The following is a 144,179-nucleotide window of genomic DNA, read 5'->3' on the forward strand; positions in this document are numbered from 1 at the left end:
TAATTGTAAGAGTTCGGCATGAATTTGGATCGTTTAGACAACACTTAAAACCGTTTTATCCCAAAACATGGTTAAAACGAGAAACAGGCTAAAACCAAGAGAAAACATTGTTTGGAAGCAGTAAACAGATATGTTACTCTTTTTAGGGTCAAAATATGTAACAATCCAATGCATTTGACTAATTTTAAGAATTCGAGATGAATATGGAGTGTTTAGACAACTCTTAAACCCGTGTTATCCCAAAACAGGCTTAAACCGAGAAAACATTGATTCTAAGCTGTAAGCAGCATTGTTACTGTTTCTAGGGTCAGAATGTTTGACAATCCAATGCATTTGACTAATTGTAAGAGTTCGGGATGAATTTGGAGTTTTTAGACAACACTTTTACCCATTTTGTCCCGAAACAAGCTAAAACTGAGAAAACGTTGATTCTAAGCAGTAAGCAGCATTGTTACTGTTTCTAGGGTCAGAATGTGTGACAATCCAATGCATTTGACTAATTGTAAGAGTTCGGGATAAATTTGGAGTGTTTAGACAACACTTAAACCGGTTTTATCCCAAAACATGCTTAAACCGAGAAAACAGGCTAAAACCGAGAAAACATTGATTGTACGCAGTAAACAGCTTTTTTACTGTTTCTAGGGTCAGAACGTGTGACAATCCAATGCATTTGACTAATTGTAAGAGTTCGGGATGAATTTGGAGTGTTTAGACAACACTTAAACCCGTTTTATCCCAAAACATGCTTAAACCGAGAAAACAGGCTAAAACCGAGAAAACATTGATTGGAAGCAGTAAACAGCTTTGTTACTGTTTCTAGGGTCATAATGTGTGACAATCCAATGCATTTAACTAATTGTAAGAGTTCGGGATGAATTTGGAGTGTTTAGACAACACTTAAACCCGTTTTATCCCAAAACAGGCTAAAACCGAGAAAACATTGATTCTAAGAAGTAAGCAGCTTTGTTACTGTTTTTCGGGTCAGAATGTATGACAATCCAATGCATTTGACTAATTGTAAGAGTTCGGGATGAATTTGGAGTGTTTAGACAACACTTATACCCATTTTGTCCCGAAACAAGCTAAAACTGAGAAAACGTTGATTCTAACCAGTAAACAGCTTTGTTACTGTTTCTAGGGTCAGAATGTGTGACAATCCAATGCATTTGACTAATTGAAAAAGTTTGGGATGAATTTGGAGTGTTTAGACAACACTTAAACCCGTTTTATCCCAAAACATGCTTAAATCGAGAAAACAGGCTAAAACCGAGAAAACATTGATTGTAAGCAGTAAACAGATTTTTACTGTTTTTAGGATCTTAATATGTGACAATCCAATGCATTTGACTAATTGTAAGAGTTCGGGATGAATTTGGAGTGTTTAGACAACACTAAAACCCGTTTTATCCCAAAACATGCTTAAACCGAGAAAACAGGCTAAAACCGAGAAAACATTGATTGGAAGCAGTAAACAGCTTTGTTACTGTTTCTAGGGTCATAATATGTGACACTCCAATGCATTTGACTAATTGTAAGAGTTCACGATGAATTTGGAGTGTTTAGACAACACTTAAACCTGTTTTTATCCCAAAACAGGCTAAAACCGAAAAAACATTGATTCTAAGAAGTAAGCATCTTTGTTACTGTTTTTAGGGTCAGAATGTATGACAATCCAATGCATTGGACTAATTGTAAGAGTTCGGGATGAATTTGGAGTGTTTAGACAACACTTAAAACCGTTTTATCCCAAAACGTGGTTAAAACGAGAAACAGGCTAAAACCGAGAGAAAACATTGTTTGGAAGCAGTAAACTGATATGTTACTCTTTTTAGGGTCAAAATATGTAACAATCCAATGCATTTGACTAATTTTAAGAATTCGAGATGAATTTGGAGTGTTTAGACAACACTTAAACCCGTTTTATCCCAAAACATGCTTAAAGCGAGAAAACATTGATTGGAAGCAGTAAACAACTTTTTTACTGTTTCTAGGGTCATAATGTGTGATAATCCAATCCATTTGACTAATTGTAAGAGTTCGGGATGAATTTGGAGTGTTTAGACAACACTTAAACCCGTTTTATCCCAAAACAGGCTAAAACCGAGAAAACATTGATTCTAAGAAGTAAGCAGCTTTGTTACTGTTTTTAGGGTCAGAATGTATGACAATCCAATGCATTGGACTAATTGTAAGAGTTCGGGATGAATTTGGAGTGTTTAGACAACACTTAAAACCGTTTTATCCCAAAACATGGTTAAAACGAGACACAGGCTAAAACCGAGAGAAAACATTGTTTGGAAGCAGTAAACAGATATGTTACTCTTTTTAGGGTCAAAATATGTAACAATCCAATGCATTTGACTAATTTTAAGAATTCGAGATGAATATGGAGTGTTTAGACAACTCTTAAACCCGTGTTATCCCAAAACAGGCTTAAACCGAGAAAACATTGATTCTAAGCTGTAAGCAGCATTGTTACTGTTTCTAGGGTCAGAATGTTTGACAATCCAATGCATTTGACTAATTGTAAGAGTTCGGGATGAATTTGGAGTTTTTAGACAACACTTTTACCCATTTTGTCCCGAAACAAGCTAAAACTGAGAAAACGTTGATTCTAAGCAGTAAGCAGCATTGTTACTGTTTCTAGGGTCAGAATGTGTGACAATCCAATGCATTTGACTAATTGTAAGAGTTCGGGATAAATTTGGAGTGTTTAGACAACACTTAAACCGGTTTTATCCCAAAACATGCTTAAACCGAGAAAACAGGCTAAAACCGAGAAAACATTGATTGTACGCAGTAAACAGCTTTTTTACTGTTTCTAGGGTCAGAACGTGTGACAATCCAATGCATTTGACTAATTGTAAGAGTTCGGGATGAATTTGGAGTGTTTAGACAACACTTAAACCCGTTTTATTCCAAAACATGCTTAAACCGAGAAAACAGGCTAAAACCGAGAAAACATTGATTGGAAGCAGTAAACAGCTTTGTTACTGTTTCTAGGGTCATAATGTGTGACAATCCAATGCATTTAACTAATTGTAAGAGTTCGGGATGAATTTGGAGTGTTTAGACAACACTTAAACCCGTTTTATCCCAAAACAGGCTAAAACCGAGAAAACATTGATTCTAAGAAGTAAGCAGCTTTGTTACTGTTTTTCGGGTCAGAATGTATGACAATCCAATGCATTTGACTAATTGTAAGAGTTCGGGATGAATTTGGAGTGTTTAGACAACACTTATACCCATTTTGTCCCGAAACAAGCTAAAACTGAGAAAACGTTGATTCTAACCAGTAAACAGCTTTGTTACTGTTTCTAGGGTCAGAATGTGTGACAATCCAATGCATTTGACTAATTGAAAAAGTTTGGGATGAATTTGGAGTGTTTAGACAACACTTAAACCCGTTTTATCCCAAAACATGCTTAAATCGAGAAAACAGGCTAAAACCGAGAAAACATTGATTGTAAGCAGTAAACAGATTTTTACTGTTTTTAGGATCTTAATATGTGACAATCCAATGCATTTGACTAATTGTAAGAGTTCGGGATGAATTTGGAGTGTTTAGACAACACTAAAACCCGTTTTATCCCAAAACATGCTTAAACCGAGAAAACAGGCTAAAACCGAGAAAACATTGATTGGAAGCAGTAAACAGCTTTGTTATTGTTTCTAGGGTCATAATATGTGACACTCCAATGCATTTGACTAATTGTAAGAGTTCACGATGAATTTGGAGTGTTTAGACAACACTTAAACCTGTTTTTATCCCAAAACAGGCTAAAACCGAGAAAACATTGATTCTAAGAAGTAAGCATCTTTGTTACTGTTTTTAGGGTCAGAATGTATGACAATCCAATGCATTGGACTAATTGTAAGAGTTCGGGATGAATTTGGAGTGTTTAGACAACACTTAAAACCGTTTTATCCCAAAACGTGGTTAAAACGAGAAACAGGCTAAAACCGAGAGAAAACATTGTTTGGAAGCAGTAAACTGATATGTTACTCTTTTTAGGGTCAAAATATGAAACAATCCAATGCATTTGACTAATTTTAAGAATTCGAGATGAATTTGGAGTGTTTAGACAACACTTAAACCCGTTTTATCCCAAAACATGCTTAAAGCGAGAAAACATTGATTGGAAGCAGTAAACAACTTTTTTACTGTTTCTAGGGTCATAATGTGTGATAATCCAATCCATTTGACTAATTGTAAGAGTTCGGGATGAATTTGGAGTGTTTAGACAACACTTAAACCCGTTTTATCCCAAAACAGGCTAAAACCGAGAAAACATTGATTCTAAGAAGTAAGCAGCTTTGTTACTGTTATTAGGGTCAGAATGTATGACAATCCAATGCATTGGACTAATTGTAAGAGTTCGGGATGAATTTGGAGTGTTTAGACAACACTTAAAACCGTTTTATCCCAAAACATGGTTAAAACGAGAAACAGGCTAAAACCGAGAGAAAACATTGTTTGGAAGCAGTAAACAGATATGTTACTCTTTTTAGGGTCAAAATATGTAACAATCCAATGCATTTGACTAATTTTAAGAATTCGAGATGAATTTGGAGTGTTTAGACAACACTTAAACCCGTTTTATCCCAAAACCGGCTTAAACCGAGAAAACATTGATTCTAAGCTGTAAGCAGCATTGTTACTGTTTCTAGGGTCAGAATGTTTGAAAATCCAATGCATTTGACTAATTGTAAGAGTTCGGGATGAATTTGGATTTTAGACAACAATTTTACCTAATTTGTCCCGAAACAAGCTAAAACTGAGAAAACGTTGATTCTAAGCAGTAAGCAGCATTGTTAATGTTTCTAGGGTCATAATGTGTGACAATCCAATGCATTTGACTAATTGTAAGAGTTCGGGATGAATTTGGAGTGTTTAGACAACACTTAAACCGGTTTTATCCCAAAACATGCTTAAACCGAGAAAACAGGCTAAAACCGAGAAAACATTGATTGTAAGCAGTAAACAGATTTTTACTGTTTTTAGGATCTTAATATGTGACAATCCAATGCAATTGACTAATTGTAAGAGTTCGGGATGAATTTGGAGTGTTTAGACAACACTTAAACCCGTTTTATCCCAAAACATGCTTAAACCGAGAAAATACGCTAAAACCGAGAAAACACGCTAAAACCGAGAAAACATTGATTGGAAGCAGTAAACAGCTTTGTTACTGTTTCTAGGGTCATAATATGTGACAATCCAATGCATTTGACTAATTGTAAGAGTTCGGGATGAATTTGGCGTGTTTAGACAACACTTAAACCTGTTTTATTCCAAAACAGGCTAAAACCGAGAAAATATTGATTCTAAGAAGTAAGCAGTTTTGTTACTGTTTATAGGGTCAGCATGTATGACAATCCAATGCATTAGACTAATTGTAAGAGTTCGGGATGAATTTGGAGTGTTTAGACAACACTTAAAACCGTTTTATCCCAAAACATGGTTAAAACGAGAAACAGGCTAAAACCGAGAGAAAACATTGTTTGGAAGCAGTAAACAGATATATTACTCTTTTTAGGGTCAAAATATGTAACAATCCAATGCATTTGACTAATTTTAAGAATTCGAGATGAATTTGGAGTGTTTAGACAACACTTAAACCCGTTTTATCCCAAAACATGCTTAAACCGAGAAAACATTGATTGGAAGCAGTAAACAACTTTTTTACTGTTTCTAGGGTCATAATGTGTGACAATCCAATGCATTTGACTAATTGTAAGAGTTCGGGATGAATTTGGAGTGTTTAGACAACACTTAAACCTGTTTTATTCCAAAACAGGTTAAAACTGAGAAAATATTGATTCTAAGAAGTAAGCAGTTTTGTTACTGTTTTTAGGGTCAGAATGTATGACAATCCAATGCATTTGAGTAATTGTAAGAGTTCGGGATGAATTTGGAGTGTTTAGACAACACTTAAAACCGTTTTATCCCAAAACATGCTTAAAACGAGAAACAGGCTAAAACCGAGAGAAAACATTGTTTGGAAGCAGTAAACAGATATGTTACTCTTTTTAGGGTCAAAATATGTAACAATCCAATGCATTTGACTAATTTTAAGAATTCAAGATGAATTTGGAGTGTTTAGACAACACTCAAACCCGTTTTATCCCAAAACCGGCTTAAACCGAGAAAACATTGATTCTAAGCTGTAAGCAGCATTGTTACTGTTTCTACGGTCAGAATGTTTGACAATCCAATGCATTTGACTAATTGTAAGAGTTCGGGATGAATTTGAATTTTAGACAACAATTTTACCCAATTTGTCCCGAAACAAGCTAAAACTGAGAAAACGTTGATTCTAAGCAGTAAGCAGCATTGTTAATGTTTCTAGGGTCATAATGTGTGACAATCCAATGCATTTGACTAATTGTAAGAGTTCGGGATGAATTTGGAGTGTTTAGACAACACTTTTACCCATTTTGTCCCGAAACAAGCTAAAACTGAGAAAACGTTGATTCTAAGCAGTAAGCAGCATTGTTACTGTTTCTAGGGTTAGAATGTGTGACAATCCAATGCATTTGACTAATTGTAAGAGTTCGGGATGAATTTGGAGTGTTTAGACAACACTTAAACCCGTTTTATCCCAAAACATGCTTAAAACGAGAAACAGGCTAAAACCGAGAGAAAACATTGTTTGGAAGCAGTAAACAGATATGTTACTCTTTTTAGGGTCAAAATATGTAACAATCCAATGCATTTGACTAATTTTAAGAATTCGAGATGAATATGGAGTGTTTAGACAACTCTTAAACCCGTTTTATCCCAAAACAGGCTTAAACCGAGAAAACATTGATTCTAAGCTGTAAGCAGCATTGTTACTGTTTCTAGGGTCAGAATGTTTGACAATCCAATGCATTTGACTAATTGTAAGAGTTCGTGATGAATTTGGAGTTTTTAGACAACACTTTTACCCATTTTGTCCCGAAACAAGCTAAAACTGAGAAAACATTGATTCTAAGCAGTAAGCAGCATTGTTACTGTTTCTAGGGTCAAAATGTGTGACAATCCAATGCATTTGACTAATTGTAAGAGTTCGGGATAAATTTGGAGTGTTTAGACAACACTTAAACCCGTTTTATCCCAAAACATGCTTAAACCGAGAAAACATTGATTCTAAGCTGTAAGCAGCATTGTTACTGTTTCTAGGGTCAGAATGTTTGACAATCCAATGCATTTGACTAATTGTAAGAGTTCTGGATGAATTTGGATTTTAGACAACAATTTTACCCAATTTGTCCCGAAACAAGCTAAAACTGAGAAAACGTTGATTCTAAGCAGTAAGCAGCATTGTTAATGTTTCTAGGGTCATAATGTGTGACAATCCAATGCATTTGACTAATTGTAAGAGTTCAGAATGAATTTGGAGTTTTTAGACAACACTTTTACCCATTTTGTCCCGAAACAAGCTAAAACTGAGAAAACGTTGATTCTAAGCACTAAGCAGCATTGTTACTGTTTCTAGGGTTAGAATGTGTGACAATCCAATGCATATGACTAATTGTAAGAGTTCGGGATGAATTTGGAGTGTTTAGACAACACTTAAACCCGTTTTATCCCAAAACATGCTTAAAACGAGAAACAGGCTAAAACCGAGAGAAAACATTGTTTGGAAGCAGTAAACAGATATGTTACTCTTTTTAGGGTCAAAATATGTAACAATCCAATGCATTTGACTAATTTTAAGAATTCGAGATGAATATGGAGTGTTTAGACAACTCTTAAACCCGTTTTATCCCAAAACAGGCTTAAACCGAGAAAACATTGATTCTAAGCTGTAAGCAGCATTGTTACTGTTTCTAGGGTCAGAATGTTTGACAATCCAATGCATTTGACTAATTGTAAGAGTTCGTGATGAATTTGGAGTTTTTAGACAACACTTTTACCCATTTTGTCCCGAAACAAGCTAAAACTGAGAAAACATTGATTCTAAGCAGTAAGCAGCATTGTTACTGTTTCTAGGGTCAAAATGTGTGACAATCCAATGCATTTGACTAATTGTAAGAGTTCGGGATAAATTTGGAGTGTTTAGACAACACTTAAACCCGTTTTATCCCAAAACATGCTTAAACCGAGAAAACAGGCTAAAACTGAGAAAACGTTGATTCTAAGCAGTAAACAGCTTTTTTACTGTTTCTAGGGTCAGAATGTGTGACAATCCAATGCATTTGACTAATTGTAAAAGTTCGGGATGAATTTGGAGTGTTTAGACAACACTTAAACCCGTTTTATCCCAAAACATGCTTAAATCGAGAAAACAGGCTAAAACCGAGAAAACATTGATTGTAAGCAGTAAACAGATTTTTACTGTTTTTAGGATCTTAATATGTGACAATCCAATGTAATTGACTAATTGTAAGAGTTCGGGATGAATTTGGAGTGTTTAGACAACACTTAAACCCGTTTTATCCCAAAACATGCTTAAACCGAGAAAACAGGCTAAAACCGAGAAAACATTGATTGGAAGCAGTAAACAGCTTTGTTACTGTTTCTAGGGTCATAATATGTGACAATCCAATGCATTTGACTAATTGTAAGAGTTCACGATGAATTTGGAGTGTTTAGACAACACTTAAACCTGTTTTATCCCAAAACATGGTTAAAACGAGAAACAGGCTAAAACCGAGAGAAAACATTGTTTGGAAGCAGTAAACAGATATGTTACTCCTTTTAGGGTCAAAATATGTAACAATCCAATGCATTTGACTAATTTTAAGAATTCGAGATAAATTTGGAGTGTTTAGACAACACTTAAACCCGTTTTATCCCAAAACAGGCTTAAACCGAGAAAACATTGATTCTAAGCTGTAAGCAGCATTGTTACTGTTTCTAGGGTCAGAATGTTTGACAATCCAATGCATTTGACTAATTGTAAGAGTTCGGGATGAATTTGGATTTTAGACAACAATTTTACCCAATTTGTCCCGAAACAAGCTAAAACTGAGAAAACGTTGATTCTAAGCAGTGAGCAGCATTGTTAATGTTTCTAGGGTCATAATGTGTGACAATCCAATGCATTTGACTAATTGTAAGAGTTCGGAATGAATTTGGAGTTTTTAGACAACACTTTTACCCATTTTGTCCCGAAACAAGCTAAAACTGAGAAAACGTTGATTCTAAGCAGTAAGCAGCATTGTTACTGTTTCTAGGGTTAGAATGTGTGATAATCCAATGCATTTGACTAATTGTAAGAGTTCGGGATGAATTTGGAGTGTTTAGACAACACTTAAACCAGTTTTATCCCAAAACATGCTTAAACCGAGAAAACAGGCTAAAACCGAGAAAACATTGATTGTACGCAGTAAACAGCTTTGTTACTGCTTCTAGGGTCAGAATGTGTGACAATCCAATGCATTTGACTAATTGTAAGAGTTTGGGATGTATTTGGAGTGTTTAGACAACACTTAAACCCGTTTTATCCCAAAACATGCTTAAACCGAGAAAACAGGCTAAAACCGAGAAAACATTGATTGGAAGCAGTAAACAGCTTTGTTACTGTTTCTAGGGTCATAATGTATGACAATCCAATGCATTTGACTAATTGTAAGAGTTCGGGATGAATTTGGAGTGTTTAGACAACACTTAAACCCGTTTTATCCCAAAACATGCTTAAACCGAGAAAACGGGCTAAAACCGAGAAAACATTGATTGGAAGCAGTAAACAGCTTTGTTACTGTTTCTAGGGTCATAATGTGTGACAATCGAATGCATTTGACTAATTGTAAGAGTTCAGGATGAATTTGGAGTGTTTAGACAACACTTAAACCCGTTTTATCCCAAAACATGCTTAAACCGAGAAAACAGGCTAAAACCGAGAAAACATTGATTGGAAGCAGTAAACAGCTTTGTTACTGTTTCTAGGGTCATAATATGTGACAATCCAATGCATTTGACTAATTGTAAGAGTTCACGATGAATTTGGAGTGTTTATACAACACTTAAACCTGTTTTATCCCAAAACATGGTTAAAACGAGAAACAGGCTAAAACCGAGAGAAAACATTGTTTGGAAGCAGTAAACAGATATGTTACTCTTTTTAGGGTCAAAATATGTAACAATCCAATGCATTTGACTAATTTTAAGAATTCGAGATGAATATGGAGTGTTTAGACAACTCTTAAACCCGTTTTATCCCAAAACAGGCTTAAACCGAGAAAACATTGATTCTAAGCTGTAAGCAGCATTGTTACTGTTTCTAGGGTCAGAATGTTTGACAATCTAATGCATTTGACTAATTGTAAGAGTTCGTGATGAATTTGGAGTTTTTAGACAACAATTTTACCCATTTTGTCCCGAAACAAGCTAAAACTGAGAAAACATTGATTCTAAGCAGTAAGCAGCATTGTTACTGTTTCTAGGGTCAGAATGTGTGACAATCCAATGCATTTGACTAATTGTAAGAGTTCGGGATAAATTTGGAGTGTTTAGACAACACTTAAACCGGTTTTATCCCAAAACATGCTTAAACCGAGAAAACAGGCTAAAACCGAGAAAACATTGATTGTACGCAGTAAACAGCTTTTTTACTGTTTCTAGGGTCAGAATGTGTGACAATCCAATGCATTTGACTAATTGTAAGAGTTTGGGATGTATTTGGAGTGTTTAGACAACACTTAAACCCGTTTTATCCCAAAACATGCTTAAACCGAGAAAACAGGCTAAAACCGAGAAAACATTGATTGGAAGCAGTAAACAGCTTTGTTACTGTTTCTAGGGTCATAATGTATGACAATCCAATGCATTTGACTAATTGTAAGAGTTCGGGATGAATTTGGAGTGTTTAGACAACACTTAAACCCGTTTTATCCCAAAACATGCTTAAACCGAGAAAACGGGCTAAAACCGAGAAAACATTGATTGGAAGCAGTAAACAGCTTTGTTACTGTTTCTAAGGTCATAATGTGTGACAATCGAATGCATTTGACTAATTGTAAGAGTTCAGGATGAATTTGGAGTGTTTAGACAACACTTAAACCCGTTTTATCCCAAAACATGCTTAAACCGAGAAAACAGGCTAAAACCGAGAAAACATTGATTGGAAGCAGTAAACAGCTTTGTTACTGTTTCTAGGGTCATAATATGTGACAATCCAATGCATTTGACTAATTGTAAGAGTTCACGATGAATTTGGAGTGTTTAGACAACACTTAAACCTGTTTTATCCCAAAACATGGTTAAAACGAGAAACAGGCTAAAACCGAGAGAAAACATTGTTTGGAAGCAGTAAACAGATATGTTACTCCTTTTAGGGTCAAAATATGTAACAATCCAATGCATTTGACTAATTTTAAGAATTCGAGATAAATTTGGAGTGTTTAGACAACACTTAAACCCGTTTTATCCCAAAACAGGCTTAAACCGAGAAAACATTGATTCTAAGCTGTAAGCATTATTGTTACTGTTTCTAGGGTCAGAATGTTTGACAATCCAATGCATTTGACTAATTGTAAGAGTTCGGGATGAATTTGGATTTTAGACAACAATTTTACCCAATTTGTCCCGAAACAAGCTAAAACTGAGAAAACGTTGATTCTAAGCAGTAAGCAGCATTGTTAATGTTTCTAGGGTCATAATGTGTGACAATCCAATGCATTTGACTAATTGTAAGAGTTCGGAATGAATTTGGAGTTTTTAGACAACACTTTTACCCATTTTGTCCCGAAACAAGCTAAAACTGAGAAAACGTTGATTCTAAGCAGTAAGCAGCATTGTTACTGTTTCTAGGGTTAGAATGTGTGACAATCCAATGCATTTGACTAATTGTAAGAGTTCGGGATGAATTTGGAGTGTTTAGACAACACTTAAACCAGTTTTATCCCAAAACATGCTTAAACCGAGAAAACAGGCTAAAACCGAGAAAACATTGATTGTACGCAGTAAACAGCTTTTTTACTGTTTCTAGGGTCAGAATGTGTGACAATCCAATGCATTTGACTAATTGTAAGAGTTCGGGATGAATTTGGAGTGTTTAGACAACACTTAAACCCGTTTTATCCCAAAACATGCTTAAACCGAGAAAACAGGCTAAAACCGAGAAAACTTTAATTGGAAGCAGTAAACAGCTTTGTTACTGTTTCTAGGGTCATAATGTGTGACAATCCAATGCATTTGACAAATTTTAAGAGTTCGGGATGAATTTGGAGTGTTTACACAACACTTAAACCCGTTTTATCCCAAAACAGGCTAAAACCGAGAAAACATTGATTCTAAGAAGTAAGCAGCTTTTATACTGTTTTTCGGGTCATAATGTATGACAATCCAATGCATTTGACTAATTGTAAGAGTTCGGGATGAATTTGGAGTGTTTAGACAACACTTATACCCATTTTGTCCCGAAACAGGCTAAAACTGAGAAAACATTGATTCTAAGCAGTAAACAGCTTTGTTACTGTTTCTAGGGTCAGAATGTGTGACAATCCAATGCATTTGACTAATTGAAAAAGTTCGGGATGAATTTGGAGTGTTTAGACAACACTAAAACCCGTTTTATCCCAAAACATGCTTAAACCGAGAAAACAGGCTAAAACCGAGAAAACATTGATTGGAAGCAGTAAACAGCTTTGTTACTGTTTCTAGGGTCATAATGTATGACAATCCAATGCATTTGACTAATTGTAAGAGTTCGGGATGAATTTGGAGTGTTTAGACAACACTTAAACCCGTTTTATCCCAAAACATGCTTAAACCGAGAAAACAGGCTAAAACCGAGAAAACATTGATTGGAAGCAGTAAACAGCTTTGTTACTGTTTCTAGGGTCATAATGTGTGACAATCCAATGCATTTGACTAATTGTAAGAGTTCAGGATGAATTTGGAGTGTTTAGACAACACTTAAACCCGTTTTATCCCAAAACATGCTTAAACCGAGAAAACAGGCTAAAACCGAGAAAACATTGATTGGAAGCAGTAAACAGCTTTGTTACTGTTTCTAGGGTCATAATATGTGACAATCCAATGCATTTGACTAATTGTAAGAGTTCACGATGAATTTGGAGTGTTTAGACAACACTTAAACCTGTTTTATCCCAAAACATGGTTAAAACGAGAAACAGGCTAAAACCGAGAGAAAACATTGTTTGGAAGCAGTAAACAGATATGTTACTCTTTTTAGGGTCAAAATATGTAACAATCCAATGCATTTGACTAATTTTAAGAATTCGAGATGAATATGGAGTGTTTAGACAACTCTTAAACCCGTTTTATCCCAAAACAGGCTTAAACCGAGAAAACATTGATTCTAAGCTGTAAGCAGCATTGTTACTGTTTCTAGGGTCAGAATGTTTGACAATCTAATGCATTTGACTAATTGTAAGAGTTCGTGATGAATTTGGAGTTTTTAGACAACAATTTTACCCATTTTGTCCCGAAACAAGCTAAAACTGAGAAAACATTGATTCTAAGCAGTAAGCAGCATTGTTACTGTTTCTAGGGTCAGAATGTGTGACAATCCAATGCATTTGACTAATTGTAAGAGTTCGGGATAAATTTGGAGTGTTTAGACAACACTTAAACCGGTTTTATCCCAAAACATGCTTAAACCGAGAAAACAGGCTAAAACCGAGAAAACATTGATTGTACGCAGTAAACAGCTTTTTTACTGTTTCTAGGGTCAGAATGTGTGACAATCCAATGCATTTGACTAATTGTAAGAGTTTGGGATGTATTTGGAGTGTTTAGACAACACTTAAACCCGTTTTATCCCAAAACATGCTTAAACCGAGAAAACAGGCTAAAACCGAGAAAACATTGATTGGAAGCAGTAAACAGCTTTGTTACTGTTTCTAGGGTCATAATGTATGACAATCCAATGCATTTGACTAATTGTAAGAGTTCGGAATGAATTTGGAGTGTTTAGACAACACTTAAACCCGTTTTATCCCAAAACATGCTTAAACCGAGAAAACGGGCTAAAACCGAGAAAACATTGATTGGAAGCAGTAAACAGCTTTGTTACTGTTTCTAGGGTCATAATGTGTGACAATCGAATGCATTTGACTAATTGTAAGAGTTCAGGATGAATTTGGAGTGTTTAGACAACACTTAAACCCGGTTTATCCCAAAACATGCTTAAACCGAGAAAACAGGCTAAAACCGAGAAAACATTGATTGGAAGCAGTAAACAGCTTTGTTACTGTTTCTAGGGTCATAATATGTGACAATCCAATGCATTTGACTAATTGTAAGAGTTCACGATGAATTTGGAGTGTTTAGACAACACTTAAACCTGTTTTATCCCAAAACATGGTTAAAACGAGAAACAGGCTAAAACCGAGAGAAAACATTGTTTGGAAGCAGTAAACAGATATGTTACTCTTTTTAGGGTCAAAATATGTAACAATCCAATGCATTTGACTAATTTTAAGAATTCGAGATGAATATGGAGTGTTTAGACAACTCTTAAACCCGTTTTATCCCAAAACAGGCTTAAACCGAGAAAACATTGATTCTAAGCTGTAAACAGCATTGTTACTGTTTCTAGGGTCAGAATGTTTGACAATCTAATGCATTTGACTAATTGTAAGAGTTCGTGATGAATTTGGAGTTTTTAGACAACAATTTTACCCATTTTGTCCCGAAACAAGCTAAAACTGAGAAAACATTGATTCTAAGCAGAAAGCAGCATTGTTACTGTTTCTAGGGTCAGAATGTGTGACAATCCAATGCATTTGACTAATTGTAAGAGTTCAGGATAAATTTGGAGTGTTTAGACAACACTTAAACCGGTTTTATCCCAAAACATGCTTAAACCGAGAAAACAGGCTAAAACCGAGAAAACATTGATTGTACGCAGTAAACAGCTTTTTTACTGTTTCTAGGGTCAGAATGTGTGACAATCCAATGCATTTAACTAATTGTAAGAGTTCGGGATGAATTTGGAGTGTTTAGACAACACTTATACCCATTTTATCCCAAAACATGCTTAAACCGAGAAACAAGCTAAAACCGAGAGAAAACATTGTTTGGAAGCAGTAAACAGATATGTTACTCTTTTTAGGGTCAAAATATGTAACAATCCAATGCATTTGACTAATTTTAAGAATTCGAGATGAATATGGAGTGTTTAGACAACTCTTAAACCCGTTTTATCCCAAAACATGCTTAAACCGAGAAAACAGGCTAAAACCGAGAAAACATTGATTGGAAGCAGTAAACAGCTTTATTACTGTTTCTAGGGTCATAATGTGTGAAGATCCAATGCATTTGACTAATTGTAAGAGTTTGGGATGAATTTGGAGTGTTTAGACAACACTTAAACCTGTTTTATCCCAAAACAGGCTAAATCTGAGAAAACAGGCTAAATCGAGAAAACATTGATTGGAAGCAGTAAACAGCTTTGTTACTGTTTCTAGGGTCATAATATGTGACAATCCAATGCATTTGACTAATTGTAAGAGTTCACGATGAATTTGGAGTGTTTAGACAACACTTAAACCTGTTTTATCCCAAAACATGGTTAAAACGAGAAACAGGCTAAAACCGAGAGAAAACATTGTTTGGAAGCAGTAAACAGATATGTTACTCCTTTTAGGGTCAAAATATGTAACAATCCAATGCATTTGACTAATTTTAAGAATTCGAGATAAATTTGGAGTGTTTAGACAACACTTAAACCCGTTTTATCCCAAAACAGGCTTAAACCGAGAAAACATTGATTCTAAGCTGTAAGCATTATTGTTACTGTTTCTAGGGTCAGAATGTTTGACAATCCAATGCATTTGACTAATTGTAAGAGTTCGGGATGAATTTGGATTTTAGACAACAATTTTACCCAATTTGTCCCGAAACAAGCTAAAACTGAGAAAACGTTGATTCTAAGCAGTAAGCAGCATTGTTAATGTTTCTAGGGTCATAATGTGTGACAATCCAATGCATTTGACTAATTGTAAGAGTTCGGAATGAATTTGGAGTTTTTAGACAACACTTTTACCCATTTTGTCCCGAAACATGCTAAAACTGAGAAAACGTTGATTCTAAGCAGTAAGCAGCATTGTTACTGTTTCTAGGGTTAGAATGTGTGAGAATCCAATGCATTTGACTAATTGTAAGAGTTCGGGATGAATTTGGAGTGTTTAGACAACACTTAAACCAGTTTTATCCCAAAACATGCTTAAACCGAGAAAACAGGCTAAAACCGAGAAAACATTGATTGTACGCAGTAAACAGCTTTGTTACTGTTTCTAGGGTCAGAATGTGTGACAATCCAATGCATTTGACTAATTGTAAGAGTTTGGGATGTATTTGGAGTGTTTAGACAACACTTAAACCCGTTTTATCCCAAAACATGCTTAAACCGAGAAAACAGGCTAAAACCGAGAAAACATTGATTGGAAGCAGTAAACAGCTTTGTTACTGTTTCTAGGGTCATAATATATGACAATCCAATGCATTTGACTAATTGTAAGAGTTCGGGATGAATTTGGAGTGTTTAGACAACACTTAAACCCGTTTTATCCCAAAACATGCTTAAACCGAGAAAACAGGCTAAAACCGAGAAAACATTGATTGGAAGCAGTAAACAGCTTTGTTACTGTTTCTAGGGTCATAATGTGTGACAATCCAATGCATTTGACTAATTGTAAGAGTTCAGGATGAATTTGGAGTGTTTAGACAACACTTAAACCCGTTTTATCCCAAAACATGCTTAAACCGAGAAAACAGGCTAAAACCGAGAAAACATTGATTGGAAGCAGTAAACAGCTTTGTTACTGTTTCTAGGGTCATAATTTGTGACAATCCAATGCATTTGACTAATTGTAAGAGTTCACGATGAATTTGGAGTGTTTAGACAACACTTAAACCTGTTTTATCCCAAAACATGGTTAAAACGAGAAACAGGCTAAAACCGAGAGAAAACATTGTTTGGAAGCAGTAAACAGATATGTTACTCTTTTTAGGGTCAAAATATGTAACAATCCAATGCATTTGACTAATTTTAAGAATTCGAGATGAATATGGAGTGTTTAGACAACTCTTAAACCCGTTTTATCCCAAAACAGGCTTAAACCGAGAAAACATTGATTCTAAGCTGTAAGCAGCATTGTTACTGTTTCTAGGGTCAGAATGTTTGACAATCTAATGCATTTGACTAATTGTAAGAGTTCGTGATGAATTTGGAGTTTTTAGACAACAATTTTACCCATTTTGTCCCGAAACAAGCTAAAACTGAGAAAACATTGATTCTAAGCAGTAAGCAGCATTGTTACTGTTTCTAGGGTCAGAATGTGTGACAATCCAATGCATTTGACTAATTGTAAGAGTTCGGGATAAATTTGGAGTGTTTAGACAACACTTAAACCGGTTTTATCCCAAAACATGCTTAAACCGAGAAAACAGGCTAAAACCGAGAAAACATTGATTGTACGCAGTAAACAGCTTTTTTACTGTTTCTAGGGTCAGAATGTGTGACAATCCAATGCATTTGACTAATTGTAAGAGTTCGGGATGAATTTGGAGTGTTTACACAACACTTAAACCCGTTTTATCCCAAAACATTCTTAAACCGAGAAAACAGGCTAAAACCAAGAAAACATTGATTGGAAGCAGTAAACAGCTTTGTTACTGTTTCTAGGGTCATAATATGTGACAATCCAATGCATTTGACTAATTGTAAGAGTTCGGGATGAATTTGGAGTGTTTAGACAACACTTAAACCCGTTTTATCCCAAAACAGGCTAAAACCGAGAAAACATTGATTCTAAGAAGTAAGCAGCTTTGTTACTGTTTTTCGGGTCAGAATGTATGACAATCCAATGCATTTGACTAAATGTAAGAGTTCGGGATGAATTTGGAGTGTTTAGACAACACTTATACCCATTTTGTCCCGAAACAAGCTAAAACTGAGAAAACGTTGATTCTAAGCAGTAAACAGCTTTGTTACTGTTTCTAGGGTCAGAATGTGTGACAATCCAATGCATTTGACTAATTGAAAAAGTTTGGGATGAATTTGGAGTGTTTAGACAACACTTAAACCCGTTTTATCCCAAAACATGCTTAAATCGAGAAAACAGGCTAAAACCGAGAAAACATTGATTGTAAGCAGTAAACAGATTTTTACTGTTTCTAGGATCTTAATATGTGACAATACAATGCATTTGACTAATTGTAAGAGTTCAGGATGAATTTGGAGTGTTTAGATAACAGTTAAACCCGTTTTATCCCAAAACATGCTTAAACCGAGAAAACAGGCTAAAACCGAGAAAACATTGATTGGAAGCAGTAAACAGCTTTGTTACTGTTTCTAGGGTCATAATATGTGACAATCCAATGCATTTTACTAATTGTAAGAGTTCACGATGAATTTGGAGTGTTTAGACAACACTTAAACCTGTTTTATCCCAAAACATGGTTAAAACGAGAAACAGGCTAAAACTGAGAGAAAACATTGTTTGGAAGCAGTAAACAGATATGTTACTCTTTTTAGGGTCAAAATATGTAACAATCCAATGCATTTGACTAATTTTAAGAATTCGAGATGAATATGGAGTGTTTAGACAACTCTTAAACCCGTTTTATCCCAAAATAGGCTTAAACCGAGAAAACATTGATTCTAAGCTGTAAGCAGCATTGTTACTGTTTCTAGGGTCAGAATGTTTGACAATCCAATGCATTTGACTAATTGTAAGAGTTCGTGATGAATTTGGAGTTTTTAGACAACAATTTTACCCATTTTGTCCCGAAACAAGCTAAAACTGAGAAAACATTGATTCTAAGCAGTAAGCAGCATTGTTACTGTTTCTAGGGTCAGAATGTGTGACAATCCAATGCATTTGACTAATTGTAAGAGTTCGGGATAAATTTGGAGTGTTTAGACAACACTTAAACCCGTTTTATCCCAAAACATGCTTAAACCGAGAAAACAGGCTAAAACCGAGAAAACATTGATTGGAAGCTGTAAACAGCTTTGTTACTGTTTCTAGGGTCATAATATGTGACAATCCAATGCATTTGACTAATTGTAAGAGTTCGGGATGAATTTGGAGTGTTTAGACAACACTTAAACCCGTTTTATCCCAAAACAGGCTAAAACCGAGAAAACATTGATTCTAAGAAGTAAGCAGCTTTGTTACTGTTTTTCGGGTCAGAATGTATGACAATCCAATGCATTTGACTAAATGTAAGAGTTCGGGATGAATTTGGAGTGTTTAGACAACACTTAAACCCGTTTTATCCCAAAACATTCTTAAACCGAGAAAACAGGCTAAAACCAAGAAAACATTGATTGAAAGCAGTAAACAGCTTTGTTACTGTTTCTAGGGTCATAATGTGTGACAATCCAATGCATTTGACTAATTGTAAGAGTTTGGGATGAATTTGGAGTGTTTAGACAACACTTAAACCGGTTTTATCCCAAAACATGCTTAAACCGAGAAAACAGGCTAAAACCGAGAAAACATTGATTGGAAGCAGTAAACAGCTTTATTACTGTTTCTAGGGTCATAATGTGTGACAATCCAATGCATTTGACTAATTGTAATAGTTTGGGATGAATTTGGAGTGTTTAGACAACACTTAAACCTGTTTTATCCCAAAACAAGCTAAAACTGAGAAAACATTGATTCTAAGAAGTGAGCAGCTTTGTTACTGTTTTTAGCGTCAGCATGTATGACAATCCAATGCATTGGACTAATTTTAAGAGTTCGGGATGAATTTGGAGTGTGTAGACAACACCTAAAACCGTTTTATCCCAAAACATGCTTAAAACGAGAAACAGGCTAAAACCAAGAGAAAACATTGTTTGGAAGCAGTAAACAGATATGTTACTATTTTTAGAGTCAAAATATGTAACAATCCAATGCATTTGACTAATTTTAAGAATTCGAGATGAATTTGGAGTGTTTAGACAACACTTAAACCCGTTTTATCCCAAAACAGGCTTAAACCGAGAAAACATTGATTCTAAGAAGTAAGCAGCTTTGTTACTCTTTTTCGGGTCAGAATGTATGAAAATCCAATGCATTTGACTAATTATAAGAGTTCGGGATGAATTTGGAGTGTTTAGACAACACTTAAACGCGTTTTATCCCAAAACAGGCTAAAACCGAGAAAACATTGATTCTAAGAAGTAAGCAGCTGTGTTACTGTTTCTAGGGTCAGAATGTATGACAATCCGATGCATTTGACTAATTGTAAGAGTTCGGGATGATTTTGGAGTGTTTAGACAACACTTAAACCCGTTTTATCCCAAAACATGCTTAAACCGAGAAAACAGGCTAAAACCGAGAAAACATTGATTGAAAGCAGTAAGCAGCTTTGTTACTGTTTCTAGGGTCATAATGTGTGACAATCCAATGCATTTGACTAATTGTAAGAGTTCGGGATGAATTTGGAGTGTTTAGACAACACTTAAACCCGTTTTATCCCAAAACATGCTTAAAACGAGAAACAGGCTAAAACCGAGAGAAAACATTGTTTGGAAGCAGTAAACAGATATGTTACTCCTTTTAGGGTCAAAATATGTAACAATCCAATGCATTTGACTAATTTTAAGAATTCGAGATAAATTTGGAGTGTTTAGACAACACTTAAACCCGTTTTATCCCAAAACAGGCTTAAACCGAGAAAACATTGATTCTAAGCTGTAAGCATTATTGTTACTGTTTCTAGGGTCAGAATGTTTGACAATCCAATGCATTTGACTAATTGTAAGAGTTCGGGATGAATTTGGATTTTAGACAACAATTTTACCCAATTTGTCCCGAAACAAGCTAAAACTGAGAAAACGTTGATTCTAAGCAGTAAGCAGCATTGTTAATGTTTCTAGGGTCATAATGTGTGACAATCCAATGCATTTGACTAATTGTAAGAGTTCGGAATGAATTTGGAGTTTTTAGACAACACTTTTACCCATTTTGTCCCGAAACAAGCTAAAACTGAGAAAACGTTGATTCTAAGCAGTAAGCAGCATTGTTACTGTTTCTAGGGTTAGAATGTGTGACAATCCAATGCATTTGACTAATTGTAAGAGTTCGGGATGAATTTGGAGTGTTTAGACAACACTTAAACCAGTTTTATCCCAAAACATGCTTAAACCGAGAAAACAGGCTAAAACCGAGAAAACATTGATTGTACGCAGTAAACAGCTTTGTTACTGTTTCTAGGGTCAGAATGTGTGACAATCCAATGCATTTGACTAATTGTAAGAGTTTGGGATGTATTTGGAGTGTTTAGACAACACTTAAACCCGTTTTATCCCAAAACATGCTTAAACCGAGAAAACAGGCTAAAACCGAGAAAACATTGATTGGAAGCAGTAAACAGCTTTGTTACTGTTTCTAGGGTCATAATGTATGACAATCCAATGCATTTGACTAATTGTAAGAGTTCGGGATGAATTTGGAGTGTTTAGACAACACTTAAACCCGTTTTATCCCAAAACATGCTTAAACCGAGAAAACAGGCTAAAACCGAGAAAACATTGATTGGAAGCAGTAAACAGCTTTGTTACTGTTTCTAGGGTCATAATGTGTGACAATCCAATGCATTTGACTAATTGTAAGAGTTCAGGATGAATTTGGAGTGTTTAGACAACACTTAAACCCGTTTTATCCCAAAACATGCTTAAACCGAGAAAACAGGCTAAAACCGAGAAAACATTGATTGGAAGCAGTAAACAGCTTTGTTACTGTTTCTAGGGTCATAATATGTGACAATCCAATGCATTTGACTAATTGTAAGAGTTCACGATGAATTTGGAGTGTTTTGACAACACTTAAACCTGTTTTATCCCAAAACATGGTTAAAACGAGAAACAGGCTAAAACCGAGAGAAAACATTGTTTGGAAGCAGTAAACAGATATGTTACTCTTTTTAGGGTCAAAATATGTAACAATCCAATGCATTTGACTAATTTTAAGAATTCGAGATGAATATGGAGTGTTTAGACAACTCTTAAACCCGTTTTATCCCAAAACAGGCTTAAACCGAGAAAACATTGATTCTAAGCTGTAAGCAGCATTGTTACTGTTTCTAGGGTCAGAATGTTTGACAATCTAATGCATTTGACTAATTGTAAGAGTTCGTGATGAATTTGGAGTTTTTAGACAACAATTTTACCCATTTTGTCCCGAAACAAGCTAAAACTGAGAAAACATTGATTCTAAGCAGTAAGCAGCATTGTTACTGTTTCTAGGGTCAGAATGTGTGACAATCCAATGCATTTGACTAATTGTAAGAGTTCGGGATAAATTTGGAGTGTTTAGACAACACTTAAACCGGTTTTATCCCAAAACATGCTTAAACCGAGAAAACAGGCTAAAACCGAGAAAACATTGATTGTACGCAGTAAACAGCTTTTTTACTGTTTCTAGGGTCAGAATGTGTGACAATCCAATGCATTTGACTAATTGTAAGAGTTCGGGATGAATTTGGAGTGTTTACACAACACTTAAACCCGTTTTATCCCAAAACATGCTTAAACCGAGAAAACAGGCTAAAACCAAGAAAACATTGATTGGAAGCAGTAAACAGCTTTGTTACTGTTTCTAGGGTCATAATATGTGACAATCCAATGCATTTGACTAATTGTAAGAGTTCGGGATGAATTTGGAGTGTTTAGACAACACTTAAACCCGTTTTATCCCAAAACAGGCTAAAACCGAGAAAACATTGATTCTAAGAAGTAAGCAGCTTTGTTATTGTTTTTCGGGTCAGAATGTATGACAATCCAATGCATTTGACTAAATGTAAGAGTTCGGGATGAATTTGGAGTGTTTAGACAACACTTATACCCATTTTGTCCCGAAACAAGTTAAAACTGAGAAAACGTTGATTCTAAGCAGTAAACAGCTTTGTTACTGTTTCTAGGGTCAGAATGTGTGACAATCCAATGCATTTGACTAATTGAAAAAGTTTGGGATGAATTTGGAGTGTTTAGACAACACTTAAACCCGTTTTATCCCAAAACATGCTTAAATCGAGAAAACAGGCTAAAACCGAGAAAACATTGATTGTAAGCAGTAAACAGATTTTTACTGTTTCTAGGATCTTAATATGTGACAATACAATGCATTTGACTAATTGTAAGAGTTCAGGATGAATTTGGAGTGTTTAGATAACACTTAAACCCGTTTTATCCCAAAACATGCTTAAACCGAGAAAACAGGCTAAAACCGAGAAAACATTGATTGGAAGCAGTAAACAGCTTTGTTACTGTTTCTAGGGTCATAATATGTGACAATCCAATGCATTTGACTAATTGTAAGAGTTCACGATGAATTTGGAGTGTTTAGACAACACTTAAACCTGTTTTATCCCAAAACATGGTTAAAACGAGAAACAGGCTAAAACTGAGAGAAAACATTGTTTGGAAGCAGTAAACAGATATGTTACTCTTTTTAGGGTCAAAATATGTAACAATCCAATGCATTTGACTAATTTTAAGAATTCGAGATGAATATGGAGTGTTTAGACAACTCTTAAACCCGTTTTATCCCAAAACAGGCTTAAACCGAGAAAACATTGATTCTAAGCTGTAAGCAGCATTGTTACTGTTTCTAGGGTCAGAATGTTTGACAATCCAATGCATTTGACTAATTGTAAGAGTTCGTGATGAATTTGGAGTTTTTAGACAACAATTTTACCCATTTTGTCCCGAAACAAGCTAAAACTGAGAAAACATTGATTCTAAGCAGTAAGCAGCATTGTTACTGTTTCTAGAGTCAGAATGTGTGACAATCCAATGCATTTGACTAATTGTAAGAGTTCGGGATAAATTTGGAGTGTTTAGACAACACTTAAACCGGTTTTATCCCAAAACATGCGTAAACCGAGAAAACAGGCTAAAACCGAGAAAACATTGATTGTACGCAGTAAACAGCTTTTTTACTGTTTCTAGGGTCAGAGTGTGTGTCAATCCAATGCATTTGACTAATTGTAAGAGTTCGGGATGAATTTGGAGTGTTTACACAACACTTAAACCCGTTTTATCCCAAAACATGCTTAAACCAAGAAAACAGGCTAAAACCGAGAAAACATTGATTGGAAGCAGTAAACAGCTTTGTTACTGTTTCTAGGGTCATAATATGTGACAATCCAATGCATTTGACTAATTGTAAGAGTTCGGGATGAATTTGGAGTGTTTAGACAACACTTAAACCCGTTTTATCCCAAAACAGGCTAAAACCGAGAAAACATTGATTCTAAGAAGTAAGCAGCTTTGTTACTGTTTTTCGGGTCAGAATGTATGACAATCCAATGCATTTGACTAAATGTAAGAGTTCGGGATGAATTTGGAGTGTTTAGACAACACTTAAACCCGTTTTATCCCAAAACATTCTTAAACCGAGAAAACAGGCTAAAACCGAGAAAACATTGATTGAAAGCAGTAAACAGCTTTGTTACTGTTTCTAGGGTCATAATGTGTGACAATCCAATGCATTTGACTAATTGTAAGAGTTTGGGATGAATTTGGAGTGTTTAGACAACACTTAAACCGGTTTTATCCCAAAACATGCTTAAACCGAGAAAACAGGCTAAAACCGAGAAAACATTGATTGGAAGCAGTAAACAGCTTTATTACTGTTTCTAGGGTCATAATGTGTGACAATCCAATGCATTTGACTAATTGTAATAGTTTGGGATGAATTTGGAGTGTTTAGACAACACTTAAACCTGTTTTATCCCAAAACAAGCTAAAACTGAGAAAACATTGATTCTAAGAAGTGAGCAGCTTTGTTACTGTTTTTAGCGTCAGCATGTATGACAATCCAATGCATTGGACTAATTTTAAGAGTTCGGGATGAATTTGGAGTGTGTAGACAACACTTAAAACCGTTTTATCCCAAAACATGCTTAAAACGAGAAACAGGCTAAAACCAAGAGAAAACATTGTTTGGAAGCAGTAAACAGATATGTTACTATTTTTAGAGTCAAAATATGTAACAATCCAATGCATTTGACTAATTTTAAGAATTCGAGATGAATTTGGAGTGTTTAGACAACACTTAAACCCGTTTTATCCCAAAACAGGCTTAAACCGAGAAAACATTGATTCTAAGAAGTAAGCAGCTTTGTTACTCTTTTTCGGGTCAGAATGTATGAAAATCCAATGCATTTGACTAATTATAAGAGTTCGGGATAAATTTGGAGTGTTTAGACAACACTTAAACGCGTTTTATCCCAAAACAGGCTAAAACCGAGAAAACATTGATTCTAAGAAGTAAGCAGCTGTGTTACTGTTTCTAGGGTCAGAATGTATGACAATCCGATGCATTTGACTAATTGTAAGAGTTCGGGATGATTTTGGAGTGTTTAGACAACACTTAAACCCGTTTTATCCCAAAACATGCTTAAACCGAGAAAACAGGCTAAAACCGAGAAAACATTGATTGAAAGCAGTAAGCAGCTTTGTTACTGTTTCTAGGGTCATAATGTGTGACAATCCAATGCATTTGACTAATTGTAAGAGTTCGGGATGAATTTGGAGTGTTTAGACTGAAAGAATTAATAGGATCGATTATGAGTTTAGTGAGAAGATTTGAATAACAAGAGAGTGAGAATCGTTGAGAGTATAGTAAGAAAGTATAGAGAGAGTATTGTGGAGAAAGAGATATTATCTCTTCTTACCTCATTTAGAACATAATTACAATCTACTTATAGACATATACAAAAGAATATACTAAGATGATCCTAGGCACATTTACATATAAAGATAGCGACATGTCCTTAAGAAGACATGTGATCCTTCCCACTTGCGCACTCTACACTAACGGCTATGAGGAGAAGGATCGAGAAGCTCTTGTGACCGTTGGAGGCTGGTGAACATGGAATGGACTCGTGATCCTCATGGGTTGAGCTTGGTAGGCCTTTAGCTGTACGGACGGCCCAATGGTGATGGTTGTACGGACGGATGTACGGACAAGGTGTGTGTGCGGTTTCATACTCCCCCTCAAGCTTGATCATGAGCATTGATCAAGCTTGGACTCATGCACACCCACCTCATTAAAAACCTTAGTATAGAAAACCACTTGGGAAAAACTATACTTAAGGGAAAAAGAGTGTGGGCATCATGTGAAGACAATCATGGCCGAGTAAGATCTTTGAGGCCAAGTTTGGAGTGAATGTACTCACACACTTGTGGACTGGCCGCCTTGGTGAAAACGTCAGCCAATTGTTCAGAGCTCTCGGTGTGACATGGTAGAACAACTCCAAGTTTAATTTGCTCTCGGACTTTGTGGCAGTCGACTTCAATGTGCTTGGTTCTCTCATGGAACACCGAGTTTGTTGCGATGTGAATAGCTGCCTCATTGTCGCAATGCATAGTAATAGGCTTAGGTGACTCGATTCCAAGGTCCTTGATGAGTGCCTTGAGCCACATCAACTCGGTTGTTAACTTTCTCATGGCTCTATACTCCGATTCAGCACTTGATAGGGATACCACCTTTTGTTTCTTGCTCTTCCATGTGATCAAGTTGCCTCCTAGGAACGTGCAATAGCCTGTAGTGGAGCGACGGTCTCCACGGTCTCCGGCGTAATCCGCATCACAATACCCTACTAGCTCCGTGCTTTCATTTCGACCCATCCATATGCCTTGCCCCGGCGAGCCCTTGAGATATTTGAGGATGCGGTTCACCATACCCCAATGATGCACGGTAGGACTTTGCATGTGTTGGCTCACCTGATTAACAGCAAAGCAAATATCAGGTCTAGTGATAGTAAGGTATATAAGCTTACCTACTAGCCGCCGGTATCGCTTGACGTCTTGAAATGGAGCTGCATCAAACTCCCCCTTTCCTCCGGCCTTATAGTTTTCATCAAGGGGTGTAGATACAGCTTTTGAACCTAGCTTCCCTGCTTCACTCAATAAATCAAGAGCATATTTTCTTTGTGATAAAAACAATCCTTCATTAGTCCTATATACTTCTATACCAAGAAAATATTTAAGTTCTCCTAGGTCTTTGATATCAAAAACTGACTTAAGGTAAGCCTTAGTCTCTTGAATGCCTACCTTGTCACTTCCAGTTATGATGATATCATCAACATAAACTAGAATGACTATAATACCTTTTTCACTTGGTAAGGTGAATAGAGTGTGGTCAGCCTCTGATTTGCGGAAGCCTTTCTCAAGGAGTGTGGTGCTTAACTTCTGATACCAAGCCCTAGGGGACTGTTTGAGTCCATAAATCGCCTTGTTCAGTTTTAATACTTTCCCGGGACCAATGATGTCTTCTAAACCCGGAGGTGGCCTCATATAAACTTCATCCTCGAGCTCTCCTTGTAAGAAGGCGTTCTTAACATCCATTTGCCACAAGTCCCAGTCAAGGTTGGTTGCAAGAGAGAGAACAACTCGAACCGTGTGAAGTTTGGCCACCGGTGCAAACGTATCTTGGTAGTCCTCCCCATACGTTTGAGTGAACCCCCTTGCAACGAGTCTGGCTTTGTAGCGTTCGATCTCCCCATCACTCTTATATTTAATGGTAAAGATCCACCTGGATGTCACAGCCTTCTTGCCTTTGGGTAAGTCAGCCTCGTCCCATGTATGATTGGCCTCCATTGCATTCTTCTCGGCATTGACAGCATCACACCATTCCTTATGATTCTTGGCTTCTTCATAGTCTTTGGGAATCCAATGAGCATCAATCTTGCCAAGAAACACTTGATGGTGTGGAGGAAAATGAGCCAAGGTGCATACCGCTTGAATCGGATGAGCTACAGCAACGTTGTTGTAGTAGACCCGAGTGTTTCGCCAATTGGAGGGGGGAAACTTGAGGCGTTCACTGCGGCGAAGTGGGATAACTTCCTGTGGTGTGGCCTCATCGTCATTGTCTTCCTCGGTGGGCACATAATCCTCATCACCGGAAGCATTGTCCACCGGAACTGAATTTAAACCATTTTCATCATCGGATTGTTCATCAAGTTCAGCCGAGTGTTCATCAAGGGCAGCCGAGGGATCATAGTCTAGAGACTCCGGCGGTGAAGTGGCCGGTGTATTGACTGGGGGTGCAGGTGTTGACGCGGGGGCATTGTCAACACCGAGTCTCTCGAGAAGGATGCGAAGGTTGTTAGCTCGGTCAGATGGTGAGGTGGACAAGTCTCGAAGGCTCTCCCAGTTCTTTTCCTCATAGAAGCCTTTAGACTCCACGAACTTAACATCACGAGAGACAAAAACGCGCTTCATGTTCGGCTCGTAGCACTTGTAGCCTTTTTGAGTCGTCGAGTACCCAAGGAACATGCTCTTAACACTCTTAGCATCAAGCTTGTCGCGCAGTTCTCCTGGCTTCAACACATAACACACGCAGCCAAATACTCTTAAATGATCAAATGAGGGTTTTACCTTGTTTATTACCTCAAACGGTGAACTGTCTTGAAGAACTTTGGTTGGTGTCCGGTTAATGAGGTAGCAAGCCGCAAGAACAGCATCTCCCCAAAACTTCTTTGGAACATTGGTGTGAAACATCATGGATCTTGCCACTTCCATGAGGTGCCTATTCTTCCTTTCAGCAACACCATTTTGTTGGGGTGTATATGGACAGCTTGTTTGATGAATAATCCCATGGTTTGCTAGGTATTGTTTGAAGGCATGGCTTGTATACTCTCCTCCATTATCTGATCTCAAAATTTTAATCTTTGCATTATAATGATTAGTCACATATTTTTGAAAATTAGTGAAGGCTTCAAGAACTCTATCTTTAGAAGGAAGCAAGGTCAGCCAAGTATATTTTGATTTTTCATCAATAAAAGTCACAAAATATTTTTGATTTTCTCTAGACAAGCAAGGGGAAGTCCAAACATCTGAATGGATTAAATCAAAACAATTTTCATAAATAGTCATAGATTTAGGAAAAACAGCCTTGCAATGTTTACCAAGAATACATGCCTCACACTCATCATTTTTAAAAGAAATATTAGGAAACATTAATGATAAAGCTCTAGTATGAGGATGTCCTAGCCTAGCATGTAAAATAGAATCACTAGGTTTAATAATAACCGAATTAAAACAAGATGCAGTAGAAGAAGATAGATTCAAGTCCTCAAGCACATATAGATCATCCTTGGAACCTCCTTGACCAAGAACTTTACTTGTCTCAATATCCTGAAAATGAACCTTGTTAGGACCAAATATTGCATAACAATTTAAATCAGTGGTGGCCCTCTTAACTGATAGCAAATTAGATGTGAAATTTGGCATATAGAAAGCTTTAGTTTCTTTGTTAAATAACTTTAAATTCCCTATGCCTTTAATTGGAACTTTCTCACCATTAGCTATCACAACATTACCATTAGCAGGCTTAATATCACTCATTAACCTAGAATCACTAATCATGTGATGAGATGCACCAGAATCAACAATAAGAGACTTAGTTTTGTTTGAAGTAAGAAACGCCTTACCGGTGGCCTCCTTGAGGGCTTTGATGAGCGCATCAAGGTCGGACCGCCTTACCAGCTCGGACGATGCTGCAGCAAGAGCAGTTCCACCGGTCACTTGTTGAGGCTGCTCAGAGATCAATGGCTCCCCCACGGCAGTTGCTTGGTGAGCTCTCGGTTGTCCTCCGCGGTTTGGTCGTCCACCTCGGATTGTTCCCGGTGGTGGTGCTAGATGCGGATGTAGGATCCAGCAGCGGCTCTTGAAGTGGCCAAGTTTCTTACAGTGCTCACAAACCGGCGGGTTGTTCTTGTCCTCCGGTCGGTAGTAGCCTTTGTTTGCTGATGCCATCTCAGCTTTGTTAGCGGTCACCAGCTCTCCCTTGCTGCCGAACAATCCCATGGAGCCATGCTCCTTTTGAATTTGGTTACAAACATCATCAAGGCTTGGGAGTTTATCTGACCGCAAGATGTGTTTGATGAGATCATTGTAGGAGGGGTTTAGGGTCAAGAGCAGCCCAAACACTTTGTCTTGTTCACGCCTCTCGTTCAGTATGGCCGGATCAATTGTCGCCGGTCGCAGCATTTCTAGTTCAGCCCAAAGGGACCTAAACTTCCCAAAATGCTTTGTAAACTCCATATCCTCTTGGTTGAGGTTATTGATGGCCCTTTTAATCTCGAAGATACGATTGACATTGGTAATATTACCAAAAACGTTCTTGAGGGTGTCCCACAAGTCCTTCGCCGTCTCGCAGTAGGAGTAGGCTTCAAGAATGGGGGCATCTAGAGAGTTTTGAATGATGGCTAAGACCCCTTGGTCTTCTTGGAACCATTTGTTCTTTTCATCTCCGGCAAGTTCCTTGCCGTCCTTGGTGGCCTCACCACTCGGAGCTTCGCTCTTCTCAACGTGAGACCAAAGGCCTCGGCCACAAAGGGCAGTTTTCGTGGTCCTCGCCCACAGCAGATAGTTCTCTCCCTTGAGAGTCACCGGAACAACCATGGTTTTGACACTTTCCATGATGAAGAGACCGTTAGGTAAAGCTATTATCCAACGGTTAAAGAAAATGACTTTCAAGTCAAAAACAGAAAATGAGAGAGAAGGAGAAGCGGAAGTAAGTGATGATCAAAAACTTTAGAATGACGAGCAACCAGGCTCTGATACCATGAAAGAATTAATAGGATCGATTATGAGTTTAGTGAGAAGATTTGAATAACAAGAGAGTGAGAATCGTTGAGAGTATAGTAAGAAAGTATAGAGAGAGTATTGTGGAGAAAGAGATATTATCTCTTCTTACCTCATTTAGAACATAATTACAATCTACTTATAGACATATACAAAAGAATATACTAAGATGATCCTAGGCACATTTACATATAAAGATAGCGACATGTCCTTAAGAAGACATGTGATCCTTCCCACTTGCGCACTCTACACTAACGGCTATGAGGAGAAGGATCGAGAAGCTCTTGTGACCGTTGGAGGCTGGTGAACATGGAATGGACTCGTGATCCTCATGGGTTGAGCTTGGTAGGCCTTTAGCTGTACGGACGGCCCAATGGTGATGGTTGTACGGACGGATGTACGGACAAGGTGTGTGTGCGGTTTCATATAGACAACACTTAAACCCGTTTTATCCCAAAACATGCTTAAAACGAGAAACAGGCTAAAACCAAGAGAAAACATTGTTTGGAAGCAGTAAACAGATATGTTACTATTTTTAGAGTCAAAATATGTAACAATCCAATGCATTTGACTAATTTTAAGAATTCGAGATGAATTTGGAGTGTTTAGACAACACTTAAACCCGTTTTATCCCAAAATTAGGCTTAAACCGAGAAAACATTGATTCTAAGAAGTAAGCAGCTTTGTTACTCTTTTTCGGGTCAGAATGTATGAAAATCCAATGCATTTGACTAATTATTAGAGTTCGGGATGAATTTGGAGTGTTTAGACAACACTTAAACGCGTTTTATCCCAAAACAGGCTAAAACCGAGAAAACATTGATTCTAAGAAGTAAGCAGCTTTGTTACTCTTTTTCGGGTCAGAATGTACGATAATCCAATGCATTTGACTAATTGTAAGAGTTCGGGATGAATTTGGAGTGTTTAGACAACACTTATACCCATTTTGTCCCGAAACAGGCTAAAACTGAGAAAACGTTGATTCTAAGCAGTAAACAGCTTTGTTACTGTTTCTAGGGTCAGAATGTGTGACAATCCAATGCATTTGACTAATTGAAAATGTTTGGGATGAATTTGGAGTGTTTAGACAACACTTAAACCCGTTTTATCCCAAAACATGCTTAAATCGAGAAAACAGGCTAAAACCGAGAAAACATTGATTGTAAGCAGTAAACAGATTTTACTGTTTCTAGGATCTTAATATGTGACAATACAATGCATTTGACTAATTGTAAGAGTTTGGGATGAATTTGGAGTGTTTAGACAACACTTAAACCTGTTTTATCCCAAAACATGCTTAAACCGAGAAAACAGGCTAAAACCGAGAAATAATTGATTGGAAGCAGTAAACAGCTTTATTACTGTTTCTAGGGTCATAATGTGTGACAATCCAATGCATTTGACTAATTGTAATAGTTTGGGATGAATTTGGAGTGTTTAGACAACACTTAAACCTGTTTTATCCCAAAACAAGCTAAAACTGAGAAAACATTGATTCTAAGAAGTGAGCAGCTTTGTTACTGTTTTTAGCGTCAGCATGTATGACAATCCAATGCATTGGACTAATTTTAAGAGTTCGGGATGAATTTGGAGTGTGTAGACAACACTTAAAACCGTTTTATCCCAAAACATGCTTAAAACGAGAAACAGGCTAAAACCAAGAGAAAACATTGTTTGGAAGCAGTAAACAGATATGTTACTATTTTTAGAGTCAAAATATGTAACAATCCAATGCATTTGACTAATTTTAAGAATTCGAGATGAATTTGGAGTGTTTAGACAACACTTAAACCCGTTTTATCCCAAAACAGGCTTAAACCGAGAAAACATTGATTCTAAGAAGTAAGCAGCTTTGTTACTCTTTTTCGGGTCAGAATGTATGAAAATCCAATGCATTTGACTAATTATAAGAGTTCGGGATGAATTTGGAGTGTTTAGACAACACTTAAACGCGTTTTATCCCAAAACAGGCTAAAACCGAGAAAACATTGATTCTAAGAAGTAAGCAGCTGTGTTACTATTTCTAGGGTCAGAATGTATGACAATCCGATGCATTTGACTAATTGTAAGAGTTCGTGATGATTTTGGAGTGTTTAGACAACACTTAAACCCGTTTTATCCCAAAACATGCTTAAACCGAGAAAACAGGCTAAAACCGAGAAAACATTGATTGAAAGCAGTAAACAGCTTTGTTACTGTTTCTAGGGTCATAATGTGTGACAATCCAATGCATTTGACTAATTGTAAGAGTTCGGGATGAATTTGGAGTGTTTAGACAACACTTAAACCCGTTTTATCCCAAAACATGCTTAAAACGAGAAAAAGGCTAAAACCGAGAGAAAACATTGTTTGGAAGCAGTAAACAGATATGTTACTATTTTTAGAGTCAAAATATGTAACAATCCAATGCATTTGACTAATTTTAATAATTCGAGATGAATTTGGAGTGTTTAGACAACACTTAAACCCGTTTACCCAAAACAGGCTTAAACCGAGAAAACATTGATTCTAAGCTATAAGCAGCATTGTTACTGTTTCTAGGGTCAGAATGTTTGACAATCCAATGCATTTGATTAATTGTAAGAGTTCGGGATGAATTTGGAGTTTTTAGACAACACTTTTACCCATTTTGTCCCGAAACAAGCTAAAACTGAGAAAACGTTGATTCTAAGCAGTAAGCAGCATTGTTAATGTGTCTAGGGTCATAATGTGTGACAATCCGATGCATTTGACTAATTGTAAGAGTTCGGGATGATTTTGGAGTGTTTAGACAACACTTAAACCGGTTTTATCCCAAAACATGCTTAAACCGAGAAAACAGGCTAAAACCGAGAAAACATTGATTGGAAGCAGTAAACAGCTTTGTTACTGTCTCTAGGGTCATAATGTGTGACAATCCAATGCATTTGACTAATTGTAAGAGTTCGGGATGAATTTGGAGTGTTTAGACAACACTTAAACCCGTTTTATCCCAAAACAGGCTAAAACCGAGAAAACATTGATTCTAAGAAGTAAGCAGCTTTGTTACTCTTTTTCGGGTCAGAATGTATGACAATCCAATGCATTTGACTAATTGTAAGAGTTCGGGATGAATTTGTAGTGTTTAGACAACACTTATACCCATTTTGTCCCGAAACAGGCTAAAACTGAGAAAACGTTGATTCTAAGCAGTAAACAGCTTTGTTACTGTTTCTAGGGTCAGAATGTGTGACAATTGACTAATTGAAAAAGTTTGGGATGAATTTGGAGTGTTTAGACAACACTTAAACCCGTTTTATCCCAAAACAAGCTTAAATCGAGAAAACAGGCTAAAACCGAGAAAACATTGATTGTAAGCAGTAAACAGATTTTTACTGTTTCTAGGATCTTAATATGTGACAATACAATGCATTTGACTAATTTTAAGAGTTCGCGATGAATTTGGAGTGTTTAGAAAACACTTAAACCTGTTTTATCCCAAAACATGCTTAAACCGAGAAACAGGCTAAAACCGAGAAAACATTGATTGGAAGCAGTAAACAGCTTTGTTACTGTCTCTAGGGTCATAATGTGTGACAATCCAATGCAATTGACTAATTGTAAGAGTTTGGGATGAATTTGGAGTGTTTAGACAACACTTAAACCTGTTTTATCCCAAAACAGGCTAAAACTGAGAAAATATTGATTCTAAGCATGAAGCAGCTTTGTTACTGTTTTTAGGGTCAGCATGTATGACAATCCAATGCATTTGACTAATTGTAAGAGTTCGGGATGAATTTGGAGTGTTTAGACAACAGTTAAACCCGTTTTATCCCAAAACATGCTTAAAACGAGAAACAAGCTAAAACCGAGAGAAAACATTGTTTGGAAGCAGTAAACAGATATGTTACTCTTTTTAGGGTCAAAATATGTAACAATCCAATGCATTTGACTAATTTTAAGAATTCGAGATGAATATGGAGTGTTTAGACAACTCTTAAACCCGTTTTATCCCAAAACAGGCTTAAACCGAGAAAACATTGATTCTAAGCTGTAAGCAGCATTGTTAATGTTTCTAGGGTCAGAATGTTTGACAATCCAATGCATTTGACTAATTGTAAGAGTTCGGGATGAATTTGGAGTTTTTAGACAACACTTTTACCCATTTTGTCCCGAAACAAGCTAAAACTGAGAAAACGTTGATTCTAAGCAATAAGCAGCATTGTTACTGTTTCTAGGGTCATAATGTGTGACAATCCAATGCATTTGACTAATTGTAAGAGTTCGGGATAAATTTGGAGTGTTTAGACAACACTTAAACCGGTTTTATCCCAAAACATGCTTAAGCCGAGAAAACAGGCTAAAACCGAGAAAACATTGATTGTACGCAGTAAACAGCTTTTTTACTGTTTCTAGGGTCAGAATGTGTGACAATCCAATGCATTTGACTAATTGTAAGAGTTCGGGATGAATTTGAAGGGTTTAGACAACACTTAAACCCGTTTTATCCCAAAACAGGCTAAAACCGAGAAAACATTGATTGGAAGCAGTAAACAGCTTTGTTACTGTTTCTAGGGTCATAATGTATGACAATCCAATGCATTTGACTAATTGTAAGAGTTCGGGATGAATTTGGAGTGTTTAGACAACACTTAAACCCGTTTTATCCCAAAACAGGCTAAAACCGAGAAAACATTGATTCTAAGAAGTAAGCAGCTTTGTTACTCTTTTTCGGGTCAGAATGTATGACAATCCAATGCATTTGTTTAATTGTAAGAGTTCGGGATGAATTTGGAGTGTTTAGACAACACTTATACCCATTTTGTCCCGAAACAGGCTAAAACTGAGAAAACGTTGATTCTAAGCAGTAAACAGCTTTGTTACTGTTTCTAGGGTCAGAATGTGTGACAATCCAATGCATTTGTTTAATTGAAAGAGTTTGGGATGAATTTGGAGTGTTTAGACAACACTTATACCCATTTTGTCCCGAAACAGGCTAAAACTGAGAAAACGTTGATTCTAAGCAGTAAACAGCTTTGTTACTGTTTCTAGGGTCAGAATGTGTGACAATCCAATGCATTTGACTAATTGAAAAAGTTTGGGATGAATTTGGAGTGTTTAGACAACACTTAAACCCGTTTTATCTCAAAACATGCTTAAATCGAGAAAACAGGCTAAAACCGAGAAAACATTGATTGTAAGCAGTAAACAGATTTTTACTGTTTCTAGGATCTTAATATGTGACAATACAATGCATTTGACTAATTGTAAGAGTTCGGGATGAATTTGGAGTGTTTAGACAACACTTAAACCTGTTTTATCCCAAAACATGCTTAAACCGAGAAAACAGGCTAAAACCGAGAAAACATTGATTGGAAGCAGTAAACAGCTTTGTTACTGTCTCTAGGGTCATAATGTGTGACAATCCAATGCATTTGACTAATTGTAAGAGTTCGGGATGAATTTGGAGTGTTTAGACAACACTTAAACCCGTTTTATCCCAAAACAGGCTAAAACCGAGAAAACATTGATTCTAAGAAGTAAGCAGCTTTGTTACTCTTTTTCGGGTCAGAATGTATGACAATCCAATGCATTTGACTAATTGTAAGAGTTCGGGATGAATTTGTAGTGTTTAGACAACACTTATACCCATTTTGTCCCGAAACAGGCTAAAACTGAGAAAACGTTGATTCTAAGCAGTAAACAGCTTTGTTACTGTTTCTAGGGTCAGAATGTGTGACAATTGACTAATTGAAAAAGTTTGGGATGAATTTGGAGTGTTTAGACAACACTTAAACCCGTTTTATCCCAAAACAAGCTTAAATCGAGAAAACAGGCTAAAACCGAGAAAACATTGATTGTAAGCAGTAAACAGATTTTTACTGTTTCTAGGATCTTAATATGTGACAATACAATGCATTTGACTAATTTTAAGAGTTCGGGATGAATTTGGAGTGTTTAGAAAACACTTAAACCTGTTTTATCCCAAAACATGCTTAAACCGAGAAACAGGCTAAAACCGAGAAAACATTGATTGGAAGCAGTAAACAGCTTTGTTACTGTCTCTAGGGTAATAATGTGTGACAATCCAATGCAATTGACTAATTGTAAGAGTTTGGGATGAATTTGGAGTGTTTAGACAACACTTAAACCTGTTTTATCCCAAAACAGGCTAAAACTGAGAAAATATTGATTCTAAGCATGAAGCAGCTTTGTTACTGTTTTTAGGGTCAGCATGTATGACAATCCAATGCATTTGACTAATTGTAAGAGTTCGGGATGAATTTGGAGTGTTTAGACAACAGTTAAACCCGTTTTATCCCAAAACATGCTTAAAACGAGAAACAAGCTAAAACCGAGAGAAAACATTGTTTGGAAGCAGTAAACAGATATGTTACTCTTTTTAGGGTCAAAATATGTAACAATCCAATGCATTTGACTAATTTTAAGAATTCGAGATGAATATGGAGTGTTTAGACAACTCTTAAACCCGTTTTATCCCAAAACAGGCTTAAACCGAGAAAACATTGATTCTAAGCTGTAAGCAGCATTGTTACTGTTTCTAGGGTCAGAATGTTTGACAATCCAATGCATTTGACTAATTGTAAGAGTTCGGGATGAATTTGGAGTTTTTAGACAACACTTTTACCCATTTTGTCCCGAAACAAGCTAAAACTGAGAAAACGTTGATTCTAAGCAATAAGCAGCATTGTTACTGTTTCTAGGGTCATAATGTGTGACAATCCAATGCATTTGACTAATTGTAAGAGTTCGGGATAAATTTGGAGTGTTTAGACAACACTTAAACCGGTTTTATCCCAAAACATGCTTAAACCGAGAAAACAGGCTAAAACCGAGAAAACATTGATTGTACGCAGTAAACAGCTTTTTTACTGTTTCTAGGGTCAGAATGTGTGACAATCCAATGCATTTGACTAATTGTAAGAGTTCGGGATGAATTTGAAGTGTTTAGACAACACTTAAACCCGTTTTATCCCAAAACATGCTTAAACCGAGAAAACAGGCTAAAACCGAGAAAACATTGATTGGAAGCAGTAAACAGCTTTGTTACTGTTTCTAGGGTCATAATGTATGACAATCCAATGCATTTGACTAATTGTAAGAGTTCGGGATGAATTTGGAGTGTTTAGACAACACTTAAACCCGTTTTATCCCAAAACAGGCTAAAACCGAGAAAACATTGATTCTAAGAAGTAAGCAGCTTTGTTACTCTTCTTCGGGTCAGAATGTATGACAATCCAATGCATTTGTTTAATTGAAAGAGTTCGGGATGAATTTGGAGTGTTTAGACAACACTTATACCCATTTTGTCCCGAAACAGGCTAAAACTGAGAAAACGTTGATTCTAAGCAGTAAACAGCTTTGTTACTGTTTCTAGGGTCAGAATGTGTGACAATCCAATGCATTTGACTAATTGAAAAAGTTTGGGATGAATTTGGAGTGTTTAGACAACACTTAAACCCGTTTTATCCCAAAACATGCTTAAATCGAGAAAACAGGCTAAAACCGAGAAAACATTGATTGTAAGCAGTAAACAGATTTTTACTGTTTCTAGGATCTTAATATGTGACAATACAATGCATTTGACTAATTGTAAGAGTTCGGGATGAATTTGGAGTGTTTAGACAACACTTAAACCTGTTTTATCCCAAAACATGCTTAAACCGAGAAAACAGGCTAAAACCGAGAAAACATTGATTGGAAGCAGTAAACAGCTTTGTTACTGTCTCTAGGGTCATAATGTGTGACAATCCAATGCATTTGACTAATTGTAAGAGTTCGGGATGAATTTGGAGTGTTTAGACAACACTTAAACCCGTTTTATCCCAAAACAGGCTAAAACCAAGAAAACATTGATTCTAAGAAGTAAGCAGCTTTGTTACTCTTTTTCGGGTCAGAATGTATGACAATCCAATGCATTTGACTAATTGTAAGAGTTCGGGATGAATTTGTAGTGTTTAGACAACACTTATACCCATTTTGTCCCGAAACAGGCTAAAACTGAGAAAACGTTGATTCTAAGCAGTAAACAGCTTTGTTACTGTTTCTAGGGTTAGAATGTGTGACAATCCAATGCATTTGACTAATTGAAAAAGTTTGGGATGAATTTGGAGTGTTTAGACAACACTTAAACCCGTTTTATCCCAAAACATGCTTAAATCGAGAAAACAGGCTAAAACCGAGAAAACATTGATTGTAAGCAGTAAACAGATTTTTACTGTTTCTAGGATCTTAATATGTGACAATACAATGCATTTGACTAATTGTAAGAGTTCGGGATGAATTTGGAGTGTTTAGACAACACTTAAACCTGTTTTATCCCAAAACATGCTTAAACCGAGAAAACAGGCTAAAACCGAGAAAACATTGATTGGAAGCAGTAAACAGCTTTGTTACTGTCTCTAGGGTCATAATGTGTGACAATCCAATGCATTTGACTAATTGTAAGAGTTCGGGATGAATTTGGAGTGTTTAGACAACACTTAAACCCGTTTTATCCCAAAACAGGCTAAAACCGAGAAAACATTGATTCTAAGAAGTAAGCAGCTTTGTTACTCTTTTTCGGGTCAGAATGTATGACAATCCAATGCATTTGACTAATTGTAAGAGTTCGGGATGAATTTGTAGTGTTTAGACAACACTTATACCCATTTTGTCCCGAAACAGGCTAAAACTGAGAAAACGTTGATTCTAAGCAGTAAACAGCTTTGTTACTGTTTCTAGGGTCAGAATGTGTGACAATCCAATGCATTTGACTAATTTAAAAAGTTTGGGATGAATTTGGAGTGTTTAGACAACACTTAAACCCGTTTTATCCCAAAACATGCTTAAATCGTGAAAACAGGCTAAAACCGAGAAAACATTGATTGTAAGCAGTAAACAGATTTTTACTGTTTCTAGGATCTTAATATGTGACAATACAATGCATTTGACTAATTTTAAGAGTTCGGGATGAATTTGGAGTGTTTAGAAAACACTTAAACCTGTTTTATCCCAAAACATGCTTAAACCGAGAAACAGGCTAAAACCGAGAAAACATTGATTGGAAGCAGTAAACAGCTTTGTTACTGTCTCTAGGGTCATAATGTGTGACAATCCAATGCATTTGACTAATTGTAAGAGTTTGGGATGAATTTGGAGTGTTTAGACAACACTTAAACCCGTTTTATCCCAAAACAGGCTAAAACCGAGAAAACATTGATTCTAAGAAGTAAGCAGCTTTGTTACTCTTTTTCGGGTCAGAATGTATGACAATCCAATGCATTTGTTTAATTGAAAGAGTTCGGGATGAATTTGGAGTGTTTAGACAACACTTATACCCATTTTGTCCCGAAACAGGCTAAAACTGAGAAAACATTGATTCTAAGCAGTAAACAGCTTTGTTACTGTTTCTAGGGTCAGAATGTGTGACAATCCAATGCATTTGACTAATTGAAAAAGTTTGGGATGAATTTGGAGTGTTTAGACAACACTTAAACCCGTTTTATCCCAAAACATGCTTAAATCGAGAAAACAGGCTAAAACCGAGAAAACATTGATTGTAAGCAGTAAACAGATTTTTACTGTTTCTAGGATCTTAATATGTGACAATACAATGCATTTGACTAATTGTAAGAGTTCGGGATGAATTTGGAGTGTTTAGACAACACTTAAACCTGTTTTATCCCAAAACATGCTTAAACCGAGAAAACAGGCTAAAACCGAGAAAACATTGATTGGAAGCAGTAAACAGCTTTGTTACTGTCTCTAGGGTCATAATGTGTGACAATCCAATGCATTTGACTAATTGTAAGAGTTCGGGATGAATTTGGAGTGTTTAGACAACACTTAAACCCGTTTTATCCCAAAACAGGCTAAAACCGAGAAAACATTGATTCTAAGAAGTAAGCAGATTTGTTACTCTTTTTCGGGTCAGAATGTATGACAATCCAATGCATTTGACTAATTGTAAGAGTTCGGGATGAATTTGTAGTGTTTAGACAACACTTATACCCATTTTGTCCCGAAACAGGCTAAAACTGAGAAAACGTTGATTCTAAGCAGTAAACAGCTTTGTTACTGTTTCTAGGGTCAGAATATGTGACAATCCAATGCATTTGACTAATTGAAAAAGTTTGGGATGAATTTGGAGTGTTTAGACAACACTTAACCCCGTTTTATCCCAAAACATGCTTAAATCGAGAAAACAGGCTAAAACCGAGAAAACATTGATTGTAAGCAGTAAACAGATTTTTACTGTTTCTAGGATCTTAATATGTGACAATACAATGCATTTGACTAATTGTAAGAGTTCGGGATGAATTTGGAGTGTTTAGAAAACACTTAAACCTGTTTTATCCCAAAACATGCTTAAACCGAGAAAACAGGCTAAAACCGAGAAAACATTGATTGGAAGCAGTAAACAGCTTTTTTACTGTCTCTAGGGTCATAATGTGTGACAATCCAATGTATTTGACTAATTGTAAGAGTTTGGGATGAATTTGGAGTGTTTAGACAACACTTAAACCTGTTTTATCCCAAAACAGGCTAAAACTGAGAAAATATTGATTCTAAGAAGTAAGCAGCTTTGTTACTGTTTTTAGGGTCAGCATGTATGACAATCCAATGCATTTGACTAATTGTAAGAGTTCGGGATGAATTTGGAGTGTTTAGACAACACTTAAACCCGTTTTATCCCAAAACATGCTTAAAACGAGAAACAGGCTAAAACCGAGAGAAAACATTGTTTGGAAGCAGTAAACAGATATGTTACTCTTTTTAGGGTCAAAATATGTAACAATCCAATGCATTTGACTAATTTTAAGAATTCGAGATGAATATGGAGTGTTTAGACAACTCATAAACCCGTTTTATCCCAAAACAGGCTTAAACCGAGAAAACATTGATTCTAAGCTGTAAGCAGCATTGTTACTGTTTCTAGGGTCAGAATGTTTGACAATCCAATGCATTTGACTAATTGTAAGAGTTCGGGATGAATTTGGAGTTTTTAGACAATACTTTTACCCATTTTGTCCCGAAACAAGCTAAAACTGAGAAAACGTTGATTCTAAGCAATAAGCAGCATTGTTACTGTTTCTAGGGTCATAATGTGTGACAATCCAATGCATTTGACTAATTGTAAGAGTTCGTGATAAATTTGGAGTGTTTAGACAACACTTAAACCGGTTTTATCCCAAAACATGCTTAAACCGAGAAAACAGGCTAAAACCGAGAAAACATTGATTGTACGCAGTAAACAGCTTTTTTACTGTTTCTAGGGTCAGAATGTGTGACAATCCAATGCATTTGACTAATTGTAAGAGTTCGGGATGAATTTGAAGTGTTTAGACAACACTTAAACCCGTTTTATCCCAAAACATGCTTAAACCGAGAAAACAGGCTAAAACCGAGAAAACATTGATTGGAAGCAGTAAACAGCTTTGTTACTGTTTCTAGGGTCATAATGTGTGACAATCCAATGCATTTGACTAATTGTAAGAGTTCGGGATGAATTTGGAGTGTTTAGACAACACTTAAACCCGTTTTATCCCAAAACATGCTTAAACCGAGAAAACATTGATTCTAAGAAGTAAGCAGCTTTGTTACTCTTTTTCGGGTCAGAATGTATGACAATCCAATGCATTTGACTAATTGTAAGAGTTCGGGATGAATTTGGAGTGTTTAGACAACACTTATATCCATTTTGTCCCGAAACAGGCTAAAACTGAGAAAACGTTGATTCTAAGCAGTAAACAGCTTTGTTACGGTTTCTAGGGTCAGAATGTGTGACAATCCAATGCATTTGACTAATTGAAAAAGTTTGGGATGAATTTGGAGTGTTTATACAACACTTAAACCCGTTTTATCCCAAAACATGCTTAAATCGAGAAAACAAGCTAAAACCGAGAAAACATTGACTGTAAGCAGTAAACAGATTTTTACTGTTTCTAGGATCTTAATATGTGACAATACAATGCATTTGACTAATTGTAAGAGTTCGGGATGAATTTGGAGTGTTTAGACAACACTTAAACCTGTTTTATCCCAAAACATGCTTAAACCGAGAAAACAGGCTAAAACCGAGAAAACATTGATTGGAAGCAGTAAACAGCTTTGTTACTGTCTCTAGGGTCATAATGTGTGACAATCCAATGCATTTGACTAATTGTAAGAGTTCGGGATGAATTTGGAGTGTTTAGACAACACTTAAACCCGTTTTATCCCAAAACAGGCTAAAACCGAGAAAACATTGATTCTAAGAAGTAAGCAGCTTTGTTACTCTTTTTCGGGTCAGAATGTATGACAATCCAATGCATTTGACAAATTGTAAGAGTTCGGGTTGAATTTGTAGTGTTTAGACAATACTTATACCCATTTTGTCCCGAAACAGGCTAAAACTGAGAAAACATTGATTCTAAGCAGTAAACAGCTTTGTTACTGTTTCTAGGGTCAGAATGTGTGACAATCCAATGCATTTGACTAATTGTAAGAGTTCGGGATGAATTTGGAGTGTTTAGACAACACTTAAACCTGTTTTATCTCAAAACATGCTTAAACCGAGAAAACAGGCTAAAACCGAGTAAACATTGATTGGAAGCAGTAAACAGCTTTGTTACTGTCTCTAGGGTCATAATGTGTGACAATCCAATGCATTTGACTAATTGTAAGAGTTCGGGATGAATTTGGAGTGTTTAGACAACACTTAAACCTGTTTTATCCCAAAACATGCTTAAACCGAGAAAACAGGCTAAAACCGAGAAAACATTGATTGGAAGCAGTAAACAGCTTTGTTACTGTCTCTAGGGTCATAATGTGTGACAATCCAATGCATTTGACTAATTGTAAGAGTTCGGGATGAATTTGGAGTGTTTAGACAACACTTAAACCCGTTTTATCCCAAAACAGGCTAAAACCGAGAAAACATTGATTCTAAGAAGTAAGCAGCTTTGTTACTCTTTTTCGGGTCAGAATGTATGACAATCCAATGCATTTGACTAATTGTAAGAGTTCGGGTTGAATTTGTAGTGTTTAGACAACACTTATACCCATTTTGTCCCGAAACAGGCTAAAACTGAGAAAACATTGATTCTAAGCAGTAAACAGCTTTGTTACTGTTTCTAGGGTCAGAATGTGTGACAATCCAATGCATTTGACTAATTGTAAGAGTTCGGGATGAATTTGGAGTGTTTAGACAACACTTAAACCTGTTTTATCCCAAAACATGCTTAAACCGAGAAAACAGGCTAAAACCGAGTACACATTGATTGGAAGCAGTAAACAGCTTTGTTACTGTCTCTAGGGTCATAATGTGTGACAATCCAATGCATTTGACTAATTGTAAGAGTTTGGGATGAATTTGGAGTGTTTAGACAACACTTAAACCTGTTTTATCCCAAAACAGGCTAAAACTGAGAAAATATTGATTCTAAGAAGTAAGCAGCTTTGTTACTGTTTTTAGGGTCAGCATGTATGACAATCCAATGCATTTGTTTAATTGAAAGAGTTCGGGATGAATTTGGAGTGTTTAGACAACACTTAAACCCGTTTTATCCCAAAACATGCTTAAAACGAGAAACAAGCTAAAACCGAGAGAAAACATTGTTCAGAAGCAGTAAACAGATATGTTACTATTTTTAGGGTCAAAATATGTAACAATCCAATGCATTTGACTAATTTTAAGAATTCGAGATGAATTTGGAGTGTTTAGACAACACTTAAACCCGTTTTATCCCAAAACAGGCTTAAACCGAGAAAACATTGATTCTAAGCTGTAAGCAGCATTGTTACTGTTTCTAGGGTCAGAATGTTTGACAATCCAATGCATTTGACTAATTGTAAGAGTTCAGGATGAATTTGGAGTTTTTAGACAACACTTTTACCCATTTTGTCCCGAAACAAGCTAAAACTGAGAAAACGTTGATTCTAAGCAATAAGCAGCATTGTTACTGTTTCTAGGGTCATAATGTGTGACAATCCAATGCATTTGACTAATTGTAAGAGTTCGTGATAAATTTGGATTGTTTAGACAACACTTAAACCGGTTTTATCCCAAAACATGCTTAAACCGAGAAAACAGGCTAAAACCGAGAAAACATTGATTGTACGCAGTAAACAGCTTTTTTACTGTTTCTAGGGTCAGAATGTGTGACAATCCAATGCATTTGACTAATTGTAAGAGTTCGGGATGAATTTGAAGTGTTTAGACAACACTTAAACCCATTTTATCCCAAAACATGCTTAAACCGAGAAAACAGGCTAAAACCGAGAAAACATTGATTGGAAGCAGTAAACAGCTTTGTTACTGTTTCTAGGGTCATAATGTGTGACAATCCAATGCATTTGACTAATTGTAAGAGTTCGGGATGAATTTGGAGTGTTTAGACAACACTTAAACCCGTTTTATCCCAAAACATGCTTAAACCGAGAAAACAGGCTAAAACCGAGAAAACATTGATTGGAAGCAGTAAACAGCTTTGTTACTGTTTCTAGGGTCATAATGTGTGACAATCCAATGCATTTGACTAATTGTAAGAGTTCGGGATGAATTTGGAGTGTTTAGACAACACTTAAACCCGTTTTATCCCAAAACAGGCTAAAACCGAGAAAACATTGATTCTAAGAAGTAAGCAGCTTTGTTACTCTTTTTCGGGTCAGAATGTATGATAATCCAATGCATTTGACTAATTGTAAGAGTTCGGGATGAATTTGGAGTGTTTAGACAACACTTATACCCATTTTGTCCCGAAACAGGCTAAAACTGAGAAAACGTTGATTCTAAGCAGTAAACAGCTTTGTTACTGTTTCTAGGGTCAGAATGTGTGACAATCCAACGCATTTGACTAATTGAAAAAGTTTGGGATGAATTTGGAGTGTTTAGACAACATTTAAACCCGTTTTATCCCAAAACATGCTTAAATCGAGAAAACAGGCTAAAACCGAGAAAACATTGATTGTAAGCAGTAAACAGATTTATACTGTTTCTAGGATCTTAATATGTGACAATACAATGCATTTGACTAATTGTAAGAGTTCGGGATGAATTTGGAGTGTTTAGACAACACTTAAACCTGTTTTATCCCAAAACATGCTTAAACCGAGAAAACAGGCTAAAACCGAGAAAACATTGATTGGAAGCAGTAAACAGCTTTGTTACTGTTTCTAGGGTCATAATGTGTGACAATCCAATGCATTTGACTAATTGTAATAGTTCGGGATGAATTTGGAGTGTTTAGACAACACTTAAACCCGTTTTATCCCAAAACATGCTTAAAACGAGAAACAGGCTAAAACCGAGAGAAAACATTGTTTGGAAGCAGTAAACAGATATGTTACTATTTTTAGGGTCAAAATATGTAACAATCCAATGCATTTGACTAATTTTAAGAATTCGAGATGAATTTGGAGTGTTTAGACAACACTTAAACCCGTTTTATCCCAAAACAGGCTTAAACCGAGAAAACATTGATTCTAAGCTGTAAGCAGCATTGTTACTGTTTCTAGGGTCAGAATGTTTGACAATCCAATGCATTTGACTAATTGTAAGAGTTCAGGATGAATTTGGAGTTTTTAGACAACACTTTTACCCATTTTGTCCCGAAACAAGCTAAAACTGAGAAAACGTTGATTCTAAGCAATAAGCAGCATTGTTACTGTTTCTAGGGTCATAATGTGTGACAATCCAATGCATTTGACTAATTGTAAGAGTTCGTGATAAATTTGGAGTGTTTAGACAACACTTAAACCGGTTTTATCCCAAAACATGCTTAAACCGAGAAAACAGGCTAAAACCGAGAAAACATTGATTGTACGCAGTAAACAGCTTTTTTACTGTTTCTAGGGTCAGAATGTGTGACAATCCAATGCATTTGACTAATTGTAAGAGTTCGGGATGAATTTGAAGTGTTTAGACAACACTTAAACCCGTTTTATCCCAAAACAGGCTTAAACCGAGAAAACATTGATTCTAAGCTGTAAGCAGCATTGTTACTGTTTCTAGGGTCAGAATGTTTGACAATCCAATGCATTTGACTAATTGTAAGAGTTCAGGATGAATTTGGAGTTTTTAGACAACACTTTTACCCATTTTGTCCCGAAACAAGCTAAAACTGAGAAAACGTTGATTCTAAGCAATAAGCAGCATTGTTACTGTTTCTAGGGTCATAATGTGTGACAATCCAATGCATTTGACTAATTGTAAGAGTTCGTGATAAATTTGGAGTGTTTAGACAACACTTAAACCGGTTTTATCCCAAAACATGCTTAAACCGAGAAAACAGGCTAAAACCGAGAAAACATTGATTGTAAGCAGTAAACAGATTTTTAAAGTTTTTAGGATCTTAATATGTGACAATCCAATGCATTTGACTAATTGTAAGAGTTCGGGATGAATTTGGAGTGTTTAGACAACACTTAAACCCGTTTTATCCCAAAACATGCTTAAACCGAGAAAACAGGCTAAAACCGAGAAAACATTGATTGAAAGCAGTAAACAGCTTTGTTACTGTTTCTAGGGTCATAATGTGTTACAATCCAATGCATTTGACTAATTGTAAGAGTTCGGGATGAATTTGGAGTGTTTAGACAACACTTAAACCCGTTTTATCCCAAAACATGCTTAAAACAAGAAACAGGCTAAAACCGAGAGAAAACATTGTTTGGAAGCAGTAAACAGATATGTTACTATTTTTAGAGTCAAAATATGTAACAATCCAATGCATTTGACTAATTTTAAGAATTCGAGATGAATTTGGAGTGTTTAGACAACACTTAAACCCGTTTTATCCCAAAACAGGCTTAAACCGAGAAAACATTGATTCTAAGCTGTAAGCAGCATTGTTACTGTTTCTAGGGTCAGAATGTTTGACAATCCAATGAATTGGATTAATTGTAAGAGTTCGGGATGAATTTGGAGTTTTTAGACAACACTTTTACCCATTTTGTCCCGAAACAAGCTAAAACTGAGAAAACGTTGATTCTAAGCAGTAAGCAGCATTGTTAATGTTTCTAGGGTCATAATGTGTGACAATCCGATGCATTTGACTAATTGTAAGAGTTCGGGATGATTTTGGAGTGTTTAGACAACACTTAAACCGGTTTTATCCCAAAACATGCTTAAACCGAGAAAACAGGCTAAAACCGAGAAAAAATTGATTGGAAGCAGTAAATAGCTTTGTTACTGTTTCTAGGGTCAGAATGTGTGACAATCCAATGCATTTGATTAATTGAAAAAGTTCGGGATGAATTTGGAGTGTTTAGACAACACTTAAACCCGTTTTATCCCAAAACATGCTTAAAACAAGAAACAGGCTAAAACCGAGAGAAAACATTGTTTGGAAGCAGTAAACAGATATGTTACTATTTTTAGAGTCAAAATATGTAACAATCCAATGCATTTGACTAATTTTAAGAATTCGAGATGAATTTGGAGTGTTTAGACAACACTTAAACCCGTTTTATCCCAAAACAGGCTTAAACCGAGAAAACATTGATTCTAAGCTGTAAGCAGCATTGTTACTGTTTCTAGGGTCAGAATGTTTGACAATCCAATGAATTGGATTAATTGTAAGAGTTCGGGATGAATTTGGAGTTTTTAGACAACACTTTTACCCATTTTGTCCCGAAACAAGCTAAAACTGAGAAAACGTTGATTCTAAGCAGTAAGCAGCATTGTTAATGTTTCTAGGGTCATAATGTGTGACAATCCGATGCATTTGACTAATTGTAAGAGTTCGGGATGATTTTGGAGTGTTTAGACAACACTTAAACCGGTTTTATCCCAAAACATGCTTAAACCGAGAAAACAGGCTAAAACCGAGAAAAAATTGATTGGAAGCAGTAAATAGCTTTGTTACTGTTTCTAGGGTCAGAATGTGTGACAATCCAATGCATTTGATTAATTGAAAAAGTTCGGGATGAATTTGGAGTGTTTAGACAACACTTAAACCCGTTTTATCCCAAAACATGCTTAAATCGAGAAAACAGGCTAAAACCGAGAAAACATTGATTGTAAGCAGTAAACAGATTTTTACTGTTTCTAGGATCTTAATATGTGACAATACAATGCATTTGACTAATTGTAAGAGTTCGGGATGAATTTGGAGTGTTTAGACAACACTTAAACCTGTTTTATCCCAAAACATGCTTAAACCGAGAAAACAGGCTAAAACCGAGAAAACATTGATTGGAAGCAGTAAACAGCTTTGTTACTGTCTCTAGGGTCATAATGTGTGACAATCCAATGCATTTGACTAATTGTAAGAGTTCGGGATGAATTTGGAGTGTTTAGACAACACTTAAACCCGTTTTATCCCAAAACATGCTTAAACCGAGAAAACAGGCTAAAACCGAGAAAACATTGATTGGAAGCAGTAAACAGCTTTGTTACTGTTTCTAGGGTCATAATGTGTGACAATCCAATGCATTTGACTAATTGTAAGAGTTCGGGATGAATTTGGAGTGTTTAGACAACACTTAAACCCGTTTTATCCCAAAACAGGCTAAAACCGAGAAAACATTGATTCTAAGAAGTAAGCAGCTTTGTTACTCTTTTTCGGGTCAGAATGTATGATAATCCAATGCATTTGACTAATTGTAAGAGTTCGGGATGAATTTGGAGTGTTTAGACAACACTTATACCCATTTTGTCCCGAAACAGGCTAAAACTGAGAAAACGTTGATTCTAAGCAGTAAACAGCTTTGTTACTGTTTCTAGGGTCAGAATGTGTGACAATCCAACGCATTTGACTAATTGAAAAAGTTTGGGATGAATTTGGAGTGTTTAGACAACATTTAAACCCGTTTTATCCCAAAACATGCTTAAATCGAGAAAACAGGCTAAAACCGAGAAAACATTGATTGTAAGCAGTAAACAGATTTATACTGTTTCTAGGATCTTAATATGTGACAATACAATGCATTTGACTAATTGTAAGAGTTCGGGATGAATTTGGAGTGTTTAGACAACACTTAAACCTGTTTTATCCCAAAACATGCTTAAACCGAGAAAACAGGCTAAAACCGAGAAAACATTGATTGGAAGCAGTAAACAGCTTTGTTACTGTTTCTAGGGTCATAATGTGTGACAATCCAATGCATTTGACTAATTGTAATAGTTCGGGATGAATTTGGAGTGTTTAGACAACACTTAAACCCGTTTTATCCCAAAACATGCTTAAAACGAGAAACAGGCTAAAACCGAGAGAAAACATTGTTTGGAAGCAGTAAACAGATATGTTACTATTTTTAGGGTCAAAATATGTAACAATCCAATGCATTTGACTAATTTTAAGAATTCGAGATGAATTTGGAGTGTTTAGACAACACTTAAACCCGTTTTATCCCAAAACAGGCTTAAACCGAGAAAACATTGATTCTAAGCTGTAAGCAGCATTGTTACTGTTTCTAGGGTCAGAATGTTTGACAATCCAATGCATTTGACTAATTGTAAGAGTTCAGGATGAATTTGGAGTTTTTAGACAACACTTTTACCCATTTTGTCCCGAAACAAGCTAAAACTGAGAAAACGTTGATTCTAAGCAATAAGCAGCATTGTTACTGTTTCTAGGGTCATAATGTGTGACAATCCAATGCATTTGACTAATTGTAAGAGTTCGTGATAAATTTGGAGTGTTTAGACAACACTTAAACCGGTTTTATCCCAAAACATGCTTAAACCGAGAAAACAGGCTAAAACCGAGAAAACATTGATTGTACGCAGTAAACAGCTTTTTTACTGTTTCTAGGGTCAGAATGTGTGACAATCCAATGCATTTGACTAATTGTAAGAGTTCGGGATGAATTTGAAGTGTTTAGACAACACTTAAACCCGTTTTATCCCAAAACAGGCTTAAACCGAGAAAACATTGATTCTAAGCTGTAAGCAGCATTGTTACTGTTTCTAGGGTCAGAATGTTTGACAATCCAATGCATTTGACTAATTGTAAGAGTTCAGGATGAATTTGGAGTTTTTAGACAACACTTTTACCCATTTTGTCCCGAAACAAGCTAAAACTGAGAAAACGTTGATTCTAAGCAATAAGCAGCATTGTTACTGTTTCTAGGGTCATAATGTGTGACAATCCAATGCATTTGACTAATTGTAAGAGTTCGTGATAAATTTGGAGTGTTTAGACAACACTTAAACCGGTTTTATCCCAAAACATGCTTAAACCGAGAAAACAGGCTAAAACCGAGAAAACATTGATTGTAAGCAGTAAACAGATTTTTAAAGTTTTTAGGATCTTAATATGTGACAATCCAATGCATTTGACTAATTGTAAGAGTTCGGGATGAATTTGGAGTGTTTAGACAACACTTAAACCCGTTTTATCCCAAAACATGCTTAAACCGAGAAAACAGGCTAAAACCGAGAAAACATTGATTGAAAGCAGTAAACAGCTTTGTTACTGTTTCTAGGGTCATAATGTGTTACAATCCAATGCATTTGACTAATTGTAAGAGTTCGGGATGAATTTGGAGTGTTTAGACAACACTTAAACCCGTTTTATCCCAAAACATGCTTAAAACAAGAAACAGGCTAAAACCGAGAGAAAACATTGTTTGGAAGCAGTAAACAGATATGTTACTATTTTTAGAGTCAAAATATGTAACAATCCAATGCATTTGACTAATTTTAAGAATTCGAGATGAATTTGGAGTGTTTAGACAACACTTAAACCCGTTTTATCCCAAAACAGGCTTAAACCGAGAAAACATTGATTCTAAGCTGTAAGCAGCATTGTTACTGTTTCTAGGGTCAGAATGTTTGACAATCCAATGAATTGGATTAATTGTAAGAGTTCGGGATGAATTTGGAGTTTTTAGACAACACTTTTACCCATTTTGTCCCGAAACAAGCTAAAACTGAGAAAACGTTGATTCTAAGCAGTAAGCAGCATTGTTAATGTTTCTAGGGTCATAATGTGTGACAATCCGATGCATTTGACTAATTGTAAGAGTTCGGGATGATTTTGGAGTGTTTAGACAACACTTAAACCGGTTTTATCCCAAAACATGCTTAAACCGAGAAAACAGGCTAAAACCGAGAAAAAATTGATTGGAAGCAGTAAATAGCTTTGTTACTGTTTCTAGGGTCAGAATGTGTGACAATCCAATGCATTTGATTAATTGAAAAAGTTCGGGATGAATTTGGAGTGTTTAGACAACACTTAAACCCGTTTTATCCCAAAACATGCTTAAAACAAGAAACAGGCTAAAACCGAGAGAAAACATTGTTTGGAAGCAGTAAACAGATATGTTACTATTTTTAGAGTCAAAATATGTAACAATCCAATGCATTTGACTAATTTTAAGAATTCGAGATGAATTTGGAGTGTTTAGACAACACTTAAACCCGTTTTATCCCAAAACAGGCTTAAACCGAGAAAACATTGATTCTAAGCTGTAAGCAGCATTGTTACTGTTTCTAGGGTCAGAATGTTTGACAATCCAATGAATTGGATTAATTGTAAGAGTTCGGGATGAATTTGGAGTTTTTAGACAACACTTTTACCCATTTTGTCCCGAAACAAGCTAAAACTGAGAAAACGTTGATTCTAAGCAGTAAGCAGCATTGTTAATGTTTCTAGGGTCATAATGTGTGACAATCCGATGCATTTGACTAATTGTAAGAGTTCGGGATGATTTTGGAGTGTTTAGACAACACTTAAACCGGTTTTATCCCAAAACATGCTTAAACCGAGAAAACAGGCTAAAACCGAGAAAAAATTGATTGGAAGCAGTAAATAGCTTTGTTACTGTTTCTAGGGTCAGAATGTGTGACAATCCAATGCATTTGATTAATTGAAAAAGTTCGGGATGAATTTGGAGTGTTTAGACAACACTTAAACCCGTTTTATCCCAAAACATGCTTAAATCGAGAAAACAGGCTAAAACCGAGAAAACATTGATTGTAAGCAGTAAACAGATTTTTACTGTTTTTAGGATCTTAATATGTGACAATCTAATGCATTTGACTAATTGTAAGAGTTCGGGATGAATTTGGAGTGTTTAGACAACACTTAAACCCGTTTTATCCCAAAACATGCTTAAACCGAGAAAACAGGCTAAAACCAAGAAAAAATTGATTGGAAGCAGTAAACAGCTTTGTTACTGTCTCTAGGGTCATAATGTGTGACAATCCAATGCATTTGACTAATTGTAAGCGTTCAGGATGAATTTGGAGTGTTTAGATAACACTTAAACGCGTTTTATCCCAAAACAGGCTAAAACCGAGAAAACATTGATTCTAAGAAGTAAGCAGCTTTGTTACTCTTTTTCGGGTCAGAATGTATGACAATCCAATGCATTTGACTAATTATAAGAGTTTGGGATTAATTTGGAGTGTTTAGACAACACTTATAACCATTTTGTCCCGAAACAGGCTAAAACTGTGAAAACGTTGATTCTAAGCAGTAAACAACTTTGTTACTGTTTCTAGGGTCAGAATGTGTGACAATCCAATGCATTTGACTAATTGAAAAAGTTCGGGATGAATTTGGAGTGTTTAGACAACACTTAAACCCGTTTTGTCCCAAAACATGCTTAAATCGAGAAAACAGGCTAAAACCGAGAAAACATTGATTGTAAGCAGTAAACAGATTTTTACTGTTTTTAGGATCTTAATATGTGACAATCCAATGCATTTGACTAATTGTAAGAGTTCGGGATGAATTTGGAGTGTTTAGACAACACTTAAACCCGTTTTATCCCAAAACATGCTTAAACCGAGAAAACAGGCTAAAACCGAGAAAACATTGATTGAAAGCAGTAAACAGCTTTGTTACTGTTTCTAGGGTCATAATGTGTGACAATCCAATGCATTTGACTAATTGTAAGAGTTCGGGATGAATTTGGAGTGTTTAGACAACACTTAAACCCGTTTTATCCCAAAACATGCTTAAAACAAGAAACAGGCTAAAACCGAGAGAAAACATTGTTTGGAAGCAGTAAACAGATATGTTACTATTTTTAGAGTCAAAATATGTAACAATCCAATGCATTTGACTAATTTTAAGAATTCGAGATGAATTTGGAGTGTTTAGACAACACTTAAACCCGTTTTATCCCAAAACAGGCTTAAACCGAGAAAACATTGATTCTAAGCTGTAAGCAGCATTGTTACTGTTTCTAGGGTCAGAATGTTTGACAATCCAATGAATTGGATTAATTGTAAGAGTTCGGGATGAATTTGGAGTTTTTAGACAACACTTTTACCCATTTTGTCCCGAAACAAGCTAAAACTGAGAAAATGTTGATTCTAAGCAGTAAGCAGCATTGTTAATGTTTCTAGGGTCATAATGTGTGACAATCCGATGCATTTGACTAATTGTAAGAGTTCGGGATGATTTTGGAGTGTTTAGACAACACTTAAACCGGTTTTATCCCAAAACATGCTTAAACCGAGAAAACAGGCTAAAACCGAGAAAAAATTGATTGGAAGCAGTAAATAGCTTTGTTACTGTTTCTAGGGTCATAATGTGTGACAATCCAATGCATTTGACTAATTGTAAGAGTTTGGGATGAATTTGGAGTGTTTAGACAACACTTAAACCTGTTTTATCCCAAACCAGGCTAAAACTGAGAAAACATTGATTCTAAGAAGTAAGCAGATTTGTTACTCTTTTTCGGGTCAGAATGTATGACAATCCAATGCATTTGACTAATTATAAGAGTTCGGGATGAATTTGGAGTGTTTAGACAACACTTATACCCATTTTGTCCCGAAATAGGCTAAAACTGAGAAAACGTTGATTCTAAGCAGTAAACAACTTTGTTACTGTTTCTAGGGTCAGAATGTGTGACAATCCAATGCATTTGATTAATTGAAAAAGTTCGGGATGAATTTGGAGTGTTTAGACAACACTTAAACCCGTTTTATCCCAAAACATGCTTAAATCGAGAAAACAGGCTAAAACCGAGAAAACATTGATTGTAAGCAGTAAACAGATTTTTACTGTTTTTAGGATCTTAATATGTGACAATCTAATGCATTTGACTAATTGTAAGAGTTCGGGATGAATTTGGAGTGTTTAGACAACACTTAAACCCGTTTTATCCCAAAACATGCTTAAACCGAGAAAACAGGCTAAAACCAAGAAAAAATTGATTGGAAGCAGTAAACAGCTTTGTTACTGTCTCTAGGGTCATAATGTGTGACAATCCAATGCATTTGACTAATTGTAAGCGTTCAGGATGAATTTGGAGTGTTTAGATAACACTTAAACGCGTTTTATCCCAAAACAGGCTAAAACCGAGAAAACATTGATTCTAAGAAGTAAGCAGCTTTGTTACTCTTTTTCGGGTCAGAATGTATGACAATCCAATGCATTTGACTAATTATAAGAGTTCGGGATGAATTTGGAGTGTTTAGACAACACTTATACCCATTTTGTCCCGAAATAGGCTAAAACTGAGAAAACGTTGATTCTAAGCAGTAAACAACTTTGTTACTGTTTCTAGGGTCAGAATGTGTGACAATCCAATGCATTTGATTAATTGAAAAAGTTCGGGATGAATTTGGAATGTTTAGACAACACTTAAACCCGTTTTATCCCAAAACATGCTTAAATCGAGAAAACAGGCTAAAACCGAGAAAACATTGATTGTAAGCAGTAAACAGATTTTTACTGTTTTTAGGATCTTAATATGTGACAATCTAATGCATTTGACTAATTGTAAGAGTTCGGGATGAATTTGGAGTGTTTAGACAACACTTAAACCCGTTTTATCCCAAAACATGCTTAAACCGAGAAAACAGGCTAAAACCAAGAAAAAATTGATTGGAAGCAGTAAACAGCTTTGTTACTGTCTCTAGGGTCATAATGTGTGACAATCCAATGCATTTGACTAATTGTAAGCGTTCAGGATGAATTTGGAGTGTTTAGATAACACTTAAACGCGTTTTATCCCAAAACAGGCTAAAACCGAGAAAACATTGATTCTAAGAAGTAAGCAGCTTTGTTACTCTTTTTCGGGTCAGAATGTATGACAATCCAATGCATTTGACTAATTATAAGAGTTTGGGATGAATTTGGAGTGTTTAGACAACACTTATAACCATTTTGTCCCGAAACAGGCTAAAACTGTGAAAACGTTGATTCTAAGCAGTAAACAACTTTGTTACTGTTTCTAGGGTCAGAATGTGTGACAATCCAATGCATTTGACTAATTGAAAAAGTTCGGGATGAATTTGGAGTGTTTAGACAACACTTAAACCCGTTTTATCCCAAAACATGCTTAAACCGAGAAAACAGGCTAAAACCGAGAAAACATTGATTGAAAGCAGTAAACAGCTTTGTTACTGTTTCTAGGGTCATAATGTGTGACAATCCAATGCATTTGATTAATTGTAAGAGTTCGGGATGAATTTGGAGTGTTTAGACAACACTTAAACCCGTTTTATCCCAAAACATGCTTAAAACAAGAAACAGGCTAAAACCGAGAGAAAACATTGTTTGGAAGCAGTAAACAGATATGTTACTATTTTTAGAGTCAAAATATGTAACAATCCAATGCATTTGACTAATTTTAAGAATTCGAGATGAATTTGGAGTGTTTAGACAACACTTAAACCCGTTTTATCCCAAAACAGGCTTAAACCGAGAAAACATTGATTCTAAGCTGTAAGCAGCATTGTTACTGTTTCTAGGGTCAGAATGTTTGACAATCCAATGAATTGGATTAATTGTAAGAGTTCGGGATGAATTTGGAGTTTTTAGACAACACTTTTACCCATTTTGTCCCGAAACAAGCTAAAACTGAGAAAACGTTGATTCTAAGCAGTAAGCAGCATTGTTAATGTTTCTAGGGTCATAATGTGTGACAATCCGATGCATTTGACTAATTGTAAGAGTTCGGGATGATTTTGGAGTGTTTAGACAACACTTAAACCGGTTTTATCCCAAAACATGCTTAAACCGAGAAAACAGGCTAAAACCGAGAAAAAATTGATTGGAAGCAGTAAATAGCTTTGTTACTGTTTCTAGGGTCATAATGTGTGACAATCCAATGCATTTGACTAATTGTAAGAGTTTGGGATGAATTTGGAGTGTTTAGACAACACTTAAACCTGTTTTATCCCAAACCAGGCTAAAACTGAGAAAACATTGATTCTAAGAAGTAAGCAGATTTGTTACTCTTTTTCGGGTCAGAATGTATGACAATCCAATGCATTTGACTAATTATAAGAGTTCGGGATGAATTTGGAGTGTTTAGACAACACTTATACCCATTTTGTCCCGAAATAGGCTAAAACTGAGAAAACGTTGATTCTAAGCAGTAAACAACTTTGTTACTGTTTCTAGGGTCAGAATGTGTGACAATCCAATGCATTTGATTAATTGAAAAAGTTCGGGATGAATTTGGAGTGTTTAGACAACACTTAAACCCGTTTTATCCCAAAACATGCTTAAATCGAGAAAACAGGCTAAAACCGAGAAAACATTGATTGTAAGCAGTAAACAGATTTTTACTGTTTTTAGGATCTTAATATGTGACAATCTAATGCATTTGACTAATTGTAAGAGTTCGGGATGAATTTGGAGTGTTTAGACAACACTTAAACCCGTTTTATCCCAAAACATGCTTAAACCAAGAAAACAGGCTAAAACCAAGAAAAAATTGATTGGAAGCAGTAAACAGCTTTGTTACTGTCTCTAGGGTCATAATGTGTGACAATCCAATGCATTTGACTAATTGTAAGCGTTCAGGATGAATTTGGAGTGTTTAGATAACACTTAAACGCGTTTTATCCCAAAACAGGCTAAAACCGAGAAAACATTGATTCTAAGAAGTAAGCAGCTTTGTTACTCTTTTTCGGGTCAGAATGTATGACAATCCAATGCATTTGACTAATTATAAGAGTTTGGGATGAATTTGGAGTGTTTAGACAACACTTATACCATTTTGTCCCGAAACAGGCTAAAACTGTGAAAACGTTGATTCTAAGCAGTAAACAACTTTGTTACTGTTTCTAGGGTCAGAATGTGTGACAATCCAATGCATTTGACTAATTGAAAAAGTTCGGGATGAATTTGGAGTGTTTAGACAACACTTAAACCCGTTTTATCCCAAAACATGCTTAAATCGAGAAAACAGGCTAAAACCGAGAAAACATTGATTGTAAGCAGTAAACAGATTTTTACTGTTTTTAGGATCTTAATATGTGACAATCCAATGCATTTGACTAATTGTAAGAGTTCGGGATGAATTTGGAGTGTTTAGACAACACTTAAACCCGTTTTATCCCAAAACATGCTTAAACCGAGAAAACAGGCTAAAACCGAGAAAACATTGATTGAAAGCAGTAAACATCTTTGTTACTGTTTCTAGGGTCATAATGTGTGACAATCCAATGCATTTGACTAATTGTAAGAGTTCAGGATGAATTTGGAGTGTTTAGATAACACTTAAACGCGTTTTATCCCAAAACAGGCTAAAACCGAGAAAACATTGATTCTAAGAAGTAAGCAGCTTTGTTACTCTTTTTCGGGTCAGAATGTATGACAATCCAATGCATTTGACTAATTATAAGAGTTTGGGATGAATTTGGAGTGTTTAGACAACACTTATAACCATTTTGTCCCGAAACAGGCTAAAACTGTGAAAACGTTGATTCTAAGCAGTAAACAACTTTGTTACTGTTTCTAGGGTCAGAATGTGTGACAATCCAATGCATTTGACTAATTGAAAAAGTTCGGGATGAATTTGGAGTGTTTTATCCCAAAACATGCTTAAATCGAGAAAACAGGCTAAAACCGAGAAAACATTGATTGTAAGCAGTAAACAGATTTTTACTGTTTTTAGGATCTTAATATGTGACAATCCAATGCATTTGACTAATTGTAAGAGTTCGGGATGAATTTGGAGTGTTTAGACAACACTTAAACCCGTTTTATCCCAAAACATGCTTAAACCGAGAAAACAGGCTAAAACCGAGAAAACATTGATTGAAAGCAGTAAACAGCTTTGTTACTGTTTCTAGGGTCATAATGTGTGACAATCCAATGCATTTGACTAATTGTAAGAGTTCGGGATGAATTTGGAGTGTTTAGACAACACTTAAACCCGTTTTATCCCAAAACATGCTTAAAACAAGAAACAGGCTAAAACCGAGAGAAAACATTGTTTGGAAGCAGTAAACAGATATGTTACTATTTTTAGAGTCAAAATATGTAACAATCCAATGCATTTGACTAATTTTAAGAATTCGAGATGAATTTGGAGTGTTTAGACAACACTTAAACCCGTTTTATCCCAAAACAGGCTTAAACCGAGAAAACATTGATTCTAAGCTGTAAGCAGCATTGTTACTGTTTCTAGGGTCAGAATGTTTGACAATCCAATGAATTGGATTAATTGTAAGAGTTCGGGATGAATTTGGAGTTTTTAGACAACACTTTTACCCATTTTGTCCCGAAACAAGCTAAAACTGAGAAAACGTTGATTCTAAGCAGTAAGCAGCATTGTTAATGTTTCTAGGGTCATAATGTGTGACAATCCGATGCATTTGACTAATTGTAAGAGTTCGGGATGATTTTGGAGTGTTTAGACAACACTTAAACCGGTTTTATCCCAAAACATGCTTAAACCGAGAAAACAGGCTAAAACCGAGAAAAAATTGATTGGAAGCAGTAAATAGCTTTGTTACTGTTTCTAGGGTCATAATGTGTGACAATCCAATGCATTTGACTAATTGTAAGAGTTTGGGATGAATTTGGAGTGTTTAGACAACACTTAAACCTGTTTTATCCCAAACCAGGCTAAAACTGAGAAAACATTGATTCTAAGAAGTAAGCAGATTTGTTACTCTTTTTCGGGTCAGAATGTATGACAATCCAATGCATTTGACTAATTATAAGAGTTCGGGATGAATTTGGAGTGTTTAGACAACACTTATACCCATTTTGTCCCGAAATAGGCTAAAACTGAGAAAACGTTGATTCTAAGCAGTAAACAACTTTGTTACTGTTTCTAGGGTCAGAATGTGTGACAATCCAATGCATTTGATTAATTGAAAAAGTTCGGGATGAATTTGGAGTGTTTAGACAACACTTAAACCCGTTTTATCCCAAAACATGCTTAAATCGAGAAAACAGGCTAAAACCGAGAAAACATTGATTGTAAGCAGTAAACAGATTTTTACTGTTTTTAGGATCTTAATATGTGACAATCTAATGCATTTGACTAATTGTAAGAGTTCGGGATGAATTTGGAGTGTTTAGACAACACTTAAACCCGTTTTATCCCAAAACATGCTTAAACCGAGAAAACAGGCTAAAACCAAGAAAAAATTGATTGGAAGCAGTAAACAGCTTTGTTACTGTCTCTAGGGTCATAATGTGTGACAATCCAATGCATTTGACTAATTGTAAGCGTTCAGGATGAATTTGGAGTGTTTAGATAACACTTAAACGCGTTTTATCCCAAAACAGGCTAAAACCGAGAAAACATTGATTCTAAGAAGTAAGCAGCTTTGTTACTCTTTTTCGGGTCAGAATGTATGACAATCCAATGCATTTGACTAATTATAAGAGTTTGGGATGAATTTGGAGTGTTTAGACAACACTTATAACCATTTTGTCCCGAAACAGGCTAAAACTGTGAAAACGTTGATTCTAAGCAGTAAACAACTTTGTTACTGTTTCTAGGGTCAGAATGTGTGACAATCCAATGCATTTGACTAATTGAAAAAGTTCGGGATGAATTTGGAGTGTTTAGACAACACTTAAACCCGTTTTATCCCAAAACATGCTTAAATCGAGAAAACAGGCTAAAACCGAGAAAACATTGATTGTAAGCAGTAAACAGATTTTTACTGTTTTTAGGATCTTAATATGTGACAATCCAATGCATTTGACTAATTGTAAGAGTTCGGGATGAATTTGGAGTGTTTAGACAACACTTAAACCCGTTTTATCCCAAAACATGCTTAAACCGAGAAAACAGGCTAAAACCGAGAAAACATTGATTGAAAGCAGTAAACATCTTTGTTACTGTTTCTAGGGTCATAATGTGTGACAATCCAATGCATTTGACTAATTGTAAGAGTTCAGGATGAATTTGGAGTGTTTAGATAACACTTAAACGCGTTTTATCCCAAAACAGGCTAAAACCGAGAAAACATTGATTCTAAGAAGTAAGCAGCTTTGTTACTCTTTTTCGGGTCAGAATGTATGACAATCCAATGCATTTGACTAATTATAAGAGTTTGGGATGAATTTGGAGTGTTTAGACAACACTTATAACCATTTTGTCCCGAAACAGGCTAAAACTGTGAAAACGTTGATTCTAAGCAGTAAACAACTTTGTTACTGTTTCTAGGGTCAGAATGTGTGACAATCCAATGCATTTGACTAATTGAAAAAGTTCGGGATGAATTTGGAGTGTTTAGACAACACTTAAACCCGTTTTATCCCAAAACATGCTTAAATCGAGAAAACAGGCTAAAACCGAGAAAACATTGATTGTAAGCAGTAAACAGATTTTTACTGTTTTTAGGATCTTAATATGTGACAATCCAATGCATTTGACTAATTGTAAGAGTTCGGGATGAATTTGGAGTGTTTAGACAACACTTAAACCCGTTTTATCCCAAAACATGCTTAAACCGAGAAAACAGGCTAAAACCGAGAAAACATTGATTGAAAGCAGTAAACAGCTTTGTTACTGTTTCTAGGGTCATAATGTGTGACAATCCAATGCATTTGACTAATTGTAAGAGTTCGGGATGAATTTGGAGTGTTTAGACAACACTTAAACCCGTTTTATCCCAAAACATGCTTAAAACAAGAAACAGGCTAAAACCGAGAGAAAACATTGTTTGGAAGCAGTAAACAGATATGTTACTATTTTTAGAGTCAAAATATGTAACAATCCAATGCATTTGACTAATTTTAAGAATTCGAGATGAATTTGGAGTGTTTAGACAACACTTAAACCCGTTTTATCCCAAAACAGGCTTAAACCGAGAAAACATTGATTCTAAGCTGTAAGCAGCATTGTTACTGTTTCTAGGGTCAGAATGTTTGACAATCCAATGAATTGGATTAATTGTAAGAGTTCGGGATGAATTTGGAGTTTTTAGACAACACTTTTACCCATTTTGTCCCGAAACAAGCTAAAACTGAGAAAACGTTGATTCTAAGCAGTAAGCAGCATTGTTAATGTTTCTAGGGTCATAATGTGTGACAATCCGATGCATTTGACTAATTGTAAGAGTTCGGGATGATTTTGGAGTGTTTAGACAACACTTAAACCGGTTTTATCCCAAAACATGCTTAAACCGAGAAAACAGGCTAAAACCGAGAAAAAATTGATTGGAAGCAGTAAATAGCTTTGTTACTGTTTCTAGGGTCATAATGTGTGACAATCCAATGCATTTGACTAATTGTAAGAGTTTGGGATGAATTTGGAGTGTTTAGACAACACTTAAACCTGTTTTATCCCAAACCAGGCTAAAACTGAGAAAACATTGATTCTAAGAAGTAAGCAGATTTGTTACTCTTTTTCGGGTCAGAATGTATGACAATCCAATGCATTTGACTAATTATAAGAGTTCGGGATGAATTTGGAGTGTTTAGACAACACTTATACCCATTTTGTCCCGAAATAGGCTAAAACTGAGAAAACGTTGATTCTAAGCAGTAAACAACTTTGTTACTGTTTCTAGGGTCAGAATGTGTGACAATCCAATGCATTTGATTAATTGAAAAAGTTCGGGATGAATTTGGAGTGTTTAGACAACACTTAAACCCGTTTTATCCCAAAACATGCTTAAATCGAGAAAACAGGCTAAAACCGAGAAAACATTGATTGTAAGCAGTAAACAGATTTTTACTGTTTTTAGGATCTTAATATGTGACAATCTAATGCATTTGACTAATTGTAAGAGTTCGGGATGAATTTGGAGTGTTTAGACAACACTTAAACCCGTTTTATCCCAAAACATGCTTAAACCGAGAAAACAGGCTAAAACCGAGAAAACATTGATTGAAAGCAGTAAACATCTTTGTTACTGTTTCTAGGGTCATAATGTGTGACAATCCAATGCATTTGACTAATTGTAAGAGTTCAGGATGAATTTGGAGTGTTTAGATAACACTTAAACGCGTTTTATCCCAAAACAGGCTAAAACCGAGAAAACATTGATTCTAAGAAGTAAGCAGCTTTGTTACTCTTTTTCGGGTCAGAATGTATGACAATCCAATGCATTTGACTAATTATAAGAGTTTGGGATGAATTTGGAGTGTTTAGACAACACTTATAACCATTTTGTCCCGAAACAGGCTAAAACTGTGAAAACGTTGATTCTAAGCAGTAAACAACTTTGTTACTGTTTCTAGGGTCAGAATGTGTGACAATCCAATGCATTTGACTAATTGAAAAAGTTCGGGATGAATTTGGAGTGTTTAGACAACACTTATGTAAGTTTTAAATTAGAGAGATTTGAGAGTAACTAAGAATAGAGATCGGATAGAGAAGGGAAGAGAGTAGGCGCATGGAGAGAATTGGAGAAAGAGATATTTTCTCTTCTTACTTTATTAGTAACCTAGTTACATCCTTATTATAGTCATACATACAAGAATATTCCTCTAAGATGCTATACACATTTACAAATGGAGATAGTGACACCTCCTTAATCACAACATGTGATCTTCCTTTCCCTTCCACTTGCACAGCTTGTCAACGGTTATGAAGGAGGAAGGATCTCGAAGGCTTGTGACCGTTGGAGGCTCTCACTGATGGGCTGGACCTGATATTCTCGATGGTTGTACGGACGGCCCACTTTGATAACAGTACGGACGTCCGTACGGCCGTACGGACGGTGGTGTCCCATTTCAGACTCCCCCTCAAGCTTGACTAAGGCCATGGATCAAGCTTGACTAAATGGGCACCCACCTCATTAAAAACCTTAGTATAGAAAACCACTTGGGAAAAACTATACACAAGGGAAAAAGAGTGTAGGTGCCGATTTAGGATCTCATGGCCGAGTAAGGTCTATGAGGCCAAGCTTCGAGTGAATGTATTCACACACTTGTGGGCTTGCTGCTTTGGTGAGGATGTCAGCCAGTTGTTCTTTGCTTTCGGTATGACATGGTAGGACAACCCCAAGCTTGATTTGCTCTCTAACTTTATGACAATCGACTTCAATATGCTTGGTTCTCTCATGAAACACTGAATTGGTGGCGATATGGATGGCGGCTTCATTATCACAATGCATAGTGATTGGTTTCGGTGATTCAATTCCAAGATCCTTGAGGAGTGCCTTTAACCACATCAGTTCCGTTGTTAGTTTCCTCATAGCTCTATACTCGGACTCCGCACTTGAAAGTGATACGACCTTTTGCTTCTTGCTCTTCCAAGTGACCAAGTTACCACCAAGGAACGTGCAGTAGCCTGTAGTTGAGCGGCGGTCCTCTCGATCTCCGGCATAGTCAGCATCGCAATAGCCCACTAGTTCGGTGTTCTTATTGCGTCCCATCCAAATGCCTTGTCCCGGTGAGCCTTTGATGTACTTGAGGATTCGTGTCACCATGTTCCAATGATGGATCGTTGGGTTCTTCATATGCTGGCTGGCCTGGTTCACAGCAAAACAAATATCAGGTCGTGTGATCGTTAAGTAGATAAGCTTACCTACTAGGCGCCGGTATAGGCTAACGTCCTTGAACGGAGCTGTATCAAGCTCCCCCTGTCCTCCGGCCTTGTAGTTCTCTTCAAGGGGTGTAGACACCGCTTTTGAACCTAATTTTCCTGTTTCACTCAACAAGTCAAGTGCATATTTCCTTTGTGACAAGAATAGACCTTTATCCGATCTGTAAACTTCTATCCCAAGAAAATATTTCAACTCTCCAAGGTCTTTAATATCAAAAACTGATTTCAAAAAGGTTTTAGTGGTTTGAATACCTACCGAGTCACTTCCAGTGATGATGATATCATCAACATACACTAGAATGACTATTATACCTTTTGTGCTTGTTAGCGTGAATAGAGTATGATCAGCCTCGGATTTTCGGAATCCTTTGTCAAGGAGAGTGGTGCTTAGCTTGTGGTACCATGCTCTTGGAGACTGTTTTAGGCCATAGATTGCTTTGTTGAGTTTTAACACCTTGCCCGGACTAATGGTGTCTTCTAAGCCCGGTGGTGGCCGCATATACACTTCGTCTTCAAGCTCTCCTTGCAAGAAGGCGTTCTTAACATCCATTTGCCAAAGTTCCCAATCGAGGTTGGTGGCAAGAGAGAGAACGACTCGAACGGTGTGAAGCTTGGCCACCGGAGCAAACGTATCAAGATAGTCCTCCCCATACGTTTGTGTGAATCCTCGTGCAACAAGCCGGGCTTTGTAGCGTTCGATCTCACCATTGCTCTTGTATTTGATGGTGAAGATATAACGCGAGGTAACGGCCTTCTTGCCGTTGGGCAAATCGGCTTCATCCCACGTACGGTTTTGGACCATGGCCGTGTTTTCAGCGTTGATCGCATCTTGCCATTCCTTGTGGTCCTTGGCCTCAGCATAGGTCTGGGGAATCCAGTTCGCATCAATGTGGCCAAGAAAGACTTGATGATCAATCGGGAGATGAGCAAGTGAACATACGGCCTGAATTGGGTGCGCGACGGCCATGTTGTTGTAGTACACTCGAGTGTTCGTCCAGTTGTTGGGGTGAAACTTGATGCGCTGACTTCGTCGGAGAGGAACGATAGGCCCAGCCTCGGACTCAGCACTGACTGGAACTTCCGGTTCCGTGAATGGTACTGTGTCCGTGTCCGTGTCCGTGTCCGTGTCCGTGGTACCGTGTCCGTGTCCGTGTCCGTGTCCGTGTCCATGTCCGTGTCCGTGTCCGTGTCCGTGTCCATGTCCATGTCCGTGTCCGTGTCCGTGTCCGTGTCCGTGTCCGTGTCCGGAGTCCGCGGTACCATGATCTTCCATAGATGTTTCTGGTGCATTTGGCTCGACAGGAACAGGATCAGTAGATGGGACAGAAGGTTCAGTTGGCTCGGCAGGATCATTGGCGGCCCGATCGTTTTCAATGCCTAGCCGCTCAAGGATGACACGTAGGTTCCGCGTTCGATCCGATGGGGTGGTTGATAGGTTACGTAGTTCATCCCAGTTGGGCTCGTCATAGAATCCTTTTGTCTCCACAAACTTGACATCACGAGATATGAGAACTCTCCTTGTCGCCGGATCATAGCACTTATAGCCCTTTTGTGTTGTGGAGTAGCCGATAAACATGCTCTTAACACTCTTGGCATCGAGTTTGTCTCGTAGTTCACCTGGTCGCAACACATAACAAACACAACCAAACACCCTTAGATGGTCAAATGTAGGTTTAGCCTTGTTTAATACCTCAAATGGGGATATGTCATTAAGGATCTTCGTTGGTGTGCGATTAATAAGGTAACAGGCCGCAAGGACAGCATCACCCCAAAAGCGCTTTGGAACCGTTGTATGGAACATCATAGACCTTGCAACCTCCATGAGATGCCTATTCTTCCTCTCAGCCACTCCATTTTGTTGTGGTGTGTATGGGCAACTAGTTTGGTGAAGAATTCCATGTTTGGCTAGATGTTGTTTAAAGGCATGACTTGTGTACTCTCCACCATTATCTGATCTCAAAATTTTAATCTTTGCATGATAGTGGTTAGTAACATAATTTTGGAAATTAGTAAAGGCCTCAAGAACTCTATCCTTAGAAGGGAGTAAGGTCAACCAAGTATATTTCGATTTTTCATCAATAAAAATAACAAAATACTTTTGATTTTCTCTAGAAAGGCAAGGAGATGTCCAAACATCAGAATGGACTAAATCAAAACAGTTTTCATACATAGTAATAGATTTAGGAAAAACAGCTTTGCAATGTTTACCAAGGATACAAGCCTCACATTCATCATTTTTAAAAGAAATACTAGGAAACATCAAGGTTAAGGCTCTAGTGTGAGGATGTCCTAATCTAGCATGAAGAATAGAGTCATTAGGTTTAACAACAACCGATTTAAAACAAGATGCAGAAGTAGAAGATAGATTCAAGTCCTCAAGCACATAGAGATCATCCTTAGAACCTCCTTGTCCAAGAACTTTACTTGTTTCAATATCCTGAAAATGAACCTTGTTAGGACTAAATATTGCATAACAATTCAAATCAGTGGTAGCTCTCTTAACGGATAGTAAATTTGATGTGAAAGTTGGCATATAAAAAGCCTTGGTTACTTTGTCAAACAATTTCAAATTTCCTACACCTTTAACCGGTACCTTCTCGCCATTAGCTATAACAACATTACCATTTGCCGGTGTAATATCACTTATTAATCTAGAATCACTAATCATGTGATGAGATGCACCGGAATCAACAATAAGAGGTTTAGTTTTGTTTAGGGCGAGAAAAGATTTACCGGAGGCCTCCTTGAGGGCTTTGATGAGCGCATCAAGGTCGGACTTCCTCACCAGCTCGGAGGACGCCGTGAGTGCAGTAGCTTGTTGGGATGGTTCGGTTGGTGTTTCTCCCATTACAGCGGCTTGATGGGCTCTTGGTGGTCCTCCACGGTTTGGTCCTCCACGGCGAAGGTGTGGGTGAAGGATCCAGCAGCGGCTCTTGAAGTGACCCACTTTCTTACAATGTTCACATACTGGTGGATTCTTGTCGTCCGGCTTGTAGTATCCTCGGTTAGCCGATGCCATTTCCACCTTGTTGACAGTTATTAACTCCCCTTTGCCTCCGAATAGCCCCATGGAACCATGTTCCTTTTGAATTTGGTTACATACGTCGTCTAGGCTAGGAAGCTTGTCAGATCGTAGGATATGCTTGATAAGGTCGTTGTAGGAGGGGTTCAACGTTAAGAGTAAGCCGAACACTTTATCTTGTTCACGCCTTTCGTTCAAGATGGCTGGATCTACGGTCGCCGGCCGGAGCATCTCTAGTTCAGCCCAAAGTGACCTAAACTTTCCAAAGTGTTTAGTGAACTCCATGTCTTCCTGGTTGAGATTGTTGATGGTTCTCTTAATCTCGAAGATCCGGTTCACGTTAGTAACATTTCCAAAGACATTCTTAAGAGTGTCCCATAAGTCCTTTGCAGTTTCGCAATAGGAGTAAGCTTCAAGGATGGGGGCATCTAGGGAGTTTTGAATAATGGCTAGGACTCCTTGGTCTTCTTGAAACCACTTGTTCCTTTCGTCTGCGACAAGATCCTTGTCGTCTTTGGTGGCCTCGCCACTTGGAGCCTCACTCGCTTCAACATGGGACCAAAGTCCTCGGCCGCATAGGGCTGTCTTCGTGGTTCTAGCCCACAGTAAGTAGTTCTCTCCCTTGAGAGTAACCGGAACAATCATAGTTTTGGTGTTTTCCATGATGAATTCGGTGGTTTAGGTGTTTACCCAACGGTTAAAAGAAATTTTGGGAACAAAGAGATTTGAAAGCACAAGATAGAGAGAATGCGGAAGATTGTGATGGAGATGAAGTCAAAGAACAGGAACAATCTGCTCTGATACCATGTAAGTTTTAAATTAGAGAGATTTGAGAGTAACTAAGAATAGAGATCGGATAGAGAAGGGAAGAGAGTAGGCGCATGGAGAGAATTGGAGAAAGAGATATTTTCTCTTCTTACTTTATTAGTAACCTAGTTACATCCTTATTATAGTCATACATACAAGAATATTCCTCTAAGATGCTATACACATTTACAAATGGAGATAGTGACACCTCCTTAATCACAACATGTGATCTTCCTTTCCCTTCCACTTGCACAGCTTGTCAACGGTTATGAAGGAGGAAGGATCTCGAAGGCTTGTGACCGTTGGAGGCTCTCACTGATGGGCTGGACCTGATATTCTCGATGGTTGTACGGACGGCCCACTTTGATAACAGTACGGACGTCCGTACGGCCGTACGAACGGTGGTTTCCCATTTCAGAACTTAAACCCGTTTTATCCCAAAACATGCTTAAATCGAGAAAACAGGCTAAAACCGAGAAAACATTGATTGTAAGCAGTAAACAGATTTTTACTGTTTTTAGGATCTTAATATGTGACAATCCAATGCATTTGACTAATTGTAAGAGTTCGGGATGAATTTGGAGTGTTTAGACAACACTTAAACCCGTTTTATCCCAAAACATGCTTAAACCGAGAAAACAGGCTAAAACCGAGAAAACATTGATTGAAAGCAGTAAACAGCTTTGTTACTGTTTCTAGGGTCATAATGTGTGACAATCCAATGCATTTGACTAATTGTAAGAGTTCGGGATGAATTTGGAGTGTTTAGACAACACTTAAACCCGTTTTATCCCAAAACATGCTTAAAACAAGAAACAGGCTAAAACCGAGAGAAAACATTGTTTGGAAGCAGTAAACAGATATGTTACTATTTTTAGAGTCAAAATATGTAACAATCCAATGCATTTGACTAATTTTAAGAATTCGAGATGAATTTGGAGTGTTTAGACAACACTTAAACCCGTTTTATCCCAAAACAGGCTTAAACCGAGAAAACATTGATTCTAAGCTGTAAGCAGCATTAATACTGTTTCTAGGGTCAGAATGTTTGACAATCCAATGAATTGGATTAATTGTAAGAGTTCGGGATGAATTTGGAGTTTTTAGACAACACTTTTACCCATTTTGTCCCGAAACAAGCTAAAACTGAGAAAACGTTGATTCTAAGCAGTAAGCAGCATTGTTAATGTTTCTAGGGTCATAATGTGTGACAATCCGATGCATTTGACTAATTGTAAGAGTTCGGGATGATTTTGGAGTGTTTAGACAACACTTAAACCGGTTTTATCCCAAAACATGCTTAAACCGAGAAAACAGGCTAAAACCGAGAAAAAATTGATTGGAAGCAGTAAATAGCTTTGTTACTGTTTCTAGGGTCATAATGTGTGACAATCCAATGCATTTGACTAATTGTAAGAGTTTGGGATGAATTTGGAGTGTTTAGACAACACTTAAACCTGTTTTATCCCAAACCAGGCTAAAACTGAGAAAACATTGATTCTAAGAAGTAAGCAGATTTGTTACTCTTTTTCGGGTCAGAATGTATGACAATCCAATGCATTTGACTAATTATAAGAGTTCGGGATGAATTTGGAGTGTTTAGACAACACTTATACCCATTTTGTCCCGAAATAGGCTAAAACTGAGAAAACGTTGATTCTAAGCAGTAAACAACTTTGTTACTGTTTCTAGGGTCAGAATGTGTGACAATCCAATGCATTTGATTAATTGAAAAAGTTCGGGATGAATTTGGAGTGTTTAGACAACACTTAAACCCGTTTTATCCCAAAACATGCTTAAATCGAGAAAACAGGCTAAAACCGAGAAAACATTGATTGTAAGCAGTAAACAGATTTTTACTGTTTTTAGGATCTTAATATGTGACAATCTAATGCATTTGACTAATTGTAAGAGTTCGGGATGAATTTGGAGTGTTTAGACAACACTTAAACCCGTTTTATCCCAAAACATGCTTAAACCGAGAAAACAGGCTAAAACCAAGAAAAAATTGATTGGAAGCAGTAAACAGCTTTGTTACTGTCTCTAGGGTCATAATGTGTGACAATCCAATGCATTTGACTAATTGTAAGAGTTTGGGATGAATTTGGAGTGTTTAGATAACACTTAAACGCGTTTTATCCCAAAACAGGCTAAAACCGAGAAAACATTGATTCTAAGAAGTAAGCAGCTTTGTTACTCTTTTTCGGGTCAGAATGTATGACAATCCAATGCATTTGACTAATTATAAGAGTTCGGGATGAATTTGGAGTGTTTAGACAACACTTATACCCATTTTGTCCCGAAATAGGCTAAAACTGAGAAAACGTTGATTCTAAGCAGTAAACAACTTTGTTACTGTTTCTAGGGTCAGAATGTGTGACAATCCAATGCATTTGATTAATTGAAAAAGTTCGGGATGAATTTGGAGTGTTTAGACAACACTTAAACCCGTTTTATCCCAAAACATGCTTAAATCGAGAAAACAGGCTAAAACCGAGAAAACATTGATTGTAAGCAGTAAACAGATTTTTACTGTTTTTAGGATCTTAATATGTGACAATCTAATGCATTTGACTAATTGTAAGAGTTCGGGATGAATTTGGAGTGTTTAGACAACACTTAAACCCGTTTTATCCCAAAACATGCTTAAACCGAGAAAACAGGCTAAAACCAAGAAAAAATTGATTGGAAGCAGTAAACAGCTTTGTTACTGTCTCTAGGGTCATAATGTGTGACAATCCAATGCATTTGACTAATTGTAAGCGTTCAGGATGAATTTGGAGTGTTTAGATAACACTTAAACGCGTTTTATCCCAAAACAGGCTAAAACCGAGAAAACATTGATTCTAAGAAGTAAGCAGCTTTGTTACTCTTTTTCGGGTCAGAATGTATGACAATCCAATGCATTTGACTAATTATAAGAGTTTGGGATGAATTTGGAGTGTTTAGACAACACTTATAACCATTTTGTCCCGAAACAGGCTAAAACTGTGAAAACGTTGATTCTAAGCAGTAAACAACTTTGTTACTGTTTCTAGGGTCAGAATGTGTGACAATCCAATGCATTTGACTAATTGAAAAAGTTCGGGATGAATTTGGAGTGTTTAGACAACACTTAAACCCGTTTTATCCCAAAACATGCTTAAATCGAGAAAACAGGCTAAAACCGAGAAAACATTGATTGTAAGCAGTAAACAGATTTTTACTGTTTTTAGTATCTTAATATGTGACAATCCAATGCATTTGACTAATTGAAGAGTTCGGGATGAATTTGGAGTGTTTAGACAACACTTAAACCCGTTTTATCCCAAAACATGCTTAAACCGAGAAAACAGGCTAAAACCGAGAAAACATTGATTGAAAGCAGTAAACAGCTTTGTTACTGTTTCTAGGGTCATAATGTGTGACAATCCAATGCATTTGACTAATTGTAAGAGTTCGGGATGAATTTGGAGTGTTTAGACAACACTTAAACCCGTTTTATCCCAAAACATGCTTAAAACAAGAAACAGGCTAAAACCGAGAGAAAACATTGTTTGGAAGCAGTAAACAGATATGTTACTATTTTTAGAGTCAAAATATGTAACAATCCAATGCATTTGACTAATTTTAAGAATTCGAGATGAATTTGGAGTGTTTAGACAACACTTAAACCCGTTTTATCCCAAAACAGGCTTAAACCGAGAAAACATTGATTCTAAGCTGTAAGCAGCATTGTTACTGTTTCTAGGGTCAGAATGTTTGACAATCCAATGAATTGGATTAATTGTAAGAGTTCGGGATGAATTTGGAGTTTTTAGACAACACTTTTACCCATTTTGTCCCGAAACAAGCTAAAACTGAGAAAACGTTGATTCTAAGCAGTAAGCAGCATTGTTAATGTTTCTAGGGTCATAATGTGTGACAATCCGATGCATTTGACTAATTGTAAGAGTTCGGGATGATTTTGGAGTGTTTAGACAACACTTAAACCGGTTTTATCCCAAAACATGCTTAAACCGAGAAAACAGGCTAAAACCGAGAAAAAATTGATTGGAAGCAGTAAATAGCTTTGTTACTGTTTCTAGGGTCATAATGTGTGACAATCCAATGCATTTGACTAATTGTAAGAGTTTGGGATGAATTTGGAGTGTTTAGACAACACTTAAACCTGTTTTATCCCAAACCAGGCTAAAACTGAGAAAACATTGATTCTAAGAAGTAAGCAGATTTGTTACTCTTTTTCGGGTCAGAATGTATGACAATCCAATGCATTTGACTAATTATAAGAGTTCGGGATGAATTTGGAGTGTTTAGACAACACTTATACCCATTTTGTCCCGAAATAGGCTAAAACTGAGAAAACGTTGATTCTAAGCAGTAAACAACTTTGTTACTGTTTCTAGGGTCAGAATGTGTGACAATCCAATGCATTTGATTAATTGAAAAAGTTCGGGATGAATTTGGAGTGTTTAGACAACACTTAAACCCGTTTTATCCCAAAACATGCTTAAATCGAGAAAACAGGCTAAAACCGAGAAAACATTGATTGTAAGCAGTAAACAGATTTTTACTGTTTTTAGGATCTTAATATGTGACAATCTAATGCATTTGACTAATTGTAAGAGTTCGGGATGAATTTGGAGTGTTTAGACAACACTTAAACCCGTTTTATCCCAAAACATGCTTAAACCGAGAAAACAGGCTAAAACCAAGAAAAAATTGATTGGAAGCAGTAAACAGCTTTGTTACTGTCTCTAGGGTCATAATGTGTGACAATCCAATGCATTTGACTAATTGTAAGCGTTCAGGATGAATTTGGAGTGTTTAGATAACACTTAAACGCGTTTTATCCCAAAACAGGCTAAAACCGAGAAAACATTGATTCTAAGAAGTAAGCAGCTTTGTTACTCTTTTTCGGGTCAGAATGTATGACAATCCAATGCATTTGACTAATTATAAGAGTTCGGGATGAATTTGGAGTGTTTAGACAACACTTATAACCATTTTGTCCCGAAACAGGCTAAAACTGTGAAAACGTTGATTCTAAGCAGTAAACAACTTTGTTACTGTTTCTAGGGTCAGAATGTGTGACAATCCAATGCATTTGACTAATTGAAAAAGTTCGGGATGAATTTGGAGTGTTTAGACAACACTTAAACCCGTTTTATCCCAAAACATGCTTAAATCGAGAAAACAGGCTAAAACCGAGAAAACATTGATTGTAAGCAGTAAACAGATTTTTACTGTTTTTAGGATCTTAATATGTGACAATCCAATGCATTTGACTAATTGTAAGAGTTCGGGATGAATTTGGAGTGTTTAGACAACACTTAAACCCGTTTTATCCCAAAACATGCTTAAACCGAGAAAACAGGCTAAAACCGAGAAAACATTGATTGAAAGCAGTAAACAGCTTTGTTACTGTTTCTAGGGTCATAATGTGTGACAATCCAATGCATTTGACTAATTGTAAGAGTTCGGGATGAATTTGGAGTGTTTAGACAACACTTAAACCCGTTTTATCCCAAAACATGCTTAAAACGAGAAACAGGCTAAAACCGAGAGAAAACATTGTTTGGAAGCAGTAAACAGATATGTTACTATTTTTAGAGTCAAAATATGTAACAATCCAATGCATTTGACTAATTTTAAGAATTCGAGATGAATTTGGAGTGTTTAGACAACACTTAAACCCGTTTTATCCCAAAACAGGCTTAAACCGAGAAAACATTGATTCTAAGCTGTAAGCAGCATTGTTACTGTTTCTAGGGTCAGAATGTTTGACAATCCAATGCATTTGATTAATTGTAAGAGTTCGGGATGAATTTGGAGTTTTTAGACAACACTTTTACCCATTTTGTCCCGAAACAAGCTAAAACTGAGAAAACGTTGATTCTAAGCAGTAAGCAGCATTGTTAATGTTTCTAGGGTCATAATGTGTGACAATCCGATGCATTTGACTAATTGTAAGAGTTCGGGATGATTTTGGAGTGTTTAGACAACACTTAAACCCGTTTTATCCCAAAACATGCTTAAATCGAGAAAACAGGCTAAAACCGAGAAAACATTGATTGTAAGCAGTAAACAGATTTTTACTGTTTTTAGGATCTTAATATGTGACAATCCAATGCATTTGACTAATTGTAAGAGTTCGGGATGAATTTGGAGTGTTTAGACAACACTTAAACCCGTTTTATCCCAAAACATGCTTAAACCGAGAAAACAGGCTAAAACCGAGAAACCATTGATTGAAAGCAGTAAACAGCTTTGTTACTGTTTCTAGAGTCAAAATATGTGACAATCCAATGCATTTAACTAATTGTAAGAGTTCGGGATGAATTTGGAGTGTTTAGACAACACTTAAACCCGTTTTATCCCAAAACGGGCTTAAACCGAGAAAACAGGCTAAAACCGAGATAACATTGATTGGAAGCAGTAAACAACTTTGTTACTGTTTCTAGGGTCATAATGTGTGACAATCCAATGCATTTGACTAATTGTAAGAGTTCGGGATGAATTTGGAGTGTTTAGACAACACTTAAACCCGTTTTATCCCAAAACAGGCTAAAACCGAGAAAACATTGATTCTAAGAAGTAAGCAGCTTTGTTACTCTTTTTCGGGTCAGAATGTATGACAATCCAATGCATTTGACTAATTGTAAGAGTTCAGGATGAATTTGGAGTGTTTAGACAACACTTATACCCATTTTGTCCCGAAACAGGCTAAAACTGAGAAAACGTTGATTCTAAGCAGTAAACAGCTTTGTTACTGTTTCTAGAGTCAGAATGTGTGACAATCCAATGCATTTGACTAATTGAAAAAGTTTGGGATGAATTTGGAGTGTTTGGACAACACTTAAACCCGTTTTATCCCAAAACATGCATAAATCGAGAAAACAGGCTAAAACTGAGAAAACATTGATTGTAAGCAGTAAACAGATTTTTACTGTTTCTAGGATCTTAATATGTGACAATACGATGCATTTGACTAATTGTAAGAGTTCGGGATGAATTTGGAGTGTTTAGACAACACTTAAACCCGTTTTATCCCAAAACATGCTTAAACCGAGAAAACAGGCTAAAACCGAGAAAACATTGATTGGAAGCAGTAAACAGCTTTGTTTCTGTTTCTAGAGTCATAATGTGTGACAATCCAATGCATTTGACTAATTGTAAGAGTTCGGGATGAATTTGGAGTGTTTAGACAACACTTACACCCGTTTTATCCCAAAACAGGCTAAAACCGAGAAAACATTGATTCTAAGAAGTAAGCAGCTTTGTTACTGTTTTTCGGGTCAGAATGTATGACAATCCAATGCATTTGACTAATTGTAAGAGTTCGGGATGAATTTGGAGTTTTTAGACAACACTTTTACCCATATTGTCCCGAAACAAGCTAAAACTGAGAAAACGTTGATTCTAAGCAGTAAGCAGCATTGTTACTGTCTCTAGGGTCATAATGTGTGACAATCCAATGCATTTGACTAATTGTAAGAGTTCGGGATTAATTTGGAGTGTTTAGACAACACTTAAACGCGTTTTATCCCGAAACAGGCTAAAACCGAGAAAACATTGATTCTAAGAAGTAAGCAGCTTTGTTACTCTTTTTCGGGTCAGAATGTATGACAATCCAATGCATTTGACTAATTATAAGAGTTCGGGATGAATTTGGAGTGTTTAGACAACACTTATACCCATTTTGTCCCAAAACAGGCTAAAACTGAGAAAACGTTGATTCTAAGCAGTAAACAACTTTGTTACTGTTTCTAGGGTCAGAATGTGTGACAATCCAATGGATTTGACTAATTGAAAAAGTTTGGGATGAATTTGGAGTGTTTAGACAACACTTAAACCCGTTTTATCCCAAAACATGCTTAAATCGAGAAAACAGGCTAAACCGAGAAAACATTGATTGTAAGCAGTAAACAGATTTTTACTGTTTTTAGGATCTTAATATGTGACAATCCAATGCATTTGACTAATTGTAAGAGTTCGGGATGAATTTGGAGTGTTTAGACAACACTTAAACCCGTTTTATCCCAAAACATGCTTAAACCGAGAAAACAGGCTAAAGCCGAGAAAACATTGATTGAAAGCAGTAAACAGCTTTGTTACTGTTTCTAGGGTCATAATGTGTGACAATCCAATGCATTTGACTAATTGTAAGAGTTCGGGATGAATTTGGAGTATTTAGACAACACTTAAACCCGTTTTATCCCAAAACATGCTTAAAACGAGAAACAGGCTAAAACCGAGAGAAAACATTGTTTGGAAGCAGTAAACAGATATGTTACTATTTTTAGAGTCAAAATATGTAACAATCCAATGCATTTGACTAATTTTAAGAATTCGAGATGAATTTGGAGTGTTTAGACAACACTTAAACCCGTTTTATCCCAAAACAGGCTTAAACCGAGAAAACATTGATTCTAAGCTGTAAGCAGCATTGTTACTGTTTCTAGGGTCAGAATGTTTGACAATCCAATGCATTTGATTAATTGTAAGAGTTCGGGATGAATTTGGAGTTTTTAGACAACACTTTTACCCATTTTGTCCCGAAACAAGCTAAAACTGAGAAAACGTTGATTCTAAGCAGTAAGCAGCATTGTTAATGTTTCTAGGGTCATAATGTGTGACAATCCGATGCATTTGACTAATTGTAAGAGTTCGGGATGATTTTGGAGTGTTTAGACAACACTTAAACCCGTTTTATCCCAAAACATGCTTAAATCGAGAAAACAGGCTAAAACCGAGAAAACATTGATTGTAAGCAGTAAACAGATTTTTACTGTTTTTAGGATCTTAATATGTGACAATCCAATGCATTTGACTAATTGTAAGAGTTCGGGATGAATTTGGAGTGTTTAGACAACACTTAAACCCGTTTTATCCCAAAACATGCTTAAACCGAGAAAACACGCTAAAACTGAGAAAACGTTGATTCTAAGCAGTAAACAGCTTTGTTACTGTTTCTAGGGTCAGAATGTGTGACAATCCAATGCATTTGACTAATTGAAAAAGTTTGGGATGAATTTGGAGTGTTTGGACAACACTTAAACCCGTTTTATCCCAAAACATGCATAAATCGAGAAAACAGGCTAAAACTGAGAAAACATTGATTGTAAGCAGTAAACAGATTTTTACTGTTTCTAGGATCTTAATATGTGACAATACGATGCATTTGACTAATTGTAAGAGTTCGGGATGAATTTGGAGTGTTTAGACAACACTTAAACCCGTTTTATCCCAAAACATGCTTAAACCGAGAAAACAGGCTAAAACCGAGAAAACATTGATTGGAAGCAGTAAACAGCTTTGTTTCTGTTTCTAGAGTCATAATGTGTGACAATCCAATGCATTTGACTAATTGTAAGAGTTCGGGATGAATTTGGAGTGTTTAGACAACACTTACACCCGTTTTATCCCAAAACAGGCTAAAACCGAGAAAACATTGATTCTAAGAAGTAAGCAGCTTTGTTACTGTTTTTCGGGTCAGAATGTATGACAATCCAATGCATTTGACTAATTGTAAGAGTTCGGGATGAATTTGGAGTTTTTAGACAACACTTTTACCCATATTGTCCCGAAACAAGCTAAAACTGAGAAAACGTTGATTCTAAGCAGTAAGCAGCATTGTTACTGTCTCTAGGGTCATAATGTGTGACAATCCAATGCATTTGACTAATTGTAAGAGTTCGGGATTAATTTGGAGTGTTTAGACAACACTTAAACGCGTTTTATCCCGAAACAGGCTAAAACCGAGAAAACATTGATTCTAAGAAGTAAGCAGCTTTGTTACTCTTTTTCGGGTCAGAATGTATGACAATCCAATGCATTTGACTAATTATAAGAGTTCGGGATGAATTTGGAGTGTTTAGACAACACTTATACCCATTTTGTCCCAAAACAGGCTAAAACTGAGAAAACGTTGATTCTAAGCAGTAAACAACTTTGTTACTGTTTCTAGGGTCAGAATGTGTGACAATCCAATGGATTTGACTAATTGAAAAAGTTTGGGATGAATTTGGAGTGTTTAGACAACACTTAAACCCGTTTTATCCCAAAACATGCTTAAATCGAGAAAACAGGCTAAACCGAGAAAACATTGATTGTAAGCAGTAAACAGATTTTTACTGTTTTTAGGATCTTAATATGTGACAATCCAATGCATTTGACTAATTGTAAGAGTTCGGGATGAATTTGGAGTGTTTAGACAACACTTAAACCCGTTTTATCCCAAAACATGCTTAAACCGAGAAAACAGGCTAAAGCCGAGAAAACATTGATTGAAAGCAGTAAACAGCTTTGTTACTGTTTCTAGGGTCATAATGTGTGACAATCCAATGCATTTGACTAATTGTAAGAGTTCGGGATGAATTTGGAGTGTTTAGACAACACTTAAACCCGTTTTATCCCAAAACATGCTTAAAACGAGAAACAGGCTAAAACCGAGAGAAAACATTGTTTGGAAGCAGTAAACAGATATGTTACTATTTTTAGAGTCAAAATATGTAACAATCCAATGCATTTGACTAATTTTAAGAATTCGAGATGAATTTGGAGTGTTTAGACAACACTTAAACCCGTTTTATCCCAAAACAGGCTTAAACCGAGAAAACATTGATTCTAAGCTGTAAGCAGCATTGTTACTGTTTCTAGGGTCAGAATGTTTGACAATCCAATGCATTTGATTAATTGTAAGAGTTCGGGATGAATTTGGAGTTTTTAGACAACACTTTTACCCATTTTGTCCCGAAACAAGCTAAAACTGAGAAAACGTTGATTCTAAGCAGTAAGCAGCATTGTTAATGTTTCTAGGGTCATAATGTGTGACAATCCGATGCATTTGACTAATTGTAAGAGTTCGGGATGATTTTGGAGTGTTTAGACAACACTTAAACCCGTTTTATCCCAAAACATGCTTAAATCGAGAAAACAGGCTAAAACCGAGAAAACATTGATTGTAAGCAGTAAACAGATTTTTACTGTTTTTAGGATCTTAATATGTGACAATCCAATGCATTTGACTAATTGTAAGAGTTCGGGATGAATTTGGAGTGTTTAGACAACACTTAAACCCGTTTTATCCCAAAACATGCTTAAACCGAGAAAACAGGCTAAAACCGAGAAAACATTGATTGAAAGCAGTAAACAGCTTTGTTACTGTTTCTAGAGTCAAAATATGTGACAATCCAATGCATTTGACTAATTGTAAGAGTTCGGGATGAATTTGGAGTGTTTAGACAACACTTAAACCCGTTTTATCCCAAAACGGGCTTAAACCGAGAAAACAGGCTAAAACCGAGATAACATTGATTGGAAGCAGTAAACAACTTTGTTACTGTTTCTAGGGTCATAATGTGTGACAATCCAATGCATTTGACTAATTGTAAGAGTTCGGGATGAATTTGGAGTGTTTAGACAACACTTAAACCCGTTTTATCCCAAAACAGGCTAAAACCGAGAAAACATTGATTCTAAGAAGTAAGCAGCTTTGTTACTCTTTTTCGGGTCAGAATGTATGACAATCCAATGCATTTGACTAATTGTAAGAGTTCAGGATGAATTTGGAGTGTTTAGACAACACTTATACCCATTTTGTCCCGAAACAGGCTAAAACTGAGAAAACGTTGATTCTAAGCAGTAAACAGCTTTGTTACTGTTTCTAGGGTCAGAATGTGTGACAATCCAATGCATTTGACTAATTGAAAAAGTTTGGGATGAATTTGGAGTGTTTGGACAACACTTAAACCCGTTTTATCCCAAAACATGCATAAATCGAGAAAACAGGCTAAAACTGAGAAAACATTGATTGTAAGCAGTAAACAGATTTTTACTGTTTCTAGGATCTTAATATGTGACAATACGATGCATTTGACTAATTGTAAGAGTTCGGGATGAATTTGGAGTGTTTAGACAACACTTAAACCCGTTTTATCCCAAAACATGCTTAAACCGAGAAAACAGGCTAAAACCGAGAAAACATTGATTGGAAGCAGTAAACAGCTTTGTTTCTGTTTCTAGAGTCATAATGTGTGACAATCCAATGCATTTGACTAATTGTAAGAGTTCGGGATGAATTTGGAGTGTTTAGACAACACTTACACCCGTTTTATCCCAAAACAGGCTAAAACCGAGAAAACATTGATTCTAAGAAGTAAGCAGCTTTGTTACTGTTTTTCGGGTCAGAATGTATGACAATCCAATGCATTTGACTAATTGTAAGAGTTCGGGATGAATTTGGAGTTTTTAGACAACACTTTTACCCATATTGTCCCAAAACGGGCTTAAACCGAGAAAACAGGCTAAAACCGAGATAACATTGATTGGAAGCAGTAAACAACTTTGTTACTGTTTCTAGGGTCATAATGTGTGACAATCCAATGCATTTGACTAATTGTAAGAGTTCGGGATGAATTTGGAGTGTTTAGACAACACTTAAACCCGTTTTATCCCAAAACAGGCTAAAACCGAGAAAACATTGATTCTAAGAAGTAAGCAGCTTTGTTACTCTTTTTCGGGTCAGAATGTATGACAATCCAATGCATTTGACTAATTGTAAGAGTTCAGGATGAATTTGGAGTGTTTAGACAACACTTATACCCATTTTGTCCCGAAACAGGCTAAAACTGAGAAAACGTTGATTCTAAGCAGTAAACAGCTTTGTTACTGTTTCTAGGGTCAGAATGTGTGACAATCCAATGCATTTGACTAATTGAAAAAGTTTGGGATGAATTTGGAGTGTTTGGACAACACTTAAACCCGTTTTATCCCAAAACATGCATAAATCGAGAAAACAGGCTAAAACTGAGAAAACATTGATTGTAAGCAGTAAACAGATTTTTACTGTTTCTAGGATCTTAATATGTGACAATACGATGCATTTGACTAATTGTAAGAGTTCGGGATGAATTTGGAGTGTTTAGACAACACTTAAACCCGTTTTATCCCAAAACATGCTTAAACCGAGAAAACAGGCTAAAACCGAGAAAACATTGATTGGAAGCAGTAAACAGCTTTGTTTCTGTTTCTAGAGTCATAATGTGTGACAATCCAATGCATTTGACTAATTGTAAGAGTTCGGGATGAATTTGGAGTGTTTAGACAACACTTACACCCGTTTTATCCCAAAACAGGCTAAAACCGAGAAAACATTGATTCTAAGAAGTAAGCAGCTTTGTTACTGTTTTTCGGGTCAGAATGTATGACAATCCAATGCATTTGACTAATTGTAAGAGTTCGGGATGAATTTGGAGTTTTTAGACAACACTTTTACCCATATTGTCCCGAAACAAGCTAAAACTGAGAAAACTTTGATTCTAAGCAGTAAGCAGCATTGTTACTGTCTCTAGGGTCATAATGTGTGACAATCCAATGCATTTGACTAATTGTAAGAGTTCGGGATTAATTTGGAGTGTTTAGACAACACTTAAACCCGTTTTATCCCAAAACATGCTTAAATCGAGAAAACAGGCTAAACCGAGAAAACATTGATTGTAAGCAGTAAACAGATTTTTACTGTTTTTAGGATCTTAATATGTGACAATCCAATGCATTTGACTAATTGTAAGAGTTCGGGATGAATTTGGAGTGTTTAGACAACACTTAAACCCGTTTTATCCCAAAACATGCTTAAACCGAGAAAACAGGCTAAAACCGAGAAAACATTGATTGAAAGCAGTAAACAGCTTTGTTACTGTTTCTAGGGTCATAATGTGTGACAATCCAATGCATTTGACTAATTGTAAGAGTTCGGGTGAATTTGGAGTGTTTAGACAACACTTAAACCCGTTTTATCCCAAAACATGCTTAAAACGAGAAACAGACTAAAACCGAGAGAAAACATTGTTTGGAAGCAGTAAACAGATATGTTACTATTTTTAGAGTCAAAATATGTAACAATCCAATGCATTTGACTAATTTTAAGAATTCGAGATGAATTTGGAGTGTTTAGACAACACTTAAACCCGTTTTATCCCAAAACAGGCTTAAACCGAGAAAACATTGATTCTAAGCTGTAAGCAGCATTGTTACTGTTTCTAGGGTCAGAATGTTTGACAATCCAATGCATTTGATTAATTGTAAGAGTTCGGGCTGAATTTGGAGTTTTTAGACAACACTTTTACCCATTTTGTCCCGAAACAAGCTAAAACTGAGAAAACGTTGATTCTAAGCAGTAAGCAGCATTGTTAATGTTTCTAGGGTCATAATGTGTGACAATCCGATGCATTTGACTAATTGTAAGAGTTCGGGATGATTTTGGAGTGTTTAGACAACACTTAAACCCGTTTTATCCCAAAACATGCTTAAATCGAGAAAACAGGCTAAAACCGAGAAAACATTGATTGTAAGCAGTAAACAGATTTTTACTGTTTTTAGGATCTTAATATGTGACAATCCAATGCATTTGACTAATTGTAAGAGTTCGGGATGAATTTGGAGTGTTTAGACAACACTTAAACCCGTTTTATCCCAAAACATGCTTAAACCGAGAAAACAGGCTAAAACCGAGAAAACATTGATTGAAAGCAGTAAACAGCTTTGTTACTGTTTCTAGGGTCATAATGTGTGACAATCCAATGCATTTGACTAATTGTAAGAGTTCGGGATGAATTTGGAGTGTTTAGACAACACTTAAACCCGTTTTATCCCAAAACATGCTTAAAACGAGAAACAGACTAAAACCGAGAGAAAACATTGTTTGGAAGCAGTAAACAGATATGTTACTATTTTTAGAGTCAAAATATGTAACAATCCAATGCATTTGACTAATTTTAAGAATTCGAGATGAATTTGGAGTGTTTAGACAACACTTAAACCCGTTTTATCCCAAAACAGGCTTAAACCGAGAAAACATTGATTCTAAGCTGTAAGCAGCATTGTTACTGTTTCTAGGGTCAGAATGTTTGACAATCCAATGCATTTGATTAATTGTAAGAGTTCGGGATGAATTTGGAGTTTTTAGACAACACTTTTACCCATTTTGTCCCGAAACAAGCTAAAACTGAGAAAACGTTGATTCTAAGCAGTAAGCAGCATTGTTAATGTTTCTAGGGTCATAATGTGTGACAATCCGATGCATTTGACTAATTGTAAGAGTTCGGGATGATTTTGGAGTGTTTAGACAACACTTAAACCCGTTTTATCCCAAAACATGCTTAAATCGAGAAAACAGGCTAAAACCGAGAAAACATTGATTGTAAGCAGTAAACAGATTTTTACTGTTTTTAGGATCTTAATATGTGACAATCCAATGCATTTGACTAATTGTAAGAGTTCGGGATGAATTTGGAGTGTTTAGACAACACTTAAACCCGTTTTATCCCAAAACATGCTTAAACCGAGAAAACAGGCTAAAACCGAGAAAACATTGATTGAAAGCAGTAAACAGCTTTGTTACTGTTTCTAGGGTCATAATGTGTGACAATCCAATGCATTTGACTAATTGTAAGAGTTCGGGCTGAATTTGGAGTGTTTAGACAACACTTAAACCCGTTTTATCCCAAAACATGCTTAAAACGAGAAACAGGCTAAAACCGAGAGAAAACATTGTTTGGAAGCAGTAAACAGATATGTTACTATTTTTAGAGTCAAAATATGTAACAATCCAATGAATTTGACTAATTTTAAGAATTCGAGATGAATTTGGAGTGTTTAGACAACAATTAAACCCGTTTTATCCCAAAACAGGCTTAAACCGAGAAAACATTGATTCTAAGCTGTAAGCAGCATTGTTACTGTTTCTAGGGTCAGAATGTTTGACAATCCAATGCATTTGATTAATTGTAAGAGTTCGGGATGAATTTGGAGTTTTTAGACAACACTTTTACCCATTTTGTCCCGAAACAAGCTAAAACTGAGAAAACGTTGATTCTAAGCAGTAAGCAGCATTGTTAATGTTTCTAGGGTCATAATGTGTGACAATCCGATGCATTTGACTAATTGTAAGAGTTCGGTATGATTTTGGAGTGTTTAGACAACACTTAAACCGGTTTTATCCCAAAACATGCTTAAACCGAGAAAACAGGCTAAAACCGAGAAAAAATTGATTGGAAGCAGTAAATAGCTTTGTTACTGTTTCTAGGGTCATAATGTGTGACAATCCAATGCATTTGACTAATTGTAAGAGTTTGGGATGAATTTGGAGTGTTTAGACAACACTTAAACCTGTTTTATCCCAAAACAGGCTAAAACTGAGAAAACATTGATTCTAAGAAGTAAGCAGATTTGTTACTCTTTTTCGGGTCAGAATGTATGACAATCCAATGCATTTGACTAATTATAAGAGTTCGGGATGAATTTGGAGTGTTTAGACAACACTTATACCCATTTTGTCCCGAAATAGGCTAAAACTGAGAAAACGTTGATTCTAAGCAGTAAACAACTTTGTTACTGTTTCTAGGGTCAGAATGTGTGACAATCCAATGCATTTGATTAATTGAAAAAGTTCGGGATGAATTTGGAGTGTTTAGACAACACTTAAACCCGTTTTATCCCAAAACATGCTTAACCCGAGAAAACAGGCTAAAACCAAGAAAAAATTGATTGGAAGCAGTAAACAGCTTTGTTACTGTTTCTAGGGTCATAATGTGTGACAATCCAATGCATTTGACTAATTGTAAGAGTTCGGGATTAATTTGGGTGTTTAGACAACACTTAAACGCGTTTTATCCCAAAAGCGGCTAAAACCGAGAAAACATTGATTCTAAGAAGTAAGCAGCTTTGTTACTCTTTTTCGGGTCAGAATGTATGACAATCCAATGCATTTGACTAATTGTAAGAGTTCGGGATGAATTTGGAGTGTTTAGACAACACTTATACCCATTTTGTCTCGAAACAGGCTAAAACTGAGAAAACGTTGATTCGAAGCAGTAAACAGCTTTGTTACTGTTTCTAGGGTCAGAATGTGTGACAATCCAATGCATTTGACTAATTGAAAAAGTTTGGGATGAATTTGGAGTGTTTAGACAACACTTAAACCCGTTTTATCCCAAAACAGGCTAAAACTGAGAAAACGTTGATTCTAAGCAGTAAACAACTTTGTTACTGTTTCTAGGGTCAGAATGTGTGACAATCCAATGCATTTGATTAATTGAAAAAGTTCGGGATGAATTTGGAGTGTTTAGACAACACTTAAACCCGTTTTATCCCAAAACATGCTTAACCCGAGAAAACAGGCTAAAACCAAGAAAAAATTGATTGGAAGCAGTAAACAGCTTTGTTACTGTTTCTAGGGTCATAATGTGTGACAATCCAATGCATTTGACTAATTGTAAGAGTTCGGGATGAATTTGGGTGTTTAGACAACACTTAAACGCGTTTTATCCCAAAAGCGGCTAAAACCGAGAAAACATTGATTCTAAGAAGTAAGCAGCTTTGTTACTCTTTTTCGGGTCAGAATGTATGACAATCCAATGCATTTGACTAATTGTAAGAGTTCGGGATGAATTTGGAGTGTTTAGACAACACTTATACCCATTTTGTCTCGAAACAGGCTAAAACTGAGAAAACGTTGATTCGAAGCAGTAAACAGCTTTGTTACTGTTTCTAGGGTCAGAATGTGTGACAATCCAATGCATTTGACTAATTGAAAAAGTTTGGGATGAATTTGGAGTGTTTAGACAACACTTAAACCCGTTTTATCCCAAAACATGCTTAAATCGAGAAAACAGGCTAAAACCGAGAAAACATTGATTGTAAGCAGTAAACAGATTTTTACTGTTTTTAGGATCTTAATGTTGGGATTTATGAGACAAAGCTCACAAGAGAGGGTAGACAAACACTTGGTGAATGAATCCCCCTTTACCCACAACAAACTAACTCATTCTCAAGGGGGAGGAGAGAACATCAACTTGTGATGAACTCCCCATAAACAAGCTAGATAGAACCCAAATACTAGAGAGTAAGCGGATCCTAACTAGGAGAAGCACTAGTTTGAGACTTATCCTTGTTCTAGTAACACAACACTAAGAGTTTGTGTACTTAGGAGAGGAGGATTAAGAATCAGTAATCTAGGCTATATGAAAGAGTAAATAAGAAGACTTTAGGTGAGATTTGGGAAGAGAATAGGCTGCCTTAAGGGCAGCCTCTAACCGATTCCCTAAACTATCTACATTGAAGCTAGAACAAGAACACAAGATAAAAGAGGGGAAATCGGATTCTCTTATTGAATAATATTGTAATGATTACATATGAGAGAATTACAGCTTAATATAGAGAAAACAAAGGCATAGAGCCGTTAGGCACACAAGGGATTCAAAGGAGAGATGAAAGGGACAGCTCCTTGTCTTTGGTTGACTCGCTATGCTTCCCAACCAAAGCCACACGTGATTTCCTTCCCTTCCATGCCTTGTGACCGTTAGATCTCCTTCCCTTATGGCCATTGGATCCTTCTTCCCTTCCTTGTGAGATATTTCCTTCTTCTTGGGCTTCTTCTTCTTATAAGGCCTTTGTTCTTCTTATATTGCACTTATGGCCTTGCTGACCACTCTCCTTGCTCTCACGGCCCACATGGCCTTATTGGCCACTCTTATTGTGCTCACGGCCTTACTGGCCGCTCCCACACCACTCATGGCCTTACCGGCCACACTTCTTGTACTAGCAGCCTTACCGGCCACTCTCTTCTTCCTTGTGCAGCTCGGCCTCACCGGCCTCACTCTCTCTTCTCCTTCATATATACTAATAGTACGGACGGGCCTGTACGGACGGGCCTGTACGGACGGGCCTGTACGGACGGGCCTGTACGGACGGGCCTGCTCTTCAATGTGTTCACGGCCTAACTGGCCGCTCTCCGGACATGGGTCCGTTCACGGACACGGTACATGGTACCGGACACGGTACATGGTCGCTCACGGACACGGACATGGCCTTACCGGCCTTTACATGGCCTTTCCGGCCTTTCTTCTCTTCTTCCAAGGTTCGGCCTTACCGGCCTCTCCTCTCTCCTCCTTGGTACATTCTAATACTCCCCCGCACGCTTGATCGGTGGGACACCATGGGGACCAAAGATCAAGGGTGGACTAGTGTCATCTACCTCATTAAAAAAAACCTCAACAAAGAAAACCTCTTGGGATAAAACTTTGTTAAGGGAAAAAGAGTATAGACTCCACTATCCATGATGTCCCTTGACCTTGGTTTGCAAAGAACTAGCTCCCTTCTCTTCATGATTTGAACCGCTCCTACTCCTTAGCCCACCTTGCCTTTAGCACATTCCTTATGATCTCCATCCTTGCGCCTTTAGAATTTCTTTGAGGCTCTCATAGTCTCCTTTACCCCTTAAACAAGTGATAAAGAAGAAAAGAATAAGTGTTTGCTATGAGGAATATCAAAGAAAATTTCTAAAAGTGTGACAATTTAAGAGAACATATTAAAGACTAAAGACTAGTAATGAAACTAAGGTAATGAATTTATGAATTAAAATAGAGAAGAGTTTAGAGCACAGCCTTTATGGTGTTTTGATGGATAGGAGGGAGAGAGTTGATCACTGTTGCGGTTTGGAATTCCTCCTTGAGACCGCTCCTACTCTAACCATGGTTTTTAAACCTGGTCAGTTTTATTTGTCAGACTGACACATGCCCACTGAATCGGACATAACTTTCGAACGGCTGCTCGGATTGGTATGATTCCACTTCCACTGGCAAGATGACTCTGTGGTCTCGAACTTTAATGAAGAACGCGGAAGCCGAATCGCAGTGGAAGGGTTTCGTCCGAGTCGATCTTTGAGACGCTTCGGCTGAGCTTTAAGTAAAGACTTTTGCTTGTGGCCGAGCAGAATCTGTGAGGTACGGTCTGAAGTCACTTGATCTCCCCCGTAACCTTTACTTGATGATGGGCTGAAACCTCATCACCTCAGTTGAAGCCTTGTGCATCACCGTTCTTGTGCACATCCAATCAACAGTTGAAACCTTGTGCATCACCTTTCCTAAAGACCATTGTGCACATCCGATCAACAACTTGGCACTAACACACATGCTCTTGGACTGATTCATCACCTTCCACCAGCTTAACAAAGACTTGGTGGCCCTTGGTTCTAACTCCAGGCATTGTGCTGCGCTCTTACATGGCTATCTTGTAGCCTTCAACCTCGCCACTTCTTCTCCTTGAGATAGTGAGCGAGCTCCACACAATCTTCAAGGCTGAAGCTGAAACCAAATTCAATGGAACAGATTCTAAACAAGAGATTGTTAGAGATTAGAGAATAGAGAATATAGAATATTACTGAAAATAAAATAGAATTTAGAGAATAAGTAACCAGAGAATTAGTAACCAAGAGTATAGAGTATAGTAGAGTATATGGGCGGAAGTATAAGGTGAGTGGAGAGTAGAATAGAGAATTTGCTCAAGAGTTCTTATGGACAGAGTTATACTCTGTTTTCTTGAGTTTGCAGAAGCTTTGACAGCCAAGAGCATCCAACATTCAACAAGACTTTGGTGCTTTAATGGCTGAAACACATGGACCGTTTGGAAAATTAATTTCTCCAACGGTTTGGACCTAACTCATGGTAGAATCACTTAAACAAAGTGTTCTCCAAGATCTTAAGGCTTTAGATCCACGAAAATAACATATAGAAGATGTTTTTCGTGGTCCCAAGCAAAGAAGAAACAACAAAAGCCTTTGGAACAACCTATTGTCCAACGGTTAAAAGAATGCATCTTTGAACAGCTTTAGTCTAGTTGACCAAGCGGACATGAGATGCGAAAATTAAGATCTCTCTCTTCTTCAAGCTTGAATCTTGACACACCATAGGGCCAGAAACAAAGCTTTCTCAACATTGAGAAGAAGAAGTAGCAATTTAGTAATTAAGCCTTTAAAGGAAATTTCACAAAAGCAAAATTAAACCTTTAGAGGAAAATTAACTAAATCCTAAGAGAGCTAAATCCTAAGAATTTCGTGGCTCATACAAGCACACAAGAACCGTGAATCCTCACCATGAACAACACAATTTGCTCAATGGTTCATCACTTCCCACACATCCCAAAATAAACAAAGCTATTACCAAATCGGTAAAGCTTAAGGATGGGGCTTGTAAAATCGATTTCTTTCCACACACTTGGTCTACAAATTCTAACAAGACAAGAGACCAAGCTTACTCAACAATGAGCTGCTAGAGAATCGATTTAATCAACAAAAGCAAAATTAAAGCTTTAAAGAAACTAAGCTAAGCGATTTAACACCTAAGCAAAGTCTAAAACTTTAACTAAGCTAACTCCTAAGAAAACGACTTTGAGAATGAGTTTAAATCACCAAGAACAGAACCTGCTCTGATACCATGTTGGGATTTATGAGACAAAGCTCACAAGAGAGGGTAGACAAACACTTGGTGAATGAATCCCCCTTTACCCACAACAAACTAACTCATTCTCAAGGGGGAGGAGAGAACATCAACTTGTGATGAACTCCCCATAAACAAGCTAGATAGAACCCAAATACTAGAGAGTAAGCGGATCCTAACTAGGAGAAGCACTAGTTTGAGACTTATCCTTGTTCTAGTAACACAACACTAAGAGTTTGTGTACTTAGGAGAGGAGGATTAAGAATCAGTAATCTAGGCTATATGAAAGAGTAAATAAGAAGACTTTAGGTGAGATTTGGGAAGAGAATAGGCTGCCTTAAGGGCAGCCTCTAACCGATTCCCTAAACTATCTACATTGAAGCTAGAACAAGAACACAAGATAAAAGAGGGGAAATCGGATTCTCTTATTGAATAATATTGTAATGATTACATATGAGAGAATTACAGCTTAATATAGAGAAAACAAAGGCATAGAGCCGTTAGGCACACAAGGGATTCAAAGGAGAGATGAAAGGGACAGCTCCTTGTCTTTGGTTGACTCGCTATGCTTCCCAACCAAAGCCACACGTGATTTCCTTCCCTTCCATGCCTTGTGACCGTTAGATCTCCTTCCCTTATGGCCATTGGATCCTTCTTCCCTTCCTTGTGAGATATTTCCTTCTTCTTGGGCTTCTTCTTCTTATAAGGCCTTTGTTCTTCTTATATTGCACTTATGGCCTTGCTGACCACTCTCCTTGCTCTCACGGCCCACATGGCCTTATTGGCCACTCTTATTGTGCTCACGGCCTTACTGGCCGCTCCCACACCACTCATGGCCTTACCGGCCACACTTCTTGTACTAGCAGCCTTACCGGCCACTCTCTTCTTCCTTGTGCAGCTCGGCCTCACCGGCCTCACTCTCTCTTCTCCTTCATATATACTAATAGTACGGACGGGCCTGTACGGACGGGCCTGTACGGACGGGCCTGTACGGACGGGCCTGTACGGACGGGCCTGCTCTTCAATGTGTTCACGGCCTAACTGGCCGCTCTCCGGACATGGGTCCGTTCACGGACACGGTACATGGTACCGGACACGGTACATGGTCGCTCACGGACACGGACATGGCCTTACCGGCCTTTACATGGCCTTTCCGGCCTTTCTTCTCTTCTTCCAAGGTTCGGCCTTACCGGCCTCTCCTCTCTCCTCCTTGGTACATTCTAATACTTAATATGTGACAATCCAATGCATTTGACTAATTGTAAGAGTTCGGGATGAATTTGGAGTGTTTAGACAACACTTAAACCCGTTTTATCCCAAAACATGCTTAAACCGAGAAAACAGGCTAAAACCGAGAAAACATTGATTGAAAGCAAGAAACAGCTTTGTTACTGTTTCTAGGGTCATAATGTGTGACAATCCAATGCATTTGACTAATTGTAAGAGTTCGGGAAGAATTTGGAGTGTTTAGACAACACTTAAACCCGTTTTATCCCAAAACATGCTTAAAACGAGAAACAGACTAAAACCGAGAGAAAACATTGTTTGGAAGCAGTAAACAGATATGTTACTATTTTTAGAGTCAAAATATGTAACAATCCAATGCATTTGACTAATTTTAAGAATTCGAGATGAATTTGGAGTGTTTAGACAACACTTAAACCCGTTTTATCCCAAAACAGGCTTAAACCGAGAAAACATTGATTCTAAGCTGTAAGCAGCATTGTTACTGTTTCTAGGGTCAGAATGTTTGACAATCCAATGCATTTGATTAATTGTAAGAGTTCGGGATGAATTTGGAGTTTTTAGACAACACTTTTACCCATTTTGTCCCGAAACAAGCTAAAACTGAGAAAACGTTGATTCTAAGCAGTAAGCAGCATTGTTAATGTTTCTAGGGTCATAATGTGTGACAATCCGATGCATTTGACTAATTGTAAGAGTTCGGGATGATTTTGGAGTGTTTAGACAACACTTAAACCCGTTTTATCCCAAAACATGCTTAAATCGAGAAAACAGGCTAAAACCGAGAAAACATTGATTGTAAGCAGTAAACAGATTTTTACTGTTTTTAGGATCTTAATATGTGACAATCCAATGCATTTGACTAATTGTAAGAGTTCGGGATGAATTTGGAGTGTTTAGACAACACTTAAACCCGTTTTATCCCAAAACATGCTTAAACCGAGAAAACAGGCTAAAACCGAGAAAACATTGATTGAAAGCAGTAAACAGCTTTGTTACTGTTTCTAGGGTCATAATGTGTGACAATCCAATGCATTTGACTAATTGTAAGAGTTCGGGCTGAATTTGGAGTGTTTAGACAACACTTAAACCCGTTTTATCCCAAAACATGCTTAAAACGAGAAACAGGCTAAAACCGAGAGAAAACATTGTTTGGAAGCAGTAAACAGATATGTTACTATTTTTAGAGTCAAAATATGTAACAATCCAATGAATTTGACTAATTTTAAGAATTCGAGATGAATTTGGAGTGTTTAGACAACAATTAAACCCGTTTTATCCCAAAACAGGCTTAAACCGAGAAAACATTGATTCTAAGCTGTAAGCAGCATTGTTACTGTTTCTAGGGTCAGAATGTTTGACAATCCAATGCATTTGATTAATTGTAAGAGTTCGGGATGAATTTGGAGTTTTTAGACAACACTTTTACCCATTTTGTCCCGAAACAAGCTAAAACTGAGAAAACGTTGATTCTAAGCAGTAAGCAGCATTGTTAATGTTTCTAGGGTCATAATGTGTGACAATCCGATGCATTTGACTAATTGTAAGAGTTCGGTATGATTTTGGAGTGTTTAGACAACACTTAAACCGGTTTTATCCCAAAACATGCTTAAACCGAGAAAACAGGCTAAAACCGAGAAAAAATTGATTGGAAGCAGTAAATAGCTTTGTTACTGTTTCTAGGGTCATAATGTGTGACAATCCAATGCATTTGACTAATTGTAAGAGTTTGGGATGAATTTGGAGTGTTTAGACAACACTTAAACCTGTTTTATCCCAAAACAGGTTAAAACTGAGAAAACATTGATTCTAAGAAGTAAGCAGATTTGTTACTCTTTTTCGGGTCAGAATGTATGACAATCCAATGCATTTGACTAATTATAAGAGTTCGGGATGAATTTGGAGTGTTTAGACAACACTTATACCCATTTTGTCCCGAAATAGGCTAAAACTGAGAAAACGTTGATTCTAAGCAGTAAACAACTTTGTTACTGTTTCTAGGGTCAGAATGTGTGACAATCCAATGCATTTGATTAATTGAAAAAGTTCGGGATGAATTTGGAGTGTTTAGACAACACTTAAACCCGTTTTATCCCAAAACATGCTTAACCCGAGAAAACAGGCTAAAACCAAGAAAAAATTGATTGGAAGCAGTAAACAGCTTTGTTACTGTTTCTAGGGTCATAATGTGTGACAATCCAATGCATTTGACTAATTGTAAGAGTTCGGGATGAATTTGGGTGTTTAGACAACACTTAAACGCGTTTTATCCCAAAAGCGGCTAAAACCGAGAAAACATTGATTCTAAGAAGTAAGCAGCTTTGTTACTCTTTTTCGGGTCAGAATGTATGACAATCCAATGCATTTGACTAATTGTAAGAGTTCGGGATGAATTTGGAGTGTTTAGACAACACTTATACCCATTTTGTCTCGAAACAGGCTAAAACTGAGAAAACGTTGATTCGAAGCAGTAAACAGCTTTGTTACTGTTTCTAGGGTCAGAATGTGTGACAATCCAATGCATTTGACTAATTGAAAAAGTTTGGGATGAATTTGGAGTGTTTAGACAACACTTAAACCCGTTTTATCCCAAAACAGGCTAAAACTGAGAAAACGTTGATTCTAAGCAGTAAACAACTTTGTTACTGTTTCTAGGGTCAGAATGTGTGACAATCCAATGCATTTGATTAATTGAAAAAGTTCGGGATGAATTTGGAGTGTTTAGACAACACTTAAACCCGTTTTATCCCAAAACATGCTTAACCCGAGAAAACAGGCTAAAACCAAGAAAAAATTGATTGGAAGCAGTAAACAGCTTTGTTACTGTTTCTAGGGTCATAATGTGTGACAATCCAATGCATTTGACTAATTGTAAGAGTTCGGGATGAATTTGGGTGTTTAGACAACACTTAAACGCGTTTTATCCCAAAAGCGGCTAAAACCGAGAAAACATTGATTCTAAGAAGTAAGCAGCTTTGTTACTCTTTTTCGGGTCAGAATGTATGACAATCCAATGCATTTGACTAATTGTAAGAGTTCGGGATGAATTTGGAGTGTTTAGACAACACTTATACCCATTTTGTCTCGAAACAGGCTAAAACTGAGAAAACGTTGATTCGAAGCAGTAAACAGCTTTGTTACTGTTTCTAGGGTCAGAATGTGTGACAATCCAATGCATTTGACTAATTGAAAAAGTTTGGGATGAATTTGGAGTGTTTAGACAACACTTAAACCCGTTTTATCCCAAAACATGCTTAAATCGAGAAAACAGGCTAAAACCGAGAAAACATTGATTGTAAGCAGTAAACAGATTTTTACTGTTTTTAGGATCTTAATATGTGACAATCCAATGCATTTGACTAATTGTAAGAGTTCGGGATGAATTTGGAGTGTTTAGACAACACTTAAACCCGTTTTATCCCAAAACATGCTTAAACCGAGAAAACAGGCTAAAACCGAGAAAACATTGATTGAAAGCAAGAAACAGCTTTGTTACTGTTTCTAGGGTCATAATGTGTGACAATCCAATGCATTTGACTAATTGTAAGAGTTCGGGAAGAATTTGGAGTGTTTAGACAACACTTAAACCCGTTTTATCCCAAAACATGCTTAAAACGAGAAACAGACTAAAACCGAGAGAAAACATTGTTTGGAAGCAGTAAACAGATATGTTACTATTTTTAGAGTCAAAATATGTAACAATCCAATGCATTTGACTAATTTTAAGAATTCGAGATGAATTTGGAGTGTTTAGACAACACTTAAACCCGTTTTATCCCAAAACAGGCTTAAACCGAGAAAACATTGATTCTAAGCTGTAAGCAGCATTGTTACTGTTTCTAGGGTCAGAATGTTTGACAATCCAATGCATTTGATTAATTGTAAGAGTTCGGGATGAATTTGGAGTTTTTAGACAACACTTTTACCCATTTTGTCCCGAAACAAGCTAAAACTGAGAAAACGTTGATTCTAAGCAGTAAGCAGCATTGTTAATGTTTCTAGGGTCATAATGTGTGACAATCCGATGCATTTGACTAATTGTAAGAGTTCGGGATGATTTTGGAGTGTTTAGACAACACTTAAACCCGTTTTATCCCAAAACATGCTTAAATCGAGAAAACAGGCTAAAACCGAGAAAACATTGATTGTAAGCAGTAAACAGATTTTTACTGTTTTTAGGATCTTAATATGTGACAATCCAATGCATTTGACTAATTGTAAGAGTTCGGGATGAATTTGGAGTGTTTAGACAACACTTAAACCCGTTTTATCCCAAAACATGCTTAAACCGAGAAAACAGGCTAAAACCGAGAAAACATTGATTGAAAGCAGTAAACAGCTTTGTTACTGTTTCTAGGGTCATAATGTGTGACAATCCAATGCATTTGACTAATTGTAAGAGTTCGGGCTGAATTTGGAGTGTTTAGACAACACTTAAACCCGTTTTATCCCAAAACATGCTTAAAACGAGAAACAGGCTAAAACCGAGAGAAAACATTGTTTGGAAGCAGTAAACAGATATGTTACTATTTTTAGAGTCAAAATATGTAACAATCCAATGAATTTGACTAATTTTAAGAATTCGAGATGAATTTGGAGTGTTTAGACAACAATTAAACCCGTTTTATCCCAAAACAGGCTTAAACCGAGAAAACATTGATTCTAAGCTGTAAGCAGCATTGTTACTGTTTCTAGGGTCAGAATGTTTGACAATCCAATGCATTTGATTAATTGTAAGAGTTCGGGATGAATTTGGAGTTTTTAGACAACACTTTTACCCATTTTGTCCCGAAACAAGCTAAAACTGAGAAAACGTTGATTCTAAGCAGTAAGCAGCATTGTTAATGTTTCTAGGGTCATAATGTGTGACAATCCGATGCATTTGACTAATTGTAAGAGTTCGGTATGATTTTGGAGTGTTTAGACAACACTTAAACCGGTTTTATCCCAAAACATGCTTAAACCGAGAAAACAGGCTAAAACCGAGAAAAAATTGATTGGAAGCAGTAAATAGCTTTGTTACTGTTTCTAGGGTCATAATGTGTGACAATCCAATGCATTTGACTAATTGTAAGAGTTTGGGATGAATTTGGAGTGTTTAGACAACACTTAAACCTGTTTTATCCCAAAACAGGCTAAAACTGAGAAAACATTGATTCTAAGAAGTAAGCAGATTTGTTACTCTTTTTCGGGTCAGAATGTATGACAATCCAATGCATTTGACTAATTATAAGAGTTCGGGATGAATTTGGAGTGTTTAGACAACACTTATACCCATTTTGTCCCGAAATAGGCTAAAACTGAGAAAACGTTGATTCTAAGCAGTAAACAACTTTGTTACTGTTTCTAGGGTCAGAATGTGTGACAATCCAATGCATTTGATTAATTGAAAAAGTTCGGGATGAATTTGGAGTGTTTAGACAACACTTAAACCCGTTTTATCCCAAAACATGCTTAACCCGAGAAAACAGGCTAAAACCAAGAAAAAATTGATTGGAAGCAGTAAACAGCTTTGTTACTGTTTCTAGGGTCATAATGTGTGACAATCCAATGCATTTGACTAATTGTAAGAGTTCGGGATGAATTTGGGTGTTTAGACAACACTTAAACGCGTTTTATCCCAAAAGCGGCTAAAACCGAGAAAACATTGATTCTAAGAAGTAAGCAGCTTTGTTACTCTTTTTCGGGTCAGAATGTATGACAATCCAATGCATTTGACTAATTGTAAGAGTTCGGGATGAATTTGGAGTGTTTAGACAACACTTATACCCATTTTGTCTCGAAACAGGCTAAAACTGAGAAAACGTTGATTCGAAGCAGTAAACAGCTTTGTTACTGTTTCTAGGGTCAGAATGTGTGACAATCCAATGCATTTGACTAATTGAAAAAGTTTGGGATGAATTTGGAGTGTTTAGACAACACTTAAACCCGTTTTATCCCAAAACAGGCTAAAACTGAGAAAACGTTGATTCTAAGCAGTAAACAACTTTGTTACTGTTTCTAGGGTCAGAATGTGTGACAATCCAATGCATTTGATTAATTGAAAAAGTTCGGGATGAATTTGGAGTGTTTAGACAACACTTAAACCCGTTTTATCCCAAAACATGCTTAACCCGAGAAAACAGGCTAAAACCAAGAAAAAATTGATTGGAAGCAGTAAACAGCTTTGTTACTGTTTCTAGGGTCATAATGTGTGACAATCCAATGCATTTGACTAATTGTAAGAGTTCGGGATGAATTTGGGTGTTTAGACAACACTTAAACGCGTTTTATCCCAAAAGCGGCTAAAACCGAGAAAACATTGATTCTAAGAAGTAAGCAGCTTTGTTACTCTTTTTCGGGTCAGAATGTATGACAATCCAATGCATTTGACTAATTGTAAGAGTTCGGGATGAATTTGGAGTGTTTAGACAACACTTATACCCATTTTGTCTCGAAACAGGCTAAAACTGAGAAAACGTTGATTCGAAGCAGTAAACAGCTTTGTTACTGTTTCTAGGGTCAGAATGTGTGACAATCCAATGCATTTGACTAATTGAAAAAGTTTGGGATGAATTTGGAGTGTTTAGACAACACTTAAACCCGTTTTATCCCAAAACATGCTTAAATCGAGAAAACAGGCTAAAACCGAGAAAACATTGATTGTAAGCAGTAAACAGATTTTTACTGTTTTTAGGATCTTAATATGTGACAATCCAATGCATTTGACTAATTGTAAGAGTTCGGGATGAATTTGGAGTGTTTAGACAACACTTAAACCCGTTTTATCCCAAAACATGCTTAAACCGAGAAAACAGGCTAAAACCGAGAAAACATTGATTGAAAGCAAGACACAGCTTTGTTACTGTTTCTAGGGTCATAATGTGTGACAATCCAATGCATTTGACTAATTGTAAGAGTTCGGGAAGAATTTGGAGTGTTTAGACAACACTTAAACCCGTTTTATCCCAAAACATGCTTAAAACGAGAAACAGGCTAAAACCGAGAGAAAACATTGTTTGGAAGCAGTAAACAGATATGTTACTATTTTTAGAGTCAAAATATGTAACAATCCAATGCATTTGGCTAATTTTAAGAATTCGAGATGAATTTGGAGTGTTTAGACAACACTTAAACCCGTTTTATCCCAAAACAGGCTTAAACCGAGAAAACATTGATTCTAAGCTGTAAGCAGCATTGTTACTGTTTCTAGGGTCAGAATGTTTGACAATCCAATGCATTTGATTAATTGTAAGAGTTCGGGATGAATTTGGAGTTTTTAGACAACACTTTTACCCATTTTGTCCCGAAACAAGCTAAAACTGAGAAAACGTTGATTCTAAGCAGTAAGCAGCATTGTTAATGTTTCTAGGGTCATAATGTGTGACAATCCGATGCATTTGACTAATTGTAAGAGTTCGGGATGATTTTGGAGTGTTTAGACAACACTTAAACCCGTTTTATCCCAAAACATGCTTAAACCGAGAAAACAGGCTAAAACCGAGAAAAAATTGATTGGAAGCAGTAAATAGCTTTGTTACTGTTTCTAGGGTCATAATATGTGACAATCCAATGCATTTGACTAATTGTAAGAGTTCGGAATGAATTTGGAGTGTTTAGACAACACTTAAACCCGTTTTATCCCAAAACATGCTTAAACCGAGAAAACAGGCTAAAACCGAGAAAACATTGATTGTAAGCAGTAAACAGATTTTTACTGTTTTTAGGATCTTAATATGTGACAATCTAATGCATTTGACTAATTGTAAGAGTTCGGGATGAATTTGGAGTGTTTAGACAACACTTAAACCCGTTTTATCCCAAAACATGCTTAAACCGAGAAAATAGGCTAAAACCAAGAAAAAATTGATTGGAAGCAGTAAACAGCCTTGTTACTGTCTCTAGGGTCATAATGTGTGACAATCCAATGCATTTGACTAATTGTAAGCGTTCAGGATGAATTTGGAGTGTTTAGATAACACTTAAACGCGTTTTATCCCAAAACAGGCTAAAACCGAGAAAACATTGATTCTAAGAAGTAAGCAGCTTTGTTACTCTTTTTCGGGTCATAATGTATGACAATCCAATGCATTTGACTAATTATAAGAGTTCGGGATGAATTTGGAGTGTTTAGACAACACTTATACCCTTTTGTCCCGAAACAGGCTAAAACTGTGAAAACGTTGATTCTAAGCAGTAAACAACTTTGTTACTGTTTCTAGGGTCAGAATGTGTGACAATCCAATGCATTTGACTAATTGAAAAAGTTCGGGATGAATTTGGAGTGTTTAGACAACACTTAAACCCGTTTTATCCCAAAACATGCTTAAATCGAGAAAACAGGCTAAAACCGAGAAAACATTGATTGTAAGCATTAAACTGATTTTTACTGTTTTTAGGATCTTAATATGTGACAATCCAATGCATTTGACTAATTGCAAGAGTTCGGGATGAATTTGGAGTGTTTAGACAACACTTAAACCCGTTTTATCCCAAAACATGCTTAAACCGAGAAAACAGGCTAAAACCGAGAAAACATTGATTGAAAGCAGTAAACAGCTTTGTTACTGTTTCTAGGGTCATAATGTGTGACAATCCAATGCATTTGACTAATTGTAAGAGTTCGGGATGAATTTGGAGTGTTTAGACAACACCTAAACCCGTTTTATCCTAAAACATGCTTAAAACGAGAAACAGGCTAAAACCGAGAGAAAACATTGTTTGGAAGCAGTAAACAGATATGTTACTAATTTTAGAGTCAAAATATGTAACAATCCAATGCATTTGACTAATTTTAAGAATTCGAGATGAATTTGGAGTGTTTAGACAACACTTAAACCCGTTTTATCCCAAAACAGGCTTAAACCGAGAAAACATTGATTCTAAGCTGTAAGCAGCATTGTTACTGTTTCTAGGGTCAGAATGTTTGACAATCCAATGCATTTGATTAATTGTAAGAGTTCGGAATGAATTTGGAGTTTTTAGACAACACTTTTACCCATTTTGTCCCGAAACAAGCTAAAACTGAGAAAACGTTGATTCTAAGCAGTAAGCAGCATTGTTAATGTTTCTAGGGTCATAATGTGTGACAATCCGATGCATTTGACTAATTGTAAGAGTTCGGGATGATTTTGGAGTGTTTAGACAACACTTAAACCCGTTTTATCCCAAAACATGCTTAAATCGAGAAAACAGGCTAAAACCGAGAAAACATTGATTGTAAGCAGTAAACAGATTTTTACTGTTTTTAGGATCTTAATATGTGACAATCCAATGCATTTGACTAATTGTAAGAGTTCGGGATGAATTTGGAGTGTTTAGACAACACTTAAACCCGTTTTATCCCAAAACATGCTTAAACCGAGAAAACAGGCTAAAACCGAGAAAACATTGATTGAAAGCAGTAAACAGCTTTGTTACTGTTTCTAGGGTCATAATGTGTGACAATCCAATGCATTTGACTAATTGTAAGAGTTCGGGATGAATTTGGAGTGTTTAGACAACACTTAAACCCGTTTTATCCCAAAACATGCTTAAAACGAGAAACAGGCTAAAACCGAGAGAAAACATTGTTTGGAAGCAGTAAACAGATATGTTACTATTTTTAGAGTCAAAATGTGTAACAATCCAATGAATTTGACTAATTTTAAGAATTCGAGATGAATTTGGAGTGTTTAGACAACACTTAAACCCGTTTTATCCCAAAACTGGCTTAAACCGAGAAAACATTGATTCTAAGCTGTAAGCAGCATTGTTACTGTTTCTAGGGTCAGAATGTTTGACAATCCAATGCATTTGATTAATTGTAAGAGTTCGGGATGAATTTGGAGTTTTTAGACAACACTTTTACCCATTTTGTCCCGAAACAAGCTAAAACTGAGAAAACGTTGATTCTAAGCAGTAAGCAGCATTGTTAATGTTTCTAGGGTCATAATGTGTGACAATCCGATGCATTTGACTAATTGTAAGAGTTCGGGATGATTTTAGAGTGTTTAGACAACACTTAAACCGGTTTTATCCCAAAACATGCTTAAATCGAGAAAACAGGCTAAAACCGAGAAAACATTGATTGTAAGCAGTAAACAGATTTTTACTGTTTTTAGGATCTTAATATGTGACAATCCAATGCATTTGACTAATTGTAAGAGTTCGGGATGAATTTGGAGTGTTTAGACAACACTTAAACCCGTTTTATCCCAAAACATGCTTAAACCGAGAAAACAGGCTAAAACCGAGAAAATATTGATTGAAAGCAGTAAACAGCTTTGTTACTGTTTCTAGGGTCATAATGTGTGACAATCCAATGCATTTGACTAATTGTAAGAGTTCGGGAAGAATTTGGAGTGTTTAGACAACACTTAAACCCGTTTTATCCCAAAACATGCTTAAAACGAGAAACAGGCTAAAACCGAGAGAAAACATTGTTTGGAAGCAGTAAACAGATATGTTACTATTTTTAGAGCCAAAATCTGTAACAATCCAATGCATTTGACTAATTTTAAGAATTCGAGATGAATTTGGAGTGTTTAGACAACACTTAAACCCGTTTTATCCCAAAACTGGCTTAAACCGAGAAAACATTGATTCTAAGCTGTAAGCAGCATTGTTACTGTTTCTAGGGTCAGAATGTTTGACAATCCAATGCATTTGATTAATTGTAAGAGTTCGGAATGAATTTGGAGTTTTTAGACAACACTTTTACCCATTTTGTCCCGAAACAAGCTAAAACTGAGAAAACGTTGATTCTAAGCAGTAAGCAGCATTGTTAATGTTTCTAGGGTCATAATGTGTGATAATCCGATGCATTTGACTAACTGTAAGATTTCGGGATGATTTTGGAGTGTTTAGACAACACTTAAACCCGTTTTATCCCAAAACATGCTTAAATCGAGAAAACAGGCTAAAACCGAGAAAACATTGATTGTAAGCAGTAAACAGATTTTTACTGTTTTTAGGATCTTAATATGTGACAATCCAATGCATTTGACTAATTGTAAGAGTTCGGGATGAATTTGGAGTGTTTAGACAACACTTAAACCCGTTTTATCCCAAAACATGCTTAAACCGAGAAAACAGGCTAAAACCGAGAAAACATTGATTGAAAGCAGTAAACAGCTTTGTTACTGTTTCTAGGGTCATAATGTGTGACAATCCAATGCATTTGACTAATTGTAAGAGTTCGGGATGAATTTGGAGTGTTTAGACAACACTTAAACCCGTTTTATCCCAAAACATGCTTAAAACGAGAAACAGGCTAAAACCGAGAGAAAACATTGTTTGGAAGCAGTAAACAGATATGTTACTATTTTTAGAGCCAAAATATGTAACAATCCAATGCATTTGACTAATTTTAAGAATTCGAGATGAATTTGGAGTGTTTAGACAACACTTAAACCCGTTTTATCCCAAAACTGGCTTAAACCGAGAAAACATTGATTCTAAGCTGTAAGCAGCATTGTTACTGTTTCTAGGGTCAGAATGTTTGACAATCCAATGCATTTGATTAATTGTAAGAGTTCGGAATGAATTTGGAGTTTTTAGACAACACTTTTACCCATTTTGTCCCGAAACAAGCTAAAACTGAGAAAACGTTGATTCTAAGCAGTAAGCAGCATTGTTAATGTTTCTAGGGTCATAATGTGTGATAATCCGATGCATTTGACTAACTGTAAGATTTCGGGATGATTTTGGAGTGTTTAGACAACACTTAAACCCGTTTTATCCCAAAACATGCTTAAATCGAGAAAACAGGCTAAAACCGAGAAAACATTGATTGTAAGCAGTAAACAGATTTTTACTGTTTTTAGGATCTTAATATGTGACAATCCAATGCATTTGACTAATTGTAAGAGTTCGGGATGAATTTGGAGTGTTTAGACAACACTTAAACCCGTTTTATCCCAAAACATGCTTAAACCGAGAAAACAGGCTAAAACCGAGAAAACATTGATTGAAAGCAGTAAACAGCTTTGTTACTGTTTCTAGGGTCATAATGTGTGACAATCCAATGCATTTGACTAATTGTAAGAGTTCGGGATGAATTTGGAGTGTTTAGACAACACTTAAACCCGTTTTATCCCAAAACATGCTTAAAACGAGAAACAGGCTAAAACCGAGAGAAAACATTGTTTGGAAGCAGTAAACAGATATGTTACTATTTTTAGAGTCAAAATATGTAACAATCCAATGAATTTGACTAATTTTAAGAATTCGAGATGAATTTGGAGTGTTTAGACAACACTTAAACCCGTTTTATCCCAAAACTGGCTTAAACCGAGAAAACATTGATTCTAAGCTGTAAGCAGCATTGTTACTGTTTCTAGGGTCAGAATATTTGACAATCCAATGCATTTGATTAATTGTAAGAGTTCGGGATGAATTTGGAGTTTTTAGACAACACTTTTACCCATTTTGTCCCGAAACAAGCTAAAACTGAGAAAACGTTGATTCTAAGCAGTAAGCAGCATTGTTAATGTTTCTAGGGTCATAATGTGTGACAATCCGATGCATTTGACTAATTGTAAGAGTTCGGGATGATTTTGGAGTGTTTAGACAACACTTAAACCGGTTTTATCCCAAAACATGCTTAAATCGAGAAAACAGGCTAAAACCGAGAAAACATTGATTGTAAGCAGTAAACAGATTTTTACTGTTTTTAGGATCTTAATATGTGACAATCCAATGCATTTGACTAATTGTAAGAGTTCGGGATGAATTTGGAGTGTTTAGACAACACTTAAACCCGTTTTATCCCAAAACATGCTTAAACCGAGAAAACAGGCTAAAACCGAGAAAACATTGATTGAAAGCAGTAAACAGCTTTGTTACTGTTTCTAGGGTCATAATGTGTGACAATCCAATGCATTTGACTAATTGTAAGAGTTCGGGAAGAATTTGGAGTGTTTAGACAACACTTAAACCCGTTTTATCCCAAAACATGCTTAAAACGAGAAACAGGCTAAAACCGAGAGAAAACATTGTTTGGAAGCAGTAAACAGATATGTTACTATTTTTAGAGCCAAAATATGTAACAATCCAATGCATTTGACTAATTTTAAGAATTCGAGATGAATTTGGAGTGTTTAGACAACACTTAAACCCGTTTTATCCCAAAACTGGCTTAAACCGAGAAAACATTGATTCTAAGCTGTAAGCAGCATTGTTACTGTTTCTAGGGTCAGAATGTTTGACAATCCAATGCATTTGATTAATTGTAAGAGTTCGGAATGAATTTGGAGTTTTTAGACAACACTTTTACCCATTTTGTCCCGAAACAAGCTAAAACTGAGAAAACGTTGATTCTAAGCAGTAAGCAGCATTGTTAATGTTTCTAGGGTCATAATGTGTGATAATCCGATGCATTTGACTAACTGTAAGAGTTCGGGATGATTTTGGAGTGTTTAGACAACACTTAAACCCGTTTTATCCCAAAACATGCTTAAATCGAGAAAACAGGCTAAAACCGAGAAAACATTGATTGTAAGCAGTAAACAGATTTTTACTGTTTTTAGGATCTTAATATGTGACAATCCAATGCATTTGACTAATTGTAAGAGTTCGGGATGAATTTGGAGTGTTTAGACAACACTTAAACCCGTTTTATCCCAAAACATGCTTAAACCGAGAAAACAGGCTAAAACCGAGAAAACATTGATTGAAAGCAGTAAACAGCTTTGTTACTGTTTCTAGGGTCATAATGTGTGACAATCCAATGCATTTGACTAATTGTAAGAGTTCGGGATGAATTTGGAGTGTTTAGACAACACTTAAACCCGTTTTATCCCAAAACATGCTTAAAACGAGAAACAGGCTAAAACCGAGAGAAAACATTGTTTGGAAGCAGTAAACAGATATGTTACTATTTTTAGAGTCAAAATATGTAACAATCCAATGAATTTGACTAATTTTAAGAATTCGAGATGAATTTGGAGTGTTTAGACAACACTTAAACCCGTTTTATCCCAAAACAGGCTTAAACCGAGAAAACATTGATTCTAAGCTGTAAGCAGCATTGTTACTGTTTCTAGGGTCAGAATGTTTGACAATCCAATGCATTTGATTAATTGTAAGAGTTCGGGATGAATTTGGAGTTTTTAGACAACACTTTTACCCATTTTGTCCCGAAACAAGCTAAAACTGAGAAAACGTTGATTCTAAGCAGTAAGCAGCATTGTTAATGTTTCTAGGGTCATAATGTGTGACAATCTGATGCATTTGACTAATTGTAAGAGTTCGGGATGATTTTGGAGTGTTTAGACAACACTTAAACCGGTTTTATCCCAAAACATGCTTAAACCGAGAAAACAGGCTAAAACCGAGAAAAAATTAATTGGAAGCAGTAAATAGCTTTGTTACTGTTTCTAGGGTCATAATGTGTGACAATCCAATGCATTTGACTAATTGTAAGAGTTTGGGATGAATTTGGAGTGTTGAGACAACACTTAAACCTGTTTTATCCCAAAACAGGCTAAAACTGAGAAAACATTGATTCTAAGAAGTAAGCAGCTTTGTCACTGTTTTTAGGTTCAGCATGTATGACAATCCAATGCATTGGATTAATTGTAAGAATTTAGGATGAATTTGGAGTGTTTAGACAACACTTAAAACCGTTTTATCCCAAAACATGCTTAAAACGAGAAACAGGCTAAAACCGAGAGAAAACATTGTTTGGAAGCAGTAAACAGATATGTTACTCTTTTTAGGGTCAAAATATGTAACAATCAAATGCATTTGACTAATTTTAAGAATTCGAGATGAATTTGGAGTGTTTAGACAACACTTAAACCCGTTTTATCCCAAAACAGGCTTAAACCGAGAAAACATTGATTCTAAGCTGTAAGCAGCATTGTTACTGTTTCTAGGGTCAGAATGTTTGACAATCCAATGCATTTGACTAATTGTCAGAGTTCGGGATGAATTTGGAGTTTTTAGACAACACTTTTACCCACTTTGTCCCGAAACAAGCTAAAACTGAGAAAACGTTGATTCTAAGCAGTAAGCAGCATTGTTACTGTCTCTAGGGTCATAATGTGTGACAATCCAATGCATTTGACTAATTGTAAGAGTTCGGGATGAATTTGGAGTGTTTAGACAACACTTAAACCCGTTTTATCCCAAAACATGCTTAAACCGAGAAAACATTGATTCTAAGAAGTAAGCAGCTTTGTTACTCTTTTTCGGGTCAGAATGTATGACAATCAAATGCATTTGACTAATTATAAGAGTTCGGGATGAATTTGGAGTGTTTAGACAACACTTATACCCATTTTGTCCCGAAACAGGCTAAAACTGAGAAAACGTTGATTCTAAGCAGTAAACAACTTTGTTACTGTTTCTAGGGTCAGAATGTGTGACAATCCAATGCATTTGACTAATTGAAAAAGTTCGGGATGAATTTGGAGTGTTTAGACAACACTTAAACCCGTTTTATCCCAAAACATGCTTAAATCGAGAAAACAGGCTAAAACCGAGAAAACATTGATTGTAAGCAGTAAACAGATTTTTACTGTTTTTAGGATCTTAATATGTGATAATCCAATGCATTTGACTAATTGTAAGAGTTCGGGATGAATTTGGAGTGTTTAGACAACACTTAAACCCGTTTTATCCCAAAACATGCTTAAATCGAGAAAACAGGCTAAAACCAAGAAAAAATTGATTGGAAGCAGTAAACAGATTTTTACTGTTTTTAGGGTCATAATATGTGATAATCCAATGCATTTGACTAATTGTAAGAGTTCAGGATGAATTTGGAGTGTTTAGACAACACTTAAACCCGTTTTATCCCAAAACATGCTTAAACCGAGAAAACAGGCTAAAACCAAGAAAACATTGATTGTAAGCAGTAAACAGATTTTTACTGTCTCTAGGATCTTAATATGTGACAATCCAATGCATTTGACTAATTGTAAGAGTTCGGGATGAATTTGGAGTGTTTAGATAACACTTAAACGCGTTTTATCCCAAAACAGGCTAAAACCGAGAAAACATTGATTCTAAGAAGTAAGCAGCTTTGTTACTCTTTTTCGGGTCAGAATGTATGACAATCCAATGCATTTGACTAATTATAAGAGTTCGGGATGAATTTGGAGTGTTTAGACAACGCTTATACCCATTTTGTCCCGAAACAGGCTAAAACTGAGAAAACGTTGATTCTAAGCAGTAAACAACTTTGTTACTGTTTCTAGGGTCAGAATGTGTGACAATCCAATGCATTTGACTAATTGAAAAAGTTCGGGATGAATTTGGAGTGTTTAGACAACACTTAAACCCGTTTTATCCCAAAACATGCTTAAATCGAGAAAACAGGCTAAAACCGAGAAAACATTGATTGTAAGCAGTAAACAGATTTTTACTGTTTTTAGGATCTTAATATGTGATAATCCAATGCATTTGACTAATTGTAAGAGTTCGGGATGAATTTGGAGTGTTTAGACAACACTTAAACCCGTTTTATCCCAAAACATGCTTAAACCGAGAAAACAGGCTAAAACCAAGAAAAAATTGATTGGAAGCAGTAAACAGCTTTATTACTGTCTCTAGGGTCATAATGTGTGACAATCCAATGCATTTGACTAATTGTAAGAGTTCGGGATGATTTTGGAGTGTTTAGACAACACTTAAACCCGTTTTATCCCAAAACATTCTTAAACCGAGAAAACAGGCTAAAGCCGAGAAAACATTGATTGAAAGCAGTAAACAGCTTTGTTACTGTTTCTAGGGTCATAATGTGTGACAATCCAATGCATTTGACTAATTGTAAGAGTTCGGGATGAATTTGGAGTGTTTAGACAACACTTAAACCCGTTTTATCCCAAAACATGCTTAAACCGAGAAAACAGGCTAAAACCAAGAAAAAATTGATTGGAAGCAGTAAACAGCTTTGTTACTGTCTCTAGGGTCATAATGTGTGACAATCCAATGCATTTGACTAATTGTAAGAGTTCAGGATGAATTTGGAGTGTTTAGACAACACTTAAACGCGTTTTATCCCAAAACAGGCTAAAACCGAGAAAACATTGATTCTAAGAAGTAAGCAGCTTTGTTACTCTTTTTCGGGTCAGAATGTATGACAATCCAATGCATTTGACTAATTATAAGAGTTCGGGATGAATTTGGAGTGTTTAGACAACACTTATACCCATTTTGTCCCGAAACAGGCTAAAACTGAGAAAACGTTGATTCTAAGCAGTAAACAGCTTTGTTACTGTTTCTAGGGTCATAATGTGTGACAATCCAATGCATTTGACTAACTGTAAGAGTTCGGGATGAATTTGGAGTGTTTAGACAACACTTAAACCCGTTTTATCCCAAAACATGCTTAAAACGAGAAACAGGCTAAAACCGAGAGAAAACATTGTTTGGAAGCAGTAAACAGATATGTTACTATTTTTAGAGTCAAAATATGTAACAATCCAATGAATTTGACTAATTTTAAGAATTCGAGATGAATTTGGAGTGTTTAGACAACACTTAAACCCGTTTTATCCCAAAACATGCTTAAATCGAGAAAACAGGCTAAAACCGAGAAAACATTGATTGTAAGCAGTAAACAGATTTTTACTGTTTTTAGGATCTTAATATGTGACAATCCAATGCATTTGACTAATTGTAAGAGTTCAGGATGAATTTGGAGTGTTTAGACAACACTTAAACCCGTTTTATCCCAAAACATTCTTAAACCGAGAAAACAGGCTAAAGCCGAGAAAACATTGATTGAAAGCAGTAAACAGCTTTGTTACTGTTTCTAGGGTCATAATATGTGACAATCCAATGCATTTGACTAATTGTAAGAGTTCGGGATGAATTTGGAGTGTTTAGACAACACTTAAACCCGTTTTATCCCAAAACATGCTTAAAACGAGAAACAGGCTAAAACCGAGAGAAAACATTGTTTGGAAGCAGTAAACAGATATATTACTATTTTTAGAGTCAAAATATGTAACAGTCCAATGCATTTGACTAATTTTAAGAATTCGAGATGAATTTGGAGTGTTTAGACAATACTTAAACCCGTTTTATCCCAAAACAGGCTTAAACCGAGAAAACATTGATTCTAAGCTGTAAGCAGCATTGTTACTGTTTCTAGGGTCAGAATGTTTGACAATCCAATGCATTTGACTAATTGTAAGAGTTCGGGATGAATTTGGAGTTTTTAGACAACACTTTTACCCATTTTTTCCCGAAACAAGCTAAAACTGAGAAAACGTTGATTCTAAGCAGTAAGCAGCATTGTTAATGTTTCTAGGGTCATAATGTGTGACAATCCGATGCATTTGACTAATTGTAAGAGTTCGGGATGATTTTGGAGTGTTTAGACAACACTTAAACCGGTTTTATCCCAAAACATGCTTAAACCGAGAAAACAGGCTAAAACCGAGAAAACATTGATTGGAAGCAGTAAACAGCTTTATTACTGTTTATAGGGTCATAATGTGTGACAATCCAATGCATTTGACTAATTGTAAGAGTTTGGGATGAATTTGGAGTGTTTAGACAACACTTAAACCTTTTTTATCCCAAAACAAGCTAAAACTGAGAAAACATTGATTCTAAGAAGTAAGCAGCTTTGTCACTTTTTTTAGGGTCAGCATGTATGACAATCTAATGCATTGGACTAATTGTAAGAGTTCGGGATGAATTTGGAGTGTTTAGACAACACTTAAAACTGTTTTATCCCAAAACATGCTTAAAACGAGAAACAGGCTAAAACCAAGAGAAAACATTGTTTGGAAGCAGTAAACAGATATGTTGCTCTTTTTAGGGTCAAAATATGTAACAATCCAATGCATTTGACTAATTTTAAGAATTCGAGATGAATTTGGAGTGTTTAGACAACACTTAAACCCGTTTTATCCCAAAACAGGCTTAAACCGAGAAAACATTGATTCTAAGCTGTAAGCAGCATTGTTACTGTTTCTAGGGTCAGAATGTTTGACAATCCAATGCATTTGACTAATTGTAAGACTTCGGGATGAATTTGGAGTTTTTAGACAACACTTTTACCCATTTTCTCCCGAAACAAGCTAAAACTGAGAAAACGTTCTAAGCAGTAAGCAGCATTGTTACTGTCTCTAGGGTCATAATGTGTGACAATCCAATGCATTTGACTAATTGTAAGAGTTCGGGATGAATTTGGAGTGTTTAGACAACACTTAAACGCGTTTTATCCCAAAACAGGCTAAAACCAAGAAAACATTGATTCTAAGAAGTAAGCAGCTTTGTTACTCTTTTTCGGGTCAGAATGTATGACAATCCAATGCATTTGACTAATTATAAGAGTTCGGGATGAATTTGGAGTGTTTAGACAACACTTATACCCATTTTGTCCCGAAACAGGCTAAAACTGAGAAAACGTTGATTCTAAGCAGTAAACAGCTTTGTTACTGTTTCTAGGGTCAGAATGTGTGACAATCCAATGCATTTGACTAATTGAAAAAGTTCGGGATGAATTTGGAGTGTTTAGACAACACTTAAACCCGTTTTATCCCAAAACATGCTTAAATCGAGAAAACAGGCTAAAACCGAGAAAACATTGATTGTAAGCAGTAAACAGATTTTTACTGTTATTAGGATCTTAATATGTGACAATCTAATGCATTTGACTAATTGTAAGAGTTCGGGATGAATTTGGAGTGTTTAGACAACACTTAAACCCGTTTTATCCCAAAACATGCTTAAACCGAGAAAACAGGCTAAAACCAAGAAAAAATTGATTGGAAGCAGTAAACAGCTTTGTTACTGTCTCTAGGGTCATAATGTGTGACAATCCAATGCATTTGACTAATTGTAAGAGTTCAGGATGAATTTGGAGTGTTTAGACAGCACTTAAACGCGTTTTATCCCAAAACAGGCTAAAACCGAGAAAACATTGATTCTAAGAAGTAAGCAGCTTTGTTACTCTTTTTCGGGTCAGAATGTATGACAATCCAATGCATTTGACTAATTATAAGAGTTCGGGATGAATTTGGAGTGTTTAGACAACACTTATACCCATTTTGTCCCGAAACAGGCTAAAACTGAGAAAACGTTGATTCTAAGCAGTAAACAGCTTTGTTACTGTTTGTAGGGTCAGAATGTGTGACAATCCAATGCATTTGACTAATTGAAAAAGTTCGGGATGAATTTGGAGTGTTTAGACAACACTTAAACCCGTTTTATCCCAAAACATGCTTAAATCGAGAAAACAGGCTAAAACCGAGAAAACATTGATTCTAAGCAGTAAACAGATTTTTACTGTTTTTAGGATCTTAATATGTGACAATCCAATGCATTTTACTAATTGTAAGAGTTCGGGATGAATTTGGAGTGTTTAGACAACACTTAAACCCATTTTATCCCAAAACATGCTTAAACCGAGAAAACAGGCTAAAACCAAGAAAAAATTGATTGGAAGCAGTAAACAGCTTTGTTACTGTCTCTAGGGTCATAATGTGTGACAATCCAATGCATTTGACTAATTGTAAGAGTTCGGGATGAATTTGGAGTGTTTAGACAACACTTAAACGCGTTTTATCCCAAAACAGGCTAAAACCGAGAAAACATTGATTCTAAGAAGTAAGCAGCTTTGTTACTCTTTTTCGGGTCAGAATGTATGACAATCCAATGCATTTGACTAATTATAAGAGTTCGGGATGAATTTGGAGTGTTTAGACAACACTTATACCCATTTTGTCCCGAAACAGGCTAAAACTGAGAAAACGTTGATTCTAAGCAGTAAACAGCTTTGTTACTGTTTCTAGGGTCATAATGTGTGACAATCCAATGCATTTGACTAACTGTAAGAGTTCGGGATGAATTTGGAGTGTTTAGACAACACTTAAACCCGTTTTATCCCAAAACATGCTTAAAACGAGAAACAGGCTAAAACCAAGAGAAAACATTGTTTGGAAGCAGTAAACAGATATGTTACTATTTTTAGAGTCAAAATATGTAACAATCCAATGAATTTGACTAATTTTAAGAATTCGAGATGAATTTGGAGTGTTTAGACAACACTTAAACCCGTTTTATCCCAAAACATGCTTAAATCGAGAAAACAGGCTAAAACCGAGAAAACATTGATTGTAAGCAGTAAACAGATTTTTACTGTTTTTAGGATCTTAATATGTGACAATCCAATGCATTTGACTAATTGTAAGAGTTCAGGATGAATTTGGAGTGTTTAGACAACACTTAAACCCGTTTTATCCCAAAACATTCTTAAACCGAGAAAACAGGCTAAAGCCGAGAAAACATTGATTGAAAGCAGTAAACAGCTTTGTTACTGTTTCTAGGGTCATAATGTGTGACAATCCAATGCATTTGACTAATTGTAAGAGTTCGGGATGAATTTGGAGTGTTTAGACAACACTTAAACCCGTTTTATCCCAAAACATGCTTAAACCGAGAAAACAGGCTAAAACCAAGAAAAAATTGATTGGAAGCAGTAAACAGCTTTGTTACTGTCTCTAGGGTCATAATGTGTGACAATCCAATGCATTTGACTAATTGTAAGAGTTCAGGATGAATTTGGAGTGTTTAGACAACACTTAAACGCGTTTTATCCCAAAACAGGCTAAAACCGAGAAAACATTGATTCTAAGAAGTAAGCAGCTTTGTTACTCTTTTTCGGGTCAGAATGTATGACAATCCAATGCATTTGACTAATTATAAGAGTTCGGGATGAATTTGGAGTGTTTAGACAACACTTATACCCATTTTGTCCCGAAACAGGCTAAAACTGAGAAAACGTTGATTCTAAGCAGTAAACAGCTTTGTTACTGTTTCTAGGGTCATAATGTGTGACAATCCAATGCATTTGACTAACTGTAAGAGTTCGGGATGAATTTGGAGTGTTTAGACAACACTTAAACCCGTTTTATCCCAAAACATGCTTAAAACGAGAAACAGGCTAAAACCGAGAGAAAACATTGTTTGGAAGCAGTAAACAGATATGTTACTATTTTTAGAGTCAAAATATGTAACAATCCAATGAATTTGACTAATTTTAAGAATTCGAGATGAATTTGGAGTGTTTAGACAACACTTAAACCCGTTTTATCCCAAAACATGCTTAAATCGAGAAAACAGGCTAAAACCGAGAAAACATTGATTGTAAGCAGTAAACAGATTTTTACTGTTTTTAGGATCTTAATATGTGACAATCCAATGCATTTGACTAATTGTAAGAGTTCAGGATGAATTTGGAGTGTTTAGACAACACTTAAACCCGTTTTATCCCAAAACATTCTTAAACCGAGAAAACAGGCTAAAGCCGAGAAAACATTGATTGAAAGCAGTAAACAGCTTTGTTACTGTTTCTAGGGTCATAATATGTGACAATCCAATGCATTTGACTAATTGTAAGAGTTCGGGATGAATTTGGAGTGTTTAGACAACACTTAAACCCGTTTTATCCCAAAACATGCTTAAAACGAGAAACAGGCTAAAACCGAGAGAAAACATTGTTTGGAAGCAGTAAACAGATATATTACTATTTTTAGAGTCAAAATATGTAACAGTCCAATGCATTTGACTAATTTTAAGAATTCGAGATGAATTTGGAGTGTTTAGACAATACTTAAACCCGTTTTATCCCAAAACAGGCTTAAACCGAGAAAACATTGATTCTAAGCTGTAAGCAGCATTGTTACTGTTTCTAGGGTCAGAATGTTTGACAATCCAATGCATTTGACTAATTGTAAGAGTTCGGGATGAATTTGGAGTTTTTAGACAACACTTTTACCCATTTTTTCCCGAAACAAGCTAAAACTGAGAAAACGTTGATTCTAAGCAGTAAGCAGCATTGTTAATGTTTCTAGGGTCATAATGTGTGACAATCCGATGCATTTGACTAATTGTAAGAGTTCGGGATGATTTTGGAGTGTTTAGACAACACTTAAACCGGTTTTATCCCAAAACATGCTTAAACCGAGAAAACAGGCTAAAACCGAGAAAACATTGATTGGAAGCAGTAAACAGCTTTATTACTGTTTATAGGGTCATAATGTGTGACAATCCAATGCATTTGACTAATTGTAAGAGTTTGGGATGAATTTGGAGTGTTTAGACAACACTTAAACGCATTTTATCCCAAAACAGGCTAAAACCAAGAAAACATTGATTCTAAGAAGTAAGCAGCTTTGTTACTCTTTTTCGGGTCAGAATGTATGACAATCCAATGCATTTGACTAATTGTAAGAGTTCAGGATGAATTTGGAGTGTTTAGACAACACTTATACCCATTTTGTCCCGAAACAGGCTAAAACCGAGAAAACAGGCTAAAGCCGAGAAAACATTGATTGAAAGCAGTAAACAGCTTTGTTACTGTTTCTAGGGTCATAATATGTGACAATCCAATGCATTTGACTAAATGTAAGAGTTCGGGATGAATTTGGAGTGTTTAGACAACACTTAAACCCGTTTTATCCCAAAACATGCTTAAAACGAGAAACAGGCTAAAACCGAGAGAAAACATTGTTTGGAAGCAGTAAACAGATATATTACTATTTTTAGAGTCAAAATATGTAACAGTCCAATGCATTTGACTAATTTTAAGAATTCGAGATGAATTTGGAGTGTTTAGACAATACTTAAACCCGTTTTATCCCAAAACAGGCTTAAACCGAGAAAACATTGATTCTAAGCTGTAAGCAGCATTGTTACTGTTTCTAGGGTCAGAATGTTTGACAATCCAATGCATTTGACTAATTGTAAGAGTTCGGGATGAATTTGGAGTTTTTAGACAACACTTTTACCCATTTTTTCCCGAAACAAGCTAAAACTGAGAAAACGTTGATTCTAAGCAGTAAGCAGCATTGTTAATGTTTCTAGGGTCATAATGTGTGACAATCCGATGCATTTGACTAATTGTAAGAGTTCGGGATGATTTTGGAGTGTTTAGACAACACTTAAACCGGTTTTATCCCAAAACATGCTTAAACCGAGAAAACAGGCTAAAACTGAGAAAACGTTGATTCTAAGCAGTAAGCAGCATTGTTACTGTCTCTAGGGTCATAATGTGTGACAATCCAATGCATTTGACTAATTGTAAGAGTTCGGGATGAATTTGGAGTGTTTAGACAACACTTAAACGCATTTTATCCCAAAACAGGCTAAAACCAAGAAAACATTGATTCTAAGAAGTAAGCAGCTTTGTTACTCTTTTTCGGGTCAGAATGTATGACAATCCAATGCATTTGACTAATTATAAGAGTTCGGGATGAATTTGGAGTGTTTAGACAACACTTATACCCATTTTGTCCCGAAACAGGCTAAAACTGAGAAAACGTTGATTCTAAGCAGTAAACAACTTTGTTACTGTTTCTAGGGTCAGAATGTGTGACAATCCAATGCATTCATCCCAAACTCTAAGCATGTTTTGGGATAAAACGGGTTTAAGTGTTGTCTAAACACTCCAAATTCATCCCAAACTTTTTCAATTAGTCAAATGCATTGGATTGTCACACATTCTGACCCTAGAAACAGTAACAGAGCTGTTTACTGCTTAGAATAAACGTTTTCTCAGTTTTAGCTTGTTTCGGGACAAAATGGGTATAAGTGTTGTCTCAACACTCCAAATTCGTCCCGAACTCTTACAATTAGTCAAATGCATTGGATTGTCATACAGTCTGACCCGAAAAACAGTAACAAAGCTGCTTACTTCTTAGAATCAATGTTTTCTCGGTTTTAGCCTGTTTTGGGATAAAACGGGTTTAAGTGTTGTCTAAACACTCCAAATTCATCCCGAACTCTTACAATTAGTCAAATGCATTGGATTGTCACACATTCCGACCCTAGAAACAGTAACAAAGCTGTTTACTGCTTCCAATCAATGTTTTCTCGGTTTTAGCCTGTTTTCTCGGTTTAAGCATTTTTTGGGATAAAACGGGTTTAAGTGTTGTCTAAACACTCCAAATTCATCCCGAACTCTTACAATTAGTCAAATGCATTGGATTGTCACACATTCTGACCCTAGAAACAGTAAAAAAGTTGCTTACTGCGTACAATCAATGTTTTCTCGGTTTTAGCCTTTTTTCTCGGTTTAAGCATGTTTTGGGATAAAACCGGTTTAAGTGTTGTCTAAACACTCCAAATTTATCCCGAACTCTTACAATTAGTCAAATGCATTGGATTGTTACACATTCTGACCCTAGAAACAGTAACAATGCTGCTTACTGCTTAGAATCAACGTTTTCTCAGTTTTAGCTTGTTTCGGGACAAAATGGGTAAAAGTGTTGTCTAAAAACTCCAAATTCATCCCGAACTCTGACAATTAGTCAAATGGATTGGATTGTCAAACATTCTGACCCTAGAAACAGTAACAATGCTGCTTACAGCTTAGAATCAATGTTTTCTCGGTTTAAGCCTGTTTTGGGATAAAACGGGTTTAAGAGTTGTCTAAACACTCCATATTCATCTCGAATTCTTAAAATTAGTCAAATGCATTGGATTGTTACATATTTTGACCCTAAAAAGAGTAACATATCTGTTTACTGCTTCCAAACAATGTTTTCTCTTGGTTTTAGCCTGTTTCTCGTTTTAAGCATGTTTTGGGATAAAACGGGTTTAAGTGTTGTCTAAACACTCCAAATTCATCCCGAACTCTTACAATTAGTCAAATGCATTGGATTGTCATACATGCTGACCCTAAAAACAGTAACAAAGCTGCTTACTTCTTAGAATCAATATTTTCACAGTTTTAACCTGTTTTGGGATAAAACAGGTTTAAGTGTTGTCTAAACACTCCAAATTCATCCCAAACTCTTATAATTAGTCAAATGCATTGGATTGTCACACATTATGACCCTAGAAACAGTAACAAAGCTGTTTACTGCTTCCAATCAATGTTTTCTCGGTTTTAGCCTGTTTTCTCGGTTTAAGCATGTTTTGGATAAAACAGGTTTAAGTGTTGTCTAAACACTCCAAATTCATCCCGAACTCTTACAATTAGTCAAATGCATTGTATTGTCACATATTAAGATCCTAGAAACAGTAAAAATTTGTTTACTGCTTACAATCAATGTTTTCTCGGTTTTAGCCTGTTTTCTCGATTTAAGCATGTTTTGGGATAAAACGGGTTTAAGTGTTGTCTAAACACTCCAAATTCATCCCAAACTTTTTCAATTAGTCAAATGCATTGGATTGTCACACATTCTGACCCTAGAAACAGTAACAAAGCTGTTTACTGCTTAGAATCAACGTTTTCTCAGTTTTAGCCTGTTTCGGGACAAAATGGGTATAAGTGTTGTCTAAACACTCCAAATTCATCCCGAACTCTTACAATTAGTCAAATGCATTGGATTGTCATACAGTCTGACCCGAAAAACAGTAACAAAGCTGCTTACTTCTTAGAATCAATTTTTTCTCGGTTTTAGCCTGTTTTGGGATAAAACGGGTTTAAGTGTTGTCTAACACTCCAAATTCATCCCGAACTCTTACAATTAGTCAAATGCATTGGATTGTCACACATTCCGACCCTAGAAACATTAACAAAGCTGTTTACTGCTTCCAATCAATTTTTTCTTGGTTTTAGCCTGTTTTCTCGGGTTAAGCATGTTTTGGGATAAAACGGGTTTAAGTGTTGTCTAAACACTACAAGTTCATCCCGAACTCTTACAATTAGTCAAATGCATTGGATTGTCACACATTATGACCCTAGAAACATTAACAATGCTGCTTACTGCTTACTGCTTAGAATCAACGTTTTCTCAGTTTTAGCTTGTTTCGGGACAAAATGGGTAAAAGTGTTGTCTAAAAACTCCAAATTCATCCCGAACTCTTACAATTAGTCAAATGCATTGGATTGTCAAACATTCTGACCCTAGAAACAATAACAATGCTGCTTACAGCTTAGAATCAATGTTTTCTCCGTTTAAGCCTGTTTTGGGATAAAACGGGTTTAAGTGTTGTCTAAACACTCCAAATTCATCTCGAATTTTTAAAATTAGTCAAATGCATTGGATTGTTACATATTTTGACCCTAAAAAGAGTAACATATCTGTTTACTGCTTCCAAACAATGTTTTCTCTCGGTTTTCGCCTGTTTCTCGTTTTAAGCATGTTTTGGGATAAAACGATTTTAAGTATTGTCTAAACACTCCAAATTCATCCTGAACTCTTACAATTAGTCCAATGCATTAGATTGTCATACATGCTTTCCCTAAAAACAGTAACAAAGCTGCTTACTTCTTAGAATTAATGTTTTCTCAGTTTTAGCCTGTTTTGGGATAAAACAGGTTTAAGTGTTGTCTAAACACTCCAAATTCATCCCAAACTCTTACAATTAGTCAAATGCATTGGATCTTCACACATTATGACCCTAGAAACAGTAATAAAGCTGTTTACTGCTTCCAATCAATGTTTTCTCGGTTTTAGCCTGTTTTCTCGGTTTAAGCATGTTTTGGGATAAAACGGGTTTAAGTGTTGTCTAAACACTCCAAATTCATCCCGAACTCTTACAATTAGTCAAATGCATTGGATTGTCACATATTAAGATCCTAAAAACAGTAAAAATCTGTTTACTGCTTACAATCAATGTTTTCTCGGTTTTAGCCTGTTTTCTCGATTTAAGCATGTTTTGGGATAAAACGGGTTTAAGTGTTGTCTAAACACTCCAAATTCATCCCAAACTTTTTCAATTAGTCAAATGCATTGGATTGTCACACATTCTGACCCTAGAAACAGTAACAAAGCTGTTTACTGCTTAGAATCAACGTTTTCTCAGTTTTAGCCTGTTTCGGGACAAAATGGGTATAAGTGTTGTCTAAACACTCCAAATTCATCCCGAACTCTTACAATTAGTCAAATGCATTGGATTGTCATACAGTCTGACCCGAAAAACAGTAACAAAGCTGCTTACTTCTTAGAATCAATTTTTTCTCGGTTTTAGCCTGTTTTGGGATAAAACGGGTTTAAGTGTTGTCTAAACACTCCAAATTCATCCCGAACTCTTACAATTAGTCAAATGCATTGGATTGTCACACATTCCGACCCTAGAAACAGTAACAAAGCTGTTTACTGCTTCCAATCAATTTTTTCTTGGTTTTAGCCTGTTTTCTCGGGTTAAGCATGTTTTGGGATAAAACGGGTTTAAGTGTTGTCTAAACACTACAAGTTCATCCCGAACTCTTACAATTAGTCAAATGCATTGGATTGTCACACATTATGACCCTAGAAACATTAACAATGCTGCTTACTGCTTACTGCTTAGAATCAACGTTTTCTCAGTTTTAGCTTGTTTCGGGACAAAATGGGTAAAAGTGTTGTCTAAAAACTCCAAATTCATCCCGAACTCTTACAATTAGTCAAATGCATTGGATTGTCAAACATTCTGACCCTAGAAACAATAACAATGCTGCTTACAGCTTAGAATCAATGTTTTCTCCGTTTAAGCCTGTTTTGGGATAAAACGGGTTTAAGTGTTGTCTAAACACTCCAAATTCATCTCGAATTTTTAAAATTAGTCAAATGCATTGGATTGTTACTTATTTTGACCCTAAAAAGAGTAACATATCTGTTTACTGCTTCCAAACAATGTTTTCTCTCGGTTTTCGCATGTTTCTCGTTTTAAGCATGTTTTGGGATAAAACGATTTTAAGTGTTGTCTAAACACTCCAAATTCATCCTGAACTCTTACAATTAGTCCAATGCATTAGATTGTCATACATGCTGTCCCTAAAAACAGTAACAAAGCTGCTTACTTCTTAGAATCAATGTTTTCTCAGTTTTAGCCTGTTTTGGGATAAAACAGGTTTAAGTGTTGTCTAAACACTCCAAATTCATCCCAAACTCTTACAATTAGTCAAATGCATTGGATCTTCACACATTATGACCCTAGAAACAGTAATAAAGCTGTTTACTGCTTCCAATCAATGTTTTCTCGGTTTTAGCCTGTTTTCTCGGTTTAAGCATGTTTTGGGATAAAACGGGTTTAAGTGTTGTCTAAACACTCCAAATTCATCCCGAACTCTTACAATTAGTCAAATGCATTGGATTGTCACATATTAAGATCCTAAAAACAGTAAAAATCTGTTTACTGCTTACAATCAATGTTTTCTCGGTTTTAGCCTGTTTTCTCGATTTAAGCATGTTTTGGGATAAAACGGGTTTAAGTGTTGTCTAAACACTCCAAATTCATCCCAAACTTTTTCAATTAGTCAAATGCATTGTATTGTCACACATTCTGACCCTAGAAACAGTAACAAAGCTGTTTACTGCTTAGAATCAACGTTTTCTCAGTTTTAGCTTGTTTCGGGACAAAATGGGTATAAGTGTTGTCTAAACACTCAAAATTCATCCCGAACTCTTACAATTAGTCAAATGCATTGGATTGTCATACAGTCTGGCCCGAAAAACAGTAACAAAGTTGCTTACTTCTTAGAATCAATGTTTTCTCGGTTTTAGCCTGTTTTGGGATAAAACGGGTTTAAGTGTTGTCTAAACACTCCAAATTCATCCCGAACTCTTACAATTAGTCAAATGCATTGGATTGTCACACATTCCGACCCTAGAAACAGTAACAAAGCTGTTTACTGCTTCCAATCAATGTTTTCTCGGTTTTAGCCTGTTTTCTCGGTTTAAGCATGTTTTGGGATAAAACGGGTTTAAGTGTTGTCTAAACACTCCAAATTCATCCCGAACTCTTACAATTAGTCAAATGCATTGGATTGTCACACATTCTGACCCTAGAAACAGTAAAAAAGCTGTTTACTGCGTACAATCAATGTTTTCTCGGTTTTAGCCTTTTTTCTCGGTTTAAGCATGTTTTGGAATAAAACCGGTTTAAGTGTTGTCTAAACACTCCAAATTTATCCCGAACTCTTACAATTAGTCAAATGCATTGGATTGTTACACATTCTGACCCTAGAAACAGTAACAATGCTGCTTACTGCTTAGAATCAACGTTTTCTCAGTTTTAGCTTGTTTCGGGACAAAATGGGTAAAAGTGTTGTCTAAAAACTCCAAATTCATCCCGAACTCTTACAATTAGTCAAATGCATTGGATTGTCAAACATTCTGACCCTAGAAACAGTAAAAATGCTGCTTACAGCTTAGAATCAATGTTTTCTCGGTTTAAGCCTGTTTTGGGATAAAACGGGTTTAAGAGTTGTCTAAACACTCCATATTCATCTCGAATTCTTAAAAATTAGTCAAATGCATTGGATTGTTACATATTTTGACCCTAAAAAGAGTAACATATCTGTTTACTGCTTCCAAACAATGTTTTCTCTCGGTTTTAGTCTGTTTCTCGTTTTAAGCATGTTTTGGGATAAAACGGGTTTAAGTGTTGTCTAAACACTCCAAATTCATCCCGAACTCTTACAATTAGTCAAATGCATTGGATTGTCATACATGCTGACCCTAAAAACAGTAACAAAGCTGCTTACTTCTTAGAATCAAAATTTTCTCAGTTTTAACCTGTTTTGGGATAAAACAGGTTTAAGTGTTGTCTAAACACTCCAAATTCATCCCAAACTCTTACAATTAGTCAAATGCATTGGATTGTCACACATTATGACCCTAGAAACAGTAAAAAAGCTGTTTACTGCGTACAATCAATGTTTTCTCGGTTTTAGCCTGTTTTGGGATAAAACGGGTTTAAGTGTTGTCTAAACACTCCAAATTCATCCCGAACTCTTACAATTAGTCAAATGCATTGGATTGTCACACATTCCGACCCTAGAAACAGTAACAAAGCTGTTTACTGCTTCCAATCAATGTTTTCTCGGTTTTAGCCTGTTTTCTCGGTTTAAGCATGTTTTGGGATAAAACGGGTTTAAGTGTTGTCTAAACACTCCAAATTCATCCCGAACTCTTACAATTAGTCAAATGCATTGGATTGTCACACATTCTGACCCTAGAAACAGTAAAAAAGCTGTTTACTGCGTACAATCAATGTTTTCTCGGTTTTAGCCTTTTTTCTCGGTTTAAGCATGTTTTGGAATAAAACCGGTTTAAGTGTTGTCTAAACACTCCAAATTTATCCCGAACTCTTACAATTAGTCAAATGCATTGGATTGTTACACATTCTGACCCTAGAAACAGTAACAATGCTGCTTACTGCTTAGAATCAACGTTTTCTCAGTTTTAGCTTGTTTCGGGACAAAATGGGTAAAAGTGTTGTCTAAAAACTCCAAATTCATCCCGAACTCTTACAATTAGTCAAATGCATTGGATTGTCAAACATTCTGACCCTAGAAACAGTAAAAATGCTGCTTACAGCTTAGAATCAATGTTTTCTCGGTTTAAGCCTGTTTTGGGATAAAACGGGTTTAAGAGTTGTCTAAACACTCCATATTCATCTCGAATTCTTAAAAATTAGTCAAATGCATTGGATTGTTACATATTTTGACCCTAAAAAGAGTAACATATCTGTTTACTGCTTCCAAACAATGTTTTCTCTCGGTTTTAGTCTGTTTCTCGTTTTAAGCATGTTTTGGGATAAAACGGGTTTAAGTGTTGTCTAAACACTCCAAATTCATCCCGAACTCTTACAATTAGTCAAATGGATTGGATTGTCATACATGCTGACCCTAAAAACAGTAACAAAGCTGCTTACTTCTTAGAATCAAAATTTTCTCAGTTTTAACCTGTTTTGGGATAAAACAGGTTTAAGTGTTGTCTAAACACTCCAAATTCATCCCAAACTCTTACAATTAGTCAAATGCATTGGATTGTCACACATTATGACCCTAGAAACAGTAAAAAAGCTGTTTACTGCGTACAATCAATGTTTTCTCGGTTTTAGCCTTTTTTCTCGGTTTAAGCATGTTTTGGGATAAAACCGGTTTAAGTGTTGTCTAAACACTCCAAATTTATCCCGAACTCTTACAATTAGTCAAATGCATTGGATTGTTACACATTCTGACCCTAGAAACAGTAACAATGCTGCTTACTGCTTAGAATCAACGTTTTCTCAGTTTTAGCTTGTTTCGGGACAAAATGGGTAAAAGTGTTGTCTAAAAACTCCAAATTCATCCCGAACTCTTACAATTAGTCAAATGCATTGGATTGTCAAACATTCTGACCCTAGAAACAGTAAAAATGCTGCTTACAGCTTAGAATCAATGTTTTCTCGGTTTAAGCCTTTTTTGGGATAAAACGGGTTTAAGAGTTGTCTAAACACTCCATATTCATCTCGAATTCTTAAAATTAGTCAAATGCATTGGATTGTTACATATTTTGACCCTAAAAAGAGTAACATATCTGTTTACTGCTTCCAAACAATGTTTTCTCTCGGTTTTAGCCTGTTTCTTGTTTTAAGCATGATTTGGGATAAAACGGGTTTAAGTGTTGTCTAAACACTCCAAATTCATCCCAAACTCTTACAATTAGTCAAATGCATTGGATTGTCATACATGCTGACCCTAAAAACAGTAACAAAGCTGCTTACTTCTTAGAATCAATATTTTCTCAGTTTTAACCTGTTTTGGGATAAAACAGGTTTAAGTGTTGTCTAAACACTCCAAATTCATCCCAAACTCTTACAATTAGTCAAATGCATTGGATTGTCACACATTATGACCCTAGAAACAGTAACAAAGCTGTTTACTGCTTCCAATCAATGTTTTCTCGGTTTTAGCCTGTTTTCTCGGTTTAAGCATGTTTTGGGATAAAACAGGTTTAAGTGTTGTCTAAACACTCCAAATTCATCCCGAACTCTTACAATTAGTCAAATGCATTGTATTGTCACATATTAAGATCCTAGAAACAGTAAAAATTTGTTTACTGCTTACAATCAATGTTTTCTCGGTTTTAGCCTGTTTTCTCGATTTAAGCATTTTTGGGATAAAACGGGTTTAAGTGTTGTCTAAACACTCCAAATTCATCCCAAACTTTTTCAATTAGTCAAATGCATTGGATTGTCACACATTCTGACCCTAGAAACAGTAATAAAGCTGTTTACTGCTTAGAATCAACGTTTTCTCAGTTTTAGCTTGTTTCGGGACAAAATGGGTATAAGTGTTGTCTAAACACTCCAAATTCATCCCGAACTCTTACAATTAGTCAAATGCATTGGATTGTCATACATTCTGACCCGAAAAAGAGTAACAAAGCTGCTTACTTCTTAGAATCAATGTTTTCTCGGTTTTAGCCGCTTTTGGGATAAAACGCGTTTAAGTGTTGTCTAAACACCCAAATTCATCCCGAACTCTTACAATTAGTCAAATGCATTGGATTGTCACACATTATGACCCTAGAAACAGTAACAAAGCTGTTTACTGCTTCCAATCAATTTTTTCTTGGTTTTAGCCTGTTTTCTCGGGTTAAGCATGTTTTGGGATAAAACGGGTTTAAGTGTTGTCTAAACACTCCAAATTTATCCCGAACTCTTACAATTAGTCAAATGCATTGGATTGTTACACATTCTGACCCTAGAAACAGTAACAATGCTGCTTACTGCTTAGAAACAACGTTTTCTCAGTTTTAGCTTGTTTCGGGACAAAATGGGTAAAAGTGTTGTCTAAAAACTCCAAATTCATCCCGAACTCTTACAATTAGTCAAATGCATTGGATTGTCAAACATTCTGACCCTAGAAACAGTAAAAATGCTGCTTACAGCTTAGAATCAATGTTTTCTCGGTTTAAGCCTGTTTTGGGATAAAACGGGTTTAAGAGTTGTCTAAACACTCCATATTCATCTCGAATTCTTAAAATTAGTCAAATGCATTGGATTGTTACATATTTTGACCCTAAAAAGAGTAACATATCTGTTTACTGCTTCCAAACAATGTTTTCTCTCGGTTTTAGCCTGTTTCTTGTTTTAAGCATGTTTTGGGATAAAACGGGTTTAAGTGTTGTCTAAACACTCCAAATTCATCCCAAACTCTTACAATTAGTCAAATGCATTGGATTGTCATACATGCTGACCCTAAAAACAGTAACAAAGCTGCTTACTTCTTAGAATCAATATTTTCTCAGTTTTAACCTGTTTTGGGATAAAACAGGTTTAAGTGTTGTCTAAACACTCCAAATTCATCCCAAACTCTTACAATTAGTCAAATGCATTGGATTGTCACACATTATGACCCTAGAAACAGTAACAAAGCTGTTTACTGCTTCCAATCAATGTTTTCTCGGTTTTAGCCTGTTTTGGGATAAAACGGGTTTAAGTGTTGTCTAAACACTCCAAATTCATCCCGAACTCTTACAATTAGTCAAATGCATTGGATTGTCACACATTCCGACCCTAGAAACAGTAACAAAGCTGTTTACTGCTTCCAATCAATGTTTTCTCGGTTTTAGCCTGTTTTCTCGGTTTAAGCATGTTTTGGGATAAAACGGGTTTAAGTGTTGTCTAAACACTCCAAATTCATCCCGAACTCTTACAATTAGTCAAATGCATTGGATTGTCACACATTCTGACCCTAGAAACAGTAAAAAAGCTGTTTACTGCGTACAATCAATGTTTTCTCGGTTTTAGCCTTTTTTCTCGGTTTAAGCATGTTTTGGAATAAAACCGGTTTAAGTGTTGTCTAAACACTCCAAATTTATCCCGAACTCTTACAATTAGTCAAATGCATTGGATTGTTACACATTCTGACCCTAGAAACAGTAACAATGCTGCTTACTGCTTAGAATCAACTGTTGGGATTTATGAGACAAAGCTCACAAGAGAGGGTAGACAAACACTTGGTGAATGAATCCCCCTTTACCCACAACAAACTAACTCATTCTCAAGGGGGAGGAGAGAACATCAACTTGTGATGAACTCCCCATAAACAAGCTAGATAGAACCCAAATACTAGAGAGTAAGCGGATCCTAACTAGGAGAAGCACTAGTTTGAGACTTATCCTTGTTCTAGTAACACAACACTAAGAGTTTGTGTACTTAGGAGAGGAGGATTAAGAATCAGTAATCTAGGCTATATGAAAGAGTAAATAAGAAGACTTTAGGTGAGATTTGGGAAGAGAATAGGCTGCCTTAAGGGCAGCCTCTAACCGATTCCCTAAACTATCTACATTGAAGCTAGAACAAGAACACAAGATAAAAGAGGGGAAATCGGATTCTCTTATTGAATAATATTGTAATGATTACATATGAGAGAATTACAGCTTAATATAGAGAAAACAAAGGCATAGAGCCGTTAGGCACACAAGGGATTCAAAGGAGAGATGAAAGGGACAGCTCCTTGTCTTTGGTTGACTCGCTATGCTTCCCAACCAAAGCCACACGTGATTTCCTTCCCTTCCATGCCTTGTGACCGTTAGATCTCCTTCCCTTATGGCCATTGGATCCTTCTTCCCTTCCTTGTGAGATATTTCCTTCTTCTTGGGCTTCTTCTTCTTATAAGGCCTTTGTTCTTCTTATATTGCACTTATGGCCTTGCTGACCACTCTCCTTGCTCTCACGGCCCACATGGCCTTATTGGCCACTCTTATTGTGCTCACGGCCTTACTGGCCGCTCCCACACCACTCATGGCCTTACCGGCCACACTTCTTGTACTAGCAGCCTTACCGGCCACTCTCTTCTTCCTTGTGCAGCTCGGCCTCACCGGCCTCACTCTCTCTTCTCCTTCATATATACTAATAGTACGGACGGGCCTGTACGGACGGGCCTGTACGGACGGGCCTGTACGGACGGGCCTGTACGGACGGGCCTGCTCTTCAATGTGTTCACGGCCTAACTGGCCGCTCTCCGGACATGGGTCCGTTCACGGACACGGTACATGGTACCGGACACGGTACATGGTCGCTCACGGACACGGACATGGCCTTACCGGCCTTTACATGGCCTTTCCGGCCTTTCTTCTCTTCTTCCAAGGTTCGGCCTTACCGGCCTCTCCTCTCTCCTCCTTGGTACATTCTAATACTCCCCCGCACGCTTGATCGGTGGGACACCATGGGGACCAAAGATCAAGGGTGGACTAGTGTCATCTACCTCATTAAAAAAAACCTCAACAAAGAAAACCTCTTGGGATAAAACTTTGTTAAGGGAAAAAGAGTATAGACTCCACTATCCATGATGTCCCTTGACCTTGGTTTGCAAAGAACTAGCTCCCTTCTCTTCATGATTTGAACCGCTCCTACTCCTTAGCCCACCTTGCCTTTAGCACATTCCTTATGATCTCCATCCTTGCGCCTTTAGAATTTCTTTGAGGCTCTCATAGTCTCCTTTACCCCTTAAACAAGTGATAAAGAAGAAAAGAATAAGTGTTTGCTATGAGGAATATCAAAGAAAATTTCTAAAAGTGTGACAATTTAAGAGAACATATTAAAGACTAAAGACTAGTAATGAAACTAAGGTAATGAATTTATGAATTAAAATAGAGAAGAGTTTAGAGCACAGCCTTTATGGTGTTTTGATGGATAGGAGGGAGAGAGTTGATCACTGTTGCGGTTTGGAATTCCTCCTTGAGACCGCTCCTACTCTAACCATGGTTTTTAAACCTGGTCAGTTTTATTTGTCAGACTGACACATGCCCACTGAATCGGACATAACTTTCGAACGGCTGCTCGGATTGGTATGATTCCACTTCCACTGGCAAGATGACTCTGTGGTCTCGAACTTTAATGAAGAACGCGGAAGCCGAATCGCAGTGGAAGGGTTTCGTCCGAGTCGATCTTTGAGACGCTTCGGCTGAGCTTTAAGTAAAGACTTTTGCTTGTGGCCGAGCAGAATCTGTGAGGTACGGTCTGAAGTCACTTGATCTCCCCCGTAACCTTTACTTGATGATGGGCTGAAACCTCATCACCTCAGTTGAAGCCTTGTGCATCACCGTTCTTGTGCACATCCAATCAACAGTTGAAACCTTGTGCATCACCTTTCCTAAAGACCATTGTGCACATCCGATCAACAACTTGGCACTAACACACATGCTCTTGGACTGATTCATCACCTTCCACCAGCTTAACAAAGACTTGGTGGCCCTTGGTTCTAACTCCAGGCATTGTGCTGCGCTCTTACATGGCTATCTTGTAGCCTTCAACCTCGCCACTTCTTCTCCTTGAGATAGTGAGCGAGCTCCACACAATCTTCAAGGCTGAAGCTGAAACCAAATTCAATGGAACAGATTCTAAACAAGAGATTGTTAGAGATTAGAGAATAGAGAATATAGAATATTACTGAAAATAAAATAGAATTTAGAGAATAAGTAACCAGAGAATTAGTAACCAAGAGTATAGAGTATAGTAGAGTATATGGGCGGAAGTATAAGGTGAGTGGAGAGTAGAATAGAGAATTTGCTCAAGAGTTCTTATGGACAGAGTTATACTCTGTTTTCTTGAGTTTGCAGAAGCTTTGACAGCCAAGAGCATCCAACATTCAACAAGACTTTGGTGCTTTAATGGCTGAAACACATGGACCGTTTGGAAAATTAATTTCTCCAACGGTTTGGACCTAACTCATGGTAGAATCACTTAAACAAAGTGTTCTCCAAGATCTTAAGGCTTTAGATCCACGAAAATAACATATAGAAGATGTTTTTCGTGGTCCCAAGCAAAGAAGAAACAACAAAAGCCTTTGGAACAACCTATTGTCCAACGGTTAAAAGAATGCATCTTTGAACAGCTTTAGTCTAGTTGACCAAGCGGACATGAGATGCGAAAATTAAGATCTCTCTCTTCTTCAAGCTTGAATCTTGACACACCATAGGGCCAGAAACAAAGCTTTCTCAACATTGAGAAGAAGAAGTAGCAATTTAGTAATTAAGCCTTTAAAGGAAATTTCACAAAAGCAAAATTAAACCTTTAGAGGAAAATTAACTAAATCCTAAGAGAGCTAAATCCTAAGAATTTCGTGGCTCATACAAGCACACAAGAACCGTGAATCCTCACCATGAACAACACAATTTGCTCAATGGTTCATCACTTCCCACACATCCCAAAATAAACAAAGCTATTACCAAATCGGTAAAGCTTAAGGATGGGGCTTGTAAAATCGATTTCTTTCCACACACTTGGTCTACAAATTCTAACAAGACAAGAGACCAAGCTTACTCAACAATGAGCTGCTAGAGAATCGATTTAATCAACAAAAGCAAAATTAAAGCTTTAAAGAAACTAAGCTAAGCGATTTAACACCTAAGCAAAGTCTAAAACTTTAACTAAGCTAACTCCTAAGAAAACGACTTTGAGAATGAGTTTAAATCACCAAGAACAGAACCTGCTCTGATACCATGTTGGGATTTATGAGACAAAGCTCACAAGAGAGGGTAGACAAACACTTGGTGAATGAATCCCCCTTTACCCACAACAAACTAACTCATTCTCAAGGGGGAGGAGAGAACATCAACTTGTGATGAACTCCCCATAAACAAGCTAGATAGAACCCAAATACTAGAGAGTAAGCGGATCCTAACTAGGAGAAGCACTAGTTTGAGACTTATCCTTGTTCTAGTAACACAACACTAAGAGTTTGTGTACTTAGGAGAGGAGGATTAAGAATCAGTAATCTAGGCTATATGAAAGAGTAAATAAGAAGACTTTAGGTGAGATTTGGGAAGAGAATAGGCTGCCTTAAGGGCAGCCTCTAACCGATTCCCTAAACTATCTACATTGAAGCTAGAACAAGAACACAAGATAAAAGAGGGGAAATCGGATTCTCTTATTGAATAATATTGTAATGATTACATATGAGAGAATTACAGCTTAATATAGAGAAAACAAAGGCATAGAGCCGTTAGGCACACAAGGGATTCAAAGGAGAGATGAAAGGGACAGCTCCTTGTCTTTGGTTGACTCGCTATGCTTCCCAACCAAAGCCACACGTGATTTCCTTCCCTTCCATGCCTTGTGACCGTTAGATCTCCTTCCCTTATGGCCATTGGATCCTTCTTCCCTTCCTTGTGAGATATTTCCTTCTTCTTGGGCTTCTTCTTCTTATAAGGCCTTTGTTCTTCTTATATTGCACTTATGGCCTTGCTGACCACTCTCCTTGCTCTCACGGCCCACATGGCCTTATTGGCCACTCTTATTGTGCTCACGGCCTTACTGGCCGCTCCCACACCACTCATGGCCTTACCGGCCACACTTCTTGTACTAGCAGCCTTACCGGCCACTCTCTTCTTCCTTGTGCAGCTCGGCCTCACCGGCCTCACTCTCTCTTCTCCTTCATATATACTAATAGTACGGACGGGCCTGTACGGACGGGCCTGTACGGACGGGCCTGTACGGACGGGCCTGTACGGACGGGCCTGCTCTTCAATGTGTTCACGGCCTAACTGGCCGCTCTCCGGACATGGGTCCGTTCACGGACACGGTACATGGTACCGGACACGGTACATGGTCGCTCACGGACACGGACATGGCCTTACCGGCCTTTACATGGCCTTTCCGGCCTTTCTTCTCTTCTTCCAAGGTTCGGCCTTACCGGCCTCTCCTCTCTCCTCCTTGGTACATTCTAATATCAACGTTTTCTCAGTTTTAGCTTGTTTCGGGACAAAATGGGTAAAAGTGTTGTCTAAAAACTCCAAATTCATCCCGAACTCTTACAATTAGTCAAATGCATTGGATTGTCAAACATTCTGACCCTAGAAACAGTAAAAATGCTGCTTACAGCTTAGAATCAATGTTTTCTCGGTTTAAGCCTGTTTTGGGATAAAACGGGTTTAAGAGTTGTCTAAACACTCCATATTCATCTCGAATTCTTAAAAATTAGTCAAATGCATTGGATTGTTACATATTTTGACCCTAAAAAGAGTAACATATCTGTTTACTGCTTCCAAACAATGTTTTCTCTCGGTTTTAGTCTGTTTCTCGTTTTAAGCATGTTTTGGGATAAAACGGGTTTAAGTGTTGTCTAAACACTCCAAATTCATCCCGAACTCTTACAATTAGTCAAATGCATTGGATTGTCATACATGCTGACCCTAAAAACAGTAACAAAGCTGCTTACTTCTTAGAATCAAAATTTTCTCAGTTTTAACCTGTTTTGGGATAAAACAGGTTTAAGTGTTGTCTAAACACTCCAAATTCATCCCAAACTCTTACAATTAGTCAAATGCATTGGATTGTCACACATTATGACCCTAGAAACAGTAAAAAAGCTGTTTACTGCGTACAATCAATGTTTTCTCGGTTTTAGCCTTTTTTCTCGGTTTAAGCATGTTTTGGGATAAAACCGGTTTAAGTGTTGTCTAAACACTCCAAATTTATCCCGAACTCTTACAATTAGTCAAATGCATTGGATTGTTACACATTCTGACCCTAGAAACAGTAACAATGCTGCTTACTGCTTAGAATCAACGTTTTCTCAGTTTTAGCTTGTTTCGGGACAAAATGGGTAAAAGTGTTGTCTAAAAACTCCAAATTCATCCCGAACTCTTACAATTAGTCAAATGCATTGGATTGTCAAACATTCTGACCCTAGAAACAGTAAAAATGCTGCTTACAGCTTAGAATCAATGTTTTCTCGGTTTAAGCCTGTTTTGGGATAAAACGGGTTTAAGAGTTGTCTAAACACTCCATATTCATCTCGAATTCTTAAAATTAGTCAAATGCATTGGATTGTTACATATTTTGACCCTAAAAAGAGTAACATATCTGTTTACTGCTTCCAAACAATGTTTTCTCTCGGTTTTAGCCTGTTTCTTGTTTTAAGCATGATTTGGGATAAAACGGGTTTAAGTGTTGTCTAAACACTCCAAATTCATCCCAAACTCTTACAATTAGTCAAATGCATTGGATTGTCATACATGCTGACCCTAAAAACAGTAACAAAGCTGCTTACTTCTTAGAATCAATATTTTCTCAGTTTTAACCTGTTTTGGGATAAAACAGGTTTAAGTGTTGTCTAAACACTCCAAATTCATCCCAAACTCTTACAATTAGTCAAATGCATTGGATTGTCACACATTATGACCCTAGAAACAGTAACAAAGCTGTTTACTGCTTCCAATCAATGTTTTCTCGGTTTTAGCCTGTTTTCTCGGTTTAAGCATGTTTTGGGATAAAACAGGTTTAAGTGTTGTCTAAACACTCCAAATTCATCCCGAACTCTTACAATTAGTCAAATGCATTGTATTGTCACATATTAAGATCCTAGAAACAGTAAAAATTTGTTTACTGCTTACAATCAATGTTTTCTCGGTTTTAGCCTGTTTTCTCGATTTAAGCATTTTTGGGATAAAACGGGTTTAAGTGTTGTCTAAACACTCCAAATTCATCCCAAACTTTTTCAATTAGTCAAATGCATTGGATTGTCACACATTCTGACCCTAGAAACAGTAATAAAGCTGTTTACTGCTTAGAATCAACGTTTTCTCAGTTTTAGCTTGTTTCGGGACAAAATGGGTATAAGTGTTGTCTAAACACTCCAAATTCATCCCGAACTCTTACAATTAGTCAAATGCATTGGATTGTCATACATTCTGACCCGAAAAAGAGTAACAAAGCTGCTTACTTCTTAGAATCAATGTTTTCTCGGTTTTAGCCGCTTTTGGGATAAAACGCGTTTAAGTGTTGTCTAAACACCCAAATTCATCCCGAACTCTTACAATTAGTCAAATGCATTGGATTGTCACACATTATGACCCTAGAAACAGTAACAAAGCTGTTTACTGCTTCCAATCAATTTTTTCTTGGTTTTAGCCTGTTTTCTCGGGTTAAGCATGTTTTGGGATAAAACGGGTTTAAGTGTTGTCTAAACACTCCAAATTTATCCCGAACTCTTACAATTAGTCAAATGCATTGGATTGTTACACATTCTGACCCTAGAAACAGTAACAATGCTGCTTACTGCTTAGAAACAACGTTTTCTCAGTTTTAGCTTGTTTCGGGACAAAATGGGTAAAAGTGTTGTCTAAAAACTCCAAATTCATCCCGAACTCTTACAATTAGTCAAATGCATTGGATTGTCAAACATTCTGACCCTAGAAACAGTAAAAATGCTGCTTACAGCTTAGAATCAATGTTTTCTCGGTTTAAGCCTGTTTTGGGATAAAACGGGTTTAAGAGTTGTCTAAACACTCCATATTCATCTCGAATTCTTAAAATTAGTCAAATGCATTGAATTGTTACATATTTTGACCCTAAAAAGAGTAACATATCTGTTTACTGCTTCCAAACAATGTTTTCTCTCGGTTTTAGCCTGTTTCTTGTTTTAAGCATGTTTTGGGATAAAACGGGTTTAAGTGTTGTCTAAACACTCCAAATTCATCCCAAACTCTTACAATTAGTCAAATGCATTGGATTGTCATACATGCTGACCCTAAAAACAGTAACAAAGCTGCTTACTTCTTAGAATCAATATTTTCTCAGTTTTAACCTGTTTTGGGATAAAACAGGTTTAAGTGTTGTCTAAACACTCCAAATTCATCCCAAACTCTTACAATTAGTCAAATGCATTGGATTGTCACACATTATGACCCTAGAAACAGTAACAAAGCTGTTTACTGCTTCCAATCAATGTTTTCTCGGTTTTAGCCTGTTTTCTCGGTTTAAGCATGTTTTGGGATAAAACAGGTTTAAGTGTTGTCTAAACACTCCAAATTCATCCCGAACTCTTACAATTAGTCAAATGCATTGTATTGTCACATATTAAGATCCTAGAAACAGTAAAAATTTGTTTACTGCTTACAATCAATGTTTTCTCGGTTTTAGCCTGTTTTCTCGATTTAAGCATGTTTTGGGATAAAACGGGTTTAAGTGTTGTCTAAACACTCCAAATTCATCCCAAACTTTTTCAATTAGTCAAATGCATTGGATTGTCACACATTCTGACCCTAGAAACAGTAATAAAGCTGTTTACTGCTTAGAATCAACGTTTTCTCAGTTTTAGCTTGTTTCGGGACAAAATGGGTATAAGTGTTGTCTAAACACTCCAAATTCATCCCGAACTCTTACAATTAGTCAAATGCATTGGATTGTCATACATTCTGACCCGAAAAAGAGTAACAAAGCTGCTTACTTCTTAGAATCAATGTTTTCTCGGTTTTAGCCGCTTTTGGGATAAAACGCGTTTAAGTGTTGTCTAAACACCCAAATTCATCCCGAACTCTTACAATTAGTCAAATGCATTGGATTGTCACACATTATGACCCTAGAAACAGTAACAAAGCTGTTTACTGCTTCCAATCAATTTTTTCTTGGTTTTAGCCTGTTTTCTCGGGTTAAGCATGTTTTGGGATAAAACGGGTTTAAGTGTTGTCTAAACACTCCAAATTTATCCCGAACTCTTACAATTAGTCAAATGCATTGGATTGTTACACATTCTGACCCTAGAAACAGTAACAATGCTGCTTACTGCTTAGAAACAACGTTTTCTCAGTTTTAGCTTGTTTCGGGACAAAATGGGTAAAAGTGTTGTCTAAAAACTCCAAATTCATCCCGAACTCTTACAATTAGTCAAATGCATTGGATTGTCAAACATTCTGACCCTAGAAACAGTAAAAATGCTGCTTACAGCTTAGAATCAATGTTTTCTCGGTTTAAGCCTGTTTTGGGATAAAACGGGTTTAAGAGTTGTCTAAACACTCCATATTCATCTCGAATTCTTAAAATTAGTCAAATGCATTGAATTGTTACATATTTTGACCCTAAAAAGAGTAACATATCTGTTTACTGCTTCCAAACAATGTTTTCTCTCGGTTTTAGCCTGTTTCTTGTTTTAAGCATGTTTTGGGATAAAACGGGTTTAAGTGTTGTCTAAACACTCCAAATTCATCCCAAACTCTTACAATTAGTCAAATGCATTGGATTGTCATACATGCTGACCCTAAAAACAGTAACAAAGCTGCTTACTTCTTAGAATCAATATTTTCTCAGTTTTAACCTGTTTTGGGATAAAACAGGTTTAAGTGTTGTCTAAACACTCCAAATTCATCCCAAACTCTTACAATTAGTCAAATGCATTGGATTGTCACACATTATGACCCTAGAAACAGTAACAAAGCTGTTTACTGCTTCCAATCAATGTTTTCTCGGTTTTAGCCTGTTTTCTCGGTTTAAGCATGTTTTGGGATAAAACAGGTTTAAGTGTTGTCTAAACACTCCAAATTCATCCCGAACTCTTACAATTAGTCAAATGCATTGTATTGTCACATATTAAGATCCTAGAAACAGTAAAAATTTGTTTACTGCTTACAATCAATGTTTTCTCGGTTTTAGCCTGTTTTCTCGATTTAAGCATGTTTTGGGATAAAACGGGTTTAAGTGTTGTCTAAACACTCCAAATTCATCCCAAACTTTTTCAATTAGTCAAATGCATTGGATTGTCACACATTCTGACCCTAGAAACAGTAATAAAGCTGTTTACTGCTTAGAATCAACGTTTTCTCAGTTTTAGCTTGTTTCGGGACAAAATGGGTATAAGTGTTGTCTAAACACTCCAAATTCATCCCGAACTCTTACAATTAGTCAAATGCATTGGATTGTCATACATTCTGACCCGAAAAAGAGTAACAAAGCTGCTTACTTCTTAGAATCAATGTTTTCTCGGTTTTAGCCGCTTTTGGGATAAAACGCGTTTAAGTGTTGTCTAAACACCCAAATTCATCCCGAACTCTTACAATTAGTCAAATGCATTGGATTGTCACACATTATGACCCTAGAAACAGTAACAAAGCTGTTTACTGCTTCCAATCAATTTTTTCTTGGTTTTAGCCTGTTTTCTCGGGTTAAGCATGTTTTGGGATAAAACGGGTTTAAGTGTTGTCTAAACACTCCAAATTTATCCCGAACTCTTACAATTAGTCAAATGCATTGGATTGTTACACATTCTGACCCTAGAAACAGTAACAATGCTGCTTACTGCTTAGAAACAACGTTTTCTCAGTTTTAGCTTGTTTCGGGACAAAATGGGTAAAAGTGTTGTCTAAAAACTCCAAATTCATCCCGAACTCTTACAATTAGTCAAATGCATTGGATTGTCAAACATTCTGACCCTAGAAACAGTAAAAATGCTGCTTACAGCTTAGAATCAATGTTTTCTCGGTTTAAGCCTGTTTTGGGATAAAACGGGTTTAAGAGTTGTCTAAACACTCCATATTCATCTCGAATTCTTAAAATTAGTCAAATGCATTGAATTGTTACATATTTTGACCCTAAAAAGAGTAACATATCTGTTTACTGCTTCCAAACAATGTTTTCTCTCGGTTTTAGCCTGTTTCTTGTTTTAAGCATGTTTTGGGATAAAACGGGTTTAAGTGTTGTCTAAACACTCCAAATTCATCCCAAACTCTTACAATTAGTCAAATGCATTGGATTGTCATACATGCTGACCCTAAAAACAGTAACAAAGCTGCTTACTTCTTAGAATCAATATTTTCTCAGTTTTAACCTGTTTTGGGATAAAACAGGTTTAAGTGTTGTCTAAACACTCCAAATTCATCCCAAACTCTTACAATTAGTCAAATGCATTGGATTGTCACACATTATGACCCTAGAAACAGTAACAAAGCTGTTTACTGCTTCCAATCAATGTTTTCTCGGTTTTAGCCTGTTTTCTCGGTTTAAGCATGTTTTGGGATAAAACAGGTTTAAGTGTTGTCTAAACACTCCAAATTCATCCCGAACTCTTACAATTAGTCAAATGCATTGTATTGTCACATATTAAGATCCTAGAAACAGTAAAAATTTGTTTACTGCTTACAATCAATGTTTTCTCGGTTTTAGCCTGTTTTCTCGATTTAAGCATGTTTTGGGATAAAACGGGTTTAAGTGTTGTCTAAACACTCCAAATTCATCCCAAACTTTTTCAATTAGTCAAATGCATTGGATTGTCACACATTCTGACCCTAGAAACAGTAACAAAGCTGTTTACTGCTTAGAATCAACGTTTTCTCAGTTTTAGCCTGTTTCGAGACAAAATGGGTATAAGTGTTGTCTAAACACTCCAAATTCATCCCGAACTCTTACAATTAGTCAAATGCATTGGATTGTCATACATTCTGACCCGAAAAAGAGTAACAAAGCTGCTTACTTCTTAGAATCAATGTTTTCTCGGTTTTAGCCGCTTTTGGGATAAAACGCGTTTAAGTGTTGTCTAAACACCCAAATTCATCCCGAACTCTTACAATTAGTCAAATGCATTGGATTGTCACACATTATGACCCTAGAAACAGTAACAAAGCTGTTTACTGCTTCCAATCAATTTTTTCTTGGTTTTAGCCTGTTTTCTCGGGTTAAGCATGTTTTGGGATAAAACGGGTTTAAGTGTTGTCTAAACACTCCAAATTTATCCCGAACTCTTACAATTAGTCAAATGCATTGGATTGTTACACATTCTGACCCTAGAAACAGTAACAATGCTGCTTACTGCTTAGAAACAACGTTTTCTCAGTTTTAGCTTGTTTCGGGACAAAATGGGTAAAAGTGTTGTCTAAAAACTCCAAATTCATCCCGAACTCTTACAATTAGTCAAATGCATTGGATTGTCAAACATTCTGACCCTAGAAACAGTAAAAATGCTGCTTACAGCTTAGAATCAATGTTTTCTCGGTTTAAGCCTGTTTTGGGATAAAACGGGTTTAAGAGTTGTCTAAACACTCCATATTCATCTCGAATTCTTAAAATTAGTCAAATGCATTGGATTGTTACATATTTTGACCCTAAAAAGAGTAACATATCTGTTTACTGCTTCCAAACAATGTTTTCTCTCGGTTTTAGCCTGTTTCTTGTTTTAAGCATGTTTTGGGATAAAACGGGTTTAAGTGTTGTCTAAACACTCCAAATTCATCCCGAACTCTTACAATTAGTCAAATGCATTGGATTGTCATACATGCTGACCCTAAAAACAGTAACAAAGCTGCTTACTTCTTAGAATCAATATTTTCTCAGTTTTAACCTGTTTTGGGATAAAACAGGTTTAAGTGTTGTCTAAACACTCCAAATTCATCCCAAACTCTTACAATTAGTCAAATGCATTGGATTGTCACACATTATGACCCTAGAAACAGTAACAAAGCTGTTTACTGCTTCCAATCAATGTTTTCTCGGTTTTAGCCTGTTTTCTCGGTTTAAGCATGTTTTGGGATAAAACAGGTTTAAGTGTTGTCTAAACACTCCAAATTCATCCCGAACTCTTACAATTAGTCAAATGCATTGTATTGTCACATATTAAGATCCTAGAAACAGTAAAAATTTGTTTACTGCTTACAATCAATGTTTTCTCGGTTTTAGCCTGTTTTCTCGATTTAAGCATGTTTTGGGATAAAACGGGTTTAAGTGTTGTCTAAACACTCCAAATTCATCCCAAACTTTTTCAATTAGTAAAATGCATTGGATTGTCACACATTCTGACCCTAGAAACAGTAACAAAGCTGTTTACTGCTTAGAATCAACGTTTTCTCAGTTTTAGCCTGTTTCGGGACAAAATGGGTATAAGTGTTGTCTAAAAACTCCAAATTCATCCCGAACTCTTACAATTAGTCAAATGCATTGGATTGTCATACATTCTGACCCGAAAAACAGTAACAAAGCTGCTTACTTCTTAGAATCAATGTTTTCTCGGTTTTAGCCGCTTTTGGGATAAAACGCGTTTAAGTGTTGTCTAAACACCCAAATTCATCCCGAACTCTTACAATTAGTCAAATGCATTGGATTGTCACACATTATGACCCTAGAAACAGTAACAAAGCTGTTTACTGCTTCCAATCAATTTTTTCTTGGTTTTAGCCTGTTTTCTCGGGTTAAGCATGTTTTGGGATAAAACGGGTTTAAGTGTTGTCTAAACACTCCAAATTCATCCCAAACTTTTTCAATTAGTCAAATGCATTGGATTGTCACACATTCTGACCCTAGAAACAGTAATAAAGCTGTTTACTGCTTAGAATCAACGTTTTCTCAGTTTTAGCTTGTTTCGGGACAAAATGGGTATAAGTGTTGTCTAAACACTCCAAATTCATCCCGAACTCTTACAATTAGTCAAATGCATTGGATTGTCATACATTCTGACCCGAAAAAGAGTAACAAAGCTGCTTACTTCTTAGAATCAATGTTTTCTCGGTTTTAGCCGCTTTTGGGATAAAACGCGTTTAAGTGTTGTCTAAACACCCAAATTCATCCCGAACTCTTACAATTAGTCAAATGCATTGGATTGTCACACATTATGACCCTAGAAACAGTAACAAAGCTGTTTACTGCTTCCAATCAATTTTTTCTTGGTTTTAGCCTGTTTTCTCGGGTTAAGCATGTTTTGGGATAAAACGGGTTTAAGTGTTGTCTAAACACTCCAAATTTATCCCGAACTCTTACAATTAGTCAAATGCATTGGATTGTTACACATTCTGACCCTAGAAACAGTAACAATGCTGCTTACTGCTTAGAAACAACGTTTTCTCAGTTTTAGCTTGTTTCGGGACAAAATGGGTAAAAGTGTTGTCTAAAAACTCCAAATTCATCCCGAACTCTTACAATTAGTCAAATGCATTGGATTGTCAAACATTCTGACCCTAGAAACAGTAAAAATGCTGCTTACAGCTTAGAATCAATGTTTTCTCGGTTTAAGCCTGTTTTGGGATAAAACGGGTTTAAGAGTTGTCTAAACACTCCATATTCATCTCGAATTCTTAAAATTAGTCAAATGCATTGGATTGTTACATATTTTGACCCTAAAAAGAGTAACATATCTGTTTACTGCTTCCAAACAATGTTTTCTCTCGGTTTTAGCCTGTTTCTTGTTTTAAGCATGTTTTGGGATAAAACGGGTTTAAGTGTTGTCTAAACACTCCAAATTCATCCCAAACTCTTACAATTAGTCAAATGCATTGGATTGTCATACATGCTGACCCTAAAAACAGTAACAAAGCTGCTTACTTCTTAGAATCAATATTTTCTCAGTTTTAACCTGTTTTGGGATAAAACAGGTTTAAGTGTTGTCTAAACACTCCAAATTCATCCCAAACTCTTACAATTAGTCAAATGCATTGGATTGTCACACATTATGACCCTAGAAACAGTAACAAAGCTGTTTACTGCTTCCAATCAATGTTTTCTCGGTTTTAGCCTGTTTTGGGATAAAACGGGTTTAAGTGTTGTCTAAACACTCCAAATTCATCCCGAACTCTTACAATTAGTCAAATGCATTGGATTGTCACACATTCCGACCCTAGAAACAGTAACAAAGCTGTTTACTGCTTCCAATCAATGTTTTCTCGGTTTTAGCCTGTTTTCTCGGTTTAAGCATGTTTTGGGATAAAACGGGTTTAAGTGTTGTCTAAACACTCCAAATTCATCCCGAACTCTTACAATTAGTCAAATGCATTGGATTGTCACACATTCTGACCCTAGAAACAGTAAAAAAGCTGTTTACTGCGTACAATCAATGTTTTCTCGGTTTTAGCCTTTTTTCTCGGTTTAAGCATGTTTTGGAATAAAACCGGTTTAAGTGTTGTCTAAACACTCCAAATTTATCCCGAACTCTTACAATTAGTCAAATGCATTGGATTGTTACACATTCTGACCCTAGAAACAGTAACAATGCTGCTTACTGCTTAGAATCAACGTTTTCTCAGTTTTAGCTTGTTTCGGGACAAAATGGGTAAAAGTGTTGTCTAAAAACTCCAAATTCATCCCGAACTCTTACAATTAGTCAAATGCATTGGATTGTCAAACATTCTGACCCTAGAAACAGTAAAAATGCTGCTTACAGCTTAGAATCAATGTTTTCTCGGTTTAAGCCTGTTTTGGGATAAAACGGGTTTAAGAGTTGTCTAAACACTCCATATTCATCTCGAATTCTTAAAAATTAGTCAAATGCATTGGATTGTTACATATTTTGACCCTAAAAAGAGTAACATATCTGTTTACTGCTTCCAAACAATGTTTTCTCTCGGTTTTAGTCTGTTTCTCGTTTTAAGCATGTTTTGGGATAAAACGGGTTTAAGTGTTGTCTAAACACTCCAAATTCATCCCGAACTCTTACAATTAGTCAAATGCATTGGATTGTCATACATGCTGACCCTAAAAACAGTAACAAAGCTGCTTACTTCTTAGAATCAAAATTTTCTCAGTTTTAACCTGTTTTGGGTTAAAACAGGTTTAAGTGTTGTCTAAACACTCCAAATTCATCCCAAACTCTTACAATTAGTCAAATGCATTGGATTGTCACACATTATGACCCTAGAAACAGTAAAAAAGCTGTTTACTGCGTACAATCAATGTTTTCTCGGTTTTAGCCTTTTTTCTCGGTTTAAGCATGTTTTGGGATAAAACCGGTTTAAGTGTTGTCTAAACACTCCAAATTTATCCCGAACTCTTACAATTAGTCAAATGCATTGGATTGTTACACATTCTGACCCTAGAAACAGTAACAATGCTGCTTACTGCTTAGAATCAACGTTTTCTCAGTTTTAGCTTGTTTCGGGACAAAATGGGTAAAAGTGTTGTCTAAAAACTCCAAATTCATCCCGAACTCTTACAATTAGTCAAATGCATTGGATTGTCAAACATTCTGACCCTAGAAGCAGTAAAAATGCTGCTTACAGCTTAGAATCAATGTTTTCTCGGTTTAAGCCTGTTTTGAGATAAAACGGGTTTAAGAGTTGTCTAAACACTCCATATTCATCTCGAATTCTTAAAATTAGTCAAATGCATTGGATTGTTACATATTTTGACCCTAAAAAGAGTAACATATCTGTTTACTGCTTCCAAACAATGTTTTCTCTCGGTTTTAGCCTGTTTCTTGTTTTAAGCATGATTTGGGATAAAACGGGTTTAAGTGTTGTCTAAACACTCCAAATTCATCCCAAACTCTTACAATTAGTCAAATGCATTGGATTGTCATACATGCTGACCCTAAAAACAGTAACAAAGCTGCTTACTTCTTAGAATCAATATTTTCTCAGTTTTAACCTGTTTTGGGATAAAACAGGTTTAAGTGTTGTCTAAACACTCCAAATTCATCCCAAACTCTTACAATTAGTCAAATGCATTGGATTGTCACACATTATGACCCTAGAAACAGTAACAAAGCTGTTTACTGCTTCCAATCAATGTTTTCTCGGTTTTAGCCTGTTTTCTCGGTTTAAGCATGTTTTGGGATAAAACAGGTTTAAGTGTTGTCTAAACACTCCAAATTCATCCCGAACTCTTAAAATTAGTCAAATGCATTGTATTGTCACATATTAAGATCCTAGAAACAGTAAAAATTTGTTTACTGCTTACAATCAATGTTTTCTCGGTTTTAGCCTGTTTTCTCGATTTAAGCATTTTTGGGATAAAACGGGTTTAAGTGTTGTCTAAACACTCCAAATTCATCCCAAACTTTTTCAATTAGTCAAATGCATTGGATTGTCACACATTCTGACCCTAGAAACAGTAATAAAGCTGTTTACTGCTTAGAATTCTGAAATGGGACACCACCGTCCGTACGGCCGTACGGACGTCCGTACTGTTATCAAAGTGGGCCGTCCGTACAACCATCGAGAATATCAGGTCCAGCCCATCAGTGAGAGCCTCCAACGGTCACAAGCCTTCGAGATCCTTCCTCCTTCATAACCGTTGACAAGCTGTGCAAGTGGAAGGGAAAGGAAGATCACATGTTGTGATTAAGGAGGTGTCACTATCTCCATTTGTAAATGTGTATAGCATCTTAGAGGAATATTCTTGTATGTATGACTATAATAAGGATGTAACTAGGTTACTAATAAAGTAAGAAGAGAAAATATCTCTTTCTCCAATTCTCTCCATGCGCCTACTCTCTTCCCTTCTCTATCCGATCTCTATTCTTAGTTACTCTCAAATCTCTCTAATTTAAAACTTACATGGTATCAGAGCAGATTGTTCCTGTTCTTTGACTTCATCTCCATCACAATCTTCCGCATTCTCTCTATCTTGTGCTTTCAAATCTCTTTGTTCCCAAAATTTCTTTTAACCGTTGGGTAAACACCTAAACCACCGAATTCATCATGGAAAACACCAAAACTATGATTGTTCCGGTTACTCTCAAGGGAGAGAACTACTTACTGTGGGCTAGAACCACGAAGACAGCCCTATGCGGCCGAGGACTTTGGTCCCATGTTGAAGCGAGTGAGGCTCCAAGTGGCGAGGCCACCAAAGACGACAAGGATCTTGTCGCAGACGAAAGGAACAAGTGGTTTCAAGAAGACCAAGGAGTCCTAGCCATTATTCAAAACTCCCTAGATGCCCCCATCCTTGAAGCTTACTCCTATTGCGAAACTGCAAAGGACTTATGGGACACTCTTAAGAATGTCTTTGGAAATGTTACTAACGTGAACCGGATCTTCGAGATTAAGAGAACCATCAACAATCTCAACCAGGAAGACATGGAGTTCACTAAACACTTTGGAAAGTTTAGGTCACTTTGGGCTGAACTAGAGATGCTCCGGCCGGCGACCGTAGATCCAGCCATCTTGAACGAAAGGCGTGAACAAGATAAAGTGTTCGGCTTACTCTTAACGTTGAACCCCTCCTACAACGACCTTATCAAGCATATCCTACGATCTGACAAGCTTCCTAGCCTAGACGACGTATGTAACCAAATTCAAAAGGAACATGGTTCCATGGGGCTATTCGGAGGCAAAGGGGAGTTAATAACTGTCAACAAGGTGGAAATGGCATCGGCTAACCGAGGATACTACAAGCCGGACGACAAGAATCCACCAGTATGTGAACATTGTAAGAAAGTGGGTCACTTCAAGAGCCGCTGCTGGATCCTTCACCCACACCTTCGCCGTGGAGGACCAAACCGTGGAGGACCACCAAGAGCCAATCAAGCCGCTGTAATGGGAGAAACACCAACCGAACCATCCCAACAAGCTACTGCACTCACGGCGTCCTCCGAGCTGGTGAGGAAGTCCGACCTTGATGCGCTCATCAAAGCCCTCAAGGAGGCCTCCGGTAAATCTTTTCTCGCCCTAAACAAAACTAAACCTCTTATTGTTGATTCCGGTGCATCTCATCACATGATTAGTGATTCTAGATTAATAAGTGATATTACACCGGCAAATGGTAATGTTGTTATAGCTAATGGCGAGAAGGTACCGGTTAAAGGTGTAGGAAATTTGAAATTGTTTGACAAAGTAACCAAGGCTTTTTATATGCCAACTTTCACATCAAATTTACTATCCGTTAAGAGAGCTACCACTGATTTGAATTGTTATGCAATATTTAGTCCTAACAAGGTTCATTTTCAGGATATTGAAACAAGTAAAGTTCTTGGACAAGGAGGTTCTAAGGATGATCTCTATGTGCTTGAGGACTTGAATCTATCTTCTACTTCTGCATCTTGTTTTAAATCGGTTGTTGTTAAACCTAATGACTCTATTCTTCATGCTAGATTAGGACATCCTCACACTAGAGCCTTAACCTTGATGTTTCCTAGTATTTCTTTTAAAAATGATGAATGTGAGGCTTGTATCCTTGGTAAACATTGCAAAGCTGTTTTTCCTAAATCTATTACTATGTATGAAAACTGTTTTGATTTAGTCCATTCTGATGTTTGGACATCTCCTTGCCTTTCTAGAGAAAATCAAAAGTATTTTGTTATTTTTATTGATGAAAAATCGAAATATACTTGGTTGACCTTACTCCCTTCTAAGGATAGAGTTCTTGAGGCCTTTACTAATTTCCAAAATTATGTTACTAACCACTATCATGCAAAGATTAAAATTTTGAGATCAGATAATGGTGGAGAGTACACAAGTCATGCCTTTAAACAACATCTAGCCAAACATGGAATTCTTCACCAAACTAGTTGCCCATACACACCACAACAAAATGGAGTGGCTGAGAGGAAGAATAGGCATCTCATGGAGGTTGCAAGGTCTATGATGTTCCATACAACGGTTCCAAAGCGCTTTTGGGGTGATGCTGTCCTTGCGGCCTGTTACCTTATTAATCGCACACCAACGAAGATCCTTAATGACATATCCCCATTTGAGG

The sequence above is a fragment of the Camelina sativa genome, chromosome 19 (genome assembly GCF_030686135.1).
Source record: "Camelina sativa cultivar CO46 ecotype springtype chromosome 19, ASM3068613v1".
NCBI lineage: Eukaryota > Viridiplantae > Streptophyta > Magnoliopsida > Brassicales > Brassicaceae > Camelina > Camelina sativa.